The sequence below is a fragment of the Strix uralensis genome, chromosome 26 (genome assembly GCF_047716275.1).
Source record: "Strix uralensis isolate ZFMK-TIS-50842 chromosome 26, bStrUra1, whole genome shotgun sequence".
NCBI classification, from domain to species: Eukaryota; Metazoa; Chordata; class Aves; order Strigiformes; family Strigidae; genus Strix; species Strix uralensis.
Window position 1 is genome coordinate 2,916,952 of NC_133997.1, and position 142,748 is coordinate 3,059,699.

The 142,748-nt window shown below is 50.3% G+C and overlaps 1 protein-coding gene across 5 annotated transcripts; it reads right to left on the minus strand.

Annotated features, from left to right (window-relative positions):
* Nucleotides 1–3,187: 3,187 nt before the first annotated feature.
* Nucleotides 3,188–115,337, minus strand: NECTIN1 (nectin cell adhesion molecule 1). 5 transcript variants are annotated; one of them, XM_074894935.1, is made up of 11 exons: nucleotides 114,696–115,337; nucleotides 61,445–61,795; nucleotides 60,462–60,764; nucleotides 59,922–60,039; nucleotides 55,646–55,797; nucleotides 23,309–23,456; nucleotides 21,188–21,275; nucleotides 20,591–20,701; nucleotides 14,923–15,032; nucleotides 12,912–12,956; nucleotides 3,188–7,341 (listed from the first exon to the last, which is right to left on the minus strand). In XM_074894935.1, exons 1-11 carry the CDS (start codon nucleotides 114,775–114,777, stop codon nucleotides 7,293–7,295), a joined length of 1,557 nt encoding a protein of 518 aa, XP_074751036.1. In that variant the 5' UTR covers nucleotides 114,778–115,337; the 3' UTR covers nucleotides 3,188–7,292. The 5 variants fall into 5 exon arrangements, with proteins under 5 accessions (XP_074751036.1, XP_074751039.1, XP_074751035.1 ...); XM_074894938.1 differs by lacking the exon at nucleotides 14,923–15,032; XM_074894937.1 differs by lacking the exon at nucleotides 12,912–12,956 and having other exon boundaries at nucleotides 7,138–7,341; nucleotides 14,848–15,032.
* Between the last annotated feature and the right edge of the window lie 27,411 nt (nucleotides 115,338–142,748).

Sequence of the window (142,748 nt, forward strand, 5' to 3'; positions counted from 1 at the left end):
GGACAAGCACACGCGACTTTGTTTACACTTCAACAGGCGATGCTGAGCGTGGCCAGGGGACATGGATTAGAACCTGCCCCCAGCCAGGACAGAAATAATCCTGGCCCCACACCGCTGCACCGAGGAAGAACTCTGGCTTTGAGTTAATGAACCATAAATTCCAGCTTAATGAGTTTTATACTGAGGAGAATAATTAATGTAATTAGTACTGATATGAAAATGATGGTACTTGAGCCTAGATTACAAGGGGGAGGGGAGGATCTGGGGGTGGCAGGAAGCTTGGAGAAAGTTCATTCCATCTATGGTGCTGTTCACCCAGAGGAACAGGGCTGGATGCATTCTTGGCAGGCTTGAAAACCTCACCTCCCATCCGCCGTAAAGGGAAAGAAAATAGAGCATGACAGTATAGCAAAAAAAGAGATCAGCCATCCCCGTTCACAGCAGAGACGTGGAATCTTTAATGCAGCTCTTTCCTGTGCTCTTCTTTAATTTGCAGCTCCCCCACTCCGCTCCATACTTGTGGTATATCGTCTGCCCTCCAAGGTGCCTATTTTTTTGCTTCTCTATGAAAAGCTCTTTATAAAGGTGACTGGCTCCAAGGATAAAACAACAGCTCTTTAGCTATATAAGTATTTTGATATGTTTTATATATTTAGTGCAGTCCAAGAGGCAGAAATACTGATATTTTAGTTTTATACATATAGATTGATACATAAATTTCTATATACACATAAAGTGACCCAGCAGGAGGTACTCTTTTCTGAGTGAGGCGCTGATCATAATACATTCAGCACTGGAGAAAGAGACCTCAAAACTCATCTTAAGTGCTGACCCTGCTTGCACATCTGATAGCGGTGGGGAAATAAAAAAAAAAAGCAGAAATGGATGTGTTTCGTAGCACCTCTGTTTGAGCAGGCGTCTTTTCCACCTTATCTGTGCAAAGCATCTCTGATAGAGCCTCGGTGTTTATGTGCCTTTTCAACTCGGGTGAGTAAAGCTCTAGATGGGCATTGGTGGGAGTCTCCGTGCAAACGGCACCTGTGTAATAAACTGCCATGCAGAAGGTAAATCCAGATTCTTTCCCCCTCTTCAGAAAGTAAATATAGTCCTGGGAGGAGATGCCAGGTTCCAGAAATACGGGATAAACTCGTCTGTCTTCGTGCAAAGGGAGGGTAGCCTTGCCAGCAGTTTGCTTTCACCATCCTGTGCTAGTGCTTGGATCTGCACACTATCCTGGGCCACATTGTCCCTGAGGATAAATTGTGGCTCTCCCTGAACCATCCTGAGAACCACCCAAGAGAAATCCTGGAGTTCTCAGCGAAATGTGCAGTGATCATGACAGCTTATCTCGTGCAATCCAATAAATGCTACCCGGTAATGACCAGCTTTGGCTGCTGCTAACGCGGGCTGTATTCAACCCACTGACTGCAAGATAGAGACTCTTTTGCCCTCCCTTCGTGACCCCCCCACCCAGCCCTCTGCCATTTGCTAGCCCAGATCTGTGGCTGAATTGTTCCAAAAGGTCTTTATCCAGATGCAGAGGCTCTATCCTTGTGCAGTGGAGCTTTTTTATTAAAAAATATCCTGGGGATTTTTCATTCTCAGAGTTAGTGGCTTGTGCTAAAAATTCTCTAATGGTGTATTGATCAAATCTGTCTGATAGGGCACCTCCTAAGTAAGCAAGAGCTTCGTGTTCAGCTGGGCTGAGCTGACGCCCTGTTCCCCCATGAGTATGTGCAAGCTTGCACACGCACACGCCAGTGTGTCTGTCTGTCTGTCCCCCGCGGGATGGTGGCACGCTCACCGGGGTGGGCAGGTGTGACAGTTCAGCAAGGCAAACCCTAGCCACAGGAGGATTGCCAGGCTGGCACCTAACACCCTGCACAGCCCGTGCGGGTGTCCCTTAAAGCGAGCAGTGCCCGGTGGGGGGAGAGGCAGGAGTGTGGCCGGGAAACCCTGACCTTGCTGCCTGCCAGGCTGCTGGCGCTGTGGAGGTGCACGGCTGGGCTGGGGCCGTGCCACCAGCACCGTGGTCACCTGTCCCTGGGATGCTGCCCACAGCTGTGGGGCCGTGGGGGAATCCCCCCGGCCAGGAGCAATCTCCCATTTCCCCCTGCCCTCTCACCAGACTGCTTCCCTCACTCTTTTTTAACCAGAGCACGCTCTTTAAAGACGGGTTTTTATTCTGTTGCCTGTTTCTCGTATGAATCCAGCTATTGCTAATCCCAGATTAACCAGGGAGCGCTGCCTGCCAGCTGGTGCAGGACCCAGTTTTGCCCCTCGCCGAGGTGTATTTGATCGCTGCGTGCTGCTGGTGAGGAAATACCCAGGACACCAGCGCTTGCCCGCTCACTGCACCGTGATTCATGGGTGCTGGCGGAGCGTGTAATTAAGCAGGAGCAGAGATGGAGTAGTCTCCCTCCCCCTGCGTTATGGATGGGGCAGAGGAAGGGTCCCTGGGCTCCCCATCCCTCTCTGCCAGTTCCCACGCAGCGCACCGGAGTGCAGCAGGGGCTGTCAAGCTGTCCCTTGCAGCAAAAGGAGGCGCAATGCATTTGTTGTCTTAAAACATTCAGTGTAGACCTGTGTATGGAACCAGAAGTGCTGCTTGCCTGCGGAAGGACATCAGGGCACTCGCAAGAGAAGTGGGCTAGGGAGGAGGGGGCCCCTGGGGATGACTTCACCTATACCTTCCCTAAATAGCTGCTGGCCCAGAGGACTGGCTGTTTGTGGCTCTGAATCTATTCCACTCGCTGGCATGGGGAAGCTGGGAGGACGCTTCCCCAAAAGGGAACAGGTAAAATGAATGAACTGAAAGAGGCATCCCTCATAGAGCACTTGGGCATCATAATTACGGCTCTATTGCTCTGAGGGCAGACTTGTAGTAGTAATGTGCACCGGGCATCGCCTCGCAGGTCACCTGAACACTGCTCCTCTGTTTCCCTTTAGTTCCACGTCCCCGCCGGTGCTGCAGACGGTGAAAGGTGGGTTAATCTAGTCCTGAGGACAGCCTTTGCAAACAGGCAGAACTGGGCCAGTAACTCCTGGGGCCCAGTGCGAAGGCAGGAGTGCATGTGCACGTGCGTACATTTTGGGGTGTGAATGTGCAAGGGGTGATGGATGTAGCGAACAACTGAGGAGTAAGTCAGCACTGGGAGAAAGGAAGAGACCAAGCACCTCACACAAGTTTCACAGCTATGAGAGAAGTTGTTATAACACTTCAGTTCACTTTTATTTAAGTTCTGTGATCAGTCTTTTCCATCTTCAGGAGCTCTTGTGTCAGTGCCACCAACATATGGAACAGAATTTATGACATTTCACCCCAGTAACATGAAGAATGGCTTCATGTCTCACACCAGTAAGACACAGAAATAAACCACCAGTTCCTCCCATATACCGCTAGCCCACCGGATGCATGATCACACTCCACCAGTTTCCTGTTCAACATGTTCAGCAATCTACCCCCAGCAATGTTACTGGATGGCTCTGTTCCCAGAGAAGGGATCTTTAAAAATCATTTTGCACCATGGCAGGAGGGCAACACCTCTCATTAACATTGCTGCAGCAGGATTCCTGCACCTGCGAGGTCACCGCAGACATGGGCAGCCTTATCATGGAGCAAAGCTAGCGTGAAGCCCGTGGCAACAGGCGCAGCAGCAAAGTTTGGAAATAGCCATTAGGCAAACATTGTGCAACTGTAAGGAAAGGGAGGGAGGAGTAAGAGCCCTAAATCAGAACCATTTCTAAATGCAGCTTTGTAGAACCGAAACAATGGACTTGAACCTCACTAGCTCTTTCTTCAGGGTTTTTCTTCAGGGGTTTTTCCCCCTTTTCCTAGAGTACAAAGGAATTTGGTGGGGTGTGGAGACTCTCTTTTGCCATCTTTCTGAGACCAACCCAGTTCTTAAGAAGAAGAGAGAATGTTAATAGGCAAAGAGAACCAAGACATTCCTAAGCTTAATATATTTGCTGGCATAAGTCAAACTACTACTTTGAATTTAGGCTTTTCTTGCTTTTTCCCACTCTAAGGAGGATTGAAATACTTCTGCTTTGCTGAAAAGCACAGTAAACCCCTGTGTGGCAGTTTTCTGTGGGCAGCTCAAATGCAAAACTGCACAAGGCAACTGGAGTATCTCTGTAATGCTGCAGTTTGTATCTCTGCCTTCCCCTTCCTCATCAAAGCATCATCCCTCCAGCCACAGGCAGCAGAGAAAACCACCTGCAACATGTTCTCTGCCTCCTCTGGCAAACAACTATTTTGTCTAGCTTGTCTCCTTATGTACCTGAAAACCTGACCGTATTCCACTTCTCATTTAAATTCTTAGATCTGTCTGAAGCAGCATCAGGTAAAGGCTCCCAATCAAATCTTCTTTAATTGCCACCGTACAGGCAGCATCCTGCGATTACAGGCGTGCAAATAGGGAACGTGTAATGAACTTTTGCTTGCTTTTTCTGCATGGTCAGTGGTGCTGGGTTGATTCCACGATGTCAGAGACACCTGGGTTTTCTAGCACCCGATCACCTTTACAAACAGAGTGACCAAAGGAGATTTGGCAGACTCCAAAGCATGGTTCCCTTGCTGGGGTGAATATGTTGGCTGTGGCTTCACTTCAGAGCACACCCAATTTCCAGCTCTCTGGTAACCAGAAAGTACACCAAGGTACGTTGAGAAGAAAACAAGAGAGAGAAATACATTATCTGAGTCAAGACACATAGCACTTGAGTCCATTTGTGTAAGGAAATGGCTGGCTGAATTCTCTGGAGACTGGCAGAGGAAATGTGAATCCAAAAGACTCTGAAAAGGGCTCCATCAGTCAAGACCAAAAGGATGGTATTGGAAAAGATGTGTTTAATGCTCTAAGGCTATGTCTATATAGTCCCCTGATCCTCCAGGAATGAGAGTGCTCCATGCACTAGCACAAATGAAAGCTGCTATGTCTGTTAGAGTTGCTGGCCATTTCAGCTTGGCCAAGAAACGCATCAGTGTCCTTTCATCCACACCTCACCCAGCCAAGCAGAGCCAGGTCACCTACCTGATACAATGACCTGTCAATCTAGTGGGAAACCACCTCCCCACATTGTGCAGCGATTTCCCACTACAGACACAAATTCTTGTCCTTGTGACCAGCTACCATGCTGTCTCCACAAAGCACAAGTGGCAACGTGCACCGGGGAAGCAGGGGAAGAGGGGTGGGAAGAGTCGGTTCTCCAAGGATATGCTGTATGCTGTGCAAGGGCCCAGGGGGATCCATGCGTCCTCACATATTGCCTAGCTAACTGAAGTATAAACTTCTCTCTTATATATAGATCTATTTATTAGCCTGCAGGGAATCCAAGAGGTAGTGTGAACATAGGTGTGCTTCTCTGTGGACGAAGAGGGACAAGCAGGGTGAGTCTTGAGGCTACTCTAGGTGATGGGAACACAGAAAGTGCATAGAACAACTGTAGCTGTTTAGATTCAGATATACAAAAATAAAACGGTGCCTCAGTCCAAGTGGCATGGCAGGAGCTGGGCTGGTAGCATCCAACACGTTATTGATACCTCCTCTTACCAGGAGGCTTTCATCTTGATGGTAGCTTCACTTCTCATTTGTACAAGTCACACTGAAATGTTGTTTGGTGCCTGGGCATCAGGATAATGGTGTGGTCCCCATCTCTCCCTCCCACATGCACTTTGCTCAAACATCCTCGTGGTTTCCAGAGTGATGTTAAGTGTGCAATGTCTGCAGGATGTCAAATACCCAACCCGAGACAAAGGAAAGTAAATGCCCATTTGCCAACAAGGCATATCCCCTTGTTCAGAACTGTCCCAGCCGTCATCTCTTCTATGCCACACCTGGGTGAAACAGATGAAAGTTACCCTTGAAACCAAGCTCTTACACAGGATGTTCATTCCTTTTTCTCCTCTTCCTCTTCTTTGCTTTTATATACATTTAAGTGTATATCTATATTTATTTTTCCTCTAATACAAGTGAACACAAATGTGATGTGGAGATAAATTCCCTTCTTTAAAACACTTTGTGGTCACAGGAATGTACACATTTGGATTTACACACCCACACACATTCCAATATCAAAAAATTTGTAGTCCCAAAACTAAGATGCTTTTAAAAAAGTTAAAAGGCCAGATTCCTCTATTGGCTTTTATCCTTCATTAAGAGCAAGAAGATTACCTGAAATCATTATTTATTCTTTATATTCTGCCTGAGTTCATTTTAAAATTCCAATCAACAGATGCAAGGAAGAGAGGGGGGAAAAGCTAGTGGGGGGTCACGTTAGGCTTTCAAAAAGTAAAATTAGAGAGAATGTTTTTCTTTCTAATTTTTTTTTTCCCCTTTGGGTTTCAGGTTATAAGATGGTTATTTAAAGGATGCCTTCTCCAAATGTGTTGGCTTCAAAATATGTCCCCATGCCCCCTAGATTTAAAAGAGCCAATCCAAGAGATTGGGAGTGGGAGCAAGAGGGAAAAAGGACAGAAACAAAACCCCTAAACCAAGCCCTTTTCTCTATTCTTGGGTTGGTTTTGAGCATCTTGCATTATAAGCATCTTATTATTTGGTTCAGCAATCTTGGCTGTTTAGCTCTTCACAACAGGGATTTCCTATCCCCGCTGCCAAGGGGGAAACAAATTTCTCCAAGCGAGGAAAAAAACCCCAAACGCTACAACCTTAGATTTGAGCACTGGCTGTGCTGTAAAACTCCACACAAGCTGGAACAAGGGCTGTGAAGAATCCACACCTGGCTACTCTGGTGCAAACAGTGTAGAGATTGACACAAGGGAACCTACGGACATTTAATCAGGTTGGGCACATCCCATCCAACACAGGGCAGCTGTCACCCACGTACACATGCACACACATAGCCAGCTTGATACAGGAGGGCCAGGATGAGAAAAGAAAGATGCTGAATGAGACGTGGGCAAAGGCAGAGTGTTCCCTTGAGCATTAGCAAGCCAGGCAGATACTTAACCTAATCATGTCAATTACAATTGCACCAAAATTTTAAAATCAATAAATAAAATAAGCAATGGCAAAGGGGGGGATCTAAAAGGCCTTGGTTGTTGAGCGACAGGGTCAGGAGAAGTGAAAAACTTTAGCTTCTTCATTTTGCTGTGCTGACACTTTAAACGTACTGTTCCTTAGGACAGATGTAAGGAGCCCGGGAACCGGGAGGTGGGCAGCAGAAGGAGATGTCAGAATGATGAGGATAAAGATCTTGCGGGAGATCTGACAAGGGGGTATAGACATGAGGGATCTTCTCCAGGTATCGATCTTCATGTGAGTAACAGCGGGTCAGGTAATCACTCGCATTCGATATTTCTGAGTGACACATTCCAAAGTTCTGTAAGTAGAGACAAAAGTCAATGGGTGAAAACTCTGGGATCATTGGCCATAAAACATACAACTCTTCAGTTCCTTGCTGAGACACGCATATAACAAGTAGGATGGAAAATTAAATAGCTCTGCTTACTGCTTCAGAAAAATAGAAACCCGGGTGATAAATTGTCACATTTCAAAATTTTTGTCTCATTTCCTGAAATATCCATCTTGCTGATGAATACATATAGATTTTGCGTGGTTTGCCCCTTGTCTGCAAATGCTCTGCCTCTCTGGATAAAATAAGCAGTTGGCCAAGAACAGACAGTTTTGTTTTCAATCTTCCTAACTCTTCCACACCTGAGTTTTGAAAAAGCAGTGCTTGTATGCATCATTAACCTAATCCAGGCTCATGCTCTTTTATTTAAAGGGCACATGTGTCTGACCAGGGACTCTGGAGGCAAAATAGGTTATTGTGTCTGATGTTTACCTAGTGATGTGCTAAGCTTTACCTGTGTGAGCAGTTCCACTGAAAGCCTCGGGGCCAGTTTTGAGTCAAATCAACTGCAGAGAATATAAAACACTCACAAGATCAGGACTGCTCTGTGGTCCCACGATCTCCCCTCTGATGGAGTGTGTTCTTACGGAAGCTTTGCAAAATCTGATTCTTCCTCTTTGAGTGCCAAATGAAATGAAAACCCCTCGGAGTCCAAAGTACTTTGATTTCTATTGAGATAATTCTGCAGAGGTGTGGCCAGCAATACTGAAGAAACACTGCTGGTTCGAGTGCAAAAACCTCAGAGCCCCTTTTTCTCCCACAAAACTCCATGTGAACAGCAGCCCCAGGAAGACAGAGCCCCCCCCCCCCCGCTCTCCTGGTGTGCCTGGGGACGCTTGGGCAAGCTCAGGGAAGAGCAGAGTTTTCCTTCAGCCCAGGGCTCTGCTCCCCAGAGGGTGGCAGCAGATGGGAAGGATTCCTCCCTGCTCACACACCCTTTCCTCTGGTTTGAAGCCCTGCAAGATGACCCAAGCAGCAGGGACATCTAGCGAGGACAGTGCTTTTGGTCTTTAAAATCAACTCACATTCATGGGCTCTCACCAAGGGCTAATCCCTTCTCAAGAGAGAGCAAATGCACTGGCAATCTCCTTTTATGCCTGTGGTTTGAACTGGGGCTGGTCGAAGCAAGTAACTTGCCCTTCAGTCCTTCCTTGTTCTCTTTCAAAATACCAGAAACAGTCAGTTTAGTGGAAAGGACAAGGATTTGACCCTCAGGAGAAAACGCCTGAAGGAACAGAACAATCTAGTCAGCTCATCTGCTGCCAGTTCCTGGATAAATATTTTACCAGGATGCTTAAAAAAATCATATAGAAAACAAAGCATCGACAATAATTTATTGATAGTTCAGACTGCTAGAAGAAGCAACAAGCAAGTTGGAGGGCTGCACAGTCTTAAGGCAATTTTCAGGAACAGCCTTGCTGAGAGCAGTGAAGGCTGCTAGAGGATGGAAGGTTTGTCTGAGCACCAGGAAAACAGCAGCAATGCTAAGGTCAATCTGATTTTCATTTCCCTTTCCTTGACAAAACTGTGTATCCTACCACGTAAGCTTGTAAAAGTCAGTGATCTTGACCTGGCCAGATAGCAAAGAATAATAGGCTCTGGACCCCTTCTATTTAGAATTGCTGCCTTGGTATGTGAAATTCAGGTGGGCCATCCCCACAGCTACCTCATGAGGTTTTTGTCCTCTTCTGGTTTTTAATTGCAAAGTGAAAAGGTGGAGGGGTGCTGTGCAGCATCATAGCTGTTTAAGTGGAGGAACACAAGCCAGGGGATATGAGGAAGCTGCACTAACTCTACCTTAACCCCTACAATCTCCTCCTAGCTGCTTTAGGCAGCCCTGACTCACAGCTCTCCCATTTCCAGGTGGGAGCTACATTTACAGAGAAAGTTTTAGGCCTCTACAGAATTCAAGGCTCAGATTTACAGTGTACCACACACAACCCTGGGGCTGGAAAACTAGGCAGGCTGTGGCAACACCTACTTCAAGCCTGGAGACAGTTATCTTCATACAAATTCTATAGCATAACCAGGGATCCATACCATGAGGGAAGCGGGGGACAACAGCTGTTTGCTATTCTTCTCGTTGCACCAGCTGATAAAAAGGGATAAAGAAGGGCTAGCAGCTAGGGAGAGTGTTAGCCAGCATAGAATGTGCAAAGGGCTTCTCCCTGTATAATCTACTCTCAAGAAATCTCAAACACAACAGAAATCCTTTCCATACCTGCAAGGGGGAAAAAGGAGTATTAGCCATGCTCTCCTCCTGCTTTATAGAGGTAAGTCATTAACTGATAGCTCAACTTTCTGGATAAAGCTAACCTGCAAGGGAAGTTGTCTCAATGATTGAAATTTAGTAACACAGAGCAAGCAAGAGGGTCTCTCAGCAAGGCTAGCAATCTATTATCAATTAAATGGGAGGACAGGTTTATATGCTTTTTGAGCATGCAACAGAAAAGCACAGGGCTTCATACTAATATGTGCACTCAAAAGGTCTAATAGACAGGAAGGTCTAATAGGAAAGAGATTCTCAGTTAACATAAGTAGACATCTCGTGTAAATTGAGCTGGGTGTTAGCATCGAACACTGAAAGAAGCCGAAGGGTCATGAGATACTATTTTATGGGCTGCCTATTGACAATATACTGGGTCAACAAAGTGTCTTTCTTTCTGTTTATCTATCAGTTAATGTGGGCATGACACAAGCATCCATGAAGTAGGGCTAGAGAAAATAAGTGCTATTTTGTCAGCACTTCTATTTAGCCAGGTGAATATGAACAGGTTCTTCTCTTTCTGGCCAGTGTTTTGTGCTCAGTCTCCACAGGTGGGAGTGGGGCCAGAGCAGGGCAGCTGGAGAATGCCAGCATCGGGGTCAAAGGAAGAGACTTCCCTGTCTCCTTTCACCTTTCTTCAGCATGTGAAGCCAGGAGTCACATTGCTCTGGCTTAGTTCCCTGATCTCATTTCTAAGTAGCAAAAGTGAGGAGAACAAAATCAGCCTGGTGTTTTTTAACATATTTAGCAGCCGGTGCCCTTTGACTTCCTTCCCCAGTCCCACTGTGACTTTTCCCAAATCTAATTTATCTTTAACAAAGTTTGAAATTAAATTAGGGATAATGAACTAATTAAATTGAACTGGCACATAATTCTACCACCTTCCCCCACCTGACTTCTCCCACTTGCCTTTGTTTCCAGCATGACTCCATACAATTCTTCATTATCTGGGTTACATCCTCCCCTCTCAGTTTTATTTTCAAGAGCTTGATTAAAGGGGATGTCAGCAATCTATCTGTTTCAGACAGCCTGGCAGATTACCTTTAAACAGTCTTTATTTGATTGAATTAGCTTTCATTTCTGCTGTGACTCTCAACCCTTCTCCATCCCCTATACACCTGTCTCCAGCTTTTCCTCTATTTGCAGATCATCTCTTTGGTAAAACTGGGTGTGCTGCAGACAGCATTCCCTCCAATCTGACCATATCCTTACTTTTCATCATCCTGAAATAATGAATTCTTACTGGTCTAAAAGTGAAAAACTCCTTCTCGGGGTCCCAAGGATTTCCCTGCTGTAGTCTCTGGAAAATCTGGAGACTCTATAGCATGTGAGAGTTGGAGAGATACCACCACAGAAGACTGTGGTTTCTGCTATTTCTCGAAAGCCCAAGCACCAGTTAATAACCTCTCATGCAGTTTAAACCTGTCTTTAGTCTTGCAGCATGGCTCGCAAACAGAAGTGGGCTAGTTTTCTCTGCTTGGCCAAACTGCACATTCATGCGCTTATCAGATGTGTTAGCCTCTTCCCTGGCTGGGAAAAGTCCCTGCTGCTCAAAACTCTTGAAACTTTGGGCTGCCGCTACCCTGACCCTCTCCATCGGTTGGTTTTGAATTTTGGGATGCAGCACAGACTGATGGACAGAAAGAAGCAGTTTTGTTGTATGACGGCAACAGTGTGTTGTCATATTGTGGACCAGTCAGTGGAGAGGATGTAGGTGTTGGAAGATAGAAAATATAACGGGAACCAAAAATAAGAAGCATTTCATTATGGTATTGGGAGCCTCACATCCTCTCCTCCCCATTTCTAAACTCCCTACTCAGTTTTCAAGCTGCTTTTCGTCTTCCAAGTACGGCCACAAGTTTAGGTATGTCCTGGCATTCCTCTGCTCTCTGTTTGACACCCTACCTATGAGGGATCTCCTGGAATAATCACTGTCCTGAGTAAAGAACAAACATTAACATATCAGGGATGAACAGGAACCCGTGGCCCCAAGCTTGCTCTTGGGAGTGGTGGACTTTTGTGGGGACAAAACTGAGGGCAAGTGGGACAGAGGGGCTCACCCTGGGTTCAGAAAAAGAAAATGTTGAGCATGAGGAAGGCTGATCCCTGAAATACAGGGCAAGGCCCTACGGTGAGGGATGCAGCCACAGACACATGCAAGTGTTAACTTATGCAGAAAACTTGGTCATAAAGTTGCATTCCTTCTTATAGCATGCTTCTAACTCTTTCTCTTGCTGTCTATAGTACATACCTGTTCTGTGTTCCTACAGCAGCTTAGACCATCAATAATCTTAAACGTTTCCCTCCTTGTTGTTTCTCTCCAGAGTCCTTATCTCTACCTTTTTGGAGTCAGGGCAGGGCTGTTATCCTCATTTACAAATGGGAAACTAATACGGAGCCACCTTAGTTCTTTGCTTTATTTCTCCTGAAAACTGGAAATGGGGCTACTGACCTGGGGTATTCAGGCAACCTTGGTGTTAATAGGAAGGAAACGTGGCAACTGGGAACTGAGTCAAGGCTGCTACATTTGATGATCCTCCAATCTCAGTCTGCACCAAATCTGTAACTGATGCAGGTTTAATAGTTTTATAGGGATATTCAGAAAGCAGAGATGGGAATCTGAACTGTGGTCACTAATTTGCTGGGATCTTGGTGCAAGTCTCATGGTTTTGAGCTATTCTTGCTGTAACAGGGACAAGAATTTCCTAAACAAAACTGAGAGCAGGAATGTGGGGAGGTGAAGGGGGAGGAAATAATTAAAAAAACATTTAAAAAAAAAAAAAATCGCCCTGATCTGTGGTGTGTCTTAGGAGGGAGATTTTGTGGCGGTGAGATTACACCTTCAAAGCACCATATGACTGGCTTTATTTTTACTTCAGAGAAACTGGGAGGATTTCCAAATTTGGATTTGGAGGATTACTGTCCTTTTGCTGACAGTAAAATCCCCCACCCCAGGGAGGACAAGGCGAGACCTCCCAAGATGGATTAGGGAGTGCTTGCCTTGCTTGTAACAGTGGGAGTGGTCCTCTGGTGCAGCCCAAGAAACTGCTGGGAATTGGAGGTGAAGGCATAAGGGAGGGTGGCTGCTTTCAACCACATCTTCCTCTGGGCTGGCATTTTCATCCTCTCTGTGTGCAGGAGGCTAGCAGTGCTGCTGTCTGTTGGTGACAGGCAGGCAGGCTGCTGGGAGCTGATCAGCACCTCTCTCCAGCGACAAACAGACCCCACAACCAAATGGAGAAAAGAAAAACCAAACCAATCCAAAACTTACTGTCCACTCTTGCTCGTTACGTCTACGAAGACCTTGATCCTCATTCTGGGAGCAGGGGTGGGTGAGATACCGCAAGAGAGAGAGGTTACCGTTCTGATCCGGGTCAGGCCTGCTGCAGACACTTACCTAGGAAGGTTTTTGCTACAGCAAGGGAACTACAGGGCTGCTCCCAACGCAGGAAAACCAGGGACCACAGGGATAAAGGCAAACTGAACTAACCCCCTGCACAGCTTCCACCTGGGTGTTTTTGCTCCACCTTCACCCACCTGTTAGCATTGCTGTTCCTAGTCTGCGAGGAGGCATTAATCAACAGTACTGTCCAGTGGAACTTTTAAAAAATGTTTTTCTCCTGCTTATTCTCCAGCATGGAGCTATTCCCCTCCTTCCCAAGGATCCAATTCCCTTGCCCTTTATCTTCTTCTTCAAGCCAGCCCTCTTCATCCCCAAGCTATTGCTTCTCTGTGTGCCTCCTTTGATCTACCCTGGGTGACCTGGGAGGGATTCAGTGAGCTGCAGAGCACGTCATCTCTCCCTTTGCTTTCTTCCTTGTCTTTCCACCCTTCTCTGCACCTCTTCATTGAGTACCCCTGTGGGGCTGCAGCCCCATTAAACCTACAGTCCCTTTCTCCCATTTAAAAGGCAGCAAAATAAAGGGGAAGGAGCAAGGCAGAGGCTGCAGTCACCACAACTCAGGGAATACACAGGAGTGAGGGGGAGTCATAGCCAAGGAGGGGGCTGCTAATGGCACTGCCTTGGCCAACAACTCTTGGCATCACCCAGAAAATCTCCCATGGGGTGGGAAAGGAGAGTTGCCTCCCTTTCAGACAGGGACCTGGTGGCTTTAATACCTGAGGAAAGAGTGTGATTAGAGGGAGGTGAGGGAATGTAAGGAGAGCTGAAGACACCTCTTTCCAGTGCAAACACCATTCCGTTTCAAAGGGTCACTGTTAGCTAGAGATGGTCCAAATCAACCACTTGTAGGTTTAAATGAAAGCTGAGTGCTAATCAGTCCCTGCCACAGACCCTGAGCTTGAAGGAGCTTGGTGATGCTTAAACAAAGTGTTCAGAAAAACATGAGAACAGGGAAACAGTAAGGTCTGGTCTCTAATTTTGAGAAGGAGAGAGCCACAGAAACTATCCTCCCTCCCTCTCGAACATCCAAACACGCTGTCTGCACCAACCTCACGCAATGCAAGCTCTTTTATTTTCTCATACACGGTTTCTCTCTGACTGTCTCTTTTTCACTAACTCTTTCAGATGCAGGAACCTTTACATGTTCCCATATTCTCTCACATACTCTCCCACCTTGTTCTTTCACACATGCACATATGCTCCATCTTATCTATAGTTGCTTCCATGCACACAGACCCTTCTCTTTTTCCTTCAGTCAGTTCCCTTTTCTTTCCCTCCCCTTCTTGTACTGACTAGGTTGGAAAGGCCCTCTTAACATCTCCACAATTTTTTTGGCTTCGGCTTCTCCACATCCTAGCATCACTGCTCTCCTTCATGTTGCTGAGCCTTAGAAAAATTCCCCAAACCAAATCCCACACCAAGAGCTGCATCCTTCAAACCCACCTCATTTCTCCCTGTGTCTCCAGCCACACTGCCTGCAGAGGGGGCAGACCCCTGTTCTGAAACAAAGCCATTAACCCTTTCCCCCTCCCACATGCCTCGCCTCACTGTAGAAAGCAAGGGAAAACACTGCAAAGAGCATGCACAGAAGGTCAAGACAAGGCAAAGGCATTCCTGTCAGCACCCCCAGAATTAAGGGTAGCAAAGAGAGCAGCCATCGTGGGCAGCGTGCAGGAGGTGGAGGGAGCGGGGAGAAGGTCGGACTGGATGCATAGGGGCCACTCCACAGGAAGGGGAGGAGATGCAGGGGGGGAACACTGACTTCAGTGGGGCGCAGTGAGGAAGGCAGAGTGCGATTGTGTACCTTGAGGCCAGAATCTGAGGGGAAAGGGCCTAGAGTGACATGCGCTAGCGTAAGTTGGGCTGGATGGTTGCATACTCGACTAGGTCTCCGCCAGCATGGATGGAGGTCCGAGGACTGGGTGACGAGGCCAGAGCGGAAGTGTCCAGCTCTGCATAGTGGACATCACAGTCCTTGTTGCCAGAGTTCTGGAGAGAAGAGAGCAGTGAGGCGGTGGGGACACAGGAGAGAGGAATTGGGGTCGAAGTAGGGAGGCAGGGGAGTGAGAACACCGGAACCGTGCAGAAGGTGGGGAGCGAGTGAATGAGATGGGAGAGGGAGTGTGTGAAGGGTGGAGGGAGAAAGAAGAAAAGGGTGAGAGGGGGGAGGAAGAAAAAACAGTTAAAAAGAGGGAGGTAGGGAGGTAATGAACAATCAGTCAGGTAAAATCCCAAATCAAAGCAAAGGTCCCAGTAGCACTGCTCCCCAAATCCACCCCTGAGCTGAGTGACTCGGCTCAGGTCGGCAGCACTCCCAGCAACTGCCCCATCTGCCCCTTCTACGGGGGCTGCTCCCAGCAGCATCTCGCTGCTCTGATCTTCTCATCAACCCCTCTGGGATCAGCCTTTTCCTTAGCCAGGGGTGGTTCAGTGAATTCAAACCTTATCGGATACCTGAGCTGTCAGTTTTGACCCAGGAATTTGGGGTTCATCGCAGCACACTGGACGCAAATGTAGAGTTGGGGGCATGAGTGAAAATCATGGGGAAGGCTTGAATTGTGGGTGTTGGGAAGGAGATGCCTGGAGGGAGTGGCTTCAAAGCCTAGCTCCCAGGGCAGCATACAACATTACCTAGGGAAGTAACACTGCTTAGCCAATACTGTTGTTTTGCCCTACCATGGGGGCTGTAGAGTGCTACGTCTTAACACGAGGCATGACTGCACAGTATGCTACCGCAGATTAACTATGCAGCACGATTTTGTCATTGTAGTAACGTCTAATAGATGCTAAAATCATCCTTCTTTGGCCTGAAAATATTTATGGGCATTCCCTTACTAAGCAGGCTTATCGGCAAGAACTGCATGAATGGATTTTATCCAATTTGTCTGATCATTCCTACCCAGACATCTTCCATGATTTGCAAATAATGATGGTCAGAGAACCCTGGAAGGCAGGATGGCCTGGAAACCTCACTGCTCAGTGGGGAAAATGAGTCACCAGGAGGAGCCCCAGTGTCAGTAGCCAAGGTGCGAGGGGGTACCCTGGCTACTTGCCCTGTGGAGTTTCTTTAATACTTGCTTTTGGGCCTGGTTTGTGTGCCAGCATTAGCCAAGAATCTGCTAAGCCTCTCTGAGAGGAGAGAGTTCTCTCTTCCAAATGAAAAAGCTTTCCAATTTCTCTATCCCCTTTCCAAGGTGGCTGCATCACATGGCAATTTTGCAAAAGGTGTTTAGATTGAAAATGTTTCTCTTCTTTGTTTGGAAGTGTCCTCAGTCCTGTACTAGCCGTGGCAGAGCCATTTTCAGAAGTTTATAGCCCTGTAATGAGCTGGTTTAGTCAGTGCCTGTTGCTGGAAGGGGTTACACAGTGAGCGATTATCTCTGACTGCTGCACTGTTCTGTGGCAGGGTTTGGCGCTCTGATGGTGCCTCTCAGCCACAGGGGTGAGGGGAAAGGGGAACAGGGCTCCAGCCACATTTTCAGTGTCCAGTTCCCCTGTGGTGCTCAGCAGCGCTGGACGACCAGGAGGCTTGAGGTCACTCTCTGTCCTGCCCTTGGGGAGGTGACCAGATGGCAGTGGCAAGTTGTTGGCATGAAAGCTGTGTGTCCTATGACCTCTCTGCTTCGTGTCTGGACCCAGACTGAGTGGCTATGGACATTTAAGAAAATTAGTACTGACAACTCCAGTCTCAAACCTAAATGTACGCCCTGAAGAACTCTTTCCCCCTGAACTTTGTTTCTCAGTACCTCCTCTAGTCCCAGAGAAAGGCAGACTAAGTCTTTACCTCCTCATTCCTATCCTGTCTATTTTGCCTCACTCCTCTCCAAAATTGTGCTTCCTTCCCACTGGAGGAGTTTTCTCCGTGGAGTTCCCCTGCTTTCTGCCACTCTTGGGCTCGCTCCTGCTCCCTGCTGCTTGTTTGGAGCAAAATTTATTACAATATCAATAATGTGACTTGTATACAAGGTCTAGCATTGCCACATGCAAGCGCTCTCTGTAAATCATCAGCATCGGCACCCTGGTAATTGCCCTGTAAACTGAAAGGAATTATTTCGCTGTCTGCAGCAATGAAACTTTCCCTTCTACCTGTGCAAATGGGCATTGCTGACATATACACTAATCATACTTCTGCTCCTACATGCGCTCATACCTCCACCTCTCTCGCTCATGCTTCCTCTCACACACACACAAACGCACAGGCACTGCCATGTGCACACAGAGCACACCTCTGCTTTCACCCACACGCGTGTTACTCTGTGCTGACACACATGGGTACCAGTGCTCTCAGACATGCATAGCCTTTGTAGGTGTTATCTGAAATACACGCTCACCTTTCCATCCCATTCACTCCTGCTTAGATATCCTCACACAAACCAAAGCTTTCACCCCACAAGAGCTCAGAGGCAGATGCTGCAGACATCCCCATTGCCCCGATACCCACTCTGCACCCTTCATTGTCCACTGGGCCGCCCTTTTGTGTATTTCTGGGCTGCCAGCTTCATGTTATCCTTCCCACAGTTTGCAACACATAAACATACATATTCATTTGCAGCCTCTGACACAGGGCCCACCCCTACTCCCTTCTGCAGGTATCTTGTCCCCGCAGACATGCCCCAGCCTCTCCTCTTCGCCTGGTCCCCTGCCAGCACGTATCTGCACATGTCCACACACACATACCTGCACACCCCTTCTGTGTTCCTCCTCCACCTGCCTCTTTTATTTCCTCCTGGCACGTCTCCCATTTCCCTCTCCCTCGCTCTTTGCCATCTCTAATCACTTTCTGACTCCCATTCTAGTGCTGTGAAATTGTCAACCCCAGGCAGTGGCTTTCATGCTGCCTTGTGATGAATCTAGTTTATCCCAAATTATGAGGTTTTGCACAATTCATTTAAAGCTGAATGCACCCGCCCCATTTTCCTGCAGAATCTGTTCCCTTCAACTCTCATCTTCTTCACTACCCTCCCAAGTCAAATCTCCAGATGAAGTACAAGCAGAACAAGAATATCCTGCCTTTCTTTTGTGCCTTCCCCTCTAAAGGATCCAAGAACCACATCTACAACAGCGCAGCTGCCTACATCTGTGTCTGAACACAGTGGGAGGGGGGGCTGCATCAAAGTGAGGTTGGCAGAGACCCAGCGAAGCTGAAGGGAATGTGCTTCCCTCCTCATCCTCCAACTGACCCATCTCTTAGGAGAAGGACTGTGCAGGTCTAGCTTTCCATGTTCCCTTAGCATGCTGTTGGAGTGGGGTTACTGGGCCTGAGCTGCCTGTGCTGGTTTTGGTAACCACCACTGTCCCTGCTGCTGCTCCCTGGAGGTTTCCATGAGAGTGTCATCCCCGCCAGGCACTCCTTGGCATCCCCTCAGCAGGGAAGTGCCTGTGTGCGACACGAACGGGAGGCCTCCGCAATGCTTTAGGGGTGAAAAAAGTGGCGCCTGTGAGTGGTCCTGCAGAGAGGAGGGCAAGAGCTGGTTCCTTTGCAAAGCATGGCTGGGCAACGTGATGCACACCTGGCCCTGGCTGTGGCAGCACATACTGCCTGTGTTCTCTGGGAAAAATCCAGAAAAACCAGCACTGCTTGGCAGCAAAGTGACGCCCTCCTTTCCCTTGCCAGTCACGAACTTGAATAGCCTGCTGCCTGCCCAAAGGATACAGTGATTTAGCAAGAAATGGGAGCAAGCCTCATCTCGTTCCTGGGACAAAAAGCCAAAGCATGGTGCGTGTGCGTGATGGGGGAGCCGGATACCGGTTACAGGGACTGCCAGCCAAGCTGACCAGAGGACAAGTCCAATTCACAGCTGTACTAGACTTCTGCCAAGAGTGGGCAGAGCTGTGGCAGCTGTGGTTGAGTCACCCAGACACCGCATCCCTACTGCAAAGGGAGTTTCCTCATGGGCCAGATGAAAGGAGGGCTCCACGGTCCATCACCTCTTGGCTAAAACCACGGGTAAGGAGCAGCGAGTGCCAAGCATGGGACATAGAAATGCATCTTCTCAGACTGGGATTGAGAGCAGCAAACTCAGTTCCCATGGTTACAGAGCAGCTACCCATCAGGCCCCATCTCACATCACTAACTCTGCCACTTAATTAACTGACTGCTCGTTATTTCCTGAAATGAGCTTCTCCATCCTCCTGCTTGTCTGAAATTCGGCTCTCAGATGCTCTTCACAGAGCAGCCTGTCTGGCTCTAGCATCCTGTGTTTCATTTAAAACTCGCCTACCACTCAGCAAGGATTAGAAAGAGCTGGAGACAAGCCCCAGGACAGAGGGAGGGCTCCAGAGGGAAGTTTTTCTTTAGGGACATCAGCCACATTCAGCTAGGATGAAGCAAATAGGATCACATCAACACGGCTTAGCACAGAACTGTGTCTTTTTATTTCCAATGCCTTTGGCATCTGTCTCGCTGTAGTCTTCTGCTAGATAAAGGTCACTGGGCCCTGCCCTTCTATTATCTGCGCAGGAATACGCATTAAAGGGTCATACCAGGATGAACTGGAGGGAGGGTTGTAATTAGTTATGTTCATAAAATATTACTCTAGTATGGGCTGCTATTTATACTGCTTTCTCAAACAAACGGGTTCACACTGCTGGGATCTAGAAGCACCAGGCTTGGTGTGCAGCGCTCTGAACCATCTCTCCTGGAAGAAGAGTTTGAGAGAGACCAGCAGTGTTTACATGAGGATCCTGTGCTTCCCATGGAGGATGGGGGGAGCAGCCCCATGCTATGGGGTGAGGAAGGGAAAGGATATTGTCCAAGGCCTGGGAGGAGGAAGGTTTTCTGTTTTCTCATCAAGGGAGGACTCTAATCCTACCTGTTCTCTGTTTCCTATGCCATTGCCCTTTGAATCTAAGATTTCCTCCTTCAGCCTCAGTCCTTGAAAACAAGCCTTTCCCACGTGGCTGTTAACATCTCTCCCTGACCCTTAATCTCTCTGCTGCTGCTGCCTCACATTAGCATCTCCCTATCTGAGGCTGAACAAATCCACACAAAAAAAAAAAGGGGGTTTAAAGAACTTGTTGTCAATTGAGAGTCAAACACTGGCATGCTCTGCCCTGCAGATAATTGCTTCGCAAAGCTCTCACTGCAGCACACGCTGCTCTTCGAGAGCTGCTTCGTTCAGCTGCAAACTCTAATGGGGACTCAACTGCAGGAGGTGAAGAGTGACCAGGGTGGATATTTGGCTTGTAGGCTTAGCTGTCATATGTAGGTAAAGATGAGACTACCACAGGTTGTGACAGTCTTCTGATGAAGATTTGGAATAAGCAAGGTGTTTTACTGAGGAATGACCCATAAAGGCACAGCTCTAGGATCTACGGAAACCAAGGGCAAAAGGGGCAAGTGCTGAATTAGAGTCGGTGGTATTTGAGAGGTGGGCTGAGATCAGAGTGTCGAGCTTGCCTTCGTCCAGGAGAGGATGCTCCTGGACTGCGAAGGCTGGATCGTGGGGGTCTCTTATTTCAAAGGGTGAGAGAGCCTGTGTGAAAGGCAGTGAGGCTGGGGGTGAGGATCAGGTCAGGCAGCACTGTTAGCGCCCTGATCTCCTTACCAGTTTGTCAGTGTAGGGAGAGGGCTCGCTGGCTGCCATGTCATAATATGGAGTCTGCAAAGGGAGTTTCTGGATTTCCTCCTCGTGTTTCATGTTGTCTAAGTGAACAACCTGTAACAGAAGAGAGAGAAGAGGGATGAGAAGAGCAAGTACTATCCTTCTGTCACATCTTGGGGCAACATCTGCTTCAGGTGACAACACCACATGGTATCACCATGAAGGAAAGTGCATCTTACCTTCTCCCCTGCTCCTGTTCTCTTTCTTTCATTCTCACACCCCTCACTACCACTCATGACATTCAAAATGGTGGGGATGCTCAAAAGTCCTCACACCTGAGAGCCCATCTAAACACCACCTCGTTTATAATTCAATCCCCACAAAAGGGAGTAAGCAGGATCCAAATTACAGCTTTCAATTGGTGCCATTGTTTGGGAATTCTGGGCAGACAAGTCCTTACTTTCTGCCCCTCAAACTTAGGCCATGAACTTCTTTGCTCTTGCAAACCTGGTTTTCCAAAATCTACGCGCTGTGGACACTGATTGGAATCAGTTTTCCTTGCCAGAGGAAGGAACTTGCACCTGGGCTGGAGTGGCGTACCTGGATATCCTCTGCAGTCAGGTGGCTTTTCATCTCCTGTTTCCTCTTTGGTGGAAGGGCAGGTTTGTGGGATGGAGGCAAGTCAATTCTGCAGATAAAGAAGTGGTTGATGATTAGAGAGCACGAGAAAGGGGCCTGCTTGCTTTGATACGCCATAACAAGCCAGATGCTGCATGTGCCAAAGATTTTATTGTTTGTCACCAAACGGCCAATATAATCATATAGATTATTCTCAGTAGCTCCCCGTGCCCTCTTTCTCACCCCAATTAGAATTGTTAATAGAAATAAACTCCCTCCTAGCATTCTGTTCCTAATTCCAAGCAAATCCCCCATGTTGGATTGCAGATTTTGAGGGTGAAGCTGGGATACCTGTCTCCTGGCACTGTTTTGGAATGGCTCCAAATCATCCCATGGGAGGTGGTTTATTTTATAGCTGTAGGGTACCAGAAAGTGTCTGGCAGTGGTCACCGCAAATCAACAAGGTAATGTCAGCCCCAGTTCAGTTTATCTGGAACTGGAGCCCCTGCCACAGGCTTCCCAGTAGGAGTTTGAATCTTCCTCACAGACATGCTATGGATGCAGGGACATTTATCCCTGACCCCGAGTCAGGGGATCAGTTTTTGCCCCAGAGCATAAGGATTGGCAGCCTAATCCCAGCCTAGAGACTGTCTCTGCACATTCTGTTCATATGCACAGATGTGTCTAATCCTTTTACAAAACTTATTAAAGCTCTGATCCACTAATTAGCTGTCTCCCCCACCCTTCTCTCTGTACAAACTTCACTAGATCTTCTGATAGAGATGAGCAACTTCCCTTGACAACCCAATGGATTCCAGGGTGGGACCAGAGTGTACTGGTGAGGGGGAGAGTAAAATGGGTCCCCGAGGCACTGCAAAACATTGACTTATGGCTCTAAAGAAAAGAAATGCTATTAACTTTCAGAGGCTTTGGAGCAGACTCCACAACTGAGGCGGCACCTCTGCAGACTAGGGCACCATTGTGTTTCTGTTCTCAGCTAAAGTGGCTGTTCCTTGTGCCTACATGGAGGGCCATTGTGGGAAGTGGATTATCTGAATGCATCTCTATCATAGGGCTGATGCTGTTGATGCAATTTCACCTTGTGGTGGTTTTTTTTTTTGTTTGTGTGCCTTTCTGTCCTCCTGCTTTCCCTGGTTCCCTTCCCTCCCTCTCCTGCTATCCTCCAATGCCCTCTCTCAAATGGGATTAAATGGAGCACAAAATGTGGCCAAGATGTAACAACAATGAGGTGGGGGGTTGTGGAAGATAAAAGCAACTTCTGGCCTTCGGGCTTTCTGTGCCTCCGCTATGAAGTGGGAATGAAGCGGGGGGGGGTGCTTTGTGAAAAGGCAGTGACAAGACAGAGATTTTCAGGTGGAAGAGACCAGGGTAAAAATTTCTGAAGCGGGCTCTGTTCATACTGCATAGGCTGAACTCCACACCACCGAATTCCCTGCCTAGGATCTGTGCTTCACAGTGTAGGGAAGAGCAAAGCAAGTACCTGTCAAAGAGGAGCCCCTGGGGCATCCCCTCTCCCTACTCTCATATTGCCAGAGTTCTTGTCTTCAGGCTGGTACCATATGTACAAAACTGGAATGCTAAGTGGATGTGGCTACTTTCTGGACTCTGGGATACATTCAGAGGTGCTTAGGGTCTGCCAGAGTCCCCTCTCTGATGACAGAACGTGATTAAGTCTAATTCAGAAGCCCGAAGCCCATTTCACTGAAAGAGGAAGTATAGGATCCTCTCCTGCCATGGAGGTGACAGTGGCACTGAGCAGCTGTACCGTGCCCAAGCATATGCTACAGCAAAAGCAGCATCTGGGCGAATATCACTGTGCTTCAGCTTCCACTTAAGACTTGCGATAAGAGTTCAAAAAGAGGAGAGGGCAGGATGGAAAGCCCTGCGTGGCCCCAGGGAAGGGAAAAGTCAGAGGAGTGAGCCAGAGGGTGGCGGACAGGAAGAAGTGACAGGAAAAAGGGTTTGCTGCCAAGCTTTTCTTGTGTGCAGGTAGCGGAAGGGCCAGTGGTGCTCTCTGCTGCCCCATCCAAGACCACCTGTACCACCAGTGTGCTGAACTTCTGCGAGCATGGGGCTACTTACAGGTCACTGTCCGTTTCAGTGCGGTTCTTTTGTTGCCGCCTGTAGACAATAATTACGGTGACGGCCACGCCGATGATGAGAGCTGCTGCGATGACTCCTCCCACGATCCCAATAATGCCTCCTGGGGCACCCTGAGGTAGAGGCTTGTCTGCAACACACAGGGAAGCACAGGAGAGAGGGTTAGAGCAGCAGACAACACAACTGGTAAGGTGCAAAGACCAGTAGAACCAGGGGCTCCAGGAGCAAAGATGCCAGCGCGCTTTCAAACTGTCTCGGGTAGCCATGTGTGGGCAGCTTCACAGAGGGAGACAGGTCATACTGAAATGTAGTAGTCAGAGCTGAAAAGGAACAGAAATCTGTGGCCACAATTGCAGCCCACTGTGTGTCCAAGAGCTGCTTCTTTATTCTGCAATTTCTCCTGAAATCAGGTGGTTATTCCTGGATCTGTTTTTCTATCTTTGTTCTGTCCTCGAAGAAAGAAGGGTTTAGGGAATAAAGGTGCTGCCAAGCAGCCACCCCATGTGGCGCAGAGGGACTCATGTGGACCTGCTACCTGATATTGTTTAACTATCTTGAAAGCCTTCTGCAGGGCTTTGTCACAATGTCTTCACTGAATTCCTGGCGCTGTTGAAATGGAGAGCTTTGTTATTAATGTAGACCTTAGAAGAGCTAAGGACCAATGCTCAATTTATGGAGGTAGAGCAGAGATATGTGCACCTCTAAACCTCACAAAAAAGATGTCCTGAGTGTAGGATTTAGGGGCAAGGGGGAGATAAATCGTATCTTGCATTTCATCTCCTGTTTGCCCCATGGCTGGAGAGCTCTGTGACTTGGGCCAGCTCCTCAGTGACTAACGTGGACCTCATTCAAAGGAAATCTATCCCATGGGCCTGATGGGAAAGTGCTTTGAAATGTACGATAAAAGGATTTAATTTGCTCTACCTTCCAACCTAATTAAACTTGAAAACTAGCTAATTGGTACTTTGTACTTACAGCTCCGGCAGTGATGAAAGAAGGAGATAATTGGAATGGAGGAAGAAGGAGGAGGAGGAGGAGAAGGAAAAGAAATTTAGGGGAGGGGAGTGAGACAGAGATGAGGGAACAAGGTGCTTTGTAGAACTTGTCTGTCACACCTAATTTTTGTACTTTTCTTAATGCACTGGCTACTGGCTGCTCTTAGAGACTAGATACTGAACTATATGGACCTTATTCTGCAACAGTTATGGCTTTGGGTATCATAGCAGTAGCCAGTATTTCCACTAAACTACCCATCCCCAAGGCCTCAAAATTATATCCACTTTACCTGTGTGCATGGATATAAAATGCCTGCACACATTCCCAAAACACATAGGACAACTTATACAGGAGTTTTCAGGGTGAAAATCTGCCACTCACTCCCACCTCCCATCCATGGATTCAGCACTTGCTGAGCTCAAAGGCTGGGCTCCCCAAAATCCCATGTACCAGGTGCAGTTGCAGAACTGACTGTGCCGCGTTGTTGCCAACAGCCTGTTCCCAGATCTCACCTCACAGCCAGCCTTCACCTCTCAGATTTGCTGCTGTCATCCAGGAGCGAACTGAGGTGTATAAACATTTCCCAGGGAAATCCCCTCTCTGGTCAATACCAACAAATTGCCCAGCAGAGAACTGGCATGTTTACTGTATCAGTACAAAACACTTGAACTCCCAGCACCATGCCGAGACATCGCTACCAATAAAGAATTTGCCCTGGGAATTGTCTTGACACTTATCCCCCATCCTTTTCCATGCAAACCTGGTTTTCTCTTGCCTCACAAGGACACCCCAGAGCCTCCGTCGGTCAGCATCCCACACCCTGCCTTCCCCTGTTCCTTAATTAAGAGCTCAGAGCTGTGTGTCTTCGAGTGGCAGGATGCTGTAGTCATCAGAAAGTGAGGCTCCGCTTCCCGCTGTCCTCGGCAGTGGCAGTCACTTTTCTTTCTCTTCCCTTCTCCATAAGCCACATTATCTTGTAAATAATATTTCTGCCTTGAGACAGCTCACTTACAGCCATGCTCAGGCAGACAGCTGACATGTTGCAATCCAAACCCCCGGACAGCATTCGAAATTGTGGCAGGGACGGCAACTGTAAAGAATCTTCCAGTCACTTTGGCTGGGGCATTTCCATGATGAATTGGTCCCTAATGGCTCTCTGGATGGCAGGTAGCAAGCAGAGAACATCAGCCTCCTGCTACCACTGTAAATCAGTAGGTGCGTGTGTATATGTGTGTGGGGGAAAGGGGCGGAAGGGGAAAGAGGGAAAAGGAAATAAATAAATAAAGCTAAAAGGAATCTTCAGGAACTTGAACAGGGCTGTATAACAGCGGAAAGGGGCCAGGAAAATTTAAAGAGGGGAAAATGCAGCCATCTGTTTGCAGAAGACAGAGAGGTAAATAAAGAGCACTGGCTAAAGACAATAAGGGGATGAGGAGAGGGAAAGAATGAAGGAGCACAAGGAGAAATGCAGATGTTTTGGGGTGTCTATCACAGTACTTCCTTCTTGCCAACCTCTCAAGACTATGGTACGAATGTCCCGGTGTTGGTACCCATCCCAGCTGCCTAAGACCGGGCTGTGTGGCAATGCAGTGATTCCACAGAATGGCAAGCACCAAACAATGACACGACCCTGTGACAATAAGCCCTGCTCCTCCGTGTGCAGGTCTCTTTCCTGAGCACAGGCTGAGCCATCCTGCAGAAGTGTTGGTCTCATCTTTGCAGGAGTCCAGCTAGGAAGCTGTGAAAGGCGACAGGGATAATTGCTGACAGTAAGAGGAAACATCAGGAGACAAGGAAGATAAATGAGAGATGAAGGTCCTGAGAGAGCAAGAAAGTGCAGAGAAGAAAATGGGAAGAGGTAGAGAGAGACTTTTCTTTCTGTTGGCTCTTCCCTCTTTCTTCTTCCCTTTTCCCGCCCCCTTTTTAAAACCTTCTTCCATCTGCATCTCCAGCTGTTTATTTCCTCAGTCTCCCCTTCCTGGGGAAGAGCTGTGTTTAGGACATTCCAGAGGGCTCACCTGTAACCCACCATATTTCCTTTCCTCCTCTTTAACAGGTAAAGTCAGAGACACCAACAGAGCTTTTCTGGAGGGCAGGGTGGCTGCAAGAAGGGGTGTTGTAGGTCAAACAGAAGGGCACCAGGAAAGCCTCAGGAGAAGATGATAAGAACTGGCAGATGAGGATTCAGTTACATTGACAGGGCTTTTGGGCAGCCCTGGGAAGATGTTTGCAAGGCTTGTGAATCAGGATCAGAATAAATTGGCAGGACAGCTCAGGGGCCTCCAGACTGGAGTGGGAAAAGGCTTTGCCAATTAAGAATGCAAAACCCCTTGCTCTGTGTCATGCTTGAATAATTTAAAACTCTCCAAAAAGTTTGTGTGAAGCAGTTGGCAGTGAGGCAGGTACCAGAGAACCCAAAGGGGCTGAACGAACAGCACAGCCTTATCTGGATGTCTAAGGGCTGCTGGGAACTCCTCGTTCCTGCTGGAAACTGAATTAATTCACAGTATTACAATTAAGGAGAAAAGAAGGACACCCCACCCCCAGTCTCTTTCAGAGCAGTTTCGTTCATTACTTTGTTCTCCCACGGCTCTTCTGGAGATGGAGGCAGACACAGGAAAGGAAGAAAAGTGGTTATCTATCTGTAAAGCATCCTTCCCAGTCACCTGATGGTGCGTGTGTCTGGGTTTCCAAAAGTAACCGGTAACAGATGAAGATCTTTCTAACAGCTAGATCAATTAAAGCGTTCTGAGAGGTGCTGATATTGTAATTCACCAATCCCAATGCTCAGTTAAATCACATCCAGCAGTCTAATTCTGTGAGCTGTTCATATCTCCCAGACAAGTGAAGAACGTCCACTAGTCAAGAATGTCCATCCTGGAGAGTTGCATCAAGCACAATAACAGTGCACAAGTGACGCATGGTTTCATAGCACTGGCTGTGAAAAAACCCGTGTCCAAACAGCCGCAGGGCTCCGTGTGGACAGAGCTGGGGCTCAGATTTACTGCAAACAGCCATGGTAGCATTTCAAAGCACGGAGACAAACGGACCGAGCTGTCCACACGCGCCATGCCCACGGGGTGAAATAGTGCAGCTGCAGAGCGCAACAGTAAATAATAATAGAGGAACAATGAAGGCTTTGGAGAACCAGCTTGCAGGAGAGCAAGAGAGATGTTCCCAAAGGGAACTTGAAGTGAGGCAAAGATGGATAAACTGGAAAGCTTCCAGAGAAGGGTATGCCAGAGCAGAGGAAATGACTCACTTGCTCTTGGTATGGGGGGAGTGATGTGGAGGACTTTGCAAAAGGAAAGAAGAGACAGTGTCTGTCAAGCTTTTAGAAGTAAGGTCTCTTCCCTTAAAGCTACTTGTGTGGCTGGGACATGTGCATCATGAGCAGCCTGGCTGTTCTTGGGATCAAGACTTGAGAGCAGGATATGTTACATCCTCACCAAGGGTCTGTGCCTGTCTGGGACTGACTTTTTGTGTAAAGCTGGGATCAGCCAGATAATTCTGCACTTGCTGCAATGACAGCCAGCCTGAGCAGATCTGTGGAACGGAGTCCTGCACAAATTGCACAGACAGCTGTGGGGTGGGACAGAGGTGCTGGGAAGCAGGAAGGCTTCATTGGGATGAGAGGGCTGGATCTCACACTGGTACTGTCTTCTTTCTATCCTGGCTGTCTGCCCCAGGGAGAGCCTGAGCCCCTCTAATTGCTGCACTAACCTGCATCCCCCAGGTACATCTGGAAGCTGAGTCAGTCTCTGGGCCTGGTTTACTGCAGCTCTGAGTGAAGCTAGTTTGCTCAGAGAACTGCACACTCTTCTGTCTTTGCCTCCTCCTAACTTCAACCCGATCCCGCAGTGCTTTGCAGAAAACCAGCATAACAACATGCAACACCTCTGATATGCCGTTTGCTCAAAGATCTGCCTGCATCTGTAGCCAATTGCAAAGTAGGGTTCCCTTTCCATTTGTCACCTCCCCCCACAAAACAAATCCCCATCTATTTCATGGCTGGCTAGCCAAGGCACTCAGCAATGTGCTGCCTTGCTCACAGACACATCGCAAATCAACGGGAAGGAATAGTGATTCTTCTCCTTTCTTTATTCTGGCAGCTTTGAAGCTCTTCTAGCTCTCAGCCTTGCTAGAGTTAATGTTACCTTGGTGCTCAGTTGCATCCCTGTTCACAGGCATATCCAGCCTGCATGTTTAAAGCAGCCTGTCCCGGTGCAGTGCCAGCTCAAAGTAAGCCTGTCTGTGACCTGGATTGTCACCCTGATCCAGTGGAAGGAGTTAGCACTTGCTGGACTCTTTCTGCCTGCTGAACCTTTGAATAAGACAATGAGATCAGATGATGCATATTTATAATACACCCCACCTGACACATTCCAGGGAGCCTGAGACATGGCAAGTTCACAGAGCTAAATTAAACTGAGTTGAAAAGCTTGGCAGAACAAATACATCTCCAGTTTGGTTTTAAAGACAAGAGCAGGATTGGCTAATTTGAGACACGCTCCAATAGCATACACACCCCCAGGCACAAGCTGGTTCATTGCCTCACGACGCCTTGTGTTTGCAAAGGGTTAATGAAATGCTGTTCCCAGGAGAGCCAGAGATGTGAGCTGGCAGAGCTGATGGGCCAAAGGGTAGGATAAACAGCAGGGCTTGCAAGTCACTGGAGATTTTAAAGGGATCTTAAGTCTGAGGGAGGAGAGGTGGGGTAGGTTTCTCTGGGGGCAGTTCCCTTCACTGTGTATACGGAGTGAATGCCTTGCAGGGACAGCTAAGCATCCAGAGGATAAAAAGGATTAAGAAGGGAAAGACACTGCTTGGAAAGCTGAGCCAGTGGTCCCTGGACCATTAGTGTGTGAGGCTGGAGTGCCATCCTGCTCCCTCAGCAGCAGCATTTCCTTCATCCATCAGAGCTGAGCGCAAAATCTCCCTGTCCCTTCCTTTTGTCCTGGCCTGAAGTGGAGAGAAGGGGAACGCATCTCCGTCTCCTCCCACCTAAGCCCCGCTCAGACCTTGCTCCAGCTCAGACCCTTGCCTAACTGCAGGTGGAGGTGGCCAGGCTGCAAGAAACACTTTGGAAATCACTTCAGAGTGAAGAGAATCTGTCCCCGATGGTCAGTTTGCAGCACCACTTAACCCCTGCAGTATTCAGAACCAGCTCTGTTACCAGCTGCTGTTCATCTGGTGACATATGGTGGGAGAAAGAGGGGGAGTTAGACCTCAGCATGGGGAAGAGCAGCAAACTGGTTAGCAAAGGTGGCTGGCAGGGTTTTCTGAGCAGAAGCGGTGTCTGGGCTTCACTTGGTGACAAAAGCATAGCAAGAGCAGAGCTGATCCAGCAGCCCTCCCCATCCCTGCCTCCCAAAGACTCCTCCAGCTACAGGAAGAGCTCAGGACCTCTCTTGCTAGCAAGAGAAGGTGCTTCAGGTTTTGTGTCACCTCACGAGCTGGAGATGCAGCCAGCCAAACAAAGGTTAAACACCAAGATGAAGGCAGAGCTTGCTCTTCTGCCTTTGTGCCCTGATACAAGTCAGAAGGAATTTTAAAAGCTGCCACAGCCTCTCCCACCAGGGTGTGTGTTGATGTAACTCTCATTTGCACAATTAGCCACCGCACATGCAAGTGCCAAGCCATAGCTGCAATCTTGGCATCGGCGCTGCCAGGGCTTCAGCCTCATTCCCCTGGCAATCCCCCTCTGCACAGCCTGAGTCCGCAGGGAGCTCGCCTGCCACATGGGCTGCTCCTCTTGCTGCTGCACCTCCCCGCATCTGGTCCGAGCAAGTGGGCGCTGGGAAGGTCTCCATTATATTGTGTATTTTGAGTGGGGCCAAAAGCCAGGCTTGCCAAGGGTGGTTAAACAAACGAATGCTCCTGACTGCTCTCTGAGGTGTCCTTCCTCTTCCTCCCTCAAGTGGGAATCCCTCACAACTGCCAAGAAGCCCCTCTGTGAGTGACCTGATACATCCCCTCTCTAATTCCTCTCTGCTGAAGACCAGACCACTGGGTATCCCCTGGGTCCTGAGTGCATTCAGAGCATGGGTACCCCACTGGCTAGGTACTAATCACAGCATCTCTTTAAGATCCCTGCTCACTTTGCTTTCCTCTGTAATTTTTACTAGCCCAACGGGCACTTAAAGACTTTTCAAACCACTTGCCTGTCTCTGATGAGGTTTTGGGAGAGCTTGGCAGCGTGGTGTGCAGATCCAGCCCTCCCTGGGGTGGCTGCTTTGAAGAGCATGCCCAACTGCAAGTGGACACATGGATGTGCTTGATATTAGTGGAGATTTCACACACATTCCAGCAAAGGCAATTGCTTTGCCATTCACCAAGGGTGGAGGCATCTCAGCTCTCCCCAGTAATGACCAGCTTTCTCCCTTTCCTCTCCTGCAGGGGAAGCAGCAGAGTCATCCTTGGTTAAGTAGCATCTGGTTAAGTAGCTGCTGGCTGCAAAAGCATGTCTGGAATGCGGCTTTAACCCCTGGTGACCTTCCCTTGCAATGCTTCCCAGTGGCCACTAACAAGGATGGGGTTTGCATAGCAGCAATAGGAGCACTGTTAACCCCATGAGATCCAGCAGAGATGAGGGCTGATTCTGTTGTAGTGGGAGCTCCCCTGCAGATGCCTCTTACTGGGCTGGTTTTTCCTCCACTCCTGGAGCAAAGTGCAGCAGTTGTTAAACAGCACCTGGAAATATGGTTTGAGAGCTTAGGAAGGAAGACTTTTCTCTGTGTGAAAGGACAGAGCTTCACAAAGTCATGACTGTGCAAACAGAAAGAGATAGTTGTTCAGAGGGTGCAACAGCAAGCAGTCATTTACAGCAGCGTCCACCCATAGAAACTGAGCCCCTCTGTGCACGCGTATGCTACAGCCCCACGCTCTCCACTCAGCCAAGAAACGTCTGCGTTAACTCCAGATTCGGGGATGTCCCTGTCTCTCTGTGCCACTCAGTGGCTCTAGCAAAGAGGGGCAGACATGACCTTGCTGTCTTGATCTATCCAAACCCAGCACGAACCTCACTCTGCCCTCTCTCCACACCGCTTGGCCAACGCCACAGACCCCCCTGCCTTCTCAGAACCAGGGCCCTCACAGCTCAGAGCAGCAGTGTGGAGAGTGCCCCAGCCTGTTTTGGGGAAGATGGGCCCTGGAGAAGATCGGAAATGTTTTCTGACGTTTCCTCTGCCTCCCAGCCCTTAATTTTAGTTCTGCTTCATTTCCTTGCAGCTCAGCAGAGTAATGAACAATCAAATCCCTTTGGTAATTTATTTCTTTTGCTGTACAGTTTTGAGGAGGTGATGACACTTGAAATTGCCTCTCCTGGAGGGATGAAGGGGCCAGATCCTGAACCCCATTACACCAGAGTGTGTCTCTTGATCTTAGCAGCCTGCTAGGGCTGCCCAGACCACAGTGTGGTCCCAAATCCATGTTTAGCCAGAGATACAGCCTTGCTCCCTTGATGAGTCCATTAAGGTCGTGCTATTACAAGCAGCCACCAGATGAATTCTGTCAGATAGAAGGTACTGGGACGGCAGCTCAGACTCTTATCATTTGCGTTAATAGAGTTAATTTGCTCAACAGTCTTCAGCACTCCTGGGAAGGTCTCCCTCTGCTCAGCCATGTGCCCTGGGCTGTATTTGTCTCCTGTTGCCTCCAGGCAGCTGTATCTTGGATGGCCCCAAAGGCTGAGATCAGCTCTCTGTTTGCATCTAAGCAGAGAGACTGCTGGGAGTGAGGTGCAGACACAGGGTATGCGTGGCAGGGCGAGAAGGAACTGCTCTGCTTCCCTGTCATCTGGCCAAAAGTGCATGAACTTGTGCAAGTGGAAAGGTGGACAGAGCTACAGTTCTCTTGTATTCCCTGGTAGCCACAGCAGGAGGGCTCAGGGCTGCTGTGCCTTTTCACACACCCCTTTTCCTTCTCTCCTCTCCCACAGCTTCCCAAATACCCTTGAGACCTGCTGCAGTCCTGACAAAAGAATGACTCTTCAGCCTCCTGGAGCAGGGAGGGAGCTGCCAGCCATTCTGGAGTGATGTGCAAGAACGAAGCTGTTGGATGCCCTTGTGGCTCTGAGCTGCATTCTAGTGCTGCTGCTGCCTCCTCCTGCTTCTCACACGTTGCTTCCTGACCGCCAGTGCCGAGGGTGAGAGCTGCTTCTCCCAAGCCAGGACGGTCACTGTGCCTGCACTGACGTAGAGAAAGCATCTGCAGCACGTTCCTGGCTCCCCCCATTCAGTCCTGCTCCAGGAGAGGGACAATGATGCAGAAGGCAACTCAGACTTTATGTTCCTGACCCTTTTAATGATTTCTCCCTCCTGTTAATGGCAAAGAAAGACTCCTAACACACCTTCCCTCCTAACTTCTCAAATGTCTTGCAAGCTCTGCGGGACAGTCTCCACCTTAGCATGGAACCACCAATATTTAGCCATGTAACCTTATTCAGCTGGGTATTTGTGAGCTTGCACACGGGGAGCTTCCCCCATCTCCCATATAGATCAAACAGAAAAGCTGGAAAGCGAGTGATCAGTCAGTCTGAAAGTGAAGCTGTGAAGGACAAGCGATTGATACAAAAGCTAGGTTTACCCTGGGGAACACAACAGGAATAAACAAAATCTCTGTAATCCTCTATAGACACTTCACCAGATGGATATGGTCAAGAGGGCAGGAATGATTCAGAAAAGGCAGAAGATTTGAATAACTATTCATGATCTGCCTCTGGAGACCAACAGACATTTATTTGTGGCTTCTGAGATGACAAAACAATTTCTGCATGTTTGAGGATGACAAGACTGAGGAGCTTGCTGGACACCATCTCCTTGGATACTTGGATTATAAGCAAACAGATAGGTTGAAAGACTTACCTGAGGAGATCCCTAACTCACTGCTGTTAGTTTTTACTATTTGTTGAAATAGTTACATTCTAGAAGGTTAAATTCTAGCAGGCTGGAAGAGGACACAGAGAATGACTTGAATACTATAGAGTGATTTGCTGGCACCAAAGAAAAAGCTAACACAGGTTCCAGTTAAAAAGGAATTAAAAGGCAGGAATATAATCGATGCCAGTCTACGTAGTTTGTGGGAAATGGGTCTTGTCAGTCAAACACAATGTCATTTTTTGCCTACTAAACCAGTCATCTTGTCAAAGTAAGTGTAGAGATGGAATAGAAAATAGATTAAGAATGGCTGACAGGTCTCAGAAGGAGTTGTCAAGAGGGAATCACTGTCAGTGGGCACATTTCTACAGAGCACACAAGGAAGGATGGTGAGCCTGATGCTACTCAATGCTTTCATAGGGCGTGTGGAAACAATGACCACCCCAGTGCCCTAGCAATCCCTGGATGAGACAGGTCGGTGGATTTGTAGAGAAGCCCATGAATAGACTCAAGATTCAGATTGTAATTCAGCCGTTGTGAGACTCTGTATCCCTGCTGAAGCACCCGTATTTTTCAAAGGAAGAGGACCCAGAAGAGAAGAATGCAGAAGATGTCTGAGTATATCTTTTCAGTAAGTCTACTGAAACTGGACATTAAAGGATGTTCCTTAACACCTCCCAGGTGAGAAGGAAACTGGTGCCAAGCTGCAGCAGAGGAACAGGGGAAAAAGTAAGCACTGGGAGATGAACACAGAGGCTGCCAGACCTGATCAGTCACAAGGTCATGCTGAGAGAGGGGAGGTGACCCCCTCTCTGACACAGGGAAGGATGTGGGCCTTAAGGAGAGAGCATCCTAGGGAGGAGAGAGGGGTCTCAGAGGCTCTGTGGAGGGAGCAGAGCTGCCTGCGCACGTTCCTCTGTGTGGGGATGGGCTCCACACATCCTCCTCTTCAGCTCCCCCTATTCTGTTGCTCAGGTAACACTTTCAAGGCAGGTCCTCCAAGCAAATTTTTAGGTCAGTTATAATTGGGAAACCTCGCATGGAGCTATAAAACATCAGTTAATATGCTGGAACTATCTAGTTAAATGCCAATTATAAAACCCCATAAGCTCCTCAACTCAAATATATTAATAACATAATTAAACATTTATTGCTTATGCAAATTAAAAGTTAAGTTAATCGGACAGCAACAAAACCCCAGGAAGTGACCATTTAAGTAACTAATTTCTATTTAATTATGATTCCTTCCTATTACAAAGCCCCCATGCCATTATTTCTGGTCTGCTCTGCAGTGTTTACTCGAGCCATTCAGACTCGCCATTCCCACTCCAGTACCCATTCATAATGCCAGACAGCTGCGGCATTCATACCAACAGCCATGGACCTCGCACAGCTGGCAGCAGCTGGACCGGCTGCCCCTCCTACTTGTTGCTCCTTCTCCTACCTCCTCCTTGGCTAAGCTACGAGGAAGGGCACAGCCAAAATTAAGTCTCCTCCGGATTCTGCAGGTTGAGGGTGGGTAGAGGAGGGGGTATGTGCTGGACCTGTGGAAAGACACCTGCTGGGGACGGCGACAGTGAGCGTGTGTTTGTATATATCCCGTAGGCAGGAGTGTGCTCCGATGAACAATATAAGGATGTAGATCTCCCGAGTTCACCCCTGAGCCTTTTCCCTGGTTCCCTGCACACCTTCACCGAAGTCATTTCACTTCTCTGTATCACCCCCCCCAGGGAAGAGCGCTTTTGCACAGCGGGGAAATTATGGACCTCAGGGGATGAGTGTCTCGTGATGGGATCAGCTCTTTGGGAGGACAAAACTGTGCCAGCGGAAAGCTACTGTTCATTATTATTGTAGAGCGGTAATTGAAAGGGCTGGGAGCTACAGCAGGACAATGAGATGAGACTGGGAGAAGGGAAATGAAGTGTTTTGTTCCTTGAGGGATGGAGACATTTCCCCTGGCGAGCTGAGCCTGTGCAGCCAGGGCCATACGGATGGACTCCCTCCCTCCAAGCGACAGGCAATCAGTTAAACCTGACAGGTGTGAACTTGGCAATTTTCTTTTTGAAACTGTGAGATAAACAGGCTGGCAGGAGTTTGAGAGGAACAGAGAGAGTTAAGGGATAAATGGCAACATTCAGGTACCCTCTCTCCATGGGGTTAGCAGTGGCTCACAGGCAGATGGATGGGGGAAAGCGTTTGCTTTGCAAAGCCCCAGATATACCAGGGACTCAGGTGCGAGGCTAGAAAAAGGCTTGACAACCAGGCACTAATGAAAAAGAGAAACCCCTTCGTCTCACAGCTCCTCAAAGGGTGCTCCCTATGGTTTCTTAAGATTTGATCCATATTCATCTCCTGGGGTTTAGCCAGCACTGAACTGCTCCTCCTGAGCTCACCAGCAACTACCGGACAGTGTCTTCTGCAGAGAGGCAAAAGAGCATTTAGTGCCTCTTTGCATGCAAACCATTTTCTTCCCCAAATTCTACACAGACAAAAACCTCTGCATGTTTCTTACAAGGATCTGGCTTTGGTTCAGCAGTTGTGAAATCTATGGAGGAGGGAGTGTCCCTAACTCACCTTGCGCTGGGCTTAGTCAGATGAGGCCACAACATTTACCTCAACTGCTGAGGCTGAGGGAGCAACTCCAGTGGCTGGTATCCATAAATTACTACCTTTCAATAACTCAGCCCCTGGGGGTGTGATACAACATTTTAAACCTACATTTTAATCATGTACACATTTATCTTGCTGTGCCCCTGCTTTGCCTGCACAGCCATGCCTGTTACTTCTTACTTCTGCCTGTTACTCTCTTGCTTCTGCTAGCTAGTATGTAAAATTTTAGGAGTGCAATACACATCCAGGTTTTATTTTTTTACAGGCTGATCCTTGTTCTGCAAATACTATATAAGAGAGATCCTGTATCTAAACACGTCTGAGAAGGCTGTGAAATGCCATGTTTGGAGGAGGAGTGAACCAGCCCCCCTCGCCTTCTGCCAGGCACCACTGAGGGCATTTGAGGCTCAACAGCACTTCTCGGTGTCACAGGTCCCCCAGCTGGAATACATTTGCATAAAGCAATTTCCTCTAACAAATATGTTCATACAAATCAAACTCAAGATTGCAAATAATCTGAAACCATGAAAAAAACCCCTAATCAAACATGTTTGTTACTACAAGTAATTCACACAGCACTGTTCTAAACCAGCAAGTTTCTCTCAGTTCAGGTTTTCCAGCACCAGCTCTAGGAGACTTAATGCTACGTGTGACCTTGAGTGCTCTGACTTGAACTCGAGCATGGATTGCCTCTTACCTCACAATGAATTTTGGATTGAAGGTTACATATTTTTGGAGTGATGACCTGAGCTCCCTCCAGTGCCCCTTGAGCTCCCACCCCTTCACAGCCAGCCCAGTTTAACATCTCCCAGTTACACTGCCTTTTTCTCTGGCTCTTGGAGCCCTTTGGCTCTTGCACTTCCAGCTCTGAGTCTGCCATGAATGTGGATCCCTGGGAGATCCATCTGGTTTTGAGTGTTGTGCAAGGCATGAATGCCAGCATGGGAGGGACACCTCCTTCCCAGGTGCCTAGGGACATTGGGTGGGTTGCCTGGTAATTCCCTGATTACACTGCACTGTATCTCACTCTCACTCACTACAAATCCTACTTAGACCATCTGCATTTGAATGGGTGGAAATAAACGTCACTTCATTGTAGTCAGAAAAGTTGGATGTGCTTGCACCGACCGGGAACCTGGCTCTGTATCTTCATCATGGACATTTCAGCCCTGAACTATGCATACATCTCCCAGTTTCTGGGAGGTAAATCTCACGATGTTCGCTCTGGTCTAGACTGGCTCTCTGCTGCTGGACCATGCTCAGCAGTGGGCATACAGCCTCAGAGCAAATACGAGCCTCTTGTTCATCTCCTCCTGCCCCGATCCAGCTCCTCCCCTGACTCTCTGCTGGCACCTCTGCTGACTGTCAGGGCTCTGAAGTTGCTTTTGGGGCCAGCAGTGCTCGCCTGCAGAGATGTGGCTTTGAGAAGAGATCCAAGCCACGTTACCATTTTTCCATGGGCTACATGCATTGCTGGCATTCCCGCCCCCAACGTGTTTCTGTTTTGTTCCACAGAAACACAATACTTAGGGGCACTGCATGGGAGTCAGTCCCCGCTGTGCTCAGCTCTCTGCAACCTGAGCTGCTGAGAAGAGGCCCCATGCAATGGGTTTTATCCATCATCGCTTAACTGTAAGACATGGTCTGGGAAATCAGCGTGGCATTTCCCAGGGGCTCATCCCAGCAGGACCGTGGGCAAAGATAGCCCCTCCTATCCTTTCCATCTTAGACCCCCATCCCAGCTCCCCAGTGCTCCTTTTCTTTCTCCACTATCTCCCCACCCCCAAACTTGGCTGATGTGGCTGAGCCAGCTGCTGGGGGTCCAGTTCTGTAGGATGCTGCCCCTGCATCGCTGTCATGGTCGCTCTGAGGGCTACTGACCTGAATGGCTGCAGCTGAAGCAAAGCTACACTTCCAACATCTGCCACTCCGAAGAGGGGAAAATGAGAGGAGTAAAACATGTGGACGTATAGATACATCCCGGATAGTGGTCACAACTCCCTTGAAGCCTGATAACAAGAGCTTTTCTTCCCTTTGCATCTGAGGAAAGCCTCCCCAGGGCTATCTTTAACCCCTTCCAAAGTTTCAGCAGAATGACTGAGAACTGGCTCCGTCAGTGGCATGGGGTTTGGAGGGAGCCTGTCTGCCAAGCAGCACACAATGCATCGATCATCGAGCCTGGTATCAAAGAGCCTCCTGCTGCTCTGGCGCATGCTCCACGCCTGCTTTGCTGCTGACAGGGAATGAACGGTCTGCACCAAACCACTCTTTTCTGGCCTAATCCTGAACACTTCCCTCTCCATCCCGCCCATCTCTTCACAATGGAGACCCACTCAAGTTCAAATTTGGATCAGGATCCCTCTCCCTCTCTCTGTGACGGGGAATGCTGGATTTTGGTTCAGATCTCCAGCAGATCATCCACGTGCTGAAGCTGGGTGCAAAAATCCCTTCCTAGGGAGTATTCTGCTCTCTAGGCCAGAGGCATGGCAAAGTGCCTGTTGATATCAGCGCAAGGAAGAGCATGCACTTTTTCTCTGATCTCCTACTTGCTTTGTCCCTCCCTCCCTTGCAAAAATCTGGGTCTTGCAGAGTTGTCTGCCTTGATCTTTGGGAACAAGGCTTTCTTTGTAGCATGTATTCACAGCCAGGAAGCTGGAGGAAAGGGGAAAGGTAAACTGTTCTTCCCAACGCGAGATCAGTAATGGCGATGCAGGGATGCAGTTTGACTGATCTTGCCTCCCAATGGACCCTTAGCACCCCTATAGCATTTAGACATTTCTGATGCACTATCTTCATGGTAGCCAAGCAGTGCACTATAGAAACATCCTACTGTGTCAGATCAAAGGTTGGCCTAACCCAGCATCCTGGCCCTGACCGCAGCTAATTACACGTCTAGAGAAAATGTAAGAAGAGAGCAAGTGTGTATTGACATTTTTCCAATAGCCTGTCCCATCTGCTGTAGCTAACACCAGCTTAAGAACTTCCTAAGCTAGAGACAGTGTCATAATTTTTAATAGCTTCTGATAGATTTTTTTTCCCCTAGGTTTTTATAGCCACTTATAGCTCAGGTCAACTTTGGCATCAGCAGCATCCTTTGACAAGGAATTTCACTGTTTACATCAATAAGGGGAAACGCTCCCAACTCCCTTTTGTCTATCTTGAATCTGCTGTCCAAGAATTTCACACAACACCACCTATGTCAGTGGCAAAAACAGTCATTCCCTGTCCACCTTCTCCAGGCCACTTGATGTTTTAGAGATATTTTAACCCTGAGCCCTCAGCCTTTGTCTGCTAGCAACTCCCATTACAAAATACTGCGTATCATGGGAACAGACCTAGGTTGTTGGAAAGCAGATGCAATTTCTGCTACTGTGACTGTCCTTACAGCTACTAGTCACAGGCTGCAGAACGACGCAGTCACAGATGCACAGAAAAAAGGAGAATGTCTCTTTTTTTAAAATTCTTTATTTATAAAAAAGTACATTTTTTTCCACAGCTGAGCCACTATTGGTTTTTATACAAGTAAAAGGAAGGGTGATGCAACACCCCACCCACACAAATTATAACCATGAAAATGCCCCCCTGGACCCCAAACAAACAAATTACAAAGGTTGGAAAACAAAAAACCAAACAAAAATCATAAAAGTCCATTACATTATTATTATTTTTATTTTTTACAAAAGCACTTACAACACAGATTACAAAAAAAAAAAAAAAAAAAAAGTGGGGTTGGGGTTGTTTGTCTGTCTGTAGTCTTTATTCCACAATGATAATTACAGCAAGAGGAAGAAGAAGAAGAGAGATAAAATCACTGGAGTCAAGGAATCATGTTTAAAAAAAAAGAAAGGCAAAAGAAAAGAAAAACCAGATCCTCAGCAACAGTACCTCCACCAATATATGTCAGCAGAGGATCTGACTCCACATGGTTGTTATGTTCACCCCCAGGTAAATCACATAGGGAAAGTCACACTGGTCTGAAGTACAAGCTCACGCTGCTCTCTAAGGCTTGGGTTTCCTTCCCTTGCTGGTGGACTGAATCCTCCCCTTCGCCCCGCTGCAGAAGGCAGCACCCCCTGCTCCAGCACCCCAGCCCTGGCTGTGCTCCGGCACCCCAGCCCCTCTCCAGGTCCAGACCGGCAGCCCCTGGGGAGAAGCTGGTGAGTTTTAGGAGCGATGGTGAGGCGGTGGTTGGACCCCAGACCTCCGCACCCTCCCCTGCCCCAAGGCTTCCCCTGCCTCTCTCAAGGAGTTGCTCAAATTGACAGCAAACTGCATCAAATATGAAGAGGAGGGAAAGAGGGGGGTGAAATTGCAGTCTAGGGGGGGTAAAGTGCTCTCGTAAGCCCCACAGAACACAGAACAGGCATCAGTGCACACGATGCTGGCAGCGTCTCCTCTCCCCATGGGGGGCCACTGCCCACAGCCCAGCAGAGCAAACACCCGAAAACTTCGGCGCTACGACAGGAGCGGTTGTGAATGTGGGAACCTTACAGTGAATTTTAACCTGCTGGCGAAAGGCTACACCCTGCCTCAGTGCTTCTCTTAGAACAAAACGGGGCTGGGATACGGCCCCCATTTCCACAGGATGAACCCCCCGAGCTTTGTGCAGGCTGCAGGCAGGACACATTCGCCCTTTGCCCGCGCTGAGCTGGGCAATGGGGTTTTTCCCCTCCACTCTTTGAGCATAATGGCCCGTGCCTGAAACTCCAGAAATCTGTGTCTCTGTGTGTGTGTGCGTGCGCACTTGTGTGCTTGTGTATGGGAAAGAAAAACAGCAAAGGAGAGCAACAGCTCCCGTTCTAATTGCATTCCCTTCTCTAATTGCTTGAAGATCAATCTTTTGAATCTCTCTCTCTCTAACCCTCAGTGATTTCTGCTGAACAGTTGTTGTGTTCTTTTTTGACTCAACATCAGGAAAATGGCTCCCTTTGTCCCTTATGTCTTTGCAATCAATTTGGTGCTACCATTTCAGTTTGTTTGATTTTTTTTACTATGAAATCTTCAGGGTTTTTTTAAAATTTTTTTTTTCCCTGGCTGAATGAAAATGATTTAACAGGGAAAAAAAATTTGGTAATTAAATAAGGGAAAATAACATCACTAGGGTGAATTGTAATGAATAATCCTAGAGATAAGCCCCAGCAGGAAAACAGCTGGGGTGTCTTTGTACATAAACTACAGGCTCATTTTGGGTTGTGACACAGATGCGTCTGCTTCAGTATGGCTCCCTGAATACACACAAGGAAGGCACTGGGGGCTCGGCCCAAATTCGCCTGCATCTTCTTTGCTGAGACAGTGGTGAGACCCAGAGCAATAATGTACCACAGGGCTCAGATCGACCTCCCTCTCATCTGCCTGTTCAGCTTTCCCATCCACCCATCTTCACCTTGAGGTACCACAAGTTTTGCCTCAAGTGGCCGATCCAGGATCAGGGCTTGAGAAGGGAAACGCACCACGCTGATATGCTCTTCACTGGCAAGAACCCAGCAAAGGGACCTGGACAATGATCCCTTCAAATGGAGGTACAGCAACCAGCCGTGCCTCCGAGGCGCTTTGCCGACACCCAGTCCCCAAGCAGTGCCACGGCACCTCCCAGAAAGCCAATTCGGGTATAACAAACAGCTTCCACCTCCCAACTGGAAGCTTCTGCTTGCTCTTTGCTGGGTCCCTTAGCACCTCTGATGAAAGAGGGGTGGAAAAAGAGGGGAATTTTTCCCTTGAGGCAGCCTCAGGGTCCCTCGGAGAGGTGGCCCAGCTGGTGAGCTCATGTGCACAGCTGTGAGAAGTGTGTCACCACTTAAAATCAGCAGCTTGACTCCAGCCTGCCAGAATCTGGCCCACTGACAGAAGCTTAAGCACAAAGGGACAAGTGAAGACCAGACTGCCCCTCTGCCTCCCCTTGCAGCCCAGGCACCAGGAGGCCCTTGGGGCCACCAGGCAGCTTGCCCCAGCAAGGTGAGTACTGATCGGTCCCCAGTACTTTCACTCCCCTGCAGAACCTCCCAGGAAGCAGGACATGGACTTCAATTTGGCATCTCTACTGAGCTCACCCTCATATTCTGGTAGACACAGGTACCACTTTCTTCCTGATGCTGGTGGAAAACCTGATCTAATTACCTTCAAGGGCCCCCTCAGAGCAATTTAACCCAGAGAAGAGAGTGATGCTATTACTGGATCAAAATGGTTCTCAGATGAAACATCAATCTGATTTTTTTTCCCCACACTTCTTTTTCCTTCTACCTTGCTATGGATTAATGGCTAATCACTTGGCTAATTACCACCCCAAGAGCCTCTTGGCCAATTAGCTGACCTTGCAAGGGACAGCAAGAAGCAAATCACCGCACAGAGGCACTTCTCAATGGCTGTGGGGATAATTGCACCAATGGAGTAACGCTGAAGGGCCCAAGGATGCGAGGGATGCACTGCTGAACTTGCAGGGTATCTCACTGCTGTGCCAGGCAATACTGTCTAGGGATCTTCCACTCCAGGCTTGCCCAGGTTCTGGATAAAAAAATAATAATTTGACCCCTCTCCTGAACCACTCTGATGAGCTAAGTGGCTGAGCTCTTTCCTAGACTTGTGCTGGTGCAGTACTGGGGAGCAAGAAGTGTGATGTAGCAGAAAGAGAACTGCAGAGGCTCTAGCTTGGACATACCATACTGCTTTGCAATCTCCTTTTCTCTCTCTGAGTTCCACTGTTTTTTCAAGCCCCCATTCAGTTAACTATGTGGGACAGCGTGTGAATGGGCACTGAATAAGCCAAGGAGGCTACATCTCAAAAAATGACATCTCTAAGTGTAAGGCTAATAACTACCAAAGCATATTTCTTAGGACTCCTTGTTCATACTTCGTGCAAGCCAACTTGGGAAGAGCCACACCATCCTGTTCTCTCCCAGGCCTGTCTGCTCCATTTGCAAGGCTTTGTACCTTTGGTCTTTAGGACACAACTTCACTGTGGGCTCAGGTCCTGCAGTGCTGTGGAGTCAGTGCAATGTGAATTTGCCAGATCAGATCAGTGGCCCCTGCCTGTGACTAATGCAGAACATGAAAGAATTGCCGCTGGATCCTGCAGGTTTTATAAAAGGTTGTTTTCTTCCAAACCCATCTCCTCACAGTATGGACCTGTGCTGGGGGAAATTTGCAGAGGAGGGTCTGTGCCATCGATTTCCACTCTGTGCTCGGTCATGGACCACCCAGAGTTTGGTGCTGGAGATGCTGTCACGACCCTTTTTAGAGCCTGTTTGTGAAATTCAGATCTAAAGGATTATTCACTTGAGAGATGGACTTTGTTGAGAATTATCTCTGAGCCACAAACTGTGCAGGCTCTGCAGCACACCCCACGTTACGTTAAAGCAAGCTGTGGCTAAGGTACAGTGCTTGGCCATGCTGCTCCGTCCTGATCCACATTACAGGGTTCACATTTTGGGGAATTAAAGCCCTGTGTATGCTGTTATCCCAAGGCACTGGAGGAAAGTCATTCCCTCTGCAGGTTTACCACCGCCCCTAATAATCAGCCCCTACTTGTAATCAGAGATAGGGAGAGATGTTAGAGATTTCAGTTCCTTTACTGGGGGGTTGCTTGGTTGCAGGGTGCTCCTCGTGGCAGTGGACGGACACGGGAAGGTTTAGTCTTATTTTTTAAGGTTCAGCCCCAAGAGATCCCAAGGGAATCTCTGTCTGCCCTGCTTCGAGCAGCCTTCCTGTGGCATTTGGCTGTTCTGCCAGAAGCCAGGAAGCCTGACGGGCTGGCAGGAACAGCAGAAAGATTACAGCCTAACAACTGGATCCCCCACTCCCCTACACCACTAACGCAGTAAGAGCAAGCTACAAACTGTGGATGGCTAAGGCTGAGCTTCATATTGTCTGGACCAAGCACCACACACTAAAGGAAAGCATTGGAGGCTGCCTGATTCACAGATCTGACCTTGACTCATCTGCGTGGGTCTGACTCTCCACCCTCCCTTTTGTAGCAGGATAACCGCTGGATGCTATGGAACAAAACCCAGCGGGTAAGGCAGGAGGAGAATTAGCCCTGCTATTTTTAGATGTGCATGATAATACAGCTCAGAAAACTGGGGATTTCTTTTCAAACAAAAGATTTATTTATACATCAAATTAAAAAAAAAAAAAAAACCAACCAACCCACAAGAAGAAAAATAAGCCCCGACCCAGCGAGTCTAATTTGGATACGGTCAGTGTCAGACAGAGGGCCCTGAAGTCTGGAATCCCATTTATCCACAGAGCAGAGATAGCAGCAATCCAAGCCTCCCCATCACAATGCAGTGGCTCAAGGGAAGGAGGACGAGATCAATACCCTGGGCTCACTCACTCCTGCCCTGTCTACCAAGCCTTTGCTTAGGAGAGGGATGTGATATTGAAAAAGTGGCAATCAATGCAGACTAAGCAATATATCTAAGGGCTGGGGTTGTTGCTAGGAGTTAGAGAGAAGCACCCCCATGCTCTGACCCGAAAAAAAAAAAGTGTAAACACATGACAATTAAGTCTTAGTGGTATAATAAAACATAAGGGCCTGATCCTGTACTGAAGCCCTCAAAGAGACTGGATGGTACCCTGGGAGATCAGTCGTGCCAGGGTCTGCAGACCAGAGCTGAAGGCAGTGAGTTTGTGGGAGAAGCGAAGTGGTATTGGTTGGTCCCCTTCCCCAGGCAATGGCAACAAGGTGGTGCACAACATGCCGTGCACAACCGTTGTGCCAGAGTTAACTGCTCTGTGGCTGGTATTAGCAACAACAACAGCAACAAGAACAAAAAGAGCCAGCATTTCTCTGAGCCATCACAGGGGAAAAAATGTCAGCAATAAATACTCCTTTTTTTTCCTTTTAAAAGAACACTCAAACAAAGACAGAAAATGAAAAGGCAGGAAATAATAAATTGTAGGAGAAAAATGGCAGCTCTGTTTCCCTGCCCTGCTATCAGCCCATGCACCTGGGGTTTGTTCTAGGGCTTTTTCTCCCCCCTTTCTCCTCATTTTCCTTTTATTGAGTCATTAAAAACTGAGAGTGGATCTCCCCAGGCGTGCAGTGGGCAATGGGAACGCTACCCAGACCCCACTGAAAAGAAAGTGATTAGGAAAAAAAATTAATCAGTCGACGTGATAATGGCACCTACGTTTCCATTGCCATAAGCTTTCCTGGCCTCTGTCCTTCTACGGACAGCCCACTTGACCCCCTCCCAAGGTTAAAAAAAAAAACAAAGAAGACAACATACAAACAAATTCCAGTGTTTCAGGGGTGCGGAAGTGGGAGGAGGAACCTCGGGGAGGGAAGCGGGGCCGAAGGGCACTCTGAGACATGAAGACACAAACAGAGTGTAATATACAGGCTGGGCAACAGTCGTTAAAGCAAATAGTAACACCTAAGCCACCGACCAATACAAACACCACAGAAGGGGACGAAAGTCGTCAAGAGAAATTAAAAAGCAAAACCAAAACCGAGAAAATAATTACCCAACCTCCCACCTCCCGTACGCCCCAAAAATGATCTGTAAGCAAAGCTGCCCTCCCTCCCCGCTCGCCCCAGCCCGCCCTTCCTGCCAGTGCTGGAAGCGTCCAAAGTCTCTGCTGAGCGCCTGGGGCTGGCCGGGGGCGCGCGTGCGAGTGCGGGGGGTGAGCGTGCGTGCAGTGTGTGTGCAAGCGGCCGTGGCACGCTCGGCCCCGCTCGGCTCCGCTCGGCAGGGATGCAGGGGGAGTGGGAGGGCATCACTCGTGTGTACGTGTGTGTGTGAGTGTGTGTGTGTGTGTGTGTGTGTCAATGGGGTGCCGAGCTACACGTACCACTCCTTTTTGGAAATAAAAGATCCGTCGTTCTGTGAGACCATGTTCTCCGCTATGTCGAGCTGCTCGGGGTCGTACTGGAAGCCGAGTGTCCTTTCATCGTAAGGTTCAGGGTGCGCCTCCCCCTCGTCTACCGTGAAGTAAGGCCGCTTAGCATCCTCCTCGTATTTGTTGGGGCCACCCAGCTTGCGCTCGCCTCCCGCATCCTCGTCCTCATCTTCGTAGGTGCTGCCGCCCAGCGGGCCCGGCTTCTTCTCGTCATCCGAGTCGTCGGGGTACTGGAGGTTTTGGGCCATGGGGGGGTGATGCTGCGGGATGCCGGCCTTGCTGTAGCCGTTGCCGTACACGTGCTTCTTTGTGCTGTAGTCACCCTTGAAGGTGTGACGCCGGCGCCGGAGTACCACAAAGAGCACCACGGCCACCACCAGGACCAGCGAGACTCCTCCCACTATGCCCCCAATCACCGGTGTGGGGATGTTCGGCTGCACCATGGATTTGCGATCATCGATTGGAGACGGGGTGTAGGGAAATTCTGGGTAGGAAAAGACAGATGGAAGGGGGAACAGTGTCAAACCATGCGGAAACGCGCCCTCCCTCCATGCTTTCATTGCCATTTTTGGGGGGTGAGGGGGTGGGAAGATGAGGGTAAGGAACAGGGAAGGGAAAAACTAGGGAAAGGGGAAGAGGGTGCATCTTCACAGGGGTCAGCGCACGGGAGCTCTGCCTTAGCAAGGGGAACGCAGCGTGCCGTGCCAAGCTTGCCAAGCCTCATGCAGGAGCCCAGCAGGCTAGAAGCAGTGTTTCCCTCCCCACTCTGCCTGGTTTCTCCAGATGTGCTCAGATCCCACAAGCCCAGTGCCTTGAGTCCAGACGCTTTCCGTTTTACTGGGTGACATTTCAGGTCCAGTTTACCAGAGCATACTGACAGCCCCCGGGTGCTCCTGCCAGGGAGCAACACCCAAACCCGATCCAACGATGGGCACTGAGCTGCCACCACTGCTCCCACAGATGACACTCTAGACCCGCCAGCTTTGCATCCCCCTTCTCAGCATCCCGCAGCCCAGCCTGATCCCAACAGCCTAGGTTGGGCCAGAGGGCAGCAGCACCTTGTGATCCTCCCTCCCACCCACCCCACAAGTGATCTGCAGCTGCACAGTGCTGCTCAGGGTCACGGCTGGCTCCTGAACCCGCTTGCTGACCTGGCTGTGCTCTGCAGCACAGGGACACAGACCTCCCACCGTTTCTTTTTCTTCCGCTGTTACTGTGGCCAGCATAGCACCACTACTCATGCTAATCTTGTTCCTACAGTTACCATGATCTATTTAAAAAAAATAAATAAAAAAGAGAAGAGAAAGAAGCTCTCTTCTCTTTCACGGAGCTCAACACCTACACTTTGGCACAGATAAAGTTTGATCCCGGACTTAAATCAACCTTCCTGACACTCCCTGGGCACAGTTACAGCCACTGGCCAAACTCAGCTTTCACACACTGCCTGTGAGCATCCGTGTCCATGAGGCATTAAGCACCACGTGGCTGTCTCAGTCCTTCACCTGCCTCTGAATTTAGACAGCAGGCGCCTGGGTTAATGCCCCCTGGCAGCCTTGCCCACGCACACCATGCTCAGACCCCTCACATGGCTTTTTCCACCCCCAAAACCTGTCTGCCAGATCTGCTCATAGCTGCAAGCCTTTATTGCTTCTCTGGAGCCTCCTGGCCCTCACTTTTTAACTTGGCAGCCAAGGACAGGCACAGACCGACTAGCAATCTCAGCACGCCCTCCCAGAAGAGCAGCCAGGATGGGGCGATGGGGAAGGAGGGGCTCAAAGGCAGGAAATTCAAAAGGGATATGAGGCAGAGTCTGCTTCCTCCCCCTTCTTCATGTGCCGGCGGGACCACCTGCTGCTGGCAGCCACGTTTCTGCACTAGGGCAGGATGCCCTGAAGAAGCAGGAGCTGGGCAGGGAGAGGGTTTCCCTGCAGCACAGCTTAGCCCAGCCGCTAAGGAAGAGGGGAGAAGAGAGCTTCCCCCGGGTAGAGGCAGCTCCTGAAACAGCTGCAGATTTTGGACAAGGGTACTGAATTCGAGCAATCGCTGGCCTGATCCTTGCAGCATAAACATTTTGCTTGTGCCTGAGCTGTTTCATTCCTGCCTTTCCCGAGACATCATCCCAACAACAGCGTCTCGGTTTCTGCAGTGCTGCCTTGCCTTGAGCAAAGTCTCACGAGCCTGAAACCACACACAGAGCAGCACACTGGGCAGAACGGGCTGGGGCACAGGCTGATGGAGGGGCTCCCTGCTGCGGCCAGAATGAGGAGCCAGACGCTGTGCAGGCAGGAGCCGGCACCCCTTCCCAAAGATAGCCTTCAGAGCAGGAGCAAGGGCATGTATTTCAGCATAGGGAGCTGGGGTTGGGTTCTGGAAAGCCAAAACCACATGTTGCATCAACAGAAGGCTTGTCATAGCCAGCTGGTTAATGCAAAACCTCTCTGCAGAGACAGCAAGAAATGTCACGTCCATCCCCTGGTAGTCCTGGCTGCTGAGGGCTCCTCTTCAACCACACAAGCATCCACATGGCTCTGCCCACCCCTGCCCATGCCACCTCCCCAGGCCCGCTCCTTGCCATCCCAGCCTCTGCAACCCTGTGGTGCTCAGTTCCCAAAACTGTGCACAAAGCAGGGGTCCACCCGGAGCTTAAGTGGGTGCAGGGAATGACCAGCAAGCTGGCTCAGACCCCAGGGGCTGTATCTTTTATTTTCCCTCGCCCCAGAGCTCCGACGTGAAGCATCTTCCTACCTTGCTTTTCCCCACAGCAGATTTTGCGTGTGGACTGTGGGTCCCAATACCCCACCCTGAAAAGACCCAGGCACGGTGTGCACGGTGTGCACGCTGGGCGCAGGGTCCCCAAAGCCACACTGATCCCTCTGCCTCCCGGCTCTGGAAAACAGACAGATCTGAGAGGGGAACTCTGTGCACAATTTCAAAAGGAGCTTGGCCCACTTTTCTATTAAAAGCCTCATTAACAGCCCAGGTTGGACGCTTGAAGTGAAAGGGGAAATGTTTTTCTACCTTTCCTATATATATTTATTTTTTTCCTGCCCTTTGTGCCGCCCGCTCCTGAGATAGCACTCGCCTACGCGCCACCCCCCTGCCACTGCCAACGCCGTGGACACGAAAACTAACGCGCCGCTGTGTTGGATTTCACACGTCGTTCAGGGAAGGAACTATTTTCTGCTTAGATCCCGTCCCCATCCTCCTCGAAGTGGCCCAGTTCCCATGCCAGAGAAAACAAAACCGAACTGTGGGAAGAGAGGGAGCAGAAAGATGGGAAGCTCGCAAGAGCAGCCGACACCATCCCCTCCCTACCCACATCGTTTCCCAGACAAGCGAGTGGCTCCGGGGATGCGGCGGGGGGGGGACGTGGCTAAGCCCCGGGCTGGGGGGCCAGGGACAAGTGAGGCCTGAGGGCCGCGGGCAGGAGGGGACAGGCTGCTCAGGCTCCTGCCACGGTGCCCCAGCGCTCAGCGGCCAGGTTAATTAATTAATGGCTTGGGACAGGTCCGGTTCTCAGCGGGCATCGCTCCGCATGCATCCACTGCTGTCAGCCCCACAAAGGGGGATTTACCCCGCTGCCCACCGAGTTTCGTGTCTGGGGTGCGAAAGAGCAGCACTGCAGCCTGGGGAGAGAGAGGAAAGTGTGGGAAAAGGATCCCCTTTTTGTGTTCGAGGGGTGCGTGAAATTTCTGGAAACTGGTGTGATGCCTGAGCGTGCTGGGGGCCCCATGTGAAAAATCCATTAGGAAGAGTCTGGAGAGAATTAAAGCCGCTGTGAAAAGCGGACTGGAGAAACAGGAGACAGTAGAGTGGAGGGAGGGGGAACAAGCTAGGCTTTAATGCCAGCATAAAAAGCCTCCCCCCCCTCCTGCTACCCCCCAGCCCTCATAAAAAGAGGGAGTGCTGTATGAATAGGAATTAAAGCAGCAACACTATCTGCCCGCTGCCCGGCTCTGCCAGCTGTTGCATTCAGCCCAGCTTCCTGTCCCCGTGCCAGGAGCCGGACCTCTGGGGCAGCAGCTGGGAGCCCAGGGAGATGGGCGGTCACCCTGGGCTTTGCTCTGGCACCTGGCCAAGCCCCCAGGTTCCCTTTGATCCCTCCATGCAAGGCAGAGGGCTCTGAGCATCTCCCTGCCCCAGCTCCTGCCTTCCCCCTGCACCACCTTGCCACTGCTGAGACAAACCAGGCCTTCCCCATCACGACAGTGGCTTCGAAAATACACATTTTAAAAATCGTATCTTTCTTTTAATGGCTAGTTTCCAATAAAAATGATGTGTATGCAAATCATCCTGCCTGTCCATCAATCCCTTATCTAATGCTTTTTTGAACCTGCTGGCCAATTTCAGTGCTATCTGACAGAAGAAGAATGAGCCAAAATTATCCCCATCATAAAGCTCTTGGAGAGAACTGGAGTGGGATCCCTGGCAGAGGTGGGAGCTAAATGCCATTAGACATCAGAGAACCCACAGGAACAAGAGGCTGCTCCCAAGGGCAGGAAGGGCCCAGATCAGAAAAAGCATATCTTTAGACACCAAGTAATTCTTCTATGATATGCAGATCCACAGGAAACCAGCTTTCAAAAGCTCTTCTGCTCATCACACTGCTTAGATATTTTAAAAGATACTACTTCCCGTGGACACATTTTTTCTTGAAGTCACATCTCCATCCTTTTCCCTTCAATCATAAGGGCTAAGAAAAAACCCAGCACCAGCTGAGATTCTCACTGTAGCCATGGGCATTGAGGAAAATGTCAAACTCCATGAAAAATTACCTTCTGGACATGTGTCAGCCCAAGCTGCTCCTTGCATGAAGCTCCTCCAGAGGAAGGCCCTGGAATTCCTTCTGCCTCACAAAATCAAACACCCGCTGCAAGGGAAGCAGGGGGCCTTTGGTGGGCTCTAGCCAGGGTGAGCAGCAGCTCCAGGGAGGAGCAGGAACCTTAATTCCAACAGGTTCATGGAGCTTCCCAGTTCCCAGATGGCCTCAACAAATACAGTGGTGATGTGTGAGTTTTTCTGAGACAGATTGCTGATGGCAAACTTGCCCTGCCAATACAGTCCACACCAAGTTATGCCAGGACTTTGACCCGCTGTGTTACAGACGCGTACATGAGTGAAGACAGGGACATACCTCCGGACCCACCTCAGCCCGGACAGGGCTGCAGTTGGAGAAGCCTACAGCGCTGCTGTCCTTTTTCCTTCACAACAGCCCTTGCGTGCCCATCTCCGGCTTCAAGGGCTCCTGCCTTTTCCTCTCCCTGCCACGGATTTCTGCTCTGGCAGGGGGGAGAGGAGGCGGTGGGGGTGGAAAAACCACTGGCAACTAATCCAGAAGTTTAGCAGCTGCCACTGGCATTTCAGAGTGTGACGGCTTTTAGGCCAGATGCCAAACGTGTCTTAAGTTTTAATCTCTCTGTCAGGTCACCTATCGCTTGTCAATCAAGCGCTGCTCCCGCACGGGCCGTTGGCACAGATGCCATCAGACAGGATGCAGCAGACATTCCTACAGCCATCCAGAAGATTAGCATCAGACGGACCCCCCAGGCTCGTCACTCCTCTTTAGCCCCTGGCCTTACATCCTCCCACCTAAAGCAGCCACAAGCGCTTGCTGGGGCATCGTGGCACGACCCTGGCCAGTGGCTGGGCTTCGGGTGCACCTGCTCCGGGCTCGGGATTTAATGCTTCCCAGAAAGAGCTTTCTTCTGCGCTCTGAGCCTTAGCAAAGGCCTGCTGCTGCATGGCAGAGGGCTCCAGTGAGCCCCACGGGCTGTTTGCAGTGACCTTGCTGGGACGAGATCACTGGTGGTGTGTAAATAACTGCCTGCTGTAAGCCAAGCAAATGGGGGGGCTGTCAGCTCCTGCCAGCCTTCCCCCGCCCCCCAGCCTGTAGCACATCCAAGGTCAGGGCTGCAAAGCCGCCTGCCCACGGGCTGGCACAACCCTAGAGCCTCCTGTTCTCACAGGGAGTCCTGTCTCCTGGAAATCCGGGGGGTGCAGAGGTGGGGCTACACCAAGCAAGCAACCTGGGGAGCCTGCAGTATTCTGGAGGAAGAGACCCCTTCCTGGCCTTGGGAAACAGGCAGGAGCCCTGCAGCAGAGAGGCTGATCGTGGTCACTGCCTCAGCACAGGCTCTGCTCTCCCTGCTCCCCCAGCTCTAGCACTGTGGTTCTCCTTTGGTTTTGAGGTTTGCCTGGTGCTTGAAGGCCCATGGGGAGAAGAGATATTTTAACAACATCCTTCTGCTTGCGCTTCCTCTGGCTGAAGCCAATACACAAGAACATGAATGTCCCCCCGCACACACGCACAAATGTGTACGTACACACATGCACATGGGCCAGGGTACGTATATGCCCTGCTGCACACAAGCCCATGGAGCCAAGCACATGTTCATAAATACATGCACATTCACACATGCCAATGCACTGGTGCTCTCGCGTGAGTGTGCAGCTGGACATCCCTGTGCAGGCTTGCGAGGCCCATTTGCCTGCCAGGATGCAGGTCGGGCTCACACATCTGTGTGCAGGTGCGTGACCAGCTCTCTGTGCAGGACCACCACACCCACGTGCAGGCACACTGGGACACGCATGCAGTCTATAACCACAGCCTTTTATTATGTCACCCAACCGCCTGTAATAAATAGTTTCATGTCACCCTACATGGCTTGGCTGCGACTGACAAAGGTCCTGCAAGGCAGGAGAAGCTATTATGGGAACAGATTGCTGGAATAAAATATTAAATTTCCACTTATCAATCTCTTTAATGTGCTATAACTCTAATAGAAGCGTTCAGCCTTCTCCCTTTGAACAAATCACCCTCCCCATGATGGGGGGGCTGAACTAGCCCTGCACTCCTCCTCTCTGGGGCCAGGGCTGGGAGGAAGGATGCTGGGTGGCAGGAGGGGGGAGGTCTGTACCCAGGGAGACAGAAGGGGAAAAAGCCGCTGCAGGGTTTTCTCTGCATCAGCCTACTGTTTTTTTTTCTCCCAAGGCTGGCTGCTCACTAGATTGAACTCCATTTATTGCATGCCGCTCTTGAAAGAGGTTTCGTGGTCCACTGACAATCCCTAAATTGCCTGCAAGACCCAAACAAATGTACCTGTAATAGCTGAGCGAGGACGGCTGAGCCCTCCCCAGCATGGTCTAATCGGTCCTTAGGGAGAGCTGGATAAACATATTCAGATCCCATGAATTATTAAAAGCGGGTTTTTTTATGTGGTGGAGGCCTGGCCTACCGTATTGGCTGCTAATCCCTCCTAGCAGGGCAGCTGTGGGTGTGCCCTTCCTTCCCTCCCATTTAACCTCAACCCTGCAATTCGGACCTTTGGGAATAAATTGAGATTACAGGCAGGCAGACATGAACCCCAAGTCATTCCCCAGAAATCCTGCCAGAACTGCGCTGATCAAGCATGAGAACGATGCTCTACCAGTCCTCTGAAAAACCACCAGGAAGGGAGACATCTCCCAAAGGCCGGAGGGGGGAACCCACAGACCCTCGTCCCTAGAGAAGCCCGTGCCCATGCAGCTGCAAGGCTATTGTGGTGCTGAGACAGACGAAATGCTGGCAGGTGGCAGCAGGAAATATGAAGAGAGGGCTCTATCTGGTGTTTGGGAACATGTGTCCTGACACCGCAGGAGATACGGGGTGGTTGGATAGAGAGAACAACAAGAAATGGACATACAGGCTATGCAGAAACAGAAAATGAGACAAAGCCTGTTCCTCTCTTAAGTCTTCTGCAATGCTTGTCACACCTCCTCCTCTGCGACTGGGGACTGAGCTTGGAGACTTTTTCTCTCCAACCACTGTTTCAGATGTGACCCAAGGTACTAGTTACTGCGTGCGATAGTTTTCTGTTGCCGATGGGAAGCGAGTCTGCTCAGTTTGAACCAGGCAGTTGCCTGCACTGTCCCAGAACAAAGTTGCCTTTGGTGGCAACTCCCATGAAATGGCCAGCAGCTGAAAGGATTTTGGCCATGACCTTCCCCCAGCTTCAGGCGGTTGGGCAGGGCGGGTGCTGCTCCACGTCTGTCCTGAACAAAGAGCTTTGTTATTGTGGTGCCTTTCACTGGCAAATAGAAAATCCCCCAGAGAAAAGCATATACCAAGAACAACTCAGCAGGCAAGGATCCAGGACAGGAGGTGTGAATTAAAGGCCTGCTACAGTGATAATGATCATAAATAAATACTTGGTAATTAGCATCTAATTAGCACATCCCATCCATTGACCTCCAAGCCTTGGATAGAGGAAGATTAGCCGGGTTTACCCATGTTACAGAAGAGGGGAACTGAGGTGGTGAGGGTGCCAAACACAGTGTTACTGCTAATTTCAGGAGGTCAGCTGCCCGGGCCTCATCTTTACGCTTGCTCAGCACTTACCACTGTAGAGCGCGGGTGGAGGGAGCTGGAGCTCGGCCCCTCTGAGAAGCCCGTTTCATCACTCTCAGGTTAGAAAACTCTTTCAAGGACTGGGGTGGCTCAGAGAGGTGGCCTGCTATCAGAACAGCAGGTGCTCTGACTTGCCTCAGGCTGGACAGAAGGAAGGGCTGGGGACCCCGGGAACCTGTCCTGTATTCCCCAGGCCTTGCGAGCCCCCAGTGCGCCTCCCTGCCCTTCTAGCTCGCAGGCACCTTTGCTGTCTGTGGTATTTGCAGGCAGCCAGCAGCTCTCCAGCTCACCCGCTGCAGCCACATCCCCGCTGTTCTCCCAGGGAGAGCAAGTCTGGAGCTACAACACCCCATGGTCCCTGTGGTGAGACCACTGGAAAAGTGGCCGTGTGCCGTGGTTTGTGCTGCCTGCCCACCCGGGTGGCAATGGTCCCATGCTGGGGTGTAGAGCGAGCACCTGAAGGAGACCCGTGCTGAGCCTCCACAGCGCTGCTGGCCAACTGGGGGGCCAGAGGGGAGCCTCGGCACGTTGCCCCAGCTGCCAGGCATGTATCCCAGGCAGGCAGCGCTGCTTCATCAGATGGTCACTCCCTCCTCTGTCTCCCAAAAGCCTGGAGCTCACTGCAGTGTGGCAGTGCTCCAACTCACTACTGCGAGTAGTACTTCCCTCTCTCTCTCGTGAGACCCACAACTGCTGGTCACTGCCTGTCATTAACCCTCTGATAAAACGAAACACTCCTTTTACCCCAAAGGAATGGGGTAATTCCCTTCCTGGCTCTCAAAGCACCAACAGCCACTTTTCCCCTTTGGTGATGCCTTGCAATACCATTTTGTCTCTTTGATATAGGGCTACTGCCATATGTTATTTCTTCTCTTTAATCTATTTTTTGACATCACTTTCTCCTCCTGACACTACCTAAGCATATCCACATATCTTTTCCTCAGTCCTGTGGCTACAGGCTACACAAATTCCTTCTGTCTCATATGACATCACATAGCATCACTTCCCACTGTCTGCATCCTGTGATGTTATTCCTTTCTGGAGCCCAGACAAAGCTACTCAAGTGCTCACAGCCTCTTGGTAATCTGTGGCAACCAGGTGAGCAAATGCACACACCAACACTGGAAGGAGCACAAATGAAAAATCATGAGAATTGCCTAACATCAGAAACACCAAACATCATCCTGAACAAATGACTCATCCATCTCATGCTTTACTGCCTCAGTGGCAGTCTATATCCTCATCCTACTCTTTCTTCTACCTTCTAACAAATATCTCCCTGACATGTCTTCGTTTTTAACATGTCCAGTGATGTCTCTGAATCCAAAGCAGAAGACGCAGGGGAAACAAATTGAATGTATCTTGGTGTAAGAAAGGAGAAGACAAGAGGAAAGGAGGAAAAATCCAAGCCAAACCAGTGCAAAACCAGTGCAAAGCAAAGAACTTCACTGCTCCCTTTGTATCATGGAACTCCCCACCCTAGAAGGAGACACTGGTGATTAAGACAGACAACAAGGAGATGTAACTGACTGGTAGTTGTCAGCTGCTCACTCTCTCCTCTCCCCACCTCCTCCTCCTCTTCTGTCTTTCAAAGCACACCAACTGTTTTCCTACCTGTGACATTGACTTCCACCAAGCCTGACCGTGTACCGATGGCATTGGAGGCCTCGCAGATGTAGGTGCCAGCCACGCTGTAGGAGACAGGCCCTTTAAAGTAGATGGTGTTGTTCTGGATTTCCACGCTCCCTGGCAGAGTCCCGTTTGGCCTAGGAGAAACAAAGATCATGGTTGACCCCAGAGATGATACTCGGTAGGGTCAAGCAGTACTGCAGAGGTGACAGTGACATGCTGCTTTTGCACCTGCCCTTGGGCAGGTCCAGAACCTGGTGGTGGTGGCTGGAAAATACCCATTAATGTAGTCAGCCTTGAAACCAAACCCTCAGCATTACAGGAAAGTCAGCAGAGTGTCTCCAGGGTAAATCCACTGCATGATGAGAATCATGTTCTTTACGTGGATTGGGGTTTTTTTAATCTCTTCTCTGTGATGACAAGGGAGATTGGACATCTTTGGGTCACATACAGCCCCTTGGATTTGGCTAATGGGATGTGGAGCACTTTCAGTTTATGTTCTCCCCTATTTTCCAGCACAATCCCCGAGTAGCTACAAGCTTAGGGTAAGATGGTCAGGTCACTCTTTTGTTTTGGGTGGCTCACCTTTAGCAGGCTCATCTTAGCGTGTTCCTCCATCCCTGACTTCCTATTTGATGGAAAATACAGGAATGGGACACCAGCCTGACCCTGCTTTACTCTGATTTCCTGCCCATGTAACTCTCCTGGGCAGCTGATCAGCCAGTGTTAATTGCATCTCAAGCTCGAGTAAAACAGTGCTGATTTAGAGCCCTGCCATCTCTGACCTGCCTATGTCAGAATAGTCAGATAAGTGTGAAACTGGAATAATGCAAAACTAAGTCTAGAGATATACAAAATACATGAACAAAGGCAGAAAAAAAATGAAAAAACCCCCGTGTGTTAGGAAAAGACACACATGGCCTGGTTATTCTTAATTACTGAAGCAAAGTAAAGTAATTACTTCTCTTAGGCAATTAAAAATTACTCCCGTAATTCTTTCCCCTCCTCTGAACAAAAATGTGCACATATTGTCAGCAATTTGTACGAAACAAAAGGGAGTAATGGGGGTAAAATTAGGTTTGTAAAGAAGTGCCTAAATGCACACACACCTATTTTGCATGTCTACATATACACATAGGCACATATGTATAGCAAACACATTAGTCTTTCCAAGCTACATCAAACCCAAAGCTGATGGAAGAATAGAACAGCCTATTGGATCTCTGCCTGTAGGGCCCTGAATCTACAAAGACAAAGGCACATCTGAAAACTGTGCTGTGGGACGCTAAAGAAGGCTATTGCTTCCTCTAACAGCTCCCCTGACTGTTGCTCATCACGATCCAAATGAGAGGAGAGGAAAGCATGGCTGGTTTTTACATCCCAGGCAGGAGCAGAACATCAGCAGCAGTAATTGCCTTCTGACCCCCAGGAAGGGGAAGAGGCACATGGATAAACCAAAGATGCTGGTGGCAATTTCTCTGGCTGCCCAGCCAAAGAAATGAGGAATCAGTTTGATATTACCAAAGTGGTAAAGTTTGATATTACCAAAGTGGCAGTGTGGGAAGGAAGGGGATGGCCATGGATCTCAGCCCCTTTCCTTACACAACACGCGCAGCACACGCCTAGGTGGTTGGCTGCAGCACGGTTATCTATCAGGGTTTCATCCCATCTGCTTGGTCTGCTTCTTCCTTGCAGGGCCCCATTCACAGGCAGCCTGGGGCCAAGAATGGGTGAGCAGGAGTCTGCTGAAAGAGCCAGGGGGCAACTCTCTGCCCCAGCTTTTTCTTCCTCCTCCCTTTACGCCTCTATTTCCCCCAGGCTCACTTGCGCTCTCTCACTCTCTACTCTCCTCTTCTTCTGCCTCCATTCTCCTTACCTTCAGCTGCACTCCATCGTTCCCTTCCATCGTCTTAGGTCAATAATCCTATACTCGGTCCTAACTGACCCACCAAGTGTGCAAAAAGGCTGGGGAATTGGACTGAAGCGCTATCAGGCTTAGAAACCTGTGCTCTTTAATTCTGTACTTTCTCTCTCTCAATTTTTATCTCCACAGTTCCTTCCCAAAGCAAAGTATTGATGCTTGCAGCCTCTCAGCTGTAAGTTAAGAAACCCTTGCAGAATAAAGACAGACAAATGGACATACACACAACTCTCAGAGAATCCATAGGAAAACAACTCTTTCCAGTGTTTAAAAAAGAAAATCATCAATCACACAAGCACGTAGGGACCAACTCAATGCTTGGCTTAAAGATGCGCTGTTCCTGAGAATCATTTCTGCCAGAGCTGAATTTATTACCAGCGCAGTGTGTAAACCAGGTGTGCAAATGACTTGTCATACTCAGACTCAGTCACGCAGGGCCGTGCTCAGCCCTGACACCTGCATCCCCTGTTGTGTTTGAGTCTAGTTGGTAACTAACCCCCTTTCCTGCCCTGGGCTACAGAAACATCACCTGGCTGAGCTGTTTGGCACCTGGTTAGCCCGTGCTTCAGCTCTCAGCCTGCCTTCAGCATCACTATCAGCAGGAGCAGACTGCCCCAGCAGAGATGGGGCCGCGCGTGCTGCTGGCTGTGTCTGTACACAGCGACAGAGCCCCTGCCACGGAGAGCCTGATGCCCAGGAGCTCAGCAAATGCTCAGCCTCCAGCCCCACATGTGAGCAACAGCAGAACAAAGGGATGAAATAACTTGCCCAAAAGCAGAGAGAAAACCCGCCTCCTGTCCCCAGCTTCGTCTCACAAGGCTCGCTTCAGCTCAGTTTGCCAGTCCTGCTACACAGAGATAGCCTGAACTGGGATCTCTTCTGCCTTGGGTGCCACAAGGGGCATCTTTGCCTCTAACACTTTCCTGGCAACGTTGTGAGGAACCCAGAGAGCCCCCTCGGAGTTTAAGTCGAAAACTGGCAGAACCAACAGAGGGAGAGAGCTGGGGATGAGAACGAGAAAAAAGGCAAGATAAACAATCCTCTTCAGACCTTCACTGTGAACAGTTCGATCTGGGAAGCAAAATGAGAGAGAAGATGCCTAGCTCCTTGCAAAGACATTTTGAGAGCCTCTTTCCTGATGACAAACACCAGCTGAAAACAAGAAAGGATCCATTTGATCTTTCTTTTTTAAAGATACATGAGTGCTTATAGAAAAGGAAGAGAGGGAGAGGAGAACCACATCAGGTTGCATTAATTCCCATCCGACTCCCCAGATACCCCTCACTCACTTTTCAGTCCCTTTAGTGTGTTCAGCCAAAAGCTGAAACCCTGGAGGACAAGGAATTGCTTTTGTTTAATGTCAGTTGCATGGGGATGAGTGCTCCGAAGGGGAGCTCCTGCTTACAGCTGGGGCTGATTCCAGGGAAACCTTTTTTCACACGCACATAAATTCTGTGCTATTTGTGCCCCTTTAAAGAAGGGAAATCCTGGGTTCTTTTCCAGCTCTGCTACTGAAGCACTTAGCGGTGCTGGGCAAATTATTCATTTTGTGGTATCTCAGCTGCTTCATGTCACCAGGGCAGAATATTATTCCAGTGAAGTGAGAATAGGAAGTTATCCTGGGTGTTGAGGCTGCACTGTGCTGGTCCCACACAGTGGAGAGGGGATGTGTATGATCCTTACCCACTGCCCTTCCCTCCTGAGTCTGAACTGGAAGATGCTGGGGGGAGACCCAGCTGAAAGACAGATAACCTCTGTCCATCACAAGGTGAGGTGGTTGTGTGTGGCTCAACTAAAATGCTAGTCCCAGCTCTGTCAGCTGGGGCCACAGGCCATGTGAAACTTCTGATAAAGCCCATCTGCCCAAAACAAGTCCCTTGCTCTCGTCGCTTCAAACACTGCACTGCCTGCCTCTACAGCACAGGCTGTCCTCTAGACAGGGCTGGCAGGGCAGCAAGCCTTGTTTTGGGCCTCAGCTCAGCTTCAGAGGATGGCCAGCACAGGAGGGGGTGAGCCAGAAAGGCCAAGGCTGAAAACAGCAGCTTCCCTGGTTTGCAAATAAAGAAATTGGTTCCAGTCCCTGTGCAATGAAGGCCTCCTGGCAGAGCTGTGCCAGGGAACCAGAATCAGCCCCGAGTATTCTGCAGTAGCACAGCTCCAGCAACTTCAAGTGTCCAACTCTCCCCTCGCAGCACAGGTTTTACCTTGGAGTAACACCACTGACAGTAATGGGACTGGGCCCTAATTGACCAGAGGGTGACTGAGCTTTCTACAGAGGCTCCGTGGCCCTGTTCGAAGATCGTATGTGCTGCTGAGAGCAGAAGCACTGTAGGCACTTACAGCTTCCATTCATAGGTGTGAGCTGGGGGGTTGGCATCAGATTTGCATATCAGCTTCACATCCTTCCGGTTGAGAAACCAGTTGCCATCAAAGCCCTCAATAGTGACTTCTGGCTCATCTGCAGGGGGGAAAAAACGATAGAAAAGCAGGATGGAGAAGGAGAGGAAAGAGTTATGGAAAAGGAGGGAGAAAATAAAATAGAAAGAGATGAGGGGTCCGGGGTAGGAGAAGGAGAGAGATTGCAAGGTGGGAAAGGTGATGGGACAAGGAATGTGAGAGGGAGAATGAAGGTGAGAGATAAGGGAAGGAACAAAGGGACATGGCAGAGGCAGAGACAGAAAGAAGATGTAAAAAAGAGAAAGCATATGATTATTCCAAGGGATCACTTCAGTTTTCACTCTCCAGAAAAAGAGAGCAGCCCCCTACTTCGGCCCCTCTACCAGACCAACACCTCCCCTTCAGAAAAACCCTCTTTTGCCAGACCCACCCCAGGGACTAACCACGCACCGCTGCTCTCCAGCCCTGCCCACGCTCACTTACACTGCACATTGAGGGTCATGCTGTCGGTGAAGCGGTCCAGCTGGTAGTTGACGACGCACATGAGCTGCTGCCGGTGGGCCTCTCGGCTCGGCACCAGCCGGTACCGGCTGATCACGGTGATGGTGCCATTGCTATTCCGGATCTCCTGAAACTCTGCTTCCCCTTTGAGCTTGGTGTCCCAGGTGACAGTGCTGGGGGGCTTCCCATTAGAGGAGGTGCAAGTAGCTACCAAGATCTTTTCTGTCCTGCCAGACTTAGCAATAAGTGGCCGCTTGGTGCCCTCCATCCGATTTGTGGGCTTGGCTGCAAGGAAGTGCAAAAAGGAGAAGAAGAAAAGGGTACAGAGGGATGGTTAGAAGAGCAGTGCTACCCTCTCTACTACAACCCAAGAGACATCTAGCACTACCGAGCCTTGTGGTGAATCCACAGCTGCTGCAAACTGCCAGCATCCTACTCTGGGGAAAGAATGGTGGAGGTGCCCTAGATGCAGAGATACATGATGGAAAGTCAATCCTTTCCTGCCATAGGTTTTCAGCCCTATGTTAGAAGGAGAAACTGAAATTGGAGAGCAAATGAATCATGTAGACCTTGGGCGGGGTCTATTCACTCACAGCTCTAACCTCCATGGACAAGCTCTACTTTGCTTAGGATCCCTCTCTCGTCTTTTCTCTCTGTTCACTTGACAGTCACCAGCTCATTAAAATTCACCACTCCCTTAGGGAACAGGTCACTGTTATTGCACCTGCATTAAGGGATAGGGGAACTGAGGCCTGGAAGAGGAAGAGGCATGTCTGCGATAGCTCAGTGAACCACTGAGCCTGGGTTCCCTGCTCTTCACCTCTTCACAGTCAACTTGAAAGATCATCACAGGTAAAACTTACACCCAAGTTTCACCTTTGCCCTGGGCCACGAGTCTCAGGTTCCTCCAGATCTGTTGAACTGGAGGCAACATTTCACACTACAAAGCTTGTCCAGTATCTTACCCAGCACAGTGAGGTTCAGTTGACTTTCCCGGTTGCCGGTTGGGAAGGTAGCAAACTCACAGATGTAAACTCCCTCATCCTCCAGCTCTAGCCGAGAGAGCTGAATGGTGCCATCTTTGAAGGAAGGATTCCGGAAAGTCACCCGCTCTTTGTAGGGAGAGAGGATGGAGACCCCCATGGCAGGGTTGTAGATGGCCACATTCTGCTTGGTGCCGTTGGTGGCTTTCTGCCACGTGACCTGCGTGATCTTCACATTGGGGAGCGGATTGGTGAAGCTGCAGTGCAGGACCACGTCTGTCCCGATAAACCCCGAGACTGTGTCATTGACTAAGACAATCTGAGCTTGCAGCCCTGCAAGAAAATGGAAAGCTGTGAATATACGTGTACTTCTCAAACAGAGAAAGAGAGAAAAAGAACAGTTCTTGGACATCAGGCCCATGAACTCCTTTATTTATTTACTCCATTTGCATCCACCTGCAGCTCCTGCAGCGTCATTCCTGTTCATAAACACCCTCCTTCCCACAACTGGTGTTCACACTTCACTACAACCAGCCCTAATGCTCCACAGCCAACCTAGGGCTCATGATCACCAAAAGGCACAAGGCTGGATCAGTAATACTTTCCTGCCTTTTGTCCTCAACTTTGCATGACACTAGATCAGTTATTGTAAATATACAGAGCATGCGTATCTGGAGGCATACGAGCACTGATATTTATCAGCACAGCATATCCTAACATATGCTAACACACACTCAGACGTCCATTTAATCCTACTGGAAATGCATCAGTAATTAAATGAGCTGCAAAGACTCAGCCCTGATTTCAGAGTAGCAATAGTTCCCATATAAGAATAGATTTGCAGCAGTGCCTATACACCTTGCATGATCCACCTGCATGATCTAGATCGTTTCTGTGGCCTTTTTTTAACCCCAGAAGTGGCTACATTTAGGAACCTTCCATCTTGATTCCGTGGAGTACAGATGAAAGGTGCTTGGGAGAAGTGGTGGCTGCTGTTCATGACTGCTAACCTGTCTCAGTTGATTCCTCTCCTGACAGTTGGAGAAAAATGTCTCCCACCAGACTGACCCTGAAATTCATCTTTGGCTGCCACTGTGTCTTTCCTTAATCTGTATGCTTAGAGATAATGCTTTGGTAATTATACAGCCATTATTTATATGATAAATACGATAGAGAAGCAAGGTGGTAAGAACAAGAAAAGCAGGTTTTGCTCACTGCCTTCTGGCAGAATCTGAAACTGGATGTATTCTGGGAGACTGAGAGTAAAGGAAGGAAAGGGGTAATAAAAAAAGAAAGATGTACAAAGAGTGAAGAACATGAAAGAGTAATAAAAGAGACTGAGGCTGTGGAAAGAAAAAAATGCATAGCAAGAGAAACAGGACAGCATCTTCTAACTGAGAGGACAGAGCATTTCTGAAATGTCACCCCTACCCTGTTCTTGCTCCCTGTGCAAGGCCAAAATGAACTTCTCAGTCTTAGCCCCCACAGACCCCTGGCAGATGTGCCCTGGGACTTCTACAGGTGAACCTGAGCAAAAGTCCCCTTCCTGCAGTTTCACACACACAAGTGCAGGCATACAAAAGTCTTCTCACCCCCAAACAGCACCTTTACCGTTCTCTCAGCACGCTCTTCATGTTGCCCCCTCATTTCATGCCTGCTGTGCTCAGCCTGATCTCAGTCCGCACATCTCATCTAAACTGCTTCTTTTGCCCCTTCTCCTTGCTTCTGTGCCAAGCCCGTGACCCTGAGGACAAGCCTCAACAATCCAGCCCGGCCTTGAGACGCCATCAGCTGACCACAGTCATCAGCAGTTAAGACCGAAACTCAGTCTCCAGAGCTTTGTGTGAACTTGCCCCCTTCCCTGAGTCAAGCACTGGTTTGCCCCACACCCTAGCATTGCAGCTGGGTGCTGAGGAATGTTTTTCAGTGCTGCTTACAGCCACAGCAAAGCACTGGTGCCCTCATGTGCCTGCATGCATGAAGCCATTAAGTCCTTAGACGCCGTCAGCTGAGCTGGCAGGGTTGCACATCTCCCTTCCCAGTGTAGCCAGGCCCGTTTTTGCCATGCTTGTCCCTCCAGAAACCAGAGGGAAGGGATGTTCCTGCTCTGATAAAGTCACAGCTGGACTATGTTTCTCCATGCCAACCGGGAGGCACTGGCCTACTGGAGAAGGATGTCCAGGCAGCCAGACACAGTGAAAGACTTTTCTGACACCACTCTGGCCTGTGCCCTGTGGGACCCCGTGGCCCACGACAGCCTTCCTGATGAAATGAGGGCACCAGGTGCAGAGCAGGGCTGAGTTTAGATAATGCTATGCTGGGATGTGAGGAAAGAACGGGTGGACGGGGAGGGGGGAGATGTCTCCAACACGCTTTGCAGCATATGCTGCTCCTTCTACCCTGGAGGTGAGAGAGCCTCTTGCAGAATTGCCCACACCCGCGGAGGTGAGCAACAGCTTTGCCAAGCAGTCTGGCTCTGAAGCCTTTAGAGCCTCGCAAAGCGTGTGGGAGCTTGCCGGAGAGCAAAAGCAATCACGTAGCAAAGGCCCTGGGAACAACCTGCCGCCCATCTCACGGCTGCCTGGCTGTAGGTGTGCTCAGCACTCCCTCTTTCTCCCAAGGCTGCAGGAGAGCGGATTCATCAGCAGCGGTCCCCACCTCTTTCATGAAGGGCCCGTGCCCCCAAGCAGAGCCTGCCCGGGGCTGGGGCGATGGCACAGTTGGCTCCGCTCCCACACAAGCTCCCTGACCCCCCACAGGCCTCAGCGGTTCCCTTTGAACCAGGCTTTCGACATCCCAATAAAAGAGGCCCCGTTCGCGACAGCAGGAAGTCGTGGCTCAGCACCTCCTTACAGTGCCAGGACAGCCAGAGATGAGCCAAACCCCAGAGAGGAGAGGATGGAAAGCCACGGGCTTCTCCTCAGAGTTGCCCGTGCAGGGCAGCTGGGATGACAGCCCGGCCTCTCCTCAGCCAGGCGTGCGGACGAGGAGCACAACACGCAGGAGGCTATGCCAGGCTGAAGGCCACCACTGCCCACGGATGGGCACCTAAATAAAGATATTGTCAGCCAACCTGGCAGAGAACGTGGTATATATCACAAAAGAGAGATCAACACAATCCCTCACTTCACCATTACTATGCCCTTTCTTTACACTATGATTTCCCTGCAAATTCGTGAATGACCCTTTTACAAATCAAGTGATTTTTCTTGACCTTGAGTAGTAGTAACAACTCCCAGTTCTACCCTCCCCCTTCTACTCTCCCCCTGCCATGGGATCCATGCAACAGTACAAACTGTACTTGGACACGAATTGGAGAAGAAGCAGACTTTGGTGCTGATGAACCTGACCCCAGAATTGTCCTGCAGAACCTTCCTCTGCCCAGGTGTAAAGAGTCAGACTTTCAGCTAGGGAAAACACCGGTGCCAGTTGAGGACTGCTTGCCAACAACAAAATGCTGCCAAAGCTGGGATTCAGGCCCCTACATGTAGTGGCTTTAACAAAAACACATTCCAAACTTTCTAGAGGCTTCAGGGAAAAAAGGAAAAAAAAAAAAAGCCAGCAGAAGAAATAACAAAACAAAACAAACAAAAAATACCCCAAAAAACCCCAAACACTGTGCGGAAATCGCGTTTCCTTTCCAGGTGACTGACTAACTCATGGCTCTTTGGCAAGACAGGATAAACTCTTTATGTTCCGCTCCTCCAAGCCTCTCATCAGGGAAATAACGCACCCATTGCTCTGCTCCGTACCACGGCAGTAACACCCACACCTCAACAACAATGATGAGGAAGGGGAACAGATGGAGTAAAGGGGTTTTGCAAGTTGCTGGATCAGCTTCCCATGCTCCCCATCCTAAATCAGAAGCCAGAGGGCAAAGTAGCTGCTGTCATGCTCTGGGGAACGTTTGTTTGCAAGGTGGCTGAGCTGGGATGGCGGGTCTTCCCTCGCCCCATTACACGCTCAATAATTCATCAGGGCAAATGCATAGATAATTGATGGCAATGAGCATGCAAGGCCGGGAGAGGAGGAGAAAATAAAATCACTAATCAGCCTCTGGAGAGGCTCAAACATATTAAGCAGGATGTGTGTGTGCATGTGCAGCGCTGGGGTTTGCCTTGCTTTTTCTTTGCTGAATGATGTGTGTGGTCGGGATGGCAGAGAAAAGGCTTGGGACGCATCCTGCCATTTGCAGTTCCTATGCCAGATCTCCCGGTGCCCACCAACCCGCTCTGACACCTCCCAGGGGGCAGCCAGCACACGAGGAAGGATTAGATGTATAGGTTGAAGCTTGCCGAGCTGTTTTACTCATTAGCTTTCGGTGTTATTTTTTGTTAGGGACCAAAAGCAGTAAAAACGCCCAGCTGAGTGCCAAAGACATGTTGGTGCCAAGACCTCATTAGTGGAGACCTCTGAGATCCTACTCCTCCACCTTGCCCTCTGAAGTGGTTTGTGTTGATGCCTTTCCCCACGATCCCAAACCCAGATATTTACTAGGTCATGCAAGGCTTGGGGGCACCGTGCAGCACTCATGGTGCCCCGCGGCACAGGCAGTGGGCTGGGAAGGGAGGTTTGGACTCCCTGGGTGTGAGGGGTGCTGGTGAAGGAGCAGGGTAAGTGGCAGCTGGTGGCTCTTGAACCTGAAAACCCTAAAAGCCCGGGAGGTGCTGTTACATTGAGGCTCCCACACCTGCAAATCTGGTTCTTGCTCCCCCATATAGAAAGCTCTGGAAATGATCTCCAGGCACTAGCGAGCTCTGTCACAACAGCCTCCTCCAATCAATGCCTCTTTGTTAAGAACCATGTGAACTGCACACTGCTTTGCACAACCTTGCCTCTGCTGAGCCTCTCACCAATTTCTCTCCCTCCTGTTCCCTGATACTCATCTCACCCCAAGGGCATTGAAACAGCCCTTGGCAGTAGTGTGATGAGCCACCCTTTCGTGTGGCAATATCGTGGCTGATGCAAACGTTAGAGGAATCAGCCCTAATAGTCTTTGCATCACTTAGAACCAAACTGAAGGGTCACAGTAGCCGGACCTTACAAAAGGACAAAATGCATCACACTTCAAACTACAAAAGATCCTACACAAAGATGTTGAGACAGCCCCTTGCACTGCACCTTGACTATGGGCAATGATGTCCTGTACGTGGCCCTGTATGCCTCACAGACGCTTCAAACTGATCTCCAAGAACCTTCCATGAGGGGAAAAATGGGATGGAACAGGAGCTTAAAACTGCTGGTGGCACTTACAAATTTTTCTCCCAGTATTTCTGAATTAATCTCTCAAGTCTTCCCCATTTTTAAGTGGAAATCAAGGTTTGAAATGCAACCCTTGTGGGGCAGAACACAACCAGCCTCCAACAGCCCAAAGGAACACCACAGGTGTGTTAGGCAGGGTGGGAAATGGGAAAGCAGATCCTAAATGCCAGCAGGGGAATTTCAGATGGCAAGAAGCTAAGGTGTGAGCTGGTGCTTGGCCAGGATATTGGGGTTAATACCTTTCCTCTTGCCAGAGAGACTTTTATATTGATTGCCAGGCATTCAAATCGGTACTTTCCTGCTCTTCCAAAAGAGCACAGCGCCTGCCTCACCCCACTTAGTCAATGGCTTGCAGCCGACTGCAGTGAAGGAGTGGTCTCCAGTGACTCACCAACACGCACTTCCTGACTTTCACTGGAGGTCTCTCTGTCATGCACTGATTCAGTTCTGCCCCACTTAAGTGTGGAGCTTGAACCCCAAAGGGGTTAGAACAGGGAGCCTGAGTTTCCAACACAAGGGGAGGGGACCTTAGAAAGAAGATGAGAGTAAGATGTGGCAAGATTATAGCTCCGGGTGACATTGCTGCAAATGAAAGTGAAAGGTCCGAGATAACATTGTCATCGGGTGGGGGCACATGGAGAGAAACTGCAAGCCCAAGCATCCCTTCCCCCAGCTGAGAGCTGGGAGCTTTATGGAAGCTGACGGAAATGGCAGCCTGTACAATGCCCCATCTGGCTCTCATCCAAATCCCTCTCAAAAAAGAAAGACCAGGCTTGGCTTTGGCTTGCAAATGGGAAACACAGAGCCCTTTGGTCTAGGTCACTGGTTCATATCCAGAACCAGCACACAGTAGCAACAGCAGAGATGTTATTATTTGAGGACCAGTCAATAGCTTGTATTGAGTGAGGTCTCTAGCCAGCCCTTCACTGTCTGTCTGCTGGGACAGGGCAGTGGAGATGCCTTTGGGATAAAGCAGGGTTGCCTTCTGCCTATACAGTATTTCCTCTTTGGATAAATACAGCACAAAGCAGCCTTAGGATCCACTTGAATGAAAGTTCTTTCCCAAAGGGCCTGATCCGCTGACGCTCCGTTTGTTCTGTTACGGTTTGGGAATTCTATTCATTGAGCCACCACTGGGATTCACACAAAGGCCCTAAACAAGACCAAGGCCATGGTTGTCCTAGGTGTTCTCATAGAAATAGATGAAAGAAAAGCAGATACCAGGGTGAGACCGGCCACGGATCAAACAGCCAGCGAAAAGCAGAGATGAACACCAGACTAGACCACTAGTTCTTGCCATCTGTGCTTCAACCTTGCAAACAGCCTCAGCTGCGGCCAACCTAGTTCCTTAGGAAAAAGGCTGCAAACCAAAGGAGTGGGAAGGGAACAACCATGTCTGCCTTTGCTCCCGGCTTTCACTTTTGCTATACTTTTCCCAGCTTTCACACACCCCCCAAGTCATGGGGAGGGGAATATGCCCCATGGCAAAAGCAGGAAGGCTGGCAGAGCAGGGCTCCTGCTGAAAGAGCTGACACAGCACTGGAAAAGGCCTTCCTGCAATAAAGCTCTGAAACCCCATGCTCAGCAACAAAGCACAAAGGCTCCTCAGTCACCGCGGAGGAGCCAGCTCCTGTTGCCCGCCCCGCCCCGCAAGCATGTCAGCTAATCCTTCGTCAAGAGCTGCCAGTTCCCACACACCTGAGCAGCGAACCAGACTGCCCCTTACCTCTACCCGATGTGCGCCAGTGCTCAGTACTTGGCCCGCTTTCCTGTCCGTGCAGCCTGTCCCTCCAGGCCTTTTGGACTGGAGTTTACTCCAGCTCCTTCCTCAGCTCTTTTCCCACTGTCCGCTTTCTCATGACTGTCCAGTGCAGAAGAGTCTCACCTCCTTTCCCCTGTGGCCTTGTGCAGCTGTGTCACATTTCCCTTCTGCCCCCGCTACCCATCTCCATAAACTGGGAGAGGATTGCCTCTCAACCTGGTCTACAATGCTTGTTTCTCTGACTTGCCTTCCCTCCATTTTAGCCTTACAACTTTGCCCACCCCTCTTGTGTCTCTCCAACACCATCACCACACCCCAAGCCACTCACTTGCCTCTTCTCATCCCTAGCCACTAGTTCCCCTGGAGCGGCACCAGAGACTATGTCCAGGATCATAAAATTCTGCACTAGGAAAATCAGGCAGCTGGCCAGGCAAAGAGAAGGGTGGACAATGAACAAAAAACCAAAGACCCTTCTCTCAAGAGTATCCTCATTGCCCACCAGCAAGGAAAAAGCCAAGGTCTTCTTGCTTACCAACTCTGACCTGTAAACAAGAGGGAAGACTGAGAAAGGGGACCACATTCAGAGCCAATGCTTATGTGGTGGTTGGGTGGGGAAGGGAGAGCATAAAAGAACAGTACAGCTGGAAAATCAAGTGTGGAGGAGGGGAAAGAAGCTGAAACATGGAGCAGGGGGAGCTAATTAAGCTGAGACTGTCCTGAGACCTTATCTTGATGGGCTGAGTCCCTGAATGTACATGAGTATTTTCTCTGCCCTGCCTCTTTCTTGGACTTCCGTGTTGCCTTGGATGTTGTTCAAGGAGCCCCAGTCCGGGGCTAAATATTCTCGCTATTAGAGCTCTCCAGGTGCTAAGGAGGAGGGATTTAATGAAGAGCTGTGAAGAGGGGATCAAGATAGTAACCCATAGAGAGTCTCATTTCCGAAATGAAGGAACTTGAGACTGAAGAGATTCAATAAAAACAAAAATAAACTTGATGGCACAGAAAGAGAGAACTTCAGATCCTTCCTTCCCTCCCTGGGCTGACAGCTCAGAGCTGGAGCAGGAAACTGGGGAGCTCTCAGGGCTCGGCTGCTGATGACTCACTCGCCTTCACAATGGGAACGCGACAAAGCCGAAACTCTGCTGACTCAGGCGTGACTTCAGCGACGGGGTTAATATCTGGCAGCTCTAATTTGACTGCCCCACCAGCCTCGCCACCCCGCTTCTTTCTGTCCTCACTCAAATCAAGCCTCTTTTATCAGAGGGGTAGATGCCAGGTCACAGGCAATTACCACAGGATACAAACTCTCTGGTCTTCTGTCCAAGACACGGTGAAAAAGGCACCCCTGCCAAACCATGCTGGTATTGGCCAGGCCTGCAATTTTTGTGAAGATCAAAACTCCTACTTCCCTACAGTTTAAATGCGTGCTAACGAGTCGCAGCTTTCTGACTGGTCTTGCTTCCCCCTTGTCTTTCCTTCCATTATCCTTTTAGTATGTAACGTATTGCTGATACTTCACTATCTCCTGAAGTTAAAGAGAAATGTTTTCTACTATTACAAGTGGGAATGTCATGCTCTGTTCTACTATAATTTGTTCGAAGATAGAAACAACAAACTTTTTGTGACCGAAAAATGTGATATATATTCTGGCGGCTCATGACCCATCGGAACTGACACCTAGGAAAAATCTTTGCAAAGAAGATGAATGTAAACATGGCACCCAACAGATGCAATGGACAAACTTGCTCCCTGTGATTTCTCTTGTAATGTGTTTTATCTTGCCCTAGAGGTGTTTCTGCAGGAAGGCAGAAGAGACTCAGACCTCCCAACTTTGTCTGGGTTGTTTAAGGATTCCTGCCCATGAATAACAGGCCATAAAGAACAGTGTGTACATGTAAACCAAAACTCAGTGCCCTGCCTGATTTCCAGCGTGCTGTTGCTCAACTTTCTTATCATCAAGTCCCTGTGCAGGGAACTAATTTTACAAATGTAACCTCTTCCCGGATTCATGATCTCTACAGTGTAGAGTGACAGACACCAGCTTCAGTCCTACCTAGGCCCCATCTGTAGGAATAAGTCTGCATATTTATGGAAAGCTTTGCATCTTCAAAGGCCTTTCAAACAGTAACTAATTAAGCCTCCAACACCCTGAGAGGCAGGAAAGTATTACTACCCCTGCTTTCAGGGCTGGTGAAATCAGAGGTGCTGAATGACAAAGAGATGTGCCCAAGGCCACCCAGGCAATCACTGGCAATCTCACTTGAATGGCTCAGTTTAGATGTGGGTATCTGCATACTATGGTGACAATTCTCACCTAAGGAAGCCGGTATGGAGGTATTTGTGGTAAGGCCTCACAGCCCCTCCACTCATGCAAACAGAAATACAAATAGAAAAGGTCACCCTCCTTTTTATGGCTGAAGAAACCAAAGCATAGGGACTTGAAGTGGAAAACCTATTCTACTGACAGAGGCTGGAACCAAACCTAACTATCCACATCAACAGCTAGACTAAAGGTTCCCAAAACATGGCTTGCGTTTTTCTCAACAAGAGCAAACTGGCTGTGATCAAATCTATGACATCTTGTGTTAAGAACATGCCAGAAATTATGAGAGACATTGAGGCTGACAGTGACTGTCCCATTCAGCCTCTGAGCAAAGCCAGCTCCACAATTCCAGTCCCCACTGCCCCGGGGAGCTGACACGCACTCCAGGTTTGCCTCATCTCTCTTGCTTGCCAGATCAGTGGCTGCTGTGATCCTTCTAGCCAGGGTTTAGATCTGGCATGGTCCGCTACAGCTCAGCAGGAAGGCCACCTCAGCAAGGAGAGCGAGCTGAACAGGGCAGATTTGGGTGCCTGGGAGTCCTTTTGACTCCATGCTGGATGGAGATGCAACTCTCCTATCTGTTAAGGTCACAGCCTCCATCCGGGCTGTCTCGGGAATGACTGCTGAGCTTCAAAACAGCTGCACAGGTGGGGGTTTAGAGGAGCCTGCTGAGCTTGTAAGACTCAGGACTGTAAACAAGTGACAAGACCAGCCATTAAAGGCAGCCTGCGCTGGCCCCAATCATGAGCATCCGAAGGGGGGGAGGAAAGCAGTGAGTGAGGGTCAGAGCCTGGCGGGGAGGCCTCCCACAGGGGGTCATGCTCCCTGCCTCATCCTGCCTGGTACACAGCTCTGGGACACACGGGCCGGTGGCTTTGGTTTTCTGGGGATGGTAAGGGAGACCAGCACGGTTATATCCACTCTTACCTGCGCAGAAAGGTGAGGGCAGTCAGCGAGGGCTCACTGCACTGTAAAGACAGATAGCACTTAGCCCAGAGCAGAGGGCAAGTCAGGACAGCAGGAGTTCAAAGGGACTTCTGCAGAACGAAGATGATTTGTCCTGCAGAGAGGAGTTTACAAAACAGGGACCACATGGCATTTCCCTTTGGACACCTCTCACTGGGAGCAAGGCTTGCTCTTTGTGGTGGGGCAAACAGGGGTAACCGGGGACTCAGACTTACGAGTTGTATACACTTATGATGGTAGTGCAATGGGGGAGGCAAGCAAACTTCCAGGAAGAGAAAGTAAGGGCTTCTCCCTGCCTCCCCTTCTCAAACAAGGGGGCTTTGTGCTTCCAGGTAGCCCCAGGGAGGAGCTGGGTTGTGATATAACACTCAGGGGAACTCGATGACAAATGTCACTCAGGAGGTGGAATGACACACTGTTCTGAGTGACTCATTGGGCCTCTTTTACCCAGGTACAAAGATGTCCCTTCATACACAACCTGGGAAGCATTTCAGCTATGCATCACCCAGGGTCTGATGGATGCATCACCAAGCATCTACACTGGGTTGCTGCTGTTTGGGCTGGTTTTTGGGGTCTCTCTCAGCATGTTTCACTTTTTTCCCCAATCTGGAGATGCCCGAGCAGGAAGGCTGGGATACCAACAACTGTGACAGGCCCGAAACCCTATGGCAGGCTTGAATCACATATTTGCTCCCAACCTAACTGTTCCCGAAGTCTAGATTCATGAGAGACAAGCCAGAACCAAAAAGTAATCAGTTCCCCATAAATATCTATTAACAGTCGACAGGATGGAGCAAGCCGAGAGTCAACATCGCATTTCCAGCCTCATGCTGGAGAAACCAGGCCCAGAGACTGAGGGTTAAATAGCTCAGTTGGCCTTAATTGACATATTTTATTGACTTTCATAGTTATTTCATTGACTTTTGTTGAAACTGCATCAGCAGTTTCCTTCTTTCGTAGCAATAAGCCATGTTCAAAAGGCTGGCTCTGTGGATGGGAGCAGCAGGCTGCTCAGCGGGGCGGCCGTATTTTCCTCTGTGCCACTGGGGAGGGCTCCAGTGAGTCATCAAGACCAGGAGGTCAACTGCTCTCTCGGGACTTCCTGTGCTTCGTCCTAGCTGAAACTGGGGACTGACGAAGTTGCCACAAAAATGGAAAGCATGTGAAAAAAAACTAGAGCTAGGGGAAAATTCTCCAACATGGCATGTTTTTCTGATGGAAAGTGCCATTTAGTCCAAGCCAAAACTATCCACTGGAACGTGCTGATTTTGGCAAAATTCAATTAAAAAGATGAAAAGCCTTTTGATAAAGTTGAAATGGTCTGTGCTAACCTTGGAACTGAATGTTTCCTTTTTTTTTTTGTTTTAGTTTTTCCCATTTTAAAAAAAGGTTTTCTCATTTTAAGACTTATTAAATTATTGTAGAACAACTTTTAAATGGTATATGGCAAACACTGACCAGAACTGCCACCAGAATTAAATGCTTTGGTTGTAATGCAATGGGACATTTTGGATTAAGCCAGGCCAAAGTTTTCTTTTGAAATTTCATTTCCGTGGAAATTTCCAAATACCAATTTGTTTCAAGGCAGAAGGAAAACTCATTCTGAAACGCCCAACATCCCCACTTGCAAGCCCATTCTGTGTTTTAGTCATCTCCACAGCTGACCTTTCCAACAGCGCTCACACCCAAAGCGAGAGCACCTCCCGCCTGCCTGTGAATCTCCCCACCTTCATTTTCCACAGCCCACTCTGAGCTCCGGTCCATCTGGATTCATTCTGCGAGAGTCTCATCCCACCCTGGCCCCAGGTTAGGAGCTCTCTGGGGCGCCAGACCACCCCACACAGCCTGGTGCTGTGGCCCAGGACGGGACCGCGCAGCCCCACTCTGCGGGGTGCCCCCCCCCCCGACACCGGTCCCTCTGGACTCCCTCCCTGTCTCTTCCTCCTTCCAGACAGACGGATTTGCTCCCACCCTCCACCTGCCTGGTGTGCCCACCTCCTCCTCCGTCTGCTGTTTGTGTCTTCCCACTTGCTAACAACTACATGGGAGGCTATTTAAGAGAACTCATGTTCTTTTCAGACTGGGGGGAAGAAAGAGGGAGAGATAACACAAACCAGACTATTACATTTTTTAGCAGACACGACAATATGGACACAGTTCCTGCAGAACGTTGTACATTTTTAAAGACAAACTTTACCCAAAAAATGTCAGCCAGCTTCCCTGGTGGGAGGAAAAATGAAGAAAAGAAAGGGTCCTTCAGGTTTCCAGCAGAACTTTTTATATTTTCCCCTTGGAAAGCTGAAAACAACTGGGCAAGATCTCTCAGCACCTGGCTGCAGAGTCAGGAGGCCGAGTGCTTGGCTACTGCACACAACAGCTGCTCCTCGACACGCTGTGGAGAGCCCCTTGCTCCCGCACAGCGGTGCCCCAATGTCAGCCAGCATCCCCGCTCCCCAACCTTCCTCGCGACACACAGCACCGGGCCTCGTCCACCGCCTCCCCGGAGGGCTGGAGCGAGGACGGACACTCCCCAGTACCACAGCACCACGCAGCCGGTGCCCCCGCAGCAGCAGCCCTGGGCCCCCCCAGGGGAGAACCCAAGGATGGGGGAACTGGCTCTGGAGCCAAAACACCGGAGGCAGAAGCGGGGAGACTTGTAGGTCAGATGTGATGGACTTTCTTCACCTACAATGCCAGGTCCCAGAACAGCTGAGGACCATCAGACAAGTCAGGGAGCAAGGGAAGGAGGAGCTGTGCAGAATGAATCCCAAGGAGACAAGAAGACCTCCCCTGGGGTCCTGATGCTCCATGAAAGGATGGGACAAGCCTGCTCAGGGCTCCCCTTGGTGCCTCACCACCTCTGGGCATGGCAGCTGGGCTTGAGTTGCTCACAAGCTGCAGAGCAGCTTGAGTGTCACTTCTTTGCCACCCCTGCTCTAGAGCAGCCATCACTTGAGCTAACAGCTGTTAAGAAACATCTTTACTCGTTGCTTAGGTACCAAGGTGACAGATATAGCACAGCTGGATGCTTGACTACCTAAGAAGACAGATGGAAGGACATAAATAGCTAACAGCAAGAGAAAAGAGGACAAAAAGTCCCATCTCCAATTTTGTACGAAATGACCAGAATAGTAGTGGAGAAAAATTTCCAGAAATAACCACATGGGTATTAAATGAATGAAAAAAAAAAACCAAAAAGAAAAAAGAAACCGGGGAAAAGAGATTAAAGGGGAGCTTCTTAATTTGTTTGAACAGTCATTCTCCCATCATGGAAAAAGAGTTAATGTCACCTGGATGCCACAAACCGTTACTGGCAGTCAGGTACCCAGATGCTTCAGTGTGGGGAGTGAGGGAGTAGGCAGTGGAAAAGAAAGATAAGTATGTAGATAAATGTCATTAACTCCTATTAGTGTGGGGGTTAGAGTTCAAAGGGTCAATCTGCAGTTAAGGATAGAGGTCTCAGGGGCTGTGTCTGGCAACAGAGGCTTGTCTGTAGAAACTCTGAGAGGAGGCAAAGGTGGGCAGAGAGAAATGCCAGTTTTCAGGCTTGTTGTCACCTTGTGTGAACACAGAGCAGAGCAGGACATGTCCTCCTGACACAGCACAGTGCCATGTAGAAATAGATTAACTTGCTCATTAAAAGTAAGCTCAGGCACTGGGAAAATGGTATAGCCATTCTGGTGAAGGACTCTACTTGTGCTAAGCAGCCTGCTTGATCTAAGCAAGGGGAATACTGCTGCAAGACACAGACTGGTGCCTTACCAGTATACCCACACATTGGATGAAATGAAAGAATCATTAATTAAACCAAAAGCTAAGTTTCTGGAAAGGCACCAGATTTGAGAATCTCCCGTTTCTGATGCTGTCACAGCACCAATCTATGACAGTCATAGGGAATAGGTCTTTGGACTTGATCTCTCAACAGATCCATAGTGTGGCGAGCAGATCAGTCCACACTGGAATCACCCATGCAAGAATGCCAAGGTGAGGGGTTCTGCATCTGAAGTCACCCTGTGCCCAGACCCAGCAAAACACATGGGCAGTGAGAGGAAGGAAACAGAGCACAACAGGCTAAGAGTGATGTGTCCCAAAGGGAAATTAAGAGACTTCATTCAGGGGAGAGGCACAGCTTCCTCAGGAGAGATCCCATCAGAAACAAATAACACCCCTGAAACGGAAAATAACTGCCTCTTTGCAAGGCTGAAGGCAACCTGAAAGGACAGCCCAATCTTATTCCCAAGGCTATTTTCAACCCTATGAGCTATACAAGCACTAAGAGAAGGACTGGTATTTTTTGCTGTGGATCTCCTCAAGTGAAGGACTCAGGCAGGGAAGTAACAGGAAGCCCAAGAGGAAGAGGAAGTTTACAGCTGTTCTCAGAAAAGTGAGTGTGGCCTTTTCTCTCAGAAGAAGGAAAGTGTAACAGCTTATATGCAAGTCTGCACAGGACCCTTTGGGAGTCTGAACCTCAGGTCTGACAACTCACTGGCATAGTGTGAATCTAAAGTAATTGCATTGTTTGCTCTGGGAATACTCCAGATATACTTGGTGTAACTGAGAAACAGACTCCAAACTCTCTCACTGTAGGATCTACAAATCCTCTGCTCTTTCACATCCCTAGGATCTGTTTTTTCTCTTCTCTCATGCCCTCTTTCTGTTGCCCTGATCCCAGAAAAAGGTATTTGAGTTTCTGACTTCACTTTCTTGCTGTGTAATGAAATCCTTGTACCCTCCAAATATGCCTTGCACTTAAGGGGTTCTCTGGAGCAGACAATGAGGTAAGGGTCCCTTGGGCATAAAGACAAATCATCTGCAGGCAGCTGTTTGGGCTGCAGGGTTAAGTCATTTTAATTACCTGGAAGCAGAGCACCAGCTAAAGAATAGTCAATGTGTAAAGCAAGCCCTCCTGTCCCAGTGGGGCTGGGATGTCTCAGGAAGGCTGCCTGCTGATCTTCTTCTAGATTAAATTCTTCCATGAGAGCTGGCCTACAGTTTTAGGGCAAGGGGGATAACTTCTTTACTGCACCCTGGAGTCCATCGTTTGGTTTGGGGCAATGCCTGTTATCCCAGAGCAACTGCAAACCTCCCATCTGGATTACAACACGCCCTGCAAAATCTAAGGAACTGTGACTTCAGCAGGGTTTGAAGTTGTTGCTTTTCCATTCCTATCATTGCAGAAGCAGATCCCACTTTCTCAGAGCCCTAGAGCTTCAGGAGATCAGTGTGTCTGCCAGGATGTGTCATTCCCAGAAACAGCCACTGCTGGGCCAGAGGCAGTGGACAAAACTGATACACAGGTTGTTAAGAGAGTGGGATTTTTTTCTTTCCAAAGTAAGGACAAATTAATCAGAAAAAAAGGAGGGGAAAAAAAAAAAAAAGCTGCATCCTGAACTTCCCAATCTGTTTTCTATTTGCTCTTTTCTTGAAGTTCAAAGGATTCTGATCACCTCTATGCCTCCTGGCTGCCTCTGCAGTCTCAGTTCAGGTTGGCACCCACTGTGGAAGTTTTTGAACAGCTGTTCTCATACACACTGTCCTCAACTAAATTGGTGCCAGGCCAAACACCCTCACCATGGCTCAGCCTAGGACTAAGCGGGAACGTGGGACTGAGCTGTGCAAGGGGACTCACCCTGTCATGATCCTATCTCACCCACTCAGCAGGTTGCTTGCACCTCTGGGCTCCATTTGCGTATCTGAGTCCATCTGTCCCCAATCTACCTAGCCCTACCCAACTCCCAACAGTTCCCCTTGGCTTCTGGTCCCCTCATATCCCTGCCATCTTCCTCACATGCCCGCAGCATACCCATCTGAAAGAAAACGGTGTTTGGGTGTGATTATATGTGGGCAGAGGGAAGGAACAGATATTTCCCTAGAGACTAAGATGGGAGCCAGCGCCGAACAGCAGCTCTTCCCAATGCAGGGATGGTCATTTGTCTGCCAGTGGGTTTTCCCTGGCCCTGTGTGAAGTCACCCGAGGCTATGGCAGCGTTCCCTATCAGGAGCTCAAATAGCCCATACGTGGCATATTGCTCAGCAAGCTGTGCTGTGCCTCCATCGAAACTCCTGCACATGCCTAACTCTGCTCTCCCCCTGCCTCCTTCCCAAGCACTCCGCAGGGCAGTTCAAGCCCTGCTGATCCAGGGAATCCAGTGATGTTCCCCAGAGTAAACCTGTCCCCTCCCAGCTGGCAATGGCTGTGCAGCACAGACCCCACACGGAGCTGCTCTGCTGAAGGGAGCATGCCTTCTTGGCTCCTTGCATCCTTCCCTTCTCTCTCCATGTTTGCAGGTACTAGGAAAGTCACAGCTTGGTCCCACGGGACTCGGGGTCTCCAGTATGCTCCTGCTTCCCTTGCCCTGCCATGTGGGAAGCCACACCCTGACCTCTTCGAGCTCTGACTTGCTTTTCCAAATTCGACTGGTTATGGGTAGGACATGCTGGGGCCTGCCGCCTCCTCCCCGTCCCTTTGAACACAGACACGTAGGCAGCGAAGCACGCTGAATGCAGCTGCACACCGCAGGATCCAGCCCTCAGACTTTCGTGTGGAAAAACCACAAATCCATGAGTCACCTGGACTCAGCAGAGACAGGGTCTGCAAATGTTCCTGTTCTCAGTGGGACAGACGTGCTCCCAAGACATCATGCCTCCCTCCTCCCTCCCCAATAACTGGCATAAGCTCCTGGCGGGGGACAGACTTCTGCCTGCTGGGCTGTGCTGGGCTTTGGGAGCAGGATCTCGGACCCAGACTTCAGGACGGGAGAAGGGGAGGCCTTTGTGCAACCTGGTGTCCCTGCTGTGAGAAAGGGGAAGGAGGGAAAGGACTGGTGCCACAGCAGATAACAAGCAAGTCACAGAGGCCTGACATGCTTCAGCCTCGACTCTGCAGCAAGGAGCCTGCCTTGGCTGAAGGATTCTCCATGCTCAGCACCAACCCCTGCCCTTTTCCCCTTTCTCAGAGACCCCCTCTCCTCCTCATCTCCATTATCATCCCATTCAGGTGCCCTCCTCCTTCCACCAGCTCTGCTGGTGCCTCTCCAAGGGTAAGGGATGAGGGTGAATTGGGTGTGGGAAGGTTCCTGCCCAGCACAGGAGGTGCCATCTGACAAGCGGGAATCAGAGCAGGGTGCGTGTAGAAAGGACATTTCGGGGAAGAGGAAATACATTGCTGCATTACATGCACGCACGCTGCCTTCCAGGGCTTGCCACAAACACTTCTCAACTTCCGCAGCCCAGCTAGAAATCCCCCACAAAGACAGTTTTCTCAGCCAAAGAGACAATAGAGATCTAACATAAACAACCTCGTAGGGTTAGCACACGGGTAACTAGCCCGCCCCCACTGCAGCCTCTCTTCCCCCTCAGTGGAGCTGAGGCTAGCACGACACAATGTGTAATTAGGTTAATGAGCTAAGCATGGATTTTAATTGGGATTCCCTGATTTACTGGTCTATCTCCTCCTTTTGTTTTACTGTTGGTGAAGGTTCCTAAAAGCTGCCCTTGCTAAAGGCTCTGATATCAGAAAGGTCTTACGGATCCTTAATTGTATTTAATCATCAAGGTAATTAATGATCCTTGAGCAAAATGGAGATTGCATCTAGAGTAGTTCCAGTCTTGCCCTTCAGCATCTGTTGTGTCTGGGCAGAGGCATCTGCAGACACGTAGGAAGGGGGGTGAAACAGGGAAAGACAAAAGGATAGTAGAGAGAGGAGAGGGATGAAAAGAGAAAGGGTTGGGAAAAAAACATTTAAAATGGAGAAGGAGCTGAACAGAAGCGAGGGAAGTGGGGAAAGGGAAACAATGCTATTCCTTCTCATTATATGTGAGCACTGTCCTGTCTCATGGCTGATTCATGTGATGGAGGGAAACCAGGTCCCTCGGCCACAAGTTCAAGGTGCCCTACGATGCTCCTCTGCCTTTCTTGCAAGCTATCCATCAAATGTCCAGCTATCTGTGAAATACTTGAAGTCGCACAGCGCTCTCGGCGGGTACAGCAGCAGGGCAAGGGGGAGGCTGCTTCCACCACTGGAGCTGAGACCCCGGAGGCAGAGATCCAGCTCAGCATGGGCCTGGGAACTCAAGAGGACCTTCCTGGATTCACATGGCCCTGCCTGAGCTACCAGTGGTATGCCACTGGAGTGACATTCCCCAAGGGGACAGGAGACTACAAGCCATTTAATTTCAGAGCCTGGAGCTCAGGGGGGATGGCTGGTCCTCCCCACGCCTCCAAACCGCACAGCCTCAACAGGCACTCAGTGCTCAGACTCCAGCAAGTTTACTCCTGTAAGACAGAATCACCTGCTTCTGCTGTTCCCCTTTTTCCTTCTTTGCTTCCCTCTGGCACCATTTCACACCCCTTTTTGCAGGAAGACATTTCCAAAGTTGAAAACCCTGAGAGGGAAACGGGGAGAGGGAGAGCAATGGGCAGCAAGTTGCAACATGTCCCCTCTCTCCCAGGCCACAGCCGTGCAACTCCCATCCCAGCTGAGGCCTGCAGCCAACCTCTCCATTTCTCCCAAGCACAAAGAAAGCCTGTCCAACCAGAAACTGGGCTGCCTGCTCCAACCTGCCCCAGAAATGCAGCTTTAGATAGAAACGTCAGCGGGAAAGCAGAAGGACCATGGAATCAGTCCCCGTCGCCTGGGACCTATCAGACAAGGGCCATCATAAACACAAGGATGTGCAAAGCAGGGAGAGGTGTGCATGTGGGAGCGGGGGGGTCTGTGCTGGCTTGTTAGGAATGTACTCTGGCTCCCAGCCCTAATGACAAGGGATGGTTTAGTGCGAAAAAACCATTGTCCTCCCCTCCTCCAGCCTCAGCAAGGGTGGGCTGGCTAAATGACGCTGCTTTGGTGCGAGAATTGAGGACAGTTGCAAATGTTGCACATGAACCAGGGGAAGAAGCAGTGGAGCCGGGTAGCGGGGTGGTATGTGGGACTGCATGAGTCCTCTGAAGAGGAAAAATCCAGCTGTCACAGCAGGATCCACCAAAAAGGTTTCCTCTCTCATTCCTATTCTGGTGGGCTCTCCACGGTTGAGCACAAATGAAAGGTCCTGGCGTGGTGCTAGAATGAGCCTGCTTTTATACTGTCATTGTAAATTAGCCCAAGCGTGGCTTCAGATGGGACCCAGATCAGCTCTGTGAGTTGTGACTTGCAGAGAGAAATTGTTGGGCTGGGCTTGCATTTCAAACTGGGCATAAACTGGGTTCACAGGCTTCCTCAAGCTTGGAGCAGCCTGAAGTCAAGGTTAAGGGTTGGGGGCAGAGTTCCCCTCCAGATATTGAAAGCCCAGTTTTTGCTGGAAACCTTGGGCTCCATTACCATGAGAAAGGGACTGCGAAGAGCCAGTCCTGACTGGGAATCTGCCCCTTCCCACTCTGGAACGAGCCTCCTCACCAGGCAGGTTTCAGCTTGCTTGGGCCGTCAGCTTGGCGGATCTCATTTCTAGTGGTTTTTTCTCCTTTATTGCCTACCTATCTGCCCCAGGGCTTGAGAAAAGGCTGCCTCCTTCTTTATAGCATTAGTAAACATGCCAATTTTCCCTACTTGGAATATTTCATACACAGGCCCTTTTCTCCCACGCTCGCTCCCTACCTGCCTTCTCCATCCCACGTTTGGCTGTGGCTACCACAGCAGCTTGTCAGGTGCCGGCAGGCGCAGGTGGGCAGGTAGTGTGCCTGTTCCCTCTGCTTCATCCCGCCAACCATGGCACAACTGAGCAAACAGGAACACTAGATGTGAGATATGCGGAGAGGGAGAGCGCCAGGAGCTTCATAGGAAGGGGTATCACCCAGAAACATGGGATGAGGAGGAAGCCAGCACAAATGCACAGAGAATGGGAGGGGAGAAGGTTACAGGCTGACTTGTGTCTGTCCCCAGCGATCGGCCTTGAAAAGCATGGCACTACTGTGGGGAGACAGGAGAGGGCTGGAAGACTTGGAAAGCAATCAGACTGCCGGGGTAGCATGACGCTGGCGTTGGTTGTGCTCCCACAAAAACTCCCATCCCTGCAAGCAGAGCAGGGTCTCGGTCTCCCTACCAAGGCTGATCTCTACAGACCCTGATCCTGGGAATGGCTAAGCTGAGTGCAGCAGCAATGAAGATCTGGATCAACCCTCTCCCCTCTTCCAACACTTAAGGTCGGGCCGCCTGATTGTGTCATTTATTCCCCTGTAAACAAAGCAGCCAAAAGAGAAACCCAACCCATAAATGAGAAACCTTCCTAGAGACACAGCTCAGCACTGGGCAGAGCTGGAGGAGAGTGGGGCCAGTGCTCCCTGGCCTGACCTCATTTGTGCAGGAGCTGCCTTGGGCTGGAGCGCAGTGGGAGGCACCTTCATCGTACCAACTGCCCCGGTGGCAAAGCCCCGGGCGTGCCTGGTGGGCCTATCCTGCCCCACAGGACTAGTGCAGACCACATGCGGAGAGGACCCTCTCCACAGGAGACACCCCTCAAGCAAGGAAGGGGGGGATTTGGCAGATGCAGGCGGAGCTGGCCAACATCACAGGCATGTTACAGTCACAGATAAGCTTCCCCTCCCGCTCTGGGCAGAATGCATATAGCGCACTGTTCCCAGTGGCCATGTCCGGCTCATCCCCTGCACCCCCATGAACCAAGAGCTGCCCTCCCCAGGGGTGCTCCTCCAGCACGTCCTAGGGCCCTGCTCCTGCAGCCTGCTCTGCCCTCCTGCTGCCCAGCCTGGCGAAGGAGGGAGGAGTGAGGCTGGAAGTGGCTTCTGCCATAACTGCTGTGCCTCAGCCTCTTCCTAGGGTGCCCTCCCACGAGTGCCCTCCCTCTCCTCCTGTCCCTCAAGGCAGGCCACCCATGGGGCCCTCAGCCACAGCTCAGGAGGAGAATACAGAAGTGTTTCAGCCCTTGGGCTTCAGCTGATCATGGCTTGCCACGCCAGGGAAGAACTGCCCCTTCAAGGCATGTTACTTACTGTCTATTCTTTCCTACTGCTAATACCAAGCACTTTCTCTTGGTTGAAAGGCAGTACCAAGGTCCAAAGCCAATATCTGCAGAAGTGGGGCTCAAATCCTGGTGCCTGATAGCAACTGGGTTATTTTATATCCCGTGAAGGAAAGACTCCAAAAAGCTTCTACAGCTCACACCATCCTGTTGGGATGCAGACTGCTGCGCAGGGTGACTTGGTAAGCAATCCCTGCTGACAGACATAGCTGTGATCACACACAGGCATTTAAAATTGTCCCATTGTCACCAGACCACTGCCTCCTGCAAACAGATGTCTGCAATGAAGGAGATGCCGGGTAGTATCGGCATCCGCAGAGCCGGGTGATCCTGACACAAAAGGAGGAGGTGCTGGACTCCTGTTTGCTAACTTCAACCTGTGTTGCAGCTTAGCTCTGATGTACCAAGAAGCAGAGGTCCAGCTCCCCTCCAGCTGTTTCCAGAAGCCAGGGCTGGCCTTCCAGCAGCAGGGTCCCGAGCCTCAGCGCACGCTCAGCCAGGGCTGTATTGCACCAAGGGAAGCCCGGGGCTCGCTTTGGAGCTGCTCAGCGGAGCTGTGGTGCCAGGGCCTGCTGGCAGCATCCGTGGCTGCTCCTGGGGGATGGCGTGCGGGGGAGGCAAGCTGTGCTGGAAGTGCTTGCCTTGGGGTCCCTGCCAGCGCGGTGATTTCCCTCTTGCGTGTCAAGGGCAGCCGGCAAAGAGCTGGCTGCGAAGCTCCCCCTCCGTCGTCTCTCAGCTCTGCCTTCCCAGGAGGAAGGGGAAGCAGAGCGGCAGGCTCCGAAACACGCACAAATGCACACAAATGCACCTGACTTGCACTTTCTATCTTTTTTTCTCCTTTTCTCCCCTCCTCCACACTGTCTTGTGCTCTGCCCTTCTGGCACCTATGCACACAACAGCATTGTCCTTCTCTGCCAGAAAGAGCAACCTGACAAATTTAGAGCAGCAAAACTCAGCAATGGCGAACAGGGTGTGTGGCAAGGGGAGAGCTGAGGAGGCTCACTTGACCCCGTCTCACTGCAGAAACTTTTCCCTGCCAACCCCGCCTTCAAACATCTGCACTTAATAAACATGAATGCAAAGACATCCAGCGACTAGCCACTACGCAAGCAAAGAGCCCACACTGTCCTGGCTGGCTACTGCCTGCCGGGGAAGGATCAGGCCCAAGGCTCCTTGCAGTATGCGGAGAGCTTGTTTGAAAACTGATCTCGACCCTCTGCCTTTGTTTTTCACAAAGAGGTAGAAATAGACCAAAAGATCTTGAGGGATGCAGAGAAGTCACTGACTGAATACACAGCCTATGAAACCTCACCAAGACATTGTGAAACCTTTGAACCGTTGCTCAAATAGATTTTAAATGGAGTCCCAGGCCTTGATACGCTGAAGGTGATGAAGAATAAAATGAACCAAGAATTTTTCAGTGCACACATTGAGGACAAATGGCTTTTTTGTTGATAATGCCAGGGGCTGAAGCCAGGGGGATTAATCAGCATGTTTTGGCATCCCGCAGGACTGCAGGATTCTGCCCATACTAGTGCTAAATAACACGTTAACAGGAGCAGAAGTGCAAGCAGGAGTGCAAGGCCCCTCAGCAGCTGAAAGTACCGCATAAGCTGTTGCCAGACGCACTCAGGAGACTTCAGCTTTGAGAGTCAACCTCTCCTTTAGATGGAGAGTAACTCCTGCAGTGCGGACACCAGTTTGCAGCCAGATCACTTGGCTTGGGTTGTCCCCTGCGAAACTACTGCTTCTGTCCCAGAGGAAGCACTGTACTGGGAATTACCCCAGTGAGCACAAGCAGCTGTAAGGCAGGTGATGGCTCAGCCTCTGTCCAGTCATTCCTGCTCTGTCTTATCCTCAGCTTTCTATGCACACCCAGCCCGAGTGCCGGGATGCCACCGTGCCAGGATGTCACTGTGCCCTGTCTGCCCAGGCTGGGTGTTTTGCTCCTCATTCCCCTCAGGAGGCTCTTCTCAGCCTCGCTGTTGCGGTAATGCGACTCTTGGGACCGAGTCACTGGCATGTGGGAACCCAGGCAAGGAGATGAATCTTGGAGAGAGACAGTAATTAGTTCTGTCATATTAATAAATCAATAAATCTCTCATTTATTCTCCAGATTTAATTTCCTATCCCTGTGTTTTCTCTTCCTGTCACACAAACACACAACTAAAAATGTTGGAAGGCACAAGGAGCGATTGAGAGAAGCAGAGAAGGGCTTCGAGGAGGCTCCAAGGAAGCGGCCATCTTCCACTCCATAAAGCTGTTTAGCATCTCAAGAAAATGATGCCAAGGTTCTGAAACGGCTCCTAAAGTTGCAGTGGCAGAAAGGTGAGAGGAGTAGAAACTCTGCCTGCACAACAAGCAGCCCCCCTCGTGGAAAAACAGCTCACGCTGCACCGTGCAGACATCTTCATCTTAGCTGGCTGTCTGCACTAACTGCGGAGTCAATGAAGAGAAATTTCTACCGCAGAATTCACCTAGTGTGCGTAAGAGATCTACCTTGGGCTGGATGAATCTTAGCCTGAAAGTGCCTGTTTACTTCCTTGGACATGAAGGAGTCTGGATGATTAGCTCCATATTCCCACTCGATGTCAAAGCAGGGTCTTGCATGAACCTATCCCCAGTGAAATCAAGCCTCTCTCACTGACCTGGACTAGAGAGAGGGCTTTGCTCATTCGGCAACTTACCCAACAACTGCTCAAAACACTTGTTCAAGAGTTCTTGGCCTACATTTTCTAAAGGGGCTGCCTAGCTGGAGACCCCATTTCATGACAGCCTGCTCTTGTCAGAAATGACTTACGAAGTGCTGGCCTCCTTATCGGGTCTTAACCTGGACAGCCCAAATCACAAGCACAAGGGGAACATCAGCTGAACCTATCTTCTCCTCCAGAGCCTCCTTGGCAGTACTAGCTCTTGCCCAAATTTCTAAGCAAAGCACTTGTCTTTTTTTCTTCTCCCTTCGCAAACCACCCCTGTGTGAAAACTGACACTGCCTGTGGATTGGATTTCTGACTCATCACTTAAAGATGATGTGTTTTGGCCCAATGCTCAATCCAGCCTTTGTAAAATGATGCTTGGCCTCTTCTCTCTCCCACCCCCTCCTGCCGTCCTGAACGGCCAGTCTAAGAGGCAGTGGTAACCCAGATGGATTTCTTGCAGGGGAGGAGGCACTGACAGTCTGATGCTGCAAGGAGCTGTCGATGTTTCCCATCTCAGCAAAGAGAGGCGCTCAAGGGGAGCATCCATTTAGCAGTAGTAGGGAGGGGAGGAAATTTAAGATCCTGCTGTGGGCCATCAGGTCTTTTCCATTAGGAAGGCATACACCCATCTTACATCCTCTGAATGACCCTGTACTTTCCTACCTTGCTTGCAATTTCTTGCTGGCAAAAACACAGGCAGTAAGATGCGAGGTTTCTTGCCAAAAAATACGTGGTCAGAGCTGGAATAAGAGCTAGGAGCCCTATCTATAACCAAACTCTCCTGCTCCGAGCGTTGCTCTCCTGGGTACCCAGACAGCAGGATGTTCACCTCTGCAGACGCAGGGCTAAGCCGAAGTTTTCTTCCCTCGTCGCTTTGGGGAAGCTGAAGGAAAAAACCCCAAGGATGGCCGCAACCGATGGCCATATTCTGGCCACATAAGGCACAAAAGCAACAACAAAAGACAGCAGCAGCCCTTCCCTGCCCCCTCCTCGCTCCCTGCAGATGTCTGCTGTCTAATCCGCAGGGCAGCCAGGCTGCGCAGCCCCCCCGGCTCCGGCCAGCAGTGCCACACCGCAGGAGGCCCCGGCCCGGCCCGCATAGGCGGGGAGGCGGTTTTATCCCTGCTTCTGCCATGAGCAGGAACAAAGCGATGGGGCCAGGGATTGAGAGCAACCGACAGCATTTCTATGCTAATGAGGGCTCCGAGTTAGATCCTGCCGCCTGTGGCAAATTGGAGTGAAAATCCAGGCTTGAAAGGATGCAACTTTTATGGCCGATGAGCGTCGCTGGGCTCCAACACCAATCCTTCTCCCTCGGTTTATTTTTAATTGACTCCTACTAAGCCGGAGTACATGTTCATCCGTTCCAAATGGAACAGCTGTTGAAACTGAAAATCAGCATCATAAAGTGCGGACGTATATATTTTGTGGTGTTCACTTCTTAGCACTCCATTTCCAAACCTCAGCAGCCTGCCCAGAACAAAGGACGCCTCGGCAGAGCATTAACCCCATCCTGCAACCCCCGCGTCCCCTTGCGCTTGTGCAGAAAGGGCTGCGGGCTGCATCCTGCGCTGACCACCACCCGCACACCGACGGATGTGGCAGTGCAAGGCGAGGGCGGAAAAGATCTGTCCCACGGGCAGCTCACAGAGGTAGCTACACTTCAGTCAACCCTGTGCTACAGCCCCAGCAGGGAGTGTTTTGATCAACAGGGTCAGAACCAAGGTCTCTACCCTTTGCATAACTGTCCACTGACAGGTCAACACACAAAACCCTGCACCCTCAGAAACAAGACCTGACAAGGCACTGGCCCCTGGAGGTGGACTGCTGGACTCCATGACCTAATACCATCGCTGTTTTTCAGCAGACACGGTGTTCTGATCATCAGGCAACAGAGCTGACATGCTGGTGCTTGGTCCTTCTCGCAAATAAACCATGCCCTCCTACACAATGAAAACACCAGCTGGCTAAGTCGTGGCCATCCCACTGCTTAGTCTCAAGGGATAATAATCCAGAGACCTGGCACTGCAAAATATACTGGAGAACCCCACAGACCGCCAAATTCCTGCAGCAATCCAAAGTCAACACGGAAATGTTGCAAGTGGGAGCAACTGGGATCCCACCCGGGAGCTGGGCTCTGCAGAGGGACAGGATCCATCAAGCGCGGACTGAGCTCTCTGCCAACACAGTCCTGTGGGGTCTGGCTCTGAGTACGGGCAGGGTTCACTCATATCTCCCTGGAAAGAGACCCTGTACTTTGAGGTGAAGTGGGGGAACAGCAAATTTCTAAGGCTGGTGTGCCAGTGTCTTTCCCAAATGAAAGGACAAAAGGGGCAATAAAACTTCACAGGGACCAGGAGAGGCAGGATGCTGCAGACTGGCTGGTGAGCAGTATCCTGCCTCTGGTACTCCAGTAGGTTCAGGGCTTGGGACAAGGAGCATTCCTGGACGCTTCTCTCTAAAGGTTACAGCTGCCACTCTCCTGTTTGGCAATAGCCCCCTCAAAAGCCTGTGAGCCTCTTCTGTTCTCTGACCTTGGCCTGAAAGAGTCAGAAGAAGGAAAGTGGAGCAATGCTCCAGATAGCCTGGCCATGGAGTCCAACTGTAGATACCTGCTAGAAACGTTTCTGTAGGCAGCAAGAATTGCTAAAGAGGGAATCAAAGCTCAACTTTTCTCCCTTAGGAGATTGCAGCAGGGTTTCTACACTTAGCAGTTGTAAAGGGCCTGGATTCCTAATACCAACAAAGCCAGAGGGAAGACCTCCTAAGAAAGGGACATCCTGTTGCAGGAGGATATCCCTCTTGTCTCCTACCTGTGTCCTGGGGAGCAGAATCCAACCACGTCAACAGACCTGGAGGAACCCCAAGAAGGAACAGGAGAAGGGGGAGTGGATGCAGATAACACTTTGCTAGCATGTGTCAGCAGGGCTTGTTCTATAAATAATATTTCACACCAAGGGCATGCTGGGTGCCAGTCATTTCAGATGCTTTCGCATTTATTAGGGCGGTTTGCTGGGATCTGAGGTGTTTAGAAAACCTGTCACTGACCGGTGTGCCACAATCTTAAAATAATTGATTAATTAAAAGCTGACCCTGAGCTTTTTTGAAAGTCTGGCCCTATCTGCCTAGCTCTAAAAACAGAAAAAGCAATTTTTATGTTTTGCCAACCAAACAAATCCAGCTTCAGACCTCTGATTAAATATTAACTACTTTGCACAGACCACAAGCAAGATCCACAGCTATTTATTGCTCCAAAGGCAGCTGCAGCAAGAAACAAAACAAAACAAACAAAACCAGCCAGGAATGAACGGTGTCATCCACATCAACAAGTTTCCCATGTGTGCTTGAGTCAGCTTGAAGCCAGGAGGCATTTAGGAGCACGTTTCACTGGGCTCAGCGCTCAGGGACCCGGCGCTGTCGCTGCATTGCTCTCCTAAGCCCACATGCCTCCCAGCACCCACTGCTCCCCCCTGCACCGCCTGAGTGAACCGACTACAGGCCCAATCCAGAGGCTAATGACGTCAGTGAGCTCCACTTTGGATCCCACTACCAAACCTGTGATGCCTGCAGAGCTAATATCACTTCGGGAGGGTAAACTGGGTGACTGTCTGATTTATCCCCCTTTCATCCTCTTTTCAAAGCCCTGTTTGGGACCAGCAGAGGCTCGACTGACATTTAGAGACACAGAAGGAGGGGAGCGTGTGCAAGAGGCACAGCACTGCTGCTCTGAGCAGTGCTCGGGCACCACCGCGAGCCTGCGGCCGCAGAGGTGCTGCAGTGTTTGGCCCTGTGCAGCGACAGCTAGGGCACAAGTGTAGGACACTGGTGGCGGCCAAGGTCAAAACAACGTCCCCATGCCAAAACTGCCCATTTCTTGCAGCCCTACGAAACACCTGACCACAACATGACAGAGATTTGTCTGTTTAAAAGAAATGACTGCACATTTCTCTGGATGGTGCAGCCCTCGCCTTGCCTCCTCCTCCTCCCAGGCAGAAGGGCTGTAGCGTGGGCATGAGGGTTGTTTCCAAACTGTCGGGCATGCACCGGCCAGCAGTGTGATGGTGGGCAGTGGGTGCAGGTCTGCTCACCGCTGTATGCCCGGCAGCTGCCCCACACCGTGAAGCACTCATGCAGCTGCCTCTCCTTAGGGCTCCTCACGTGCTTCGAAGGGCTGCAAGGAGCGGAGCTGCCCTCCTTGCTGTGCCTCTGCTCAGGCAGGCATTTGCAGCCTTCGATGACTGGAGGCTAAAGCCAGGCTGAGGTGGGGCAGCCTGCAGCACTGCCTGGGCTTTGTCCCATTAAGTGGCCAGGTAGAGTTAACACCCCTCCTATACCCCATGCGTGTCTTTGAAGGCTTTTCCCTGGGCTTCCTAGTATCATTTGATGCCCTGGAGCAACAGGACAAAAGGTGATTGTTCCCCATCTTATTTCTAATTATTATTTGAAATAAAAAAGCAGCTGTGCTCCTATTTGGGCCCTGAGCCAGCCCTGGTATCCCCCCCCCCCCGCCTGATTTCACAGACATATGCTCAGGTTTCTGACGCACAGAGATCAAATAACCCATCACTCAGGGTAAGATATTATCCCCTATTACCAATTCAATGCAAACAGCTCTCGTCTTCCCCAGATTAAAAGCCAATTAAAGAACCTTTGCTTTTCAAGGGGAGAGGAAACTGAGAGGAGTTTTTTGTGGGGTTTTTGTTGGTCTCTGGCAAGGAGGCAGTATCCCCCATAAGTGTTATCGATGAGTTCTTTTCAAATCACATTGATTTTGCTCAGAACCGTTAGGGACTCATGTCTCCAGAGAAAAATACAGAGAGAACAACAAAATCTCAACAACCTGTGTCCTAAAAAGGAAAAAGAAAGAAATTTTACTTGCTGGAGGATCAATGGTGTTTGCTTAAGTCAGCAATTGGTGGTTTGGGTTTCAAAGCTTTCTCAGGGCAAGGGAGCCTTAGTCTCAAGGCGAGGAGCAAGCTCATAAATCTGGGAGAAGCTTCAAGACCAGAATATGCTGATTCCCCACTGCAGGGAGGGCAGAGCCAACAGGAAAAGGCCATTTGCTCTGCAAACAAGAAGCAGGATGAGCGCTTGTAAATCGCTAGTCACAAGGGAACAGGTGACATTCAGTCCTGCTGCACTCAGATCTGGGATACAAGGGGAAGAGAAAGGTGACTTTAAGCCAGCTCTGAACTCACAAGGGCCACACAAGCTCCTGGTTTCTCCTCTCAGCTCCCAGAACAGGTCAGTGAAGCCTCAGGTCTGAGACTCCGTTTCCCACAGCTCTCACTGGGAAACCAAGATTTATTGTCAAGGCAGCAGACTCGGCCCTGGCCCAAAATGCCTCCTATTGCCTTACTGCCCTGGGAGCAGACATGTCCAGAGACATGTCCGGTGCAGGGGTAAAGCCAGAGATCAGAAAATCTCCCGGCTGGGACTGCAGCCAGCACAGCGGGACTCCAACACAAAGGTATACAGTGATAACTTGCTTCATCGATCCCGTTTCCCTAGATTTAGTAGAAACAAACAAAAAGCCTCATCATCAAAAACCCCAGACTGCCTTTCCAGCAAGTATCGTACCCAAAAGGAGCTCTGTGTCTAGGCTTCCCCCAGCTTGCTACTGTTTTACTCGCTGCCTGCTGACCACCTGCCTCTCTCAGGGCCCACCTGCTCACAGCCCTGCTACCATCAGTCTGTGATCAGCGCGTAGGAACCGCCCTGGGCTCGGCCTCCCAGCTCCTGTGTGCCATGGCCCTGCAAAGCCCTGCCACCAAGGGTGGCCTTCTAGTGTGTCCGCTGCAAGGTGAAGGGGTCCTGAGTTCTTGACAGAGGGCGTTTAGCACACCCATCTACTTCAGTAGGTAGGTAGATGACCTCCTGAGGTCCTTTGCAACCTGAATTACCTTCTGTTTCTATCAGGATGCTAAACTAGCACAAAAACATGTCTGTCTTTCTGTCAATCTGTCACTTTGCGTTCGTTTCATCTTCATCTGTTACACATTAACCAAGATCTTACTGTCTACAAGCAGATAGTTATTTGTTTCCTCTTCTGCTTTCTTTTTTTAAAGCCATTTCCACTTGAAATACACCGACACACACGCAGACACAAGCAAACGTGCACAAATAGGAGGGCACCATTTTCACCCGGCTTACTCTCTATTCCAGGCTTATTTACAGAGAAAGACTGGGAGTAACTTGGTCTGACAAGTGACTCGTTGCATTAAAACCAACAGCCAAATCGCCACAGCCTCCCCTTGGTTGCGTACACGGGCAGGGTGAGGGGATCTGCCCAGCTCCCCTGCACGGCCTGGGCTCAGCCGGTGCAGAGGCAGTGCGGGAGGCCAGACTGTGTCTACACCGCCAGCAGCAGATCTCAGCCCGCTTGCCAGTCCACACTTGCCCACCAGCCAACATGTTCCCATGCAACCACAAGTTTTGCATTGGGAGAGGAGGGGCCCGACCACGGCCCAGCAAGCAGGAACCCAAAATCTTGCTCCCACTGTCTGGGCTGAGCATGAGCACACACCAAGCCACCCACCAGCAGACGTCCTGAACGTCCTTGTGGATGGGCAGCTTCAGGCTGGGCTACTGCTGCACTGAGAGCCCCCAGCCCAGGCAGAAAGTGGGGAAGGGGTGGGACACAGCCACAGCCACAGCCACGGCTTGGAGGGTACAAGGGCTTGTCCCCCAGGCTCGCTGCCTGCTGGCATGTGGGGGGCGAGGCAGGACACCTCCCAGCACACACCTGCACCGTCGCAGCCCATCTCGCTGCGGCCACAGACACGCATGGGAGACTCAAACTGGAGGGAAAGGGCGAGATGGGAAGGGAAAGGGGGCGAGCAGGAGGAGCCTGGGGACAGGATAGCTGTGCGGGGACACGAGGAGGAAGGAAGGGACGAAGCCTCCGCCGGCGGATCCCTCCCTCTCCCCTTCATTTCCGCCCACGAAAAAAAAAAAGGAAGACTTTTCCCTGCCTGGATTTTTTTCCCAGCGTCCCCCGGCCGCTGCTGGTGAAACCCCATCTCAAGCCACCCCGTCGCCATGGCAACGGGCCGAAAGGAACAGATGGTCCTGGCGAGCCAAATCCCAAATCGAGGGGGAGCGACGCGGGAGCGCGGGCAGGGCAGGAGCGGGCCCGGCCACACGCCTGGGGGGACAGGGAGGTCACCCCCCTCTGCTCCTCTCCCTCCTCCTCCCGCCATGACGAGATATTCGTAGGCTTGGTGCCACCTCGGGGTGGCCTCGCAGGAGGGAGGGACACGCATGCTCCCCTCCCAAGGGGCATGAACCCTCTGACACCCACCATCCTATGACCTGGACTCCCCTGGGTGCAGGAAGAGCCACGTTTTCTCAGACATCGGGAGCATCTCCCTGCCCGCCTTTAGCAAACCTCACCCCCTAAGACAGGGGATTGCACAGCAGGCAGGCGCGTGGGCCAGACCTTTTCATCTGTGAAGTGAGTGGGCACAGGGCTCAGCTGGCACAGCCTTGCTGGGTCTCCCAGTCTGACTCATCTGAGGGATGAGGACTGGTACGGATGAAGATAAAACTCAGCCACTAATCTCCCTGTGGATTAACTGTCAAACCCATCCATGTGGGGCCACGGTGTGGGGCTTTGGAGCAGACAAACAACATCGAAACCCTCCTGGAGATACCCACGAGTCCTCTGGAGTATTTGAGAGATGCAGCCAGGCATGTCCCAGGCACCCAGAGAGAAGAGGTTGTTTCTCAGGGGCACAGACCTCTTCCCCCCTCTTCGGATTTGCAGAGTGAGCTGCAAACCCGATACAGCTTGGTGTGGTCAGCCCCATGACTGGTTGCATTTTGGGGGAAAGCGGTAAGTCTGAAACTACACTTCAAAGCCTACAAAGTTGTCTGGACCTGCAGAGGGGAAGGACTTGCTATGGGGAAACAGGCTAAAAACGCCGAGGAACATTGTTGCAAGAAATAAAAAATAAAAGAAGTGGCTTTTCATTTAGGAACGTTAGCTCCTAGCACAGGCTGTCTCAACTGCTCAGGCCCATTTTCTCCAGAAAAAACCCAAAGCAACACTTGCTCTCCAGAACCAGTTTTGGAGCTGTTACCACCATCATCACCACTTCCTTAGCTCCAGACAAGTTCAGTCTCTGTGGATCATGGCTGAGTTTTGCAGCCATGTCCCCCGATCCACGCGGACCAGACAGCTGCTCTTCTCGCCCACGGACTCCCAGGGAGTTTTTGTCCCACCTGGGAGCAGTGTTTCTCAGGGCTCAAGGGCCAGAAGAGGCTGGGGACGGAAAGCAAGCGGTCCCCGCGTGAGAGATGAGCGTGTTGGGAGGCTGCATGGAGCGTTGCAGAGAAGGGGGAGCTAAACCCCCTCCTGCCTAATAGCAACTGCTTCTCCCCGCATCAACCGTTCCTGCGCCAAGCTGCTCCCTTTCCCGTGGCCTTGGCACGCTCACAGAGATGCTGGCCTCGGGGGCCCAGCCTGGCCCAACCGGCTCCCAGCCCACACCCGTGAGAAGAGCAAGAGCCCGTCCTGCCTCTCAGGTGTGGCCCTTCGCCTCCGGGCTCCCGCCCGGCGAGAGCGCTGGTGCCAGCTTGGATGTGGCCACTTTTGCTGGTGAGAGAAGGGGAGCAGGAGCTGCCGGGCAGCAACACCCTGCCAGGGAGGTCTGTGCCAGGGCAGCGGCTCGTGGAGGCTGCAGAGCCTCCTGGTGTGGATGGGGTTGTCCGCAGCACCCCTTTTCTGTGCTTCCTCTCCTTCAGAGGGGTTTCCCAGATTTTTTTTCTGCTGGTGTCTGGGTTCAGCCCTTTCTTTCCCAGCCTGACAAGCCCTGGAAACCCACATCTTTTCTCTGCAGAACAGGTTGGGTGCAGGAGCAGCCATGCCCGCTTCCCACGCGCCAGCACAGCCCAGCCTGGCCCACACCCTCCCCCTGCCCCAATAGACTTTTTTTTTTTTTTTTTTTCCTTCTACTCTCTTTCCGGGATCAAAGCTGCCTCCCCTCCCTGTATTACAAACATTATTCAGCTGCTAGATAAGAAGCTCTCCAGCAGCTCTTTATTAATCCCACTGGACGCAGAAAGAAGGCAGAGAGAAAGGACTCAGCGTGGCCAGGACAGAGACTAATGTTCCACGAAACACCTTTGCAAAAGAGAGGCATGTCTCTTTCCCAGAAAGTCTCATGGGAAGCTTGGGTAATAATTAACAATAATCGAACTTTAAACCCTCCATCTCTCTCTCTCTCCTGCCCAGGATTTTGTAATAACTCACCCAGCCTGAAATACTCCCAGCCTGGTTTGCTGGGACACACTGGGGCAGGAGGGTTAAGGAGGGCGATGCAGACAGACTCCGGGGCAGGCAGGAGGCTGCTGCTGAGCTTGGTGCTTCCTTGCTTTTACAGAGCTCCAGTGTCCTGGCTCCAAGCTTCTAAGAAGCTTGGATATGAACCTCCTTTCCCTCCTTCAGTGTGTCTTGCAGCTCCTTTGGCTGCAAAAAGAAATGGCTTGTTGTGGGACACATCTTCCTAGGGAAGTTTCCTCCAGTCTTGGAATACCATAGACTCTTGTATATGGCTAAAATCGTAATCTGCCCAGGAGATAGACCAGAAAGCTTTTACAGCATAAAGACACTTGTTGAAATCCATCTGCTGTCTGAGGTAACTCTAATCAGTACCATGTGATGGCTCATAGGTGAAACAAGTTGGATGGCTCACAGGGCCTGGGTTTGCATTGCTGCCTGCCCTCTCTTACGGAAGAACCACTGAGTTTTTGAAGTGCATGTTCATGCAACAGGCAGGGTATTTCTGTTATCTGCATCCTACAGTGGGGCAACTCAGGTGTTATGAAACTTGCTCAGAGCCACCTGGGAAATTAGCTGCAAAAGCAAAACACATTGCAGATACCTGAAGACTTGCATTACTGTCCCCAGCATGCTGTCACCCTTCCTGCCTCAGCATTCACAGCAAATCCACCAAGGACAGGGCACAACGTGAACCTCTCTCCTGTCCGGCCCAGTGCACTGTCCAGCAAAGAGCCAGGCTGTGGGTGGGAGCTGCCCCAGGCTGGCAGGGCAGCAGGGGTGGGGAGGGCTGTCCAGCCCACACCTCTCACCTGCCTGAAACCCTCCCAGATAGGGACTGGGAACCAGAAATGACCCAAATGCAAAACCTGTGAAGCAAGACATCAAGAGGCCTTTGAATTAAAGCCGGCAGAGAAGCCAATGGACCATGTTCACCCACTTCCATGACTTCAACCCACACATCACACACTCAGAGCAGTAAGAAACTGAGTCCAGTGTCTGCACTGACAGAATATTTGTACATCAATCTATGCAAAACCATTTCTTGTCTTCTAAAATCCCCGGGTGAGGAGCTGTCGGCTGCTGGCTGCTACGAAAAATGACAAAATAAAGGGGAGTCACCTTTCCCCGTGCTTTGCAAATGGTGTCCTGCTTGTATAGAGTAACATCGGCAAGATCAGTTGTGCAAGGCGCCCTGCAGACACAGGGCAATATGAGCAGAGAAGAGAGGGACTGCTACCGGCTGCTTTTGACAAGGAAAGGCACACAGAGGTGAAGTGAGCTAGCCAAGGGTATTCCAGGGAGCTTGTGGCAAAGCCAAGAAATGATGCCAGCCCTTCTGAGCTCAGCCTGCCTTTGCCATCACCTCCAGGCCATTCTTTCCCTTTAAGTAAAAGCTGATTCACGCCTGGTAGAAGTCAGTGTGAGGCAGCAGATATTCACATTTCCAGCGAGGTACCGTAAGGTACTCCACAGGCATGGCAGCAATTAGGACGTCAAGAATACAAAAAAATATATACACCTAAAAAGAATGATTTTAGCCTTTTATTTCCAAAGTGATTTTAGAGCCACTGAAAGGTCTCAGATCAATACCAGCAAAACTGCAAATTGGAGTCCTCCCCTTAGCCACAGAAAGGGTACAGCTGAGACAGCATCTGCACAAACAGCCTGCCCACAGTCTCTGCCAGCGTGCCTCAGCTCTGACCTTGAGGAGTTGCCTTGAAGTGCAAGAGGAAAACTCCCCTTTCTCCTTCTTCCCCCCTTCCCATGCAGCCCTGGGCTTTTGCTCCCCATCAGGAAGATCACTGCTGGTTTATTTTACTTGGGTACGTTCTTGAGTCTTGACAAACTCATTCCACATGCACACCAAGAAGACCTGCTTCATCATGCGGGTAGAAAGAAGTCCTAAGGGGTTCAAGGGGATTTTGCAGCACAGACTTTGAGGCAAATCCAGCCCTAGAGAGAGCTGAGCTACCAGGCTGGCTATGGCACTTCAGATGGTGAGATGCAGTTGCCTGTTCGTGTGCTCCATCATAAACAGGCCTTTCTTCTCCTCTCCTGCCCCACAGCTGTACATGTGCTCGGCCCCATGCCCCGGGGACCTCTGAAAGCTGCATTAAAGGTTCTCCCCATACAAACTTTGGATCAATACAGCTGTCAGGCTTTGGCCACATTACCCCTGCTAATTGGAATTACAATAGGCAGACTGCAGCTTTCACTCCATCTCTCTGTCGCTTGTCATAATGTAATCAAAATCTCTCTCGCTCTCTCTTTATCATGGAGCGTGACGGGAGCAGAGGCGCTGGCAACCACGCGGCCTCCAGAGACTACAGATTCCTGTGGATCAGACTGGGGCTGGGAAGCTTTGGCAAGGGGGAGGGAAAAGAACCCCTCGCTGCCCAGACTCTCCAGCCCGCCTGTGGCCAAGCAGGTGAACGAGAGAGCCTGCCTCAGCCCGCAGCTGGGCAGGGACCTGGCTGGGCACTGCAGGGGGGGCAGGGACGGGCACTGAGGGGTGCTGGCAGAGGAGGTGCAGTGTCAGGCTAAGACCAGAGGCAGCCACAGCTTGACTGTGGAGCTGGACACTGGCCGGCAGCAGAGCCCGAACGCTCACCTGGCTGTGCTGGGGAAGGAGCCTGCCTGTGCTGACCACGCGCTGGGGCACAGGGAGGGTGCCTCCTCCTCCTCCCTGCCTCCTGCTACCCCCGGCTCCTGCCTCCCCAGCAGCGCTCAGCCACCCCCATAGCAGGAGGGTCCCAGCAGCTGCCAGAGACGAAAGCGAGCAGGGGATCACGGGATAAGCAATGCGGCGGCTTGGCACGGGCACAGGGCGCTGACCAGGACTTGGGTGACTGGACAGGAACGAGCCAAAGCTCTGGGCTCGCATAGGAAGCTGCCTGCTTCTTGCTTAGCCCTGGTACAAGCAAAGCTGAGATGGCATCTAAAGGCTTCAGCTAGGTCAGGATCCCAGCCACGCTAGGTGCTGTGCAAAAGTCCCTGCCCCAGCAAGCTCCCCACTATGCTGACTCACAAACCCCGGCCCACGTCTTGCTCACTGCTCCCCGCCTATGTGCAGCAGCCCTGCCAGCGAGAGGAGAGGCCACGCACGTCCCGCTCACACCGGCTCCGAAGGCACAGCCAATTTACAGAGACGGGGTGATACATAGCGGGCAACAGATACAGCATCTGTGATTTGTTGATCATTATCAAACGGCAGTAATGCAGGGCTGAATTACTCAGATGAGGGAAGGATCAGCAGCCCAGACCTACTCACCTCCCCAGGGACTGGCCATAAACAAAACTTAAATAATTAGAGTGCTTGGGCGGAGATGCAGCCTCTAAGTATTCTTAGGCTCACGCAAATAAAGGAAATAAATTCTTGGAAGGTGCCAGGCTGGATGGGGCAGAGGGAGGCTCATTTTCCACATCACTTGAGAGCAGCCGTTATAAATCTCACTGAAAGATGCACCTCCCCAGGCTAGCGATATTTTTAAACTCCAGGAGAGAGGGGAGAGAAAAAACACATTTCAGTATTTACACTGTTGAAAGAACGCAGAGGGAGCCCAGCCATCATTTAATGCACAAAGGCTCAACTTTATTAGTACTCACACTTCTTTTATATCCACAATAATTAGTTCATACATATTGCAAAAAGCAAGCTCCTTATAGGTTGCTAAGGTTAGATACTTTGGTTGCTAAGGTTAAATACCAATCTCTCCCCTTATGATTTCTGCAAGGCCTTCTACATAGTCCTGCTTCTGTTCTTTGTTCTTCTTTGATACTTTTCGGTATTCTCCCATCACGTCGCCGTTGTCAGCAGTTCCTCGGTGCTGTGCCCTTTCTCACGTAGCCAGTTGTTAGCAAACTGCTCCACATCTCCCCCGTTTTCTTTTTGCACTTGTGCTAAAAATATTGCAGAGGCAGTCTTCTGCAGGGCCCTTTGCAGAAGATTGACAATACATGGCAACATCAAAAGCACAACCACAATTACCAAGATCATGACCCCCACAGACTTGATCAGAGATATTAACCATCCTGAAAGTCCCCATCCTTTAAACATCCTTGTTAACCAATCTAATCCATCATCTTCTGTTAAATGTTTGACACCATCCTTTAGCTGCTGTATGCTTTTGAAAATAGATTCTGAGTGGTCAGACAAATTCATGCAACACATTCCTTCAAAATCTTCACATCCATGTCCTTGCGCTAAGAGCAAAAAATCAATTGCTGCTCTATCTTGTAATACTGCATGGTTAACACTTTCTACATCTGCTGTAAGCCGATCTAAAATTTCAGAAGTGCGATTAAGCTCATCTTTTGCCCAACATCCTATCTGTTTTGTTAAGTTCATGGCCTTATTAGCCGCTCCTCCTGGCAAAATAGTTGCAACTAACACCTGTGTACGTCATTGGGAGGTGCGGCAGGTTTTGCCCATCTCACTGGAACCCATACGGTGCCTGTTGGTGTAGAAACACAAAGATATCCCCTTCCCCATATTACTACTTTAGCTGGTCCTTTCCACAATCCATCTTTTGGATCCTTATAATTTACCCATATCTCTTTCCTTCCCTCACTTACTTTTGCCTTCTCATAATGTAACATAGCTGGTGGTTGTTCTGCGTCTCCAAATATACACAAGTGATTCATTACAAATAATGTTTTTGCTAATTTTTCTTGTACATCCTGTATTTCCTGATATTTTGCTACATAACGTTTCAAGGTACCATTTGCTCTCTCAACTATGGCCTGTCCTGTGGGAGAATGCGGTATCCCTGTTACATGCTTCACTCCCCACTTGTTTAAAAATCTTTGCACTCGACTTCCGACATATGCTGGTCCATTGTCTGTCTTTATAGTATTCGGGACTCCCATTATTGCAAAACAACATGTTAAGTGTCTGATTACCTGTGTGGCCTTTTCCCCACTCTGCGCAGAGGCCCATATATATTTGCTATAAGTATCTATAGTAACATGTACATATTTAAGTCTACCAAAACTTTGTATGTGAGTCACATCCATTTGCCATACTTCATTAGATTTCGTCCCTCTAGGATTGACTCCTATTCCAATACCAACCCCTTTATTGTGAAAACTACAAACAGGACATGTTTTTACTATGGCCGTTGCTTCCGCCATTGTGATGCCAAACTGTGTTTTTAGCCCTTTTGCATTCTGATGGAATATGTCATGTGCTTCTTTTGCCAATTTGTCTTTCGACATGGGAACATGTATAACAGTGGATACCAATTTGTCCGCTCGAGCATTACCTTCCCCAAGTCCTATATCCCATTTATGACTCCTAACATGAATTACAGCATACGGTTGTTCCCTTATTTTTATGGCCCTCTGTAATTGTAAGAACAACTCATAGAGACGCTTATTTTGTACTTCCCTGACTTCTGCATCTTCTATCCTTGCTACTATTCCCGCTACATACATAGAATCAGTTACAATATTCAATGGTTCATTAAACTTAACCATCGCCCAAACTACTGCCAACAGTTCCAAAGTTTGTAGTGTGTCTTGTGCTGTGGCTTTTAATATCTCGTGTTTCCATGTATTATCTTCCTGCCACGTTATAGCTGCTGTCTGAGATTTCTTTCCTGCATCTGTATAAACTGTGATGGCATTCGGGATCGGCGCCTGTTGTCTTTTTGGCTGTTCAATCCAATGTAATTGTCCTAACCATCTCAAAGGTTCCATAGATAATTGATCAGTTGACAACATCATTGGCCCATTTAACATGGCTTCCTGCAATGCTGTGCTATTTGCCAGGTACCACTGCATGGTTTCCTTCTGCATTGGACAGTATATGAATTGAGGTTCTCTTCCACTTATTTGAATAACTCGCACACGACCTTTCTTTACTAAATTTGCTAATGCCTCAATTTTTTGAAGTAGAGATTTTGATTGTTGTAATGCTGGCGTGATCCATTCTAGCACCCATGTCTCCCCCGTTTTTTTTTTTTTTTAAACTGCGTAATAGCTCCGAGCAAATGCTGTGAACCCATCCACACAAGTATGTCCAGGGGGAGCTCAGCGTCTCTCCGACGCACTTGTCCAGAAGTAATACGATCCATAATTTGTTGTAGCACTCGCTTCTGATCTGCTGATAAAGACACTACCTGTGCAGGATCATTTCCTTTTAACAGTGGTCGTAATTGTTGTAAAAGCTCGTTTGGGATGCCCACTATAGGTTTTAACCATTGTAAATCTCCTAATAGCTTCTGAGCATCATGCAGTGTTGAAATTTCAGGATTAATTGTCAATTTTTGTGGTGTCACTATTTGTTTCGTCAAAGACAATCCTAAATATTTCCATGGAGCTGTTTTTTGTATCTTTTCTGGTGCAATTACCAATTTTTGCTTTGCAAGGGTGTTTACAATTTCTTTTATCTGTGCTTCTGTAAATGGTTCTTTCTGTGCAAATAATATATCATCCATATAGTGATAAATTATAACATCAGTCCATTTTTGACGTAATGGCTGTAAGGCTGCATCTACAAAAATCTGACATAAAGTTGGACTATTTCTCATTCCTTGCGGTAAAACTGTCCATTCAAACCGTTGATCTGGCCCTTCTCTATTTATTGCCGGTAAAGTGAAAGCAAATCGGCGCATGTCCTTTTCATGAAGCGGAATCGTAAAGAAACAATCTTTTAAGTCCACAATCAATATAGGCCATTCATAAGGTAACATAGCTGGATTCGGCATACCTGGTTGTAAAGCCCCCATTGGTTCCATTTGTTTGTTTACTTCCCTAAGGTCATGCAAAAGTCGATATTTGCCTGATTTCTTTTTTATGACAAATATCGGAGTATTCCAAGGACTAGTAGATAATCTTAAATGTCCTTGCTGATATTGTTCTTGTACTAGCAAGTGTGCTTGCTCAAGACTTTCCCTTTTTAGTGGCCACTGCTTTACCCATATTGGATTGTCAGATGTCCAAGTTATAGGGATCGGGAAAGTCCAAGCAATGGCCATTAGGATAAATGGTGATCGTTTGTCAAAACTATTCCCATTTGTGCTAACACATCTCTTCCAATTAAGCAATTTACCCCTGGAGGTAATTGCACTACAGCAAGCACCGCTGTGACTGTTTGTCCTTCAATTGTTAATTGTAGGGGTGGCGTTCGATTAGCTAAAGTTAAACCACCCACGCCAGTGATGGTAGTGGTATGCTCTTGTAATGGCCAGCCTTGTGGCCAAGAAGAAGGCGACAGTATGCTGGAATCTGCACCTGTGTCTAACAACCCTTCCACAGTTATTGCGTTACCTTGAAATGACAGGTGAACAGTCTTCCTGGGTCTCGTACTCAGATCCAGTGTTAGCAGGGTCAGGCTTCCTGTGGATCCGAAGCCTTTATTTCCGCGACTCTCCTCAGTTATTGGTCGTATTGTTTGAGTCACTTGTGGCAGAGGCACCAGCTGTGCAATCCGTTGTCCCTGTGCAATCTTTACTGGTGGATTCAGTGTATATGCCATAATATAGATTTCACCTTCATAATCTGCATCAATAACTCCCGGTAAAACAAATAGTCCACATTGTGATGCCGATGATCTTCCTAATAATAAAGCTCCCATGGCTCTCCCATTAATGATGATAGGTCCTCGTACATTCGTAGATATTGTTTGAGGATTATTTGTTAACAGAATAACATCTACTGCTGCTGCCAGGTCCAACCCGAGACTTCCCCGGGTGGCGGGTTGAAGGACTGCGCTGCGGCTGCAATTTTGGTCGTTGCGCGGCGGCCGGCGAACGCGCTCCGTGTGGAGTTTCCCGACCGTCTGCAGCAAGCCACCTCATTATGGGAGTTGGATCGGCAAGTTTGACACCATACATTTCTGGCTGTACAACTCTTTCGTACATGCCCTGGAGCTCCGCATCGGTAACACCGCAGCTGCCCCTTTTTAGGTGTTTGCACTTTAACTGCTGTTGCTGCTGAAGTCTGGAGAGGCGCAAGGGCTGCCATAACCTGACTTTGAGTAGCCTGAGCCTGTTCTTTCATTCCTTCCCCTAATTTCTTTATTGCCTCTACAAGAAAAGCCTGAGGTCCAGTAGGTATCGAGGACGCTTTTTCAAGTGCCTCCTCTATAGTCCAATGTGCCCTTAATGTATTCAATAAACTCTTTGTAGCAGGATTGCCATTTTGTGAAATACACTGTTTTAAGAGAGCACCCTGCATGTAGAGAGGTACTCTTGCTCTTTCAATTGCATTTACCAACTTATCTACAAAACTGCCCAAAGTCTCTTCTCTCCCTTGCTTAATCCCCATATACATTGGAACTCCGCCTGGCTCTTTCACTTGCTCTATGGCTTCTCTCACTAACCTCATTGCCTCTCTCACTTTATCCGGACCGAGCAATGCTTGAGCTTCTACTCTAGCATAAGGTCCTAACCCCATTAATTCATCCATTGTAACCCCTTGTAATGGATCTCCTGCTTGCCGCTGTACCGCTATCGATTCTAACACTCTCGCTTGCCAATGCGCATTAAACAACAACCACTGACTAGGAGAGAAAATTAACTTTGCTATACCCCGACAATCTGCAGGCAAAAGAAGTTGAGTGCTCCAGAGATAATCTAACATTTGACGAGTCGGTTCACCAGTAACACCATAAGAACTCACTGTAGAGCGCAATTGTGATAAAAGCTTCCAATCTAATGCCGTAACAGTAGCATTTAGTCCACCAGCTGGGTTCGGCTGAAACTGAACTGGAAAAGCCATTGCTGTCGCCATCTGAGTCATCTCCTCATCCCCTTTTTCTAACCCCTCTCGTGCCAATGCATTCCAAGCCCGACACCTTTCTTTAGCGATCTCTATCCCCAGCCCATCTTCTGAGCCAGGAGTAGAATTCTCGCTTTCCGGCGTCACAGTGTGGCTGGACGCGTCAGGGCTACTCAGGGCAGAAGCGAGAGGAGCGGTAGGGAGAACTCGTTCTGAGCTTTCCTGTCCCGTCTCTTCGGAACGTAAAGGTGGTAAAACAAGCTCACGAAACGCAGGCGGTAATGGCCACTTAGTTTCCTCCTCCCCATATCTGGTGTTTTTCTCTTTTGCCGCAATTGCGCCCTGTGCAGCTCTTTTTTCAGCCTGATACCTTAGCAATTCATTATGAACCACCCTCCATAACTTTCCCAACTTTTTTGCTGTCTTATCATCATTCAATGTTAATTCCCATAACTTATCTCCAAATTTTCGCCATTCCGATAACTCATGAACTGTATGTGGATTAATAAAACAACTTTGCTCTACCCCATAAGCTAAAAGCCCCTGAAGATCCTTTTTTACATCTATTCCCTCAACCCGGCGTTGTGTCAGCCAGGATGCAAATAAATCATATGCTGCTTGCCTGTCCATACCTTAATTTTTCCGTTGCAGCCTTTCCAGGTCTCGGCAGCACGTATCAGCAGGGCTCACCTCTTGTGACACCCAGGGCGCGGGCCTTTTTAGTCGCCTTTCGCCGTCCTCGCTGCTTAAGGACCTGAACAACCTTCTCTGGTCTTTATCCTTCGTGGTGCCTTATACGTCCTTTGGCACGTATCACGTCGCGGTCACCATTTGTTGAAAGAACGCAGAGGGAGCCCAGCCATCATTTAATGCACAAAGGCTCAACTTTATTAGTACTCACACTTCTTTTATATCCACAATAATTAGTTCATACATATTGCAAAAAGCAAGCTCCTTATAGGTTGCTAAGGTTAGATACTTTGGTTGCTAAGGTTAAATACCAATCTCTCCCCTTATGATTTCTGCAAGGCCTTCTACATAGTCCTGCTTCTGTTCTTTGTTCTTCTTTGATACTTTTCGGTATTCTCCCATCACGTCGCCGTTGTCAGCAGTTCCTCGGTGCTGTGCCCTTTCTCACGTAGCCAGTTGTTAGCAAACTGCTCCACATTACACCACAGGCAAAAAGGGTATTTAAAAATCAGGGAACATTTTTGAAAGTCTGTTCCTGCCATGCCAAGAAAGAAAGAAAGAATTTTCTTTCTGTAGTGTGATAGCTGGAAATATTAGCCCCAGAGAATTCATTCCTACTACCATCCTTCTGTTGTAAGCTAAGAAATCAAACTCCCCGAAGGACTGGGGGGAGTCAGGGGATAAAGGTTTTTTCACTGGCAAATGGCTAGTTCAGTTCCCAGCTGAATCAGTAGCAAATGCAAATCAGCTCCTCTGAGTCCTGGGGGGTGACTTCTGCACTGTCCCTGCTTAGGTGGTGTCTGGGACAGTGTCCCATAGGAGATGAGACGATCTGGCTCCATGCAGCGGCACCCTCATGGGAACAGCAGTCTGGTTTGCTGGGCCAGGAGCCCGAGTGTGTAACCAGACGCAGCAGGAATAGGACACCAGGGCACAGGGACCTGCTCGTGGATGTCAACTGAAGGACTTGGCCCTGGAGTTAGAGCCAGGGCAGAGCCTCACGTGGTGCTTTGCCCGCTGGAGCAGTGTGTCCCAGCTGTTCTGTGTGGCAAGGCCACCTAAGCTTTGGGGCAGGGAAACCCACGCATCAGCTTGTGCAGGATCGCCAGGCCAGTTTTCCTTTCTGATTCCTAGTATTCCTCCAGTTGGTTAGTGTTTCGTTCCCTGCACAGAGTGGGGAGTGGGGTGGGCTCCTCTTTTGGCAGTCATCTAGGAAATCTTGTCAACAGCTGACTGATCCCCAGGTCGACTGATCACAGGTTGAACCATGCTGCATGGCAACAGGAGGTGTAACGATGTGAGAGTTCTCAGCCTTGCTCTCAGGGGGGTCCTAGAGGACCCAAGGATAAGCTGCCAGAGCACTGCCTTCCTCTGCAACCACTGCAGCTTTCCTCCTGCCAAACTCAGGCCTGCTCCTAATCCCCTCCTGGGTCCTCAGGCATGGAGAACATTCCCCCTTTTACAAGCTGGGCTCTGTGCAAGCCTCTCTCCCTCCCATCCCTCCCACCCCTTACCAGGACTGCTGTCATCCTCCCAAAAGGATCCTATTCAGCTTGTATCAAAGGGATACATGAGCACACCCATTAGGCATCAGAGCATCAAGCAAATCCCCAAACAAGCCTCCTCTAAAGATCAGAACACACTGTAATCACTCCCTCTGCAAGGAGATCCCAACAAGCCCTCCCCCACTTTCTCCGGGTTCTTGCTGAACCCAAGCACATGAGATACATTTGGCAAGCTCAGCCCCATCACTAGCAAAAAGTCTCTTCATAAAACTTGCACACACAGAGCTCCAGGCCTCTCCCGGTTCCCCCACAAGCCTGCTCCCCCATTTCAGCACACAGCGGACACTCAGAGGCTGCCCCAGCCCTCGTGCCCCACAGCAAGGGCATCGCTGCTGCCCTGAAAGTCTGGGTCTCGCATCCCCACCCGCAGCTGGAGCCCACCACCCGGGCTGGCCAGCAAGAGGGGCTGCTGCTGAGGTCACAAGCAATAGCAGCATGTCCACCGCCCTCCTGTCCCTGCTTCCCCCCAGGAGACAGCAGAAAAACAATGCATGCCTGAGGAGAGGGGAGTGCTGGCAGCGGGTGGACATGCCTGCACAGGGGCAAACTCCAGGACAGAAGTGACACTCCGGTACATGCGTGTTGATTCACGTGTTGGTGCGCATGAGTGCCTTTCATAACCGTGGCCTTGAAGAGAAAAGCAAGAAGCCTTTTCTAAAGCCTTTCGTAAGACACCATGCGCTTTACCAATATGACACAGCAAGAACAGCACTTGGCTTTGAAGCCATGACAATAGGTGTCCTGTAGCTTTGGATCCTGGGCTGGTCTGAGGCTGCCCTTTCTACAGCACCAACCACCAAGATCTCAGCCCCTTGGTACACAAAAATGAACTCACCCTTCCCAAGCGACATATACAGAGCTCCAGTGTGTCCAGCTGTGGGGTGCAATGCTGCCTAACAGCACCCAGCAGCACTGCCTATAGAGCCACGAGGGGTCCTGTATCCAATGGAAACTGTGGCAGCTGATATAAATTACAGCATGGCAAGGATGCTGCTATGCAACACATCCCTGGTCCTTAATGACCATAAATGGGCACAGCCTTGGGTCTCCCCCGCACCCAGAAGATACCCCAGCCCACAGCTCGGTCCCCAGGCACCGTGTCCCAGCAGCTGACAAGGGAAAGAGCATGAACAGGCCCAGGAACGAACAGCTTGGGCGGTTGTCTCTGCTGTGCACCACCAAATACACTAGCTGCTGCCTTCTGCTCCAGCCCTTAAAACAACATTGCTTCTCAAATGACACAGGCCTTGGCTAAGTGAGTACGGTGACATAGGCAAGAGCAGCAAGGAAATACTGTGTGCTACAACCTCTTCGCAACAGCGGTGATCTTCTTCTTGGGTGTACTTACAGTCCCTAAACCATCTTTGATTATCTGTCCTTAACGATTCCTCTAGTTTTGGCACTTCCAGGCTAGGAAGGCCATTGGCACAACTACTCTGGTGGCAGTGTGGCTCTGGGCTTGCCTACAAGGGGTCTCAGTGCTGATTATCTAGCCCAGGAAAAGTCAAAGAGTAAAGCCCATTAGATGCCTCTCCCTAAGAAAAAAGTAGCCCTAGCTTGGCGCAGCTTAGTTCTCCAGTGAAACCAGTGTAGTCCTGACTGCAGGCTTTGTACGGATGTTTAACGTGCTGGCAGCAACACGCACCCTTCTCCTGCCCACCCCAGCGTTCACTTTGCTGGGCACATAGCACTCATCAGTCTCTGGCGCAGCGGCTGTAGCTCTGGCAGTCAGTCAGCAAAGCTGGGGCTGTAGCACACCCAGAGACCAGGACAGTCTCTTTATTTCTAGTCCAGGCCCAGTGGGAGGGCAAGGAGATGTTTCAAGGCAGAGGGAACCTCAGTCAGGGCCACGGGTTTGGGTGAGGGGTGAGCTATGACTCCAGGGTGTTGATAACTCACCCGGCCCCGGACTCCGAGCTCAGCTAGCTCACTTGTTTGGGCTGTTCAAGGACAGGGCAGGGTTCATTGCTCTCTTGCTGCTCTCCCCTGCCCTGAGTGACACAGTGCCTCGCACAGGCCGGCATAACCATCGTGTATCAAGCTGCTCTACACAGAAACCTGGAGAAGACAGTGACGGAAAACCTGACCTTTCTCCTGAACTATCCAGCTCTCTGCATGTGCCTCCGAGCAAACCCTGTTCATCATATTAAACTCTCCCCTAGGTCTGTGACTTCTGCCCATCATGGACCATTTGTAACCCCTGGCTTTGCTAGGATACCAAGCACAACAGACTCTAATTACAGGCCTCTCCTGAGCTCTTCAGTCCCACCAGCCTCTTTACAAATTAGCATTAGACTCTGACTCCACAGCCAGAACTCTGCCCCTAGACTGCCCCCCTTGGCCTGTCTTTCCTAGGGACAGCGAAAATGGTCAGTGAAAAGCTTCTCAAGCAGTATCCCCCTTGGTCCAGAGGGTATCTTGCCAGTGGATAAGAAATGAAACCTGATTTTGCCACACGTGGGATACTCAGTGCAAAAAGTAGATACCTACAAGGTCAGCTGAAATCCAGTGTCTCCCCTGGATCTGCATGATGTGGCTACAGACCCTCCACTGCAGCAGCCTGTTCTGAGACCGTGTCTTTAGCCTCGCAGAGAGAACAAGGCTGGTTTTGCTTTCAGGTGGCCACACGGCACTCTGCTTCAGCCCCCTCGTCTCCTGCACAGACGGGCCTTTGTGCTGGGAATGACTCTCGCCTGTCACCAGAGCAGAAACGCTGGATGTTAGCCACTGGCTGCGAGCTGCATGGACCCTCTGTCACTCCTGGCCATGCCTCCGGATGCCCCGCTCTAGCACGGGGGGAGGAATGGATCTTCCATGGGAAAGGAAAAATAGACTCAAAATCAGTCTGACTATGGGCTTTTCCCAGGTGGAAGGAGAACTGCTGAGAAGAGAGATGGAGGCAGAGTCCTCTTGACTAACTAGGCTTGGGAGCACCTGCTGTCTCATAGCCAGGTGGTCCATCTGGTACCTGCCGCTGCTTCAAGGCAGTGATGTGATTTGCAGGTCCTTCTGTAGCATCCCTGCATGGTCGGGAGCAGATGGAGGCACTTTGCTATTTCCTGCAGTTAGAAAAGCAAATAGGCTGGGATGGAGAACAGAAAACCCCATCCCTGTGTTTTCTCTTTCAGGGAGGAGTCACACGGATTCTGCCTCTCCTTAAGCTCTTCCCCTGCCCACCTGTAGGTCGGGTGCAGATGGAAAGCAGTGCCGTACACCGATCTCCAACCGGACTGGCTCGGAGCCAGGGAGGCCAGGCCTGGAGCAGGGCAAGGCAGCGAGGCAGAGTTGGGCAGACAGTGCTTAGAAAGGCTTTCCTCTTGCAACACACCAAATACTGTCAAAGGAGGATTATAAATCTCCTGCAGGGACAGCTTTATCGTGGGGGAATGGAGAAGAGATGGTTCATCAAGTTGGGTCAGTTCCTCCTATCCATCCCCAGCACCCCACAGAGATGTCGAAGGGACAAGAGACCCCTGGCCAGATCCCCCTGGCCCCGGCAGACCTGTGCCACGCAAGGCACAAGCAGCTTCCCTAGTCTGGGACCCCCTGTCCTCCTGGGCTGGGCAAAGAGGAAGGGACTGAAGCTCTCTCCTCCCTCTCATGCCCAGTAGCTGCTGTTCATCTGCCTTGGGATTGCTGCAGAGCCGAGAGCTGCCGCAGCTTTTATGATGCCAGCCCGCGTGAACAGCTGCATCAGCCCCAGAGACGGGGAGAAACAGCTAATGGACAGCAAGGCATTAAACTCCCCACGCTTCCTCGGGTGCCCACAGAGCCAGGGACACGCAGAAATGACAGCACGGGGCATATAAAATAACACAGTGCTGGGAAGGGTAGCCCTTGCACCTGCGAATTTTGCTTCCCTTTTCTTGTGTGACAGAGACAGGATTGTAAATGCAGGACTTTAAACCTGGCGTGGTAGCACAGTGGAAGGACAGAGAGGTGCCTGTCTGGCTGCCACAGGCTCTCACTCGCAGACTGAGGGGAAACCGTCCTTCCTCCCATGGATGATACTTCTGCACTTAAGCAGCTTGGGCAGGAGTTTCTCTTCTGCTACGGAGCTGAGGGGTTCCCCTTGAAAACCAAGCTGGGCGCGTATGCGCACGTGTGCTGGGAGGCTACGTGCATCGATCTAGCCCGGACTAAACCCTCATTGGGGGAAGCGAAGAAAACCATAAGGCCAGGAGGATATTTGCAGCTCAACAGCAGACAGGAAGAAAGCAAGGGGATGTATCATGAGAGGTTTCATTCCTTAGTTAAACAAATTTTTACCTGAAACAATAATCTGGGTTAGGGAGCCCTCACTGCAGAGCTCTGAATTCTCTGCGCTGGGACGGCTGCGCTCTGGTAATTAACACAATAGGTGTCTCAAATGCAAACTGGGTCCCAGCTCCAGTGGCTGGCGGCACCAACTCACCCTGCATCAAAGCTGCCCTGATTTAATCTGACGTATTTGAAAAAGCAAGAAGATCTCTAGGGGTTGCTCCGACTGGAGTACCTTTGTCCCGCTCTCATTTGTTTCTGCTTTTTGCACCGATATGCCTTGCTGGCCTGTGAAAAGGACTGAGCAAGAGCCATCATGACCTCGAGCTACGATGTTGCAAGCCTCAAACCTTTTCTCAGAAGCCCTGAGGATTGTGGCCGGCCATCTAAGGACTTACCAACTCATCCCTGCGGTATTCACAGGCAACCTGACTTCCGCTCTTCCAAAAAATCTTTTTCCTCTGGTGCTGCCCCACCATCTCTCCCACATGCCTGTCTGCTGGTGGTCCTGTGTGACTCCCCAGGGTGCTGGAGGTGGGAAAGAGCCTTCACCTGGCTAGTGGTGGCCACGCACCGCTCTCCCCCGCCTTTTGATGGGCTGTCCCCAGCCTTAGCAGAGGGCAAGGGGTGCCAGTGGAAGCGCAGGCCTGGGAAGCAGGTCACGACAACCGGCTCTTCTGGTTCCCTTCATGATTCAGCTGAGGTGTGAGCGGTGCCCAAAGGATCCTTCTGGTGCCTCCCTGTAAACTTGGCTTTGTGGCTGGTACAGCTGCAGCCCAGAGGAGGGGTGATGAGAGATGTGCCAGGCTCCGCCAGCATCGGCATCTTGTCAGCCACCAGTTAATTGCGAGCACTTGCCTCGCACTGGATGTGTTGCTGGATGTGGTAATGCCCTTGCTTCTGTACGTCTCTGCAAATGGATCCATGTGCGCTGGGCTGGCAGCTCTTGCTTGATTAACGCTGCCGGTTCAGAGAGCAAATAGCATTAACCACGGCTGTCCCCTGGCTCTGGCCATGGGGCAGCCACCCTCCTGCTTGTGGGCTGAGCCGGCTCCCAACACAGCCTGTCGCCTCACCCACACTGACACACACATGAGCTCATCAATTCACACCAGCTTAAAACTCGATGGGTTGGTTCCACCGCAACAAGGGAGGTTTAATGAGAAAATATCAGCAAAAGACACACTTTGCTTCCTGAAATAGCCCGATGTTGTTGTTTTTGAGTCCTGGGAGGAGATAGATGGGGGACAGAAAAAATAACCACTGAGAACTCAAAGCAAAGGCTGAACAAAACTCTGGCAACTTTCTGCCTTTCAGAAGGGATATTAAAGCAGCTCTTTAGGGTACAAGATGGACCAGATCCTGCAGTGACACACTTCGACTACTCCCAGCACTCCCGAGCGCTGCCGTACCTCCCCGGGAAGGAGCCCTCCCTCCAGCTGCAGCCAAGGTCGACCTAAGGCCTCCAGGTCACTGCAGCTCAGTCAATGCCGCTTTCAAGCCCTGTGATGGAAAAACCCTGCATCAAAGCTTCAAACACCTCTCCAGCTCTCCCCTGCTGAGGATCTCAAAGCACTTTGCAAAGAAAGACTCCCAGGCCCCTCTCGGAGCCCAAGAGGTAGCCCAGTGATAGCAGACAGGAATTTGTCCCAGACAGAGGGGAGTGTTTGGCAACAGAGGCCCAGATCTGCAGATGCAGGACCAAGCACAGGATGAATGCCTCTGCTCTGCGTGGTTGCATCTCAAGCTGTACCAAGTTTCGTGGCAGGGATAAACAGACAGATTGTTAAGCTTTGTAAAGCATAAATTTAATCGCAAGTGTTCCTAACCTCTCAGGAGCAGCCGCCGAGGATCTCTCCTCCCCAGTACCCCATGGCTTTTCAACAAGCCCTATTCATATCAGTATCTCAAAGCCCTAATGCTGTAGTCTGAGTTGATACCTGGTTAATGGTTCCAAATTGTCAGGCAGGCAGATCTGCATGGAGGGCTGCTGGAACCTTGAATTGAATCCGTTCTGGACGATTGAGCCGATCACATTAAAGCCAATTTGTAAAGCAGATTTTTATAAGGGTCTCCTTACAGCTTTTACAGCAGGGAACTTTTATTTCCTTATCAGAAAAAAAGCTAACATTGTCAGAAGGGGGAGGTAGTATACGTGGATGGGAACAAAATGAAATGGCATTGATCAGATGAGCATGGAAGGTTTTCCGGAAAGCAGGTAATGTCTCCTGCCTTCCTCCCACCCTTCTTGGGCGCTAGCTACCAAACCGCATTTTTCAACAAAGTCCACAGCTACTAATTCACTTCGAGTACCCCAAGCTTCCCTCTCCCCCTCTCCTCAAGCAAGCCTGTCTGCATTCAAAGCTTACATATGGCTTGTTATATATATACCCTCAGCTGATTTTGGCACGATGCATCGCGAACTTGAGGAACTACCTGCCTCAGTATGGCATTCAGACCTGTGGTTGAGGTAGGACTGGCAGTCTGCTGTGGCTTTGTGCAGCACCTAGCACGGTACTGTGCTGGTCCTTCCCTGCAGCTCTGGGATGTGTCCACAGTACAAATAAGCGCACAAATGAATGAAACGAATGAATAAATACGTAATATAGGATCAGTCGTTCCTGCAAGTGTGGTGCATCCACCACTAAACTGGTCCAGCTGAGAGTCTCGCCCGCGCAGGCTGCAGGGTACTCGGTGATCACGGACAGGGGTTGGGAAGGATTATCCTCCCGGAGCATTGCAGAGCTGGCCGTACCCTTTGCTTGGCAAGGCACCACTAGATGCACCACTGGCTTATCCTGGCAGAGCTGTCAGTGGGACAGTGCAAGACAAACTACCGGGCTGCTGCAGAGTGGCAGGAGACAAGATTGCCTAACTGCTGGCAGCAAAGCCTCCAGAACAGCTAAAAATAGAGTAAGTGGGGAAAAAAGTCTCTCTTGACAGGGCAAGGTGAGATGCCAGGTTGCCCCAGGGTCACTGTCTGCATGTCTCCTTGGTGAAAGCAATTCCTAGAGGGACTGGGGGAGCATAAACCCCTTTTGATTTACCCAGCACAGTCACCACAGCATTACTCCACCTCCAGTGCCTTCCCCGGGGGTTGTGGGGAGGGTTTTCTGCATGGGGCTGCCCGGAGGAGGGGTGAGAAGGAGGGAAGACCAGGTGAAGAATGGCATGGAAAGGTCTGAGCCTCCTTGTGAGGAGCCAGAGCTCAGCCAGGCACCTGCCTGAAACACAGAGGAGTGCAGGGAGCCAGAGGCGGCTGTCCCTTCCATCACCTCCTTCTGCAATGCACAGCAGATCCCTTTGTCCTGGGAACCAGGAGTTATACCCAGACCGGGTTTCTCATCACTCTGTTAACCTTTTCCCTCTCACAGTCTCCCTGGTTTCTTGACCACTACACCCTCCCATTTCACCTCTGTCCTCACCCAGTCACTGCGCTCTGTTGATCTCCCATGCCCTGGGTGTTACCATCTCCGTCTTTGCTAGCACTGGGGAACCCTGGCACCTGGCATTTGCTCAGATGGCCGGTCTTTTGGCCCAGACCTTGCTACGCGCGGCCACATCTCAGAGTCACAGCCCAGCCAGCCTGGCTGCTCTTCTAGGATGCTGCCCCAGCCCAATGAGAGGAGGAGCGGAGGCAATTCCAACTTCTCTCCAGCTGCAGACCCCCGGTCCTCCCGCAGGCACAGGCTGCCTCTTACCCCTGCAGAAGGCTGGATACCGACACGGGGGTGGCACATGTGCCCGCTGCCGCACACGCCAGACCCAGTCACCAGGAGCCTGGCCTCAGAAAGGCAAACACCGGTTCTATTTGCACTTCCCAGTTCATTCACGAGCGCTGTAAGCCCAGACTGCTGGTTCCCCTTCCATGTCTCCAACAGCCGACTCCAGAAAGCCCTCCAGGACGGCGTTAACCCATTCGGCAGTGGAGCAGAATGAAAGTCCCCCCCCCAGGGCACTTTGCGAGGTGGGTCACTCTCCCGCTTCCACGAGCCGTGCTAGAGCCCAGGGCAGGACCAAGCCCCGGGGTGGGGACACACGGGCTGTTCCGCAGCTGCCACGGTAGGTCGACTGAGCCGGGGGGAAGTCGATCCACATCTTTGCCCATCTCCCCCTTTCCAGGGATGGATCAGAACCAAAGGGATGGATCGGGCACCCTCGAGTGCAAAAGCAGTGAAAGGAAGGTCTGAAACCCGGGAGCAGTCGAGTCCCTCCGCAAAAGAGCCCGTGGGAAGCGTGTGTGTGTGTGTGTTGAGGGGAGCAGGGATTTCGGGGATGCTGGAGAGCCGAACCCTTCCATCTCTCCCCCCGAAACATCTGTGCTCATCACCCAGCCCTGTGGCTCCCTTCCCCGGGAAGCCTGGCTGCTATGCCTCGCTAGACGTTGCTCGATCCAAAAAGCAAACAAACGGCCTCAGCTCCCAGCACTCGGGAGCCCACTGCCTGCAGCTGCTTCCAAAACAAACGACCGTGTTGTTCCTCTCCAAACCAGAGACGCGATCGGCCCCGGCTCTCTCCCACCCTCCCGCAGATGCTTCCACACCTGCTCCAGACCCGAGCGCGCACCCCAAAAAGCCGATCCCGTCCTTCCCCGCCGCTCCGCAGCCCTTCCCGCACCCCTCGTCCCGCCATCGCGCCCCCCCCCCACCCCGCAGTCCTCCTCCGGGGCTGCCCCGACCCCCGCAGAGCCCCTCCGCCTCCCGGGGGGACCGGCCGGCACCGGCTCACCTGGTAGGAGCGCGGCCGCCAGGATGCAAACTCCGATAGTCCACCGAGATGCACGGCAACTTGTCTGCAGCTGTGAAGCCATGAGAGTTCCTTAGGAGAAATGGGCAGGGGTCGGTCTGGCAGCGTCGCTGGGCCCCCCCCCCCAACCCTCCCTGACCCCGGTGCTGTTCAGGTCTGCTTAAAAAAAAAAAAAAAAATTAAAAAAAAAATAATGTGGGCGCAGGAGGACAAAGAGGCGGTGCGCCCAGCGGGAGGACGGGCGGCCGGAGGAGAGCTTCGCGCATCCGCAGGGGCCCGGGGGCTCGGCGGGGCGCGGGGGCCCCCTCCGCGGGCGCGGAGCGCTCCGGCCGGGTGCCTTCCTCCGGGAGCGAGCACGCCCGCAGAGCGGGGCGAGGGAGAAGGGGAGGGGAAAAATGTAATTAAAAAAAAAAAAAAAAAAAGGGGGAAAGAAAAGGAAAAAAAAAGGAAGGGGGGGTGAGGAAAAACAAATAAAGAGAAGCGAGGGAGAGCCCTCCGCGGGCTGCTGCCGCCGCTGCCGCCCGTGGCTCCGGCGGCGGGGCTCGGCAGCCCCCGCCCGCTGCCTGCCCTCCGCTTCCCGGGGCGCCGGGAGCCCGGCGGCGCTCAGGCGGGGGGCGCGGGGGGGGCGGCGGGCCGGCTGCGGCGCTCCATGGCCGGGCGGGGGGCGCGGGGCCGGGCCGGCCGGGGGGCTGCGGGGCTCGGCCGCCCGCTCCACGCACACGCACACACTCCCGGGCGGGGCGGGGCGGCGGCGCTCGCCCGCTCCTGCGTGATGTCAGCGCCGAGCGGAAGGAGGGCGCAGCGTTAACCCTTCGCCTGCCCCGCGCCGGGAGAGGGGCTGGGGCGGGGGGGGGGCGGGGGGATCGCCGCGCCCCGGGGCGGCGGGGGCTGCTCGCCGCGGCTTGCGGGAGGCGGTCAGGGCGGGCCGGCCTCGCCCCTCGCCTCTTCGCCCCCTCCGGCTGGCTGCTGCTGGCAGCTGTCCTTTGTTCGGCGAGCGGCCGGCGTGCTGGCAGGGGATAATCTCGGAGCGCCGGGCTCCTGTCGCCTCGCTGAGGTGCCCCAGCACCCAGGTTTCGCGTTTTCCGAATTCCCTTGCGGGTGGGGGAACGCCTGGGCAGGGACAGCAGCCAAGCTATCTGGCCAGCGACACGACATCCCAAAACGCCTTACATAAACCGCGTGTGAAACAGCCACAGCTATCATCTGGAGTCTAGATTTACACTCCTAAACGCTTCGGATACAGATCCCAAGTAATACACAGCGTCCTCACGGGGCCTGCTGCGAGAGAGAGCTGGTTCGGGACACATCCTGCGGGCGCTGGTCAGCGAGGGGACTCGGAATCAGCGCAAGGGCTGGTGCACCGGGGAAGGGAGGCACCGGTCTGCCGCGCTCTGTAACAGCCCTTGCTATGTGGACACACACACAGCCTTTGTGGATTTTTTGCTAAGGAGGTATTTAGCCTGCTGATGCCAGCTCCTGAGCTGCCCTGGCCTCCACAAGGATGCTGAACCCCAAACAAAGATGTGAACAACAATGACAACAACCACCAACAAAGTCACGTTGATTTCAAGCTCCATTAGAACAACACAGGAACAAATCAATGCCTGGCAAGCAGAAAAGGACAGAAGCAGTGGGGAAGGATACCACACATAGTGGAAAAGAGAAGGAGGGGGCAGCCAGCAGCTATAAAAAGATACCTCTAAGGACCCCTTCAGCAGTCTCCTCCTCCTTTTAATTCCTTTAGAAGTTAATTCCTGTTCGAGGGAAGGATGGGCAGCTCTGTAACAAAGCGGATTAGCCAGATACAAGGTTTGTTCCAAAATAACAAAAGTTATTACGTAGTAATGAGGTTTAGTTAATAGATTCACAGACTTCAAGGCCACTGGGATTCCTCTGGACATCCTGCTTACGGAGCAGAGGCTGCTGAACTTGTCTCGATGATTGCTGCCTCCTGCCTCTTCTCTGAAGCTGCAGGCCAGAGCTTAGGAGCGCAACCCCCTGTCCCTGTGGACAGGAAAGCTACGGAGAGCTCCCGGCATCCTTGCAACAGCTGCCTCAGTGGTTGGTTTTCCTGTCCTCGGAGCGTTTCTCTGGCTATTTTCACCTTTAATCCATAAAATCTCATTATTTCTTTTCCTGACTCTATTAAAGAGATACCTCTGATGAGACATTACTCCCCTGGGCAGGTTGCGATCGAGTTCCCCACGTTACACAATGTTCCAACTTACATTTTTCCCACTGTTATACCCTCCCGCCTCCCTTTTAATATATTGCCACTGGCACCTGAGCTAGCCTCTGCTGAGATGCCTGGGGCATGCCAGACCTCAGCTTTCTGCAAACCCAGGCAAAGACATCTTGGGTTGGTGACCCTCGCTTCACACATTCAGGGTTTCCCTCACAGGCCCAGCAGCCAGAGGTTTTCCTTTGTGAAAGGAAAGAGTAGCCGAAGCTGGGAGCATGCAGTACGCCACGCAGGCCCCTTCTCACCCTTGGCAACCCTTCGGTGCACTGCTTGGCCACAGCCAGCGGCGATGGTTTGTCAAACACTGAAACTGCCCGAGTCATTCACCATGAGGGCTAGGAAGGGCACTGCTGCTCCTGGGGGCTTGTGGGTGACACAGAACAGACATGGCAAACACACAAAATTCCCCCCCCCCCCCCCAAGTTTGTTGCAAAATCAAATCTAAAATCAATTGCAGAAAGAAAAACTGGGGTATGATAAAGATTTCCTTCAAGAATACGGGGAGCCTTGGGCCTTGGCCTCCCAAATCACAGACCTCAAACATTTTGAGACAAAAATGTAAATCCATTAGCAGCAGCAGCAGTAGACCATTAGCCCTGGTGCATCAGGCCTAACTTACTGAGCCAGAATGTATTATTTTCATGATCCTGTGCAAAGCAAAACCCATCACATTTGGCACAGTTCTGGCTGTTAACTTATAAGATTTATTACACAGTGCCATGGGGCCCCTCTTCTGCAGCTTTTTGTGAGTCCAAACTTTCCGTGAAACCCAAGGGGACTTCTGCGTGAGCAGGAAAGGCAGGAGTAGAATACTTTGGTTTGGCAGTTTTTGTTATTTCTACGGGAGGAAGATCATAATATGTAACATATTTAATTGCATCATACTTATTTTTTTGATTTGGGGAGGTCTCTGAGTGCATGTCCTCTGAGGGGCTGGTGGGGCTGCCTTCTGCTTTGCTATATCAGCTGGTTTAGCCAATTGTTTCTTTCCTTGTTTCTAACCCTCACAGCGGTAGGTTTCTAAAGTGCATCCCAGCCAGAGACGTAGAGGAGAGGCCCTGACTACTTCATATACCACGGTGCCTGCACTAACAGGGCAGGGGTTTCAAAGGCTGCCCATCCTTTCCATTCCTAGCGCAGGAACACATGAACCACTCTGAGGCTCAGAAATCCCTTTCATAAACCTATAAAGATATTCCACTAGAAACAAAGAGGTAAAACACCAACTCACCCAGTGCTTCAGGTAGTCTGAAGGACTGGGCTGTGAGGAATCCCCCCTTCCCCAAGGAAAATCATTCCTAATACTGTACAGAAGTGATATTTACCCTGTCTTGATTTTTAGGGATAGTAGAAGTCTCATTTTAGATGGCAACTAGCCATCTGAACAGAGATCCAAACGTTATACAAGCCCCTTCCTCTACACCCCTGTGAAATCTGTTTTAGGCACAGATACTAGAAATGGTGTAGTAACTTGGCCGACACTTACATAAGTTGTCATGCTAATATAGTTCTTGAAAATTGCAATTAAAGCATGAAACAACATTTGGCTGAAAAAAAAAAAAAAAAGGCTTGCTTGTAGTCGATCACTGTTTTGTCCGCCCAGCATTTTGGCTGTTCAGCCAGCACGAGAGTTTTCTGCTGATGCTGACATGTGAGGTAACGTCTCTGCAGCAACCTGCTGTAACAGGACGTTTCACGCGCACCTCCCCAAATCCTTCCCACTGGCTAACGTGGTTGAGCATGGTCTTTTGGCAATGTGCAGGAGGGCATGGGATGGGTCTGGTAAGGGTTCTGCAGTGACACCACTCCTTTGGATGGGGTCTTCCCTGGCAAGCTGCTACCCATCCTTCCCCGAGTCAGGGCAAAACGGCTTATCCAGATCTTTGTACAGGCAGCTCCTATCTGCTCTGGGATGAGCAGCACATGCTCAGGAACAATGGGGCTGGGCTGATGGATAGCCCTCAGGGGACCACTGCCTTTCCATCCTCGGCAGCCCATGGAGGAGGAAATGTCACCCAGCAATTCCCCCCCACTGGTGAACTCCAGTTCCCCCACTGATGTCAGGGCTGTACCTCACCCCCCTTTCCAAGCAGTGGCCGCTTTCCAGTGGCTCCCTGCACACGCACGGCCTGGCAAGGCCCTGCGACTTGAACGGCTCAGTGGGAATGGGCATCTTATCTTATTTTTCACAATTACGATTACCAGAGGGGATTGGAAGGAGGGAAGAAGGGGGAGAGGAGTTGCTCTGTAAAACATTCCTCAGTGGGTTTTTTCAGCTGCTTTTGTTTGTTGAAGAGCCCGCAGCAGCGGCCTGTCATTCTGAGCTGGGAGCGCATTTGACACTCCTGTCTCCGCCGTGTACCTGGTGTGTATTTGCTGCAGTGCTGATTACATTAACTTCTGTGTTTATAAACATTTTGAGTCAGTGCAGAAGGCTGTGCTGAACAGAATTTTAAAGCCGGCATCAGTTTTATTTTTGCTTTTTCATCTGTAAACACACATAATGTGTCTGCAGCGCAGTCAACAATGAGGGATCAGAGGTGCAAAGGGCTCCCTGAGCTGATTCTCTGCTTGGCTTCACTTCTGAGCTCTTCTGATACAGCCTCCTACATGCTTACATGAACACACATACATACGCACACATATACACCGTACAGACACAGACACCCCTTCCGATCTGAAAGAACCATCCTTTTAAAAGGCAATTCAGTGCTGATAGTCACTCCTGTCCTGCTGTTCTCTGGATAGGGCCATCAGTTGGAAAAGAAATTAAATATGAACTGGTGAGAAAATTGCCTCCCAGTTAATGGAAGCTGATGCAAGTTGTGAGCAGTCTGCAAACAGCAGTGGGGTTTTTCGGTCCCCCTCTATTGAAGGGTTTGCAATAGCCTTGCTGCTATGTTCTCCGAGTGCCTTAACCCTCTCAATCCCTGCAGCACCCCCTTGTGAGGCAGGAATTAAACCATAATCCTCATTATACATGGATAAAAGAAGCCCAGGGAGATTAGGAATCCCAGCCTTGCAGAAAGCAGTGTGAGCTCTACTACAGGCTTTCAGTGGGAAGTGGCTGGAAGTGCAAGGCTGGTGGGCTCGGAAGGACCCAGGTTTTGGGAATGCCCAACAACGGCTGATCTGAGTGCCTTTCGACCAAGCCAGACGCAAATTCGGGGTGAATTTGGGCTGGAGTGCTCTTGATGAGTAAGACTGCTGCAAGCAGCATCCATGTCTAGCTCTAACCACTGCACCATACAGCTCTTTGGTCCGTTCTTTTTCTCCCCGGCTTTCGGTGCCACACCTTCCACTCCTGCCATCAACAGTAAAGTTACTGCTGGGAGATGGTTTTAATTTTGAGTCCTGTCTGAGCCTGGCAGAGGAAGGGATGGAGGCTCTCTGTTGATCGGTTAGGAAAAGGGCGCCAAACTTTTTGAGTGCTCTTGAGGCGTCTCCTGGCTTACAGTCGCAGGAACAGGGGTCACTCTCCCGAGCAGGCAGTGCCGGAGCAGGAGGGGGTGCGGCTGCTCCCCCCACTCCCCGGCCCGGGACCACCGGGGCAGATGCATGCCCGTCGCATGGCGGGACGAGCATCTCCGGAGGAGCAGGCGGGCGGAACCCCTTGCAAGGGGAAAAGGCGAGCGGAGGGGGCTGGTGGCTCCGTGCTGCTCCCCCCGGGAGCCCGGGAGCCGGCCCCGGGCATCGCTGCACCAAGCACAACCGCCGAGCACCATCTAGTGTCAGCCGGGCCGCCTCCGCCGCTCTGCCCCGGGGAGGTGGCACCCACCGGGCGGTGGGACCAGCCGCCAGCCCCGCCGAGGGGACGGCACGGCCACGGCGGGGCCGGAGCCGCGATGGAGCCGCGATGGAGCCGCGAGAGGAGCGCCGGGAGCCGGACACCGGGTCTCGGCTTCGCGGTGGGGTCGGTGTGGGCTGTTCCGTGTCAGCAAAGAGCAATTGCTCGGGCAAAGCTGCTTAAACGCTTGCTGGAAGGAGCGATCGTCTTTCTCGACAGAGCTGACGTCTAAGAGGGAATTAAAAAGTCTGTCTTACATGCACACAAACATGCGGGCGTGCACTTGGGATTGTGCGTGTGTGTGTGCGTGCATAGAGGGCCAGATTAGACACGGCGTTCACAGCAATACTGGGGCAGAGAGAAAGAAAACATAGAGGAGAAATAGAAAATGAAATATTTCAAAGGGCATGTGTTCCCGTCATTGCTAATGAGGTCCGGCAAGGGGAACGCTCTCTCTTCTCTTCAAAACTGGTCTCTCGGCTCCAACATCTGAACCGATACGCTCTCCGGTGCTGGCGCAGCTCATTCGGAGCACGCACAAGCCTCAATGGTTATTGTATTAGAAAACAGCATGCATTATTGAACAGCACTGTAGCCCTGCCTTCCTGAGTGCCTTGGCAGTGCCCGTGCATGGCAAGGAAGGCAGGACACAGAGTCCCAAACCAATACCCAGAATAGTCTTATGACTGAGGGTTTTAGAAGCTGCTGTGCAGTCATCCATGAGGAAAAAGCCACAGAGAGGATTTCTTCTCAACTGGAAATTCACTGACATGGTCTGCTTTGGATTTGAATCAGGATCAGAACTTGCTGTAAATTTACAAGTGGAAATAAGCCCTCTAGTTTTAGTGTTTGGACAAATGGGCTTCTTTTCTTGCATGAGCTCTTCTGGGACCTGATCTCTGGATCGCAGGGTGAGAAGTCAAGAGGTTTGCAGGCCTATCTCATTTGCAGGCTGTCAAGTCAATAGCACAAGAGTGTAAATCTGATGCTATGGCAGTAGAGCTGCTGCTGTGAACCCGGAGCAATGCCCCTGCAGGCACCACTATGAGTCTGGAGGGACACATTGCCGTCAGCAGAGTAACTCCACTGTCACGCTGCTGGAGTCCCTGGAGTTGGAGCAGATCAACTCCCCCATGCCAAGGTGTACCTCTGGAGCAACTCCGGTGCATTAACTTTAGCAAATCTGCAGCAAATGCAGCCCAGACATGGGAATGTCTGGTGTAAATCCGGAGCGAGCTGAGCACAGTTGCTGCTGTGAACATGGAGCAGCCCCATGTGTGGGGCAGCAGGGCAGCCTGCTCCCGCCGTGCTGGCCTGGCTGGTCACAGAAGGCAGCCCAAGGCTCGCTCCCGGCCGGCACAGCTCCGCAGGTGTGAGCTTTGTTAAAAATCCACATCCAGGTGGGGAAACACTTCTGCTGCACAAGCAGCTTCCCCATTCAATCCTTGCCATTTGCTTCTGAGGCACATGCAGCAGACACTGGCCTTTCTCTCTCCCCCGCTTCCAGCCAGGCCGTTAATTTCCGGCTGTCACAAACGAGCTGTTTCTCTGTGAGCAGGGCCCTCTGCCCCCCTCCGCCAGGCAAGGCGGGCATCAGCCTTGTCAGCATCCGGATCGGCCACAGGAATCAACACATCCCTGTGATGCTGATTTATCGCCCTCTAGGTTGTCAGCATAAATACTTGATAAATACAGATATGAATAATACAGGCTGAGTTTGCCTTGTTGGCATTAATGAATCTCCTGTTGGTGAGCAGGGGGAGACTCTCGCCAGGCTGTGCATGCAGTGGAGGTCTCTTGTGCACGCTCCTCCACCGTCCCGGGGAAGGCAAGGGGTTTTACTCCGAACAGTGCTTTTGCAAACCTAGAGTGATCCCCCTTGCAGTCTGCTTTGTAAATGCCAACTGGGCCTGGCTGGTGTCGATTCAGAGGAATTTTGCTGCAGTCCGAGGAGTTAGCGATGTGAATTTGGAGGGACTCCAAGGGAAATGTTTCTGTCAGCCTGGAGTAACTGCAGAGAGGCCAGTGCAATGACATTACTGTTCTCTCTCAGAGGACAAACCTCTCCTTGTGGGCCAGTTCCCTCCTCCTGTCTAATTGTGGGAGCAATCCTTCTCCTCCATCCATGAGCTTCTGCTTTCTCCTGCAGATGCTGGAAGAAGGAGGTCACCTGCCTTATGCTGAGCTCCTAGGAGATCATGAGACCTTTCCAGAGGGTAGAGAGGCTTTGCCCATCTTCCCGGGAGAGCTGCTGGCCTGGCACTGAGGACGAGCATTTGTCCCCATGACAAGTCTACCCAAACTTTCACTCAAACAGCCAAAGAGCCAGGCTCTGCCTGCTAATTCCTACTAACTGTTTGGTTGACCTCACAGTGGAAATGGTCTACAGGGTGCTGAATTTTCCATGGCCATGTTTTTGGAGGAGATTTGGTGATGTTTCTCGATTCCAAATCCTCTCTCATGGAGTGACAAGCTAAGCCGGTATCTACATGGAGTTTCATGGTAGTAAAATTCAGAGTGTCTTCTAGAGATCTTTGGCAAGAAGACAGAAATCTTTTAGCAGCAGAAATAGACTCCTGAGTTCAGCCTGTATTTCTGACACATATTTTCCCATGTAATCTTCTGTGTAGTGTTCAAGGCTGGATAGGGCTCAGTTAGTTTTTTTTTTTCCCTGATATAAACAATTGAGAATTCACTTTGCAGCAGAGCTACCAATGCTTGTCTATGATACCTATTCTGCTAGTGCATATAAGCATCCAGATGTGAGTCTGAGTCTTCATCATTTCGTGCCTCAGTTTACCACCAATGTGTTAGAGCTAACAAGAATTTTGGAGTCTAAAAGCCCTTAGTGGCTGGAACACACTCACCCAGGGCCTGGATAAATGAATAGATGGTTTCCATCTGGAGCATTATGGGAGACTGGACCTCTTTAGAGGTGACGTATTGTGAGATGGATAACAGCAGGGACAAGCTGTTAAGGGCTTTCTGTTCTTCTGTGGGCAGCAAAGGTTTCTTTTATCTTTTAAGATAACCTGATAGAAGTAGGGCTATGGGCTCACTCTATTTGTCAAGTGATTTTTTTTTTTTTTAAATGTATTTAAATTCTTTTACAGTGTCTGTTAATGAAACTTCAGTGACCCTGAGGCTCCTGAGGGAATCCATCTGCATCTAAGTGACGGAAAATGAACTTGTTAATGGCTGGGGCCTGCTCAGTCAATATAGGAAATCGATCCCTAGTGATGAAGGGCTGTATGGGAAGGGGCTTGGCTAAGTGGGTTTTATCCTCAGGGTGAGTAGGGAAGGGTGGGTGGGTGGGCACGGCAGAGCAGTGACTGATGAAGAGGATCAGACGGTGCCTCATTTTTCCTGCTGACTGCAGAGATGTAGAAGGGCTTGCCAAACTGAGGTGCTTGTGCCTGAAGGACACGCAGAAAGCCTGTGTAAGATCTGATTGAAACCTACGTCTTTTCTGTGCTTGTACACCACCTAGCACCACGGGGGGGTCTTCTCTCCCTTCCTTCCCAGTTTCCCTCTGGGGAGGAGAGATGTGTCTCCAAAACCACCCATCCTTGCTGCCATCACACCTATTTTCCTCCTGTCACAAATGATTCAGCATGCGGGGGAGACTAGAGCTCCCGGAAGCACTCACACTGTGGATAATAACAGGATAAAGGCTGGCACTACCCATAGGCCACTGGACAGTGTGCACCAGGTGCCCGGATCCTCTGGGAAGTGCTCTGGAGCACTTGGGAACATCTGTTCTGGATCTAAGAGGTGTTATTTTGGGGAGGGGCTTGTCCTGATCTTGCCTTCACTTGGGCTAGCAAACTCCCATGAACTCCATTTCCAGCGACTCTGGGACACTTCCCCTTCACCTCCAGCTCATTCCTTTCCCCGATGGCCTTTCTGCACTGCAGCAGGGACACAGGTTTCCCCTGCCTGATGCTGAACTTGTATGTGAGCAGGGACTTGCAACTCCAAGGGTACTTGGAGTGGTAGAGTTACATCGTTGAGGGAAAGATGTAAAGGCTAGAGCATCACACCTGGTATTTGGCAGTCTGTTGCAGGAAATGGCAATTATTGGTGTGGCTGTGGAGACCCATTGCTCCTGCTTGAGGGGAAAGGTATGGAGGTGGGGAGGAGGGCGACAAATTAGAAGAGGAAAGAAGAGAAAGCATATTTTTCTGCATTTGGGGATGTTGCGTGTGTAATCCTCCTGTACACACCCTCTGTGTAAAACCATGTGGGGTCTTTTAAGAGCATCGATCCACCCTTTCATCTCTCACGCAGGGCAAAACACGTACCACAGAGCTGGGAACAGAGCCTCAGACAGAGTAAATTGGTCATGTTCTTCTAGTATCCACAGGGTGATGCTGATTTTCATTACAGAGGCGGATGGCCCAGCGAGATCAGAACAGCAGGGCTGACTATGCTTTTACTTAGGGTCCCTTTACACCCCCTTCCTCTACTTCATGGGGAACGCCCTGATTTAAAGCAGCTGAACCTTCAAGGGAGTGTATGAAAAAGGCAAGTCTGGAAACGTGAGCAAAACCTTTACGACTCTGAAGCAGCTTTGGATGTCTGCAAAATGCTTTGAGATCCGCAGCAGCCAGTTGCCAAAGATGAGCAGTTTTATTATGATGTGATTGGTGCTATGCCCTTCAATGATTCGCACATCCCGTGGGTCAGATCCTCAGCTGATAAAAGCTGGGAGAACAGAACTGATTTATGTCCGCCAAAGATCAGCTGCAGCAAGCCTACATTATACCATTTGATGAAGAGTCTCTCTCTTCTCTCTCCACTTGCTTTTAGTCACTAAAATCTGCTTCATTAACAAGCTCTCCCTAATCACTGCTCCTGAGCAGCGGAGCACTTTGCCCAGTGGGGCTCTGCATGAAGCTTCTGCCCAAGGATTGTTCCAGCAAGTATAACGCACACTTTAATGACTTTGCTTCTCCTTAGCCAGTTGTTGGAGGATATGGAGCAGTGATTCTGCAAAGCTCACTGTGCCGGGAGTCTCTCATGGGTGGCTGGATATTAGCTGTGAATCTGCTCACGTCCTGAACGATGAAACATTTTCCTTCTCTAAACAGGGGACAGTTGTTTAGCTAAAGGCATTTTTGCAGATTCAGAAAGTGAAGGGGAGGGGGATGGTGGAGGTGGACACTTCAGGTTTTAGGCATATCGTGGAAAGAGTTTAGGGGTCTTTAAGGATTTAATTTTTGTGCCAGGATTTGGCTGGAGAGTTTTGCAAAAAAAATGCTTCCAGGAAATACAGTTTCCTGATCTGGAAGCGATTAGATTTTGGCTAAGGGAAAGATGGGTATTGAAAGAGCAGGTTCAGACCTGGAAGCATGATCAGGGTACGTGCTCCGCTGAGGCCGTCGATACTCTCCACCCCATGGGCTGTGCTTGCAGCCCCGCTCTGCCAGCATGGCTGATGGAGACCCGCGCCCAGCCCCACGATGCAACGTGAAGAGTATAATTTAAGCTGTTCTATTCCTATCCTGGCGCAGAGCCATTTGTTTGAGACGTAAGAGTCTCCCCCACACAACCCTTTGCAGCAGCGTTTTTGCCGTGGGGAGCCAGGCTCTCCGCTGAGGTGCTGGGGGAGCAGCAAAGCTGTGAGGAGCAGCCCAGCCGGCATTATCCTGTGGGCGGCTTGTTTTTCATCCTTCCCACCCTCTCAGTGATGATGAGGCCTATTTTTCTCCCCTTCCATGTGCAGAAATAGCTTGCATTTGTCGTAAATCACCTCGGCTGCAGATGGTGAGTCACTGGTTGATCAAAGGCAAGACCCTTTTCTAGGTCTAAGCGGAAGACTAGATGCCTCAATAAATCATTAGTAATCAGCAGTAAAGAGAGTTTCCCTTGGGTTTAACAGGAAAACCTCACCACCCCCTTCCTTTGTCCCCCATACCCCCTGGCTTGTGTAGTGTAAATTGCAAATTTTAGTGACTTGAATGGGGATACCTGATTTAGGATCCCTGTTACAGCTATTCCTGGGCATTGGGCAGCAGTTTTCTGCCCTAAGCAACAAGTCTGGACAGCAGCAGGGGAAAAAGTGCTATAGCTGAGAGGGATAGATGTGAGTGAGCGCATTGCTAGGAGCAGAGAATGAGAAAGGACACGGAGCATCGGCGTGTGCTGTTCATCAGCAGGCAATGAGATAAGAAACGCAGAGTCCAACGGGATCAGCATCAGCCAGGCATGAGCTTGACATGAGCTAGCGTAGTGGTGACAGGAGCTGGGATGCAGGGTGCCCGTGACATAACTGCATCAGGATCCAAGACACCACGCTGTGTACCTATTGCAAGGTGGGGTGAGGTGGCACTGACCAGCACTGCTCGCTCAGACGAGACAAGGAGCAGTAACGTGGCTGCGGGGAGAGAAGGAGAGACCGAACCCAAGCCACGCATCTGTCAGAGGCATGATTGCGGTGTCCTGCCCAGGAGAGAGTACTGGGTTACACGGGAGCAGAGCAGAGCTGTCAAGGGAAAAGGGACAGACCTGGAATTGCTCCTCTCCACTACACGCTCCTTTCCTCTCCACTACACGCTCCTCTCCTCTCTGCACCCCTTGCATGTCCCAAGCCAGCCTCTCTGGGAAGGAAGGGATCAATGGCTCTTGAGTCAGAGACTCTGCTGAAAGCTGAGCAGATGAAGGGTTTGCCATCTGTGAACAAGTTGTTCTGATTGAATTAGGGAACATTTAACATTTACAGATAATTAGAAACAGCCACCCATTACAAAGGGAGCGAGCCGCAGCAGAGAGAAGCGAAGCTTTTGAAAGGCGATCGGAAGCTCCTTGACATATCAGCCAGGGGAACTTTTCAGACACAACTTCTGAGCATTTCCAAATGCTCTGTGCTCCTTACAGCCCCAGATCTTGGGAGCCAAGTACCTACCTCTGTCTTTCTCTTCTCTCCTCTCCATTATTTTTTAACTGCCTTTTGCCTTTTTCTCCCAGCCAGCGCTCAGCCAGCTGCCTTTCTGGGAGATTTGAACTGAGTGTCCCCTTTGGTCCCATACTGGGCTGTCAGCTGTGAAGCAAAAGGGAAGGCAATTTGTTTTTCTCCTCCACAACTGTCACAATCTCCTTGGCCTTGAGCTGGGTGGTGCAGCCATGGGGAGGGACAGCTCTGAATGCAGATGTTCCTATGCTGTCCTTGCCTCTACAGGGTAGACCTGGACCTAAAGCTGCTTAATATTTTTTTTCAAACTAACTTTATTACACAGAAAGATAAATACCCTTGGAATAGAAAAATAAAAATTTTTGGTTACCAATTTGAAAAAAGAAAGTAAAATATCTAAAATTCTCTCTTTTCCACTCAAAAATAGCTTCCCTCTTACAAATTTCTTTTTTTCTTGTGTTTCCTTAATATGCTTTACATCAACAGTATTAAGAAAAGCATGTTTCTCATACTTCTCTTTTGAGAGAAAAAGAAGCTAGTGGAAATTTAAAATTCCCCAAAACACAAAAAGAGATGATTTCCTTCCCAAATTTCCTCTGAAAAATAACTGGCATTTCTCAAGCAGCTTGAGCAGTAATTGCGCTTACATCAGTGACGGTAATTGCACTGCATCTGCTGCAGAGAGTTACCCAAGAGGTGAAATCATGGAGCTGCAGCTGCCCTTTCGCTGGAAGAAGCCTCAGCGATGGCTCTTGGGCAGCGGCTCCACAACTTGACCTCTGCTCCCAGCACCGAGGGCGACTCCGCGAGCGGAGGCAGCTGCACTCACTGCCCCAGCCTGGCCGGGACGACAGCACCTCGCAGCTCCTGCTCCCCGGCTGACACAGCCTCGTCAGTCCTCCTCCTTCCTGCCATGTGTGGAGGGTCTGCTCGCCCGCTGCCAGGCTCCCCCCCTCCCAGAGGCAGGAGAAAGGACCAGACTGGGGAATAATTAGACCCCCGTGTTTGCGTGAAGGTGGCTGTCCCCTCTTTCCAGAAGGGCTGGCACCTTCCCGAGCCTGCCGTCCCTCCCAGGCCTCCGAGCAACAGGGGTTAGGTGTATGGCAAACAGCAAAGGAAGCCCTGAGCAGGGCTCCTGTCGCTCTGGTTCATGGTCTGGAGCAGCATTAAGAGCGAGGCCAGATTCATCTCTCCCATTGGTATGGCGGGATGAGACCAGAACAGGACAAGCCAGGGCAAGAGGAAGGTGAGAAGCACAGAGTTAAAAGGAGACTGGAGGGGTGAGAGAGGGATGAGCTGGGGAATGTCTTCAGGAGGTCAGCTCAGCCCTGATGAGTTCAGGACACATTCATTTGAGAGTGGGATGGCAAAAAAGTGACATAGCCTTTGCAAGGCATCCTCAGCTCTTCAAAGAACTTGAGCTGCATAAACGTTTTGCCCTTGCAGGATCGATTGTGGGTGACCAGTCCTGCTACAAGGAAGAGCTTATTCAATGCACAGCTGATTTTGTTCTTGGCTGGTACTGAAACACCATCTTTTTGTTGTCCATGTCCCCGTGGTAGGGTGTAGGTGAAGGCCTTTCTAAGCAGCTCGAAGGGAGGTACCTGCCTAGAGGTCATGTCCTGAGGGGAAACTTTTCAAAACTTATCTAAAAACAGCTGCAATGAAACCAGAGAAGAGCTTATGATACACAGAGATAACACTCAGCTTCCCTACATTTCTTAGAAGGAAATAAATGGAAATTTATTTCCATTTTCCACAGGTCCAAAATACCAGAAATCCTGCCTGGGATAATGAAGTGAGAAGCAGACACGGCGTTCTGCACAGCTTGCACCCCAGCCTTGTCTCTCTTGTTTACCAGGGCTATCCCTAGCAGGCAGTGTGTAGGACCCTGACAGACATCTAGTGGCATTTTCCTATAACTACAAGCACGTATGGCTAAGGAGGGGGTGCTCGGGGAAGTGGTGGGGCATGGTGGTAAGGGGATGGTTCTGCTCTCCAAATAAATAAGAGAGTTTGGTCATGGGGAAAGATAAACTCCTGTCTGTTGCACTGGCATCCATCTTACAGAAGAAGAAGGGAGAAATCTGTGATCCAGCAGCATAATTTCTTGGAGATTCAGACTGAAGGCAAAGGAATCACTGCAGATGGCTCACCCTACACAACCCCATCCCACTGCCACTAATATCTCTGCTGCTGTTGGTGGGGAAGGAGAGGGCATGGAGGGCAGTCCCCTGCCATCAGAGACAGTGCATGCTGGGGGGATCTGCACGTGCCCACATCTTGGCTGGGAGCATGAGAAAATGCCTTCAAGGGGGTGTCAGACACAGTTACAGTGAAACATGATATTTATAACAAAGTGTGGGGGAAGGTGTCACATCGCATTACGCTGATGCTCCAGCACCAGAGACACAGGGACAATGCTGTGGAGTGGGATGTGGTGAGGGCCAGCAGGCAGTAAGATGAATTTGCTCTGCAAGTACTGATTCTTTGCTGAAGTCCTGGCAGCACGGCACACCGAAGCAGGGTTTTCCTGGAGGCTGGGGGGGAGGGCAAGCCTTTCCTGGGTGCTAGCATCAGCTGGTGGTGTCACTTGGCCCTTGCATTCCTGTGCCTGGCTCTGCTCTGCTCTCCAAGGGACAGTAGAGCTAGCGTTTATGGTGGTAAGATGGGGGAAATAAAATCCAGATACCTTCAATATCCTTAAACACTGGTCTGTTTTTCCATTTCTGGATGGACATATCCCACTTGCTTTTGTGTCAGTGTCAGGACATTGGCCTAGGAGCTTAACCTTGCTGGCAGACCTTCCCTTACCAAGCTATCATTAAATGCTGTAATCTTTTGAATAGACAGCTCTTTAGAGAAAGCAAGGCTGGGTCACTGCAAGCATCTGGGATTGCACAACTACCTCCCTAAAGAATGAGTCTCTGAAAGTACCAAGCTCTTTTGAGTTGCTGCAATGAGTGGGCCAAGATGTAGAAAGCTGAAGCCAAGGGCCAGGTCTCAGAGCTGCAGTTTCCCTGTGCAGCAGGAGGAGGCCTGGATCCCAATGTGGAAATACCCTCACGCGTTGTAACGAGAGCGGTGGGACCTCCTACACATACACAGGCATATTTCTGTGCATTCAGCTCCTGCTCCTTCCCCCTCCCCTGGCAACGGTACAGTAAAACATGGATGCAATGTAGCACAGCAATTGCAGCCTTCACCAGCCTCTTGGGGCTAATTGCCTGGGAATAGCTTTTGTCAGCTGCCGTTTCTCCCTCACTGCAAATGCGAGCATCTCTTGAGCGAGCAGCAGGCACGCGGGCAGACAGGACTGGAGCCTGCTGCTTCTCCCCCTCTCCAATGAAGGTATTTGGTGCAGTTCTGGTGGCAGGTAGCCCTCTCCCCACAGTGGTGAATGGAGCCTGGTCCCCACATGTCCAGGGTCAGGGGGGCATGCGGGTAGGCTCTGCACACCCTGCAGTGGGCTGGGAGCCCTTCCTTTCCTCTCTGCTCTGCCCTCCAGTCCTCTGTGACTCGCTCCACAGCAGCCAGCCACGCTGCCCTGCAGTCCTTCGTGGGCCAGTTCTGCCTCGGTCCATTCCACTCCAGCCCTGCTTAACAGCCTCAAGTTGCACCAGGGAAGGTTTAGACTAGATATTAGGAAGCATTTCTTTCCAGAAGGGGTTGTTGGGCGTTGGAATGGGCTGCCCAGGGAGGTGGTGGAGTCCCCATCCCTGGAGATGTTTAAGAGTCGGGTCGACATAGCGCTGAGGGATCTGGTGTAGTTGGGATCTGTCAGTGCTGGGTTAACGGTTGGACTGGATGATCTTCAAGGTCCTTTCCAACCGAGATGATTCTGTGATTCTGTGATTCTGTGCTTTTCTCCTCACTTCTCCCCCCATGCAGACAGCCCTGCCGTTTCCTTTTTGGGGATTCAGCTGCTCAGCGCCTGCAGGGATTGATGTTCTTTTCCAGGGTGGTTTAAGGCCAGTTTGAACATCGCAGCTCTGTCCAGAAGTGGAGAACTCATCACTACTGGCACATCAGTGCCAGCTTCTATTCCCGTGGGAGTGCCGCGCTGACTGCTCTCACTTGAGTGCGAGCATGGGTATGGGTGACCTTGGCCCCTTTGCCTGCCCTTATGAGGCTGCTTCCAAGCGCCTGCAGCGCTGGAGCCGCAGTCCCTGAGCCGCGATGGCAGCAGCGTCTGCAGACAGCGAGGGCAGGCTCTCCGGCAGCTGCCTGCAGGGCAGCGTTCCCTGGGACAGGCACCGGCTCCTGTCCCCTTTGCAAAGCGGGCTTGTGCGTGTCTGCTATGGCTGAAAGCAACTATTCATTTTCCTTGAAAAATGAACACTCTTGACCTCAGCCCTAGACCAAGGCAGCCCTGAACTCCTGTGGGCTTCGCTCATCAGCTGCTGTGTGTGGTGATAATCAGCAGGTGGATGTGAGATGCCCTCATCAGGCTGTGGCTCAGGCCTGGGCTCCGTCACTTGAGGCATGAAAATCTCCACACGAGGAGAGAACCAGGAGAAAGGAGGGGCAAGAGCACAGGCTGGCATGCAACCCCAGGAGGGCAAAGGGCTGGAGCACCTCAACAGGTACAGTCCTTCATTAGTGCTGTCTCCAGGGCTGCTGGTAGATCTCAGCTGCTTCGGGGAGGAAAAGGGCTAGTAGAGGTGCTGGAAGCATGCAGGTTGCTAAGTGAGAGCCATTAAGTAAGCTGTAGACTGTGTCTTTGTGGGGTAGGGGTGTGCTGGGTGCGTATGTGTTTTACTACATGAATCTATATGGTCTGTGTAACACGTACCTGTTACTTTCTTTCATGCAGCTGTGTTGCATACCTCCTGTGACTGATGCTCGAGTGTGACTATACCGGGAAAAATACATTTGCACAGAGCACACGTCTTCTGTGCTGTGTTTGCAGGGGGATCAGAGGGACACAATGGCTGTAGGAGTACACAAAATGGCTGGGTCCCTGCACACCACCGCCATGCGTGGGTGATACATGTAAGCGTTCTGCCTTGGACATATTTATGTCGATGTCTGAATGCAGACGTCACGTCCATGTGGTGTGATGGGCTGAGGAGGGGTGGCATGTGTGTGGCTGTAAGACATTCCATCTCTCTGCATCCTGGTCGGCAGACGTGTTTTTCTGCAGATCTCTAATATGTCACGTGTGAGTCAGTGTTTGCACGAAAACTAAGCATTTGGTTAGGAAGTCCCTGACGATGCGTGTGGGTTACCCTGCTGTATGTGCCTAACGTGTTTGTTTTGTAAGGCGTGTTCTGCAGCATGCGTGTTCCCGTGTGTGTGCTCGCCGGTGGCCCAGCCCTGCCCGAGGTCCCGCCGGCCGTGTGCCCACAGCAATGGCACAGTGCCACCACGCAGCCAGCCCTCTCGTGTGGCTACTGTTCCTCTCACTACACAGGCAGTTAAAGGAGGGCATCCTTGTCCCGCTAGAGCCGGTGACTAAGGCAGCCTGGCATTTACCCAGGATTTACTTGGACACCCTAGAGCCAGCTGCACACATTTTTTTTTGTTTGTTTTTTGTCTGACTTCATGCCCTTTTGGTGATTGCTTATAACCCCAGAGCAGAGAAGCGACCAATCCTCTCTGCTTTCAGGGGAAGGAAAATTGTGCAGCATCCACCAGATGCAGACAGACCAAAAGGGAAGCAAGCAAAAAAAAAAAAAAAAAGCCTCATGAATTACCTGTCCTGGAAATGGCATGTTCTGTGTACAATTCCCTTTGACTTTTTAGGGAAAGATTTATTCTCTCCTTCCTTAAGACAGCAGAGTTTGCAGTGTTCCTGTAAGTTTGTACCAGCCCAAATTAACTGTGCATCCAGTGTCTGATTAGCTCTGTTTGCTGTGTTTTTATTGACCTATGCAAGAGAAAAACTAGGTCAAGCCAGGCTGATGAGGCTAGATCTGGCTCTGTAATATAAATCAGTACAAACGAGGCCATCCATTCGCTGAGCCATCAAATCACGCTCTGGGGTGGGTCGCCTCCAAAGTGTCCAGGGGACATAATTAGGAACTTTCCCAAGCTGTCAATCAGAAGTGAAACGTGGTTTGGAGGTAGCGGGCAGGCAGATTTTTTTAGAAGCTGCTCTTTGTTTCTGTGGTGAGGGGTGTTTTATCAGCAAGTGGATGAAGCGCAGACACTGGGATGGCTGCATATAGAAATGGCCTCTGCCTGTCTGTGACTCCTGCAAAGTCTCTCCACAGAGAAGGGATGGAGGCAGCTAAAAGAAGCTTGCAGGGCTCAGATGAATTTTTTCTACAGAAGCAGGAGGGGTGGACAGAGACTTTTACCCAGCTTCCTTGACTGCAGACCTCACTGATGGCTTTTGCCCTACACAGCCAAGGTCAATGCAGCCAGGCTCTATTATGGAGAAGCTGTTGAGACTCTCTGCTCCTGGCAGTTCTGAATCTCCTCTAACGTTGCCTCTCTTGGTTTGGTTGGATCAGAGCAGGAATCAGCCTGTGACCCAATCTGCTGCTGCTGAGTTAGTCACCCTGCTCTGGGGAGAAAGGAGGCAGCAAAGTCTGTGACAAACTGACTTCAGATGCATTAAAAAACCCCTCCATCACCCTGGAAAAGCTCTTTGCAGGGAGACTTAGGTGTCTGGTGCTGGAAGTTTCCAGGACGGGAAGCAGGGAGCAGCCTCAGCTGGTCTCGTCTTCGGTGTGTGATGTGCTGGGAGTGAGATGTCACACAGCATTAGCTTCACTTTTGGTGGGGCGGAGGCGGCTGGCAGCCGCGCTGCGACAGCTCAGGGGCTCACAAAGCCACCCTGCAAGGGGAGGGGGGGGGCAAGAAAGCAACCCGGCAAAGCAGAGGGGGCCAAATCCTGAATAGGCTGTGCTGGTGTAGCAGGGGACTCAGAGAGAGGGTCCTGAGAACGGGGTGGCGGATGCTGGAGTGCTGTACGCGCAGAGGGCATGGCAGGCTCTGCCTCCTCATCATGATCACCTGCGGGGCTGACGGCAAGCCGCTGTGGGATTGGCCTCTGCTTTGGGGAGCAGCAGCCTGTGCAGGAGGGAAGCTCGGGTCAGCGTCACGTTGGGCTGCCAAGAGCCACGCATGTGATGGCCAGGCAGCGGGGTGACGAGGGGGAAGTGTCCCTGAAGAAGGTCACCTGGATGCGAAAGCCAGCTGGGATCTGCTTTTGAAGAAGCAAGTGGTTTGAGCAGAGCCATGCAGGGTGAATTCAGCCATGATAACAGATCAGGATGTTTTCAGTGCACAGGGGGAGAAAGAGCTCTCAGCATCTTCCAAAGTCTTCGGGGATCTTGCATAGACGTCAGGCCACAAATGCCTCATTCTTCACACCTGAGAATATCTGCAGTCCCTTCCCACTTAGTGGGATGAGAAGGGATTTTGTGTGTTGCAATACACGGGGCAGGAGCACCTTCAGTGGGAGTGTCAGGATGCTGCTGGAGGCAGAAACTCGCCTGTTACAAAGAGAAGGAATCCACCAGCTTTTGTACAGCTACGCACCCCGCTCTGTACAGCAGGTGTCAAACGTGCAGTAAATGCTGTTTCTCTGGGGAAAATTTGGTGAGTAAAACAATAGGAATATCAGCTTTGATGGAGAGAGACAGAGCTGTGAACAGTCTGCTGGAGATGCAAGGCATCCTCCACTGAGCCCGAATGTCCATTCAGCTGAGTCAACTTCCAAGGAGATGCTTCCCATCTCCTTCTGCAAGATGCTGCCTTTGCTGGGTGAAGCCAGCAGCTGATGGGAATGCAGGGTGCTGGCACTCTCGCAGGGTAGGAGCCGGCACGGGCATCTCCACCTGTGCAGCTTCCAGACCTGCCTCTCCTGGCTGAGCTCGGCAGCAACCCGGGGTGAGTGATGGCCCCGGCTTCCTGGATACATTTACATTCCCTTTGCATGCTGCTGTTGCCTTCCCTTCTTTATGGCTGTGATTTACTGACGTCACAGGCGCAGCATCATGGAATTGAATTTACAGGAGGCTGAATTTATGATTAGAGAAATGAAACATTCACCACTTCATGCTGCCCTCCTCTTCTGTACACACATGCACGCACACGCGTGCACCTCACTCTGCTCCGCGGCTCCACAGGACAGTGACAGAGCACAAAGAGAGGCCATGGAAGACCTTAGTTCATGGAGGATATCTGTTCCCCTGGCTGCAGACAGAAATGAAAGCATCAGGGAAAGAGTTCAACAGGGGCCTGGACATCCAACGTTCCCGGGCTCTGCCCATAGATCTGCAAGCTGGCACTACAGCCGCTCTTGTAAGCTGAGCTCTTGGGTTTTGCATGCGTGTCTGAGAGGAGGAGTGGGTTGCAGCCCATGAGACAGGGCTCCTGACTGCTTTGTTTCATATTAACAGTCCTCTTAACAAGGATGTGTTCCTACTTTTGGGTGATTTCCAAAGCATTCCCAGCAGGCATTTCTTAGCCTTGCCATCTCCTGTCCCTCCTCTCCAAATTTTGCCTTTTCTCCCACTGAACTTCTGGATAAACTGCAAGATCAGTAAGCCAAACAAAGAAGGAAGGGGATCAGAAATGAGAGAGAGTTTACAGGTCATAAGCCAAACTCATAATAGGACGCAGCTCAATGCAGCTTGAAGCATGGCTTAATTTGTCTCTGGGTGTGTTGGAATAACTCCATCCTCAGGAGCTAATTCAGGACGTCCTCTGCTCTCTGCCTGGGAAGGAAAGGCTCCTGTACAGAAGGCACTTGTCTTCCAGAGATCTCTTGTAAACAGCATAATAGCTTGATGTCAGACACGCTGAAGACATCTTTATCAGGTACTTTGCCAAAGCCCCCAGGGGGAATCTGTAGGACAGACCTTGGTCAGCAGAGATTTTTCAGGCACAGACTGGCTGAGATTCAGAGTCAGGCTGCGTGGAGCCCTCACTAACCCAGAGGCCTGGGTAGACCACTAGCTATTAATAAAAAAGGAGGTCTGTGTTGTACCACGCTGCATCACAGATCCAGCTGTCTCTCAGCAGAGGAGCTTTGCTGAGATATTCTAGGCAGAGGCACTAAAGAAAAGATTGTATCAAAAATGGAGCAGATTAGAAGAGCGGGATGGACAGAGGATTTCCTGCTCCGGGAGAAGGTCAAAGCCTTTTTTTCCAAAATGAAAGTCCTGGTGGTTTTCATCAGTCATGAAAACCCATTTTTGGCTGGGTTTAATCACAATGATTCATGTAGGATTTTTTTTCCCCCTACTTCTGTACGTGTATTAACTACTTTTCCAATGAAATGTCCCTTCATACCAACAGTCCCCAAAAACTTGGTTTAAAAACTGGAAGAAAAACACTGCTACGGTTTTTTTCTCTGGGATTGTCATAAGTGAGAGGAATCAGTCTTGCTTTCTCAAGAACGATTTTGTGTTTTGTTGTTTGTAGGAAGCTGAAGAGCAGAACATTTTTAGTGGGCATCAGTGTTTCTCTCGTGATGTGCTTGTTTCTTTCCAGCCTCTGAAAACTGACACCCCTGTGCCTGCTACCAGTCCATCCATTTATTCATCCATCTATCCATTCCCACCTTTCCCCACATACCAGAGTACCCTCTGGCTACACTAAAACATACTGAGCTGCAGAAATCGTGCATGAGGTGGAGAAATTGCAGAAGCAGAAGGAGCCTTTACAGCAAACAGTCTATTTATTGATATTTTATTATGCTGTTTAGCAGGACCCTGGTGCCTGTAATAAAGCATTAAGGAAGTGTAGCAGCACATTCTCATTGATCCCATTCAGCACTGTGATATTAGTGTGAGGGCCAGTGACAAGGAAAAGAAATAATTTTATTCTCCTCCCCTGTGCTGAATTGCTGATGGCAAAGTGCCCTGTAAGCCTGAAGATTAGTTAGTTGTACTGTGACCCCCAACTGAATGATCACAAGCCACATGCAAAAATGGAAAGGCAAGCTTTTTTTTTTGATCTATAGAACTACACAGTGAGGGATCTGGAGAAATCCGTGATGACTCAGGAGAGCTCAGATCTATCAAGCCTGGTATTTCATGACTGAAGATGGAAATGGTCTGGGCTGGTCCTGAAGAGCAGCCAGGGAAGGTGATGAGCTGAATGTTTCTGTGTGCAACAGAAGTATTTGCAGTTTTGTCTGCTCTGAGTTTTCTAGTTGCAGGACACAGCAGCTAGTCTGGATTGCAACATAGAGCACAGAGCACGTCAGCTCTCAGGTCTCTAATCTCCTGGCTGGTACCTTTCTGTCTGCCCCTCACGGTGACTCCACAGCCACGTATGGTATCAGCAGAGAGGGAGAGATGCAAGCCCATCAGTAGCAGACCACAGCGAAGGTGCTACACATAGCCCTAACAGGAGACATCCCCTACCTTCAGGAGTTTATACCATAAATATAAGCCAGGGGAGAACAGTAGCAAAATGGTGAAACAGTCCCCCAGCGTGCCAGTGGCAGAACGGGCGCAAACTCTGCCTGGTCACCAAATGACAAGCCAGAGACCCCAAACGCTGCCCATCGAGCAGGTGAAGACCCCTTGCTTCTTCCTCCCTGGTCCTTCCCAGGTGGTTAGTGGCGAGGCCATGGCCAGGCTGGGGCAGCCTCCCGCCCCTCTCCCCACCGAGACCCCCGTGCCCCAGAGCCCACCCTGCTCCTGGGCAGGGTGCGGGACTCCGAGCCTTGCAAGGAGAGCGGCTGTACCGTCAGTGCCGGGAGCTGGGAGCCTCTTCTCTGCAGTTTTTGCTGCTCCCCGTGCTGCCAGGCCCTCGGGGATGGGGCGGTTGTGCTCTCCTGCTTTCTCCTTTATTCCTCCCGACAGGTCTTGGCAGGGCCCGCAAGTGCTGCTCCTGGGTGAATCGCAGCTCCTGCGCGCCCATTCTCCATCTGCGCAGCCCTTGTCCCGGAGGGGGTGGCTCTGCGTCAGCCTGCTCCAGATTAACATGTGCAAACATTGCATTAGCCAAATGGCCTTTCCAGAGGGAGGAGGTGCCTGGGTATTTGAGAAGGGATTTAGCTCTATTATCACCTGGACAGCTGGTGTTCTGGACCCAGTGTGTCTAAATATTTGCAGTCAAGCAGCACGGTGGGGCAATACGGCACGCGGGGTGCCCTGTCCCCTGCCAGACCTCAGTGGAGGATTTCAGCTGCACTCACTCCACTGTCTCTGCTGTTCCAGGGAGCCGTGCTGCTGCTCACCAGCTGAGGAATGACCCCTGAGGTCTGCTTTCTAACCCCGCTTCTCTACCAAATTCTTACATGGACTCTTCCTCTACTGATGCTCCTTTCTCTCCTCCCTGTGAAAATTAGGGTAATAATAATAGTAAACCTTAGGATCACTGGAAGGGGATGAATCATTAGCTCCAATAATGTTCCCAGGGGCCTAAACCTCTCATTTTGTGCGTCGTGGGGTTCACATCAGCATTAACGTGCTTCCTCCTATTTTAGCAATCTCCGCACTCCCCCACTGTGACTGTGGGGACAATTAGCAGCTGTAATCTGAGCGTTGTGTAAGGAGGGGAAGAATCCAGTAATACCTGGCTGGGATTTCGTGTGGATTAATTAGCTACCGTTTGCACAGCTCTTTGAAGCTTCAAACCTATTCAAGTGCTAAGTATTATTATTAAACAGTGATCCATTAGTTCTGATCATTGGCTACGGCCTCTCCGTAGCCTCTCTGGTGTCATTTTCTACAGCATCATACATTTGTCTTTGCTATTCCAAATACATTTATTAAGGAGATGTGGCAGCAAAAGAGTCCATCTGCAGTTTTGGTTTAAGTGTGGTTTTGGTAATTATACTCATGACAGCTGGGTTATAACTGCTCTTAGCAGTAACAAGTGTATTAAAACCTGTACTTTCCTGGTTCTGGGTCACTTGCTCCTGGGCAGCTGAGTACCAGGTGAGCTAAACACAAAACTTTCATAAGCAGGCCGTGTCCTTCACGGTGCCAATGCAACGCCTTAAACCCCTATTTCTAGTTTGGCAACTGGAATTTTATCTGGCACAACAGGGAAAGAAAGGTGTTAGCTCAGTCTCGATGAAAGCTCTAATGCATCCAACCTCATGTTTGAGATGTGTCCAGCTGGTGCCATGTTTTGGCTGGGCTGTGGTAACTCATAAAGCCACAGGGATCTGAGTCCTGCTCTGAATCGTTTTCCTGTGCCTGTAGAGCTACAGCTCTTGGTGCATGGCACCAGAGCACGTCTGTGGGGTCAGGACCTACTCATGCTGCAAGAACATTGCCTCTGTGCCATCCTACTGCTCCTGGGCCATGTTGTAAGAGATACCTCATTCCCAGCTGAGCTCGGAAGGGCAGCTATCAGCCATCTTCCAGCTTGCATCCCTCCGGGGCTGTTGGCTGGCCTGTTTCCAGCTCTGTCACCTTCATGTGGGCTGGGCTGGCCTGTCACCTTGCTGAGCAGCTACGCCGGGTGCCAGGGTCACAGGCCAGGGGACAGGCAGCTGCGTGACGCTGCCGCTAGCCGGGGCATCACCTCGTACGACCCTCCTTTCGAGGAGCACTGTGACAAGCTGCACATGAGAGCTGTTGGCCCCCCAGGCGGGTGACCCCTGTGTGCCGCACAGTGCTCATGACTTGACAGATTCCCTCAAGGAAGCAGGAGCCTCCCCCCTTCTCAGCACAACTGTGCTGGGCTGAGCTGTACCAGGGACAGGTCTGTGAAGTTTCCTGCGAGCCACGACCAGCTGTTTAAACCAGCTGAGGATTGTGTGCATCTGTGAGTTTACTTCTGGTACTTACCAGTGGGAAGAGATCGGAGCCTCTGGCACTGACATATATATGCGGGTGCATATTTCTATCTGGAATTGAGGTTTTATTCTTGTAAGCATTGTATTTATTATTTAAAAAAAACATACAGGCTGTCAAATCCATATTGCACAAAAAACCCATAAACCTCCCACTAAAGAGCCAGAAAAATGCTATGAGGAGAACAAAGCAGCCATATATCACTGTATTTGGCCAATCTTAAACCCAGTCACGGCATTGCAAATAAAATACACGGTGCTCCTTTCACCACAAATGTATTCTCAATCAGGAAAAAAAGATATATAATTCGAGATCTGATACACTCTAAATCAAGATGTGACTTATGTTTGGGAATCAAAAAGATAAAAAATCTGGGCAATTTCTAAATCATGCACGTCTCCAAATACTAGTTCTTCAACTGATGTTTAAGGGAGAAGCTTTGGGAACAAGCAAACATTGTTAAGTGGGATAAGTAATTCAGAATGCCTCAAATTCTGAGACTGAACCCCAGCTTTCTTAAATTCCAGTATTACGGCAGTGAATGTAGTAATATTGCTCATTGCTTTTGAACAGTTTTAAGCTGTTCCCCAGACATAAAATATTACCCCTATGGGATGATTTAACTCTTGCTTTGCTTGATGCAGGCTGAAAATGTGACGGATTGGTGTAAGCCAACAATTTAATGCCTTTAATGACTTCTGGGATATCACTCCTTTTACCCCTTATTATTCCAGATTAGTATACAGAGTTTCCAACATGGAGTAGAGAAGAGGTTTCCTGGCAAAATGACCATTACCCAGCAAAAATAAGGTTTATCCTAAACATCAAAACTTAATCTAACAATGATACCTCCTTTCTCATATATGCAATCCACCTTGGTTTTTTAATCTGCTGGTTTAAAACCGTGTCCTGCAAGTCTAGGCAGTACTTGGGCTACTTTTAAAGGATCTATAAAAGTGATTAGGGAAAGCAAAGCCCACTATTACCAGGCTTAAATTTGCTGCACTGGATCCACATTTCTACTGACAACTGCTTCTCAGTAGAGGTCTTGACAGCATGTAAAATAACAGAGACCTGGCTTGGGGAATTTAAGCCCTATCTTAATATATAGACAAGCATCATGACAGAACCTGGACCTCTGCCAGAATCTCCAAATGGTGCCACAATGCAGAACTATTATGTGCTTGAATGTATCTGATACTGTTTCAGAGCTGTGTAAGTCCAGCTTAACTTGATCTCTTAATTATATCATTTGTTTCATAGAATCATAAAATCATAGACTAGCAGGTTAGAAGAGACCTCAGGGACCATCTGGTCCAACCACTCTTGACAAAATCAAGTTCTCTAAAATATCTGACTCCTGTGTCTGAAGAGAGCTGTTACCCAACTTTTGATCCATTTTCCTGATAAGGCTTATGAGATGGGTTTTAGTGTGATACTACTTTCTCTTGATGCTGAAGAGGCCAGATTTACAAGCAAGAGTCTGCATTTGGGTGATGACCACTTCAAATTACCTCCATGTGTTGGTCTATGGTGAGTGTTGTGAACACTATACTGGCATTTTGATGGCTCTACCAGTGTGGTGGATCTAACTCAGAATGTGGCTGCTCTGCATAACATTGGAGTTTTTGCCTAAATCTCAACCCTGGGCCTCATTGTGCAGGGTGCTGCACAGGCACCCAGAGGTGCCTTGGGGAACCTCAGAGAAGGAGGGAGGCAAAAGATGTGCAGAAAGGAGTGTTATTCCCCCTGTTGTACAGCTGGGGGCTCTGAGGCACAGCAGGATTAAGTGCTGTGCCTATAGTCCTGCTGTCCAGTGCTTTGCTCCTTTTCCACGCTGGGAGCCCTGCAGGGCCCTGTGGGTTTTCCTTGCCCCAGTCAGATAAAGGATTAGCAGGCATAAATCTGCACAGCACCAATGGGCAATGCTTGCTCGTACCCACTGGGGTCCTTTGGCCTTGGTGTCTTAGCATGGATTAGTGTTCATCGGTTAACACACATGGGACCTCTTCCTTCACAGGTTCATCTATGCTTCTGGTTGCAGAGTCGTTTATTAAACACACAGTTGGAAATGACGCTGCATCTTCTCTCCTTAGTCTTGGAGACCCTGCCTGCACACATGTGGTTTCAATATAAATACAGAGTGCCGAGAAGCTCTTTTCTTATTTGAGAAGAAGGTGTAAACCTTTGCAGGATAAACATACCTCCATCAGTAAGAGAGAATGACTTCACTTCTGGCTCACAATCGTTGCTTATGTGAGCTTTAATCATTCTGCTCTTTGTACTAAGCGAAGCCCTTATGATCAATCAGAACTTTGAAGTTTTGTTATAAAAATGTAAATGAAATGCATTTCTAAATGAAGCTTTTCTT

Excerpts from the sequence above, each read along its gene's own strand:
- NECTIN1 (XM_074894938.1), bottom strand. The coding sequence starts at position 114,777 with ATGGCTTCACAGCTGCAGACAAGTTGCCGTGCATCTCGGTGGACTATC. Across the intron at positions 21,276-23,308 it reads ACTGAAACGGACAGTGACCT|AATTGACTTGCCTCCATCCC; the intron begins GTAAGTAGCCCC and ends CTTTATCTGCAG. Across the intron at positions 20,702-21,187 it reads TGACTGCAGAGGATATCCAG|GTTGTTCACTTAGACAACAT; the intron begins GTACGCCACTCC and ends CTTCTGTTACAG.